The 141,462-nt window shown below is 52.7% G+C and overlaps 1 protein-coding gene across 1 annotated transcript; it reads left to right on the forward strand.

Annotated features, from left to right (window-relative positions):
• Positions 1-118,554: 118,554 nt before the first annotated feature.
• LOC309585556 (uncharacterized protein) lies at positions 118,555-118,863 on the forward strand (the record flags this gene model as incomplete). Its single annotated transcript, XM_082303520.1, has 1 exon — positions 118,555-118,863. One exon carries the CDS (start codon positions 118,555-118,557, stop codon positions 118,861-118,863), a length of 309 nt encoding a protein of 102 aa, XP_082159646.1.
• Positions 118,864-141,462: the final 22,599 nt, after the last annotated feature.

Below are 141,462 nucleotides of genomic sequence, written 5' to 3' on the forward strand. Positions count from 1 at the left end.
CCATTACAGGTCACCTCAAGTTCACTTCAAAAGTTTTCCCTACCATTTCCATTAGTGATTATCTCAATTTTTACCTCCAATAAGTCATTCTCTACCTACAGACACTGGATAGTAAATCATACAAAGATCTAAAACACTGCACAAGAAACAGCAGAAAGTTTTCCATAAATAACACAAGTTCCTTTTTTCCCCTCCTCCGCCTAGGACTGCTACCAGGAGACAGGAGAGCTGCTATCAACACTCAAACCTCCCAAGCGTTGTTATTGCTCAGAGAGCTGCGCTGGCACTGAGCTACTCCCATGCGCCTGCAGGGCTCTGGGGAGGGGGAAGACGACCTCCCACTCCTGCCTGGAGAAATTTCAATGCCCTAAAAAGTCATTTCCCTTCTCTCTCTCTGAGCCACGGCCAAAGCAGCTGTGTAGAACAACATGGACTACTCATGGAAGGGATGATTCAGTTGTGGGAAAAACGCTAAAGAAGGCCTATCACCCCAAATTTCAGGGTGAAAACACACTGCTTGTTAACAGGAGCACACAAACTCATTTAAACCAGAGAGGAAACTGCACACCAGGAAAAGAGCTGAAAGATAGGCCCTGCCTTGATTGATAATTCCAAAGGAAATTCCCCACAGATCATAGGCAATTACCTATAATTTTACCTCCCTAATCACTGGATTTCTGACTTGGGTTGCTGTGGAAGTGTTTCACAGATGCCTTGAGGGGTCAGGGGCTTGGCTGGATTCTTTGTGGTTAGTCCTGACAGGCCCAGGCCAAACCCACCCACCTGCATTGCTGCTCCACCCCAAATTTGCATGAAATACTGAGAACAGGTTATAAATACTCCCCCCTTCTCTGTCCTTCCTGACACATCCATGGAGCAAATGTACTCTATCCATTGTTCCCAAGAGCACCTCTCCAGCCCAAATCCCAGTTTTCACCAGCACAAACCAAACAGACCTAAGACAATTATTCCATCAGTGCCTGCAATTCTGAGCTCCCTGTTCCCTGCCACTCACACAGCAATCTCACCTCAGCCCAGAGACTCCCTGTCCCCAAAGGGAAACACAACCTGATAGGGCACAGCTCTGGCACCACATTTCCCCTTGTTCCTGGAAAGCCCAAGTAAATCCAGTCCCTCAGACCTTGCATCCCTGAACACCAGGAGAGCTGGAGTTTTACCCAGATCCCAGTGCCCTGCACGGCTGCGCTGACACGAGCACAGGCCGATCGCTCTGCCCAGCACCATCCCTCATTCTCCTCCCATTGCTCCCCAAGTGTCCCCAAACCACCCCAGCGTGTCTGTGCCGGGGCCAGGGCCCGCCCCAAGGCCAACCAGAGGCTGTCACCCAGCCCTGCACCAGCTCCCACCCCTGGGAGAGCTGGGAATGCACTGAGAGCTCGGCTCCCCAGTCCTCAGACACACAAATAATGCCCAACCTGCCCCTCTGGGCACAGCCAAACACCACAACTCCATCATCCCCAAGGAACTCTGGCAGTCGCCTCTTCACCTCTGCCCTTGTCCAAAGGACACAGGTAGGACTGGGCTGTCAGAAATGGTATTCCCTAGGCAGTTCATCCCAGCACAAAGGAGAAGAGGAACCCTGTGTCCCTCTGACTGACCCCACAGCATGGGCAGGACCAGCTGGGTTCTTCGTATTCTAAATTTTAAAATGAACTGAAGAACCTGAAAGGCAAAAAACAACACACATATAAGGTTAGAGCCAGTCAACACACACAGACAGACACACTCTCAGACACCCCTTCTTCAGCTTACACGCTGACTGCAGCCCTTACTAGAAACACTCCCCCCAAAAGAAGATGCTTTAACATCTTCTTCCATCTGCTGCTCCTTGATGTGGAACAGTAGATCCTGGGAAAATTGGTAGCATCAGTGACCATAGGGATCAAAATTTGCCTTAGGGACCTGCAAGACAGCATGAGGCAGTCTGCAAGTAGCTGACAGCTAGGAGTTATCCCCACACCAGGCCCATAAACTTTCTACCCAAAAGCCCATAGACAGGAGAGGAGAGTTCTAAAACTGTTCAAACTAGCCAGGACTGAATGTGCCAGGGCAGGGCAGCTCCAAGCATAAGTGGCACATGGATACACAGTGCATCAAATATAAGCAAAGATGACACGAAGACTTGAGATAACGCTTCAGAAGATAAATTTTTGAGACCAGGATGCTTTGAGGCGACAGAAGCTACAAAACTACTGCAGTGAGGAGGGTCTAGTATACTTCATACAGAAGTCCAAGGGAACGGCACATGAAAAAAAAGATACTACCAAAACTGAGAAGGAAGATGGATAGGAACACCTTGTGTACTTCTTCTGGTCTCAAAAAGCAAAACCATAAAGACGCCAGAATAGGCCCGATCCAGGAAAGTATGCAAGTGCTCCTGCTGCCGATATGGCCCATAACGATGCCTGTAAAGCACTGAGACATCACAAAGCCCTATGACACTGAAGACAACGGACACAGACCACATAACAGACACAAACTGAAACTGCCCAGCAGTTTTACCTGATGGACCCAAGATTGCTAGTGCAAGATAAGCCAGAGGCCGATGACGCCGAAGGAAAGAAGGCTCTACGGCAGTAGTACGTGACAGTGAAAGGTAAACTCCTTATGAGAAGTTAGTGCCAAAGCTGGTAAGAGGATGCTCAAGAAGTGCAGTAGGCCTAGAGAAGGAGGCAACCACTGCCAGCTGATACAAAGGGATCCCTAGAGAAGGATTCTGCCGCCAAAGGCAGAAGTGACATCACAAAACATGACTGACCCACAAATGGCCAAGATGCAAGATGTCCACGTGCTTGCTATGCTCAAAAGTGCTCAAAAGCGTGGCTACACTGAAGAGTAGGCAAAATTTAGACCGTGGCAATCGTGCCAGACCCGAAGGCAGGCTCCTCGGGTGAAAAGATGGACAATGACATCGAGACTCAAAATCCAATGATGCAAAGCTCACGAGAACATGGAGATGGGTTGGAACTGCCCGGCCCGGCAAAGGCTCGAGTGACGCTGAAGAGAAACCCTCTCTCCCTTAACCTCCAAGGGGCCTGGCCCACTACAGCCCTCTCCTCTCAGCTAACTTCAAATTGCCTCCTGTGATTCCAAAGGTTTTTGCCTTCTCCCAACCAACAGTCCCCACACTTAGCTCTCTGAAGACCAGCAGACGAAACCCATCCTTGACAGAAAAGAACGCTTCAGCACTGTGGATGTCAATACATGGCCCACAGCCCACTTGGGTGGCTGCAAAAGATGGAGAATAATGACAAAATTCAGACTGTGATGACACGTCCCAGAAGTGACCCCTTGCACAATACCTCTCTCCCTCATAACTGCTGAGGCTCATCGCTCACCGGCCGTTTCCAAACTTAGGCTCTGCACCTACTTGTGGTACCTAAGACAACAAAACAGAAACTGCGACTATTGCCCTCCAGAAGAATAAATGCACGGGCTGGGCTCCTTCTGCACCACTGGCCCAGGCTCACCTCAAATCTCCATCCGACTCCGGAGGTGGCCCGGACGATACCCGCAAAGCGAAAAGGGACACGCTTCGCATGCTGCCACGTACCTCTCACCTATCAGTCGCCCCACCTAAATGCCAACTCACCTGCTCGCCTCTGTCCCTTGGCATGCCCAGGGCAGCAGCAGCACCTGCAGAGAAGCAAAGCAATAAAACATGCTGAGAGACTGAAACCACAGCCTCCCCGCTCCAACTCAAGTACACCACACCTACAGCTTAAGCTTGCACCCACCTGGCCTCCAGCATCCCAGTGGACCACCTAAAATGCACAAACAAAAACGGATGCTTAGAGCTGCACCAGAAACTGATACCCAAGCAGTAACAACTCATTCTGGCCACCAGTCACCGCTCACCTTGCTCCATCGACCTCAACCACTGATCTTCAGCATTACTTCCTACAAATAAAGATGAAGAACAAAGCTGTAACACAGTCACCATTTACACTTGCCCTGCAAAGACAAACGGTGACTGACCTTCCTGTGGGAACCACCTCACCTGGTATGGGGCACTCTGCCACAGATTCAATCCATCTGCATCTGAAAGAAAGTTATGACAAAAGTCAAAGTACTGCATCATAACTTAGCAGCTCCAGACACTTTGTGTTAATCTAGAAATACCATCTTGAGTCCAACTAATCCCTACATTACAAATGTCAAGTCCCTAGGACTTATCCTATTACACCTACACCCAGACTATGTAGCAGGGCAAAGCAGCCCCAGGCCAAACACACAGACACCTGTGACACAGGAGATGACAAACAAGGGGATGCAACAAGGAGAGGAAAGTCTCAGCAAGAAGAATTACCAATGACATGACCTAGATGAGGCTCAAAGAACTCTGGCAGGAAAAGACCTTAACAGAAGGACTTATGCCAAGCACTGCAAAGATGGATGCCTGAGAATCGTACGGTTGGAATCCTCTACCTATCCTCACATTCTCCCAAGTCCTAATCTGTTATAAGGGATCGTTGCGGTGCACAGCTGTCAATACAGCTCAGAACAAGACTGTAAAAGGTGTCTGACTCAATAGTGCTAAAGAGAGATGCGATTCCGATGCATGTCCGAGCCTGCAAGTCAAAGGTTCAAGGGTACCAGCGTCGGGCCAAGGAACGCAAAGGAGCTGCTGAGGATGATGCCCAGCATTTCTGATAAGCCCCTCAAAGGGGTAAGGCAAAAGACATGTGACACAAGATGCCCACAATAGAGACACAGAACACACAATAGACAAGTGACACAACACGCACCAGGACTGCTCTGCCCTGCACACCTCAGCATTGCGATCAACAGCGAGACTTTGCCTTTACGTGGCCTAAGGGCCCCTCTCGTGGACATCCCCATCTCCAAAGCTAATTCAAAGATCCCTCCCACCAAGTCCTGACCCAGCACCCCACTCTCATCCCCCTCCCTGAGGTGTAGCCCTCGACTTAGCTCTCAGATATCCAGGGATGCAAATCCTCATCAGGTGCAAAACAAGGCCACCTCATCATCTGGGAAGTTCCTGCCCTCAGAGGGCTGTTCTCTCTCAGTCTACTACAATAAAGAAAACCCAACATCAGTGCCTGAACTCAGCAGCACATCAGCCAAAACCCAACAATTCCACTACTCACCGGCTCCTGAGAACGCCCCGGTCCTTGGCTCACACGCTGGGGCCGCACTCCGAGGCCGACGTCGCAGGGTATCCCTGGGTTAAGGGGAGACAAGGTGATGTGGCATTGCTGAAACTTGAGGGGACCCTCGCTCCTCCCTCCCTCCCCGACTCTCCACAACTCCTCAGCCATTGCCAAAGGCTGCCCAGATGGCACCTTCAAACAGAAAAGGTACAGGCTTCATCGCAGAGCCCTGTAATACTTCTGGAAGGCTCACAGGGACAGGCAGCTCAAGGGTGATAAACTGGCTCCATCAGCTGGTCCATGAGGGGGTTCAGCCCCTGTAGGCATAATACAAGTGGGCCACCTAAAACACACAAATGGATGCTCAGACAATGCATGCTTTGAGCTGCCCCAGAATTTGGCACCCGAGCAATAACTGGTTGTGTCCACTGGTCACTGCTTACCTCACTCACTTGACCTTGACTGCTGATATCCAGGTTTACTTCCTAAAAACAAAGACAAAGAACAGCCCTGCAACATAACCAAAATGAAACACCACCCCTGAAAAGCTGAATGATGACCAACCTTCCCAGGGGAGAAGGGGCAAAACAAAATGGAAAGGCACATGCCCATGTAGTGTCCAAAAGGGTTGCATTGCCGAGATAGGTTCCACCTGAAAGTGCTTGACTGTGACCTCTTTCTGCAAGGGTGTCTGTCACGTTGGAGTAGTGATTTCAATGCTGCAGACCACCTGTAAAACACAAAAAAAAAAAATTAAAGGCTACTTATAGTTTCATCACTAATACAACAACTCCAGTAGCATCCAGTTCTGTGCTGGAATCAATACTCATCCAGCTCATGGTCCCCCCGGTGCCAATACCCTGCTGTGCCAAGTGCTTTGCATCTTCAAAATGAAAATCCCAACAGTGAGGTAAACATAGAGCCCAAAGTCAGGCCGTAGCTTGGACTTCAGGCACTGACCCACCTCGCTGCTGTGCTCCTCTGGTCTCCTCCATTCATATCAGGTTTACATGCTCTCCCTCTGCAAAAGAATTATTTGTCAAAGTTACCCAGACAGACAGGGAAAGCTTAGCCTTTCCCAAGTTCTCATTCCTCAAAGCAAACTGCCTAGGATCCCACAGTAGTCGGCCTTAGGACAAACTACTATGAAACTGCAAGACACCACTGCACCACTCCCACATCTCCACTGAACACCACACAGACTGGCCACAGTCACTCCATCCGAGGCGTGGCTCAGGTGGCTGAGCAAAGCAAAAGGCTCCCTGTAAAGTCTCCTTTCTTCTCCACCTAACCCCCCCCCCAAGACTACTCTACAGAGCAGAGCAATTCCAGGCTAGACACAAACTCAAACAACACATTATACTACAAGCAGTGTGACATGAGGATGATAAAAAAAAGCTCTCGGCAAGAAGAACAATGGCAAGGACAGGGACGACGCCAAAAGAGACAACTGATGGTATGGCAATGGTGGATGAAAGAGGCTCTAAGGAGCAGAAGAAAAGACTGGAACAGTGACCTGTTCTAAGAACTGTCAGTCACAATGATCAAGATGGCTGTGAGAGACAAGGCCACATTTAGAATGCTCCCGATATCCTGACAATCTTACAAGCCCCAGGACATTACAGCTCATGGCTGGAAAGGATGGATGGCAGTACAGCTGGGAACAAGGCCTCCAAAGAGATCCGACTCAATGCTTTCAAGATGTGATTCCAAGATGTGGCCAAGCCCACTGGTAAAAGAACAAGTGATATTGGCATCCTACCGAGAAGTACAAAAGTTCAAGAAGCTAGAGATGATGGCCAATGCTTATGATGAGCCCCTTAAGGGTAAAAGGCAGAGAGATCTGATCCAAGGGAAGCCAAAGACACAGAACACACACCGGACAAGACAACACACACTGGAACTGCTCTGCGCTGCACACCCTACAGTTGCAGTCAAAAGTAGGGCTACTCCCTTTAGCTTACCTAAGAAGGCCCTTGGAGAGCATCCCTTTCCCCTACACTACTTTTTAAATCTCTCCCAGCAATTTCCAACCCACTATCCTGCTATCATCCCTTCTCCAGGCCCCAGCCCCCAACTTAGCTTTCAGATGACCGGTGATGTGAAGCCACACTGGATGCAAAGGAGTCCACCTCAGCCATCTCCAAAGGCACTGGGATCACCAGGTTGGCCTCTTAGTCAGCTATGACAAAGAAAACCAAAATCAATGCACCAGCGTAGTGGCATACAAGCCCAATCCCAACAAGTCAGCTACTAACTGGGACCCTGCTCCCGCTCCCACTCATACTTACAGTCCTTAACTTACCTATCAGAAGCCTCCATCTCCGATGTCATCTCTGACCCAGGGTAGCTCCCTCTTGCAGCACAATGAACCTGCTGAAACATTTGGAGTGTAATACTGACACAATCTGGAATTTCAGGAAATTGCAGTGCTTCTAAGAAAAACAAGGCAAAGAAAAAAAAAATACAAAAAGCACCAAGCACCTTAACAACCTTGAACACTCGATGCAAAAATCATGAACTATGCACTCAATGCTATCTTCTTCACAGTGTCTTCAAAGCCTCTATTGCTTTAGAGGCCAAAAGCACCTGCTGAAAGAAAGCTGAGAAAACCTGAATGACCCCCCCCCCCCCCCCCCCTTCATGGAAATAAAAAGACACCCTCACCCCCACTAACCCCACAGAAAGAATGGGCCTCTTTTTACCCAGGGCTGGGGTTAATATACCCCTGGCCGGGCCCGCCTCTCGTTCCCACAATGCCCGGGAAAAGGGAGGAGGCAATTTTACCAGAAGGGATAAAAGCACTGGGAGGAGCTGCAGCTGTTTGGCTGCTCTGCCTTAAATTCCAGGTGACTAAAGGGCTCTGTAGATGCCTTCTGTTTTACTACAGCTGCATCCACTGAAAGGGTAAAAAAGCTTCTTGTTTTGGCAGCGTAGACACATGAGTTGCATGATTCCTTGTTAAGTTCTGTAATTGTTCATTGGTGGTTATTGAGTCACAGGACTACGGAGGGTGGAGAAGAATAGTAATAATATACATGGTGTAACTCCTGTTGGGGTCTCTAATTAGGGATGTATTCATTATAAATAAAACTGAAAAAATAATGGGCTCTCTGGCAGCAGGAAGGTTTTGTGAGTGCTGGGCTCACTCCCTTGTGAGAGATTAGGTGCCAGTACCCAGCTAGAAGTGCCCTGAAGTACAGATTTAAATTCTTAAAATGCTGAAAAAGGGGGAGCTTCCTTCAATTGAACCCCTTAAAATGAGAGACTAGGGAGTGTTTGTCTCTACTTAAATAGATGCCATAGCAATAAATGGGTTCTCTCCTCTGAATCCCCTAAAATACTGGAAAAAGAGGGGTTTTCCTTACTTCAGGTCTCTCCAGTGATGGAAAAAGGGGGATTTCTCCCTCAATTCACACCCTTATAAAGGAGGGACAACCGGGCTTTCCCCTCAATTTAAACCTTGGGATGATGAAAATGGGGGAGTTATGCTCAATTCCAATCAATAAAATAGCATTGTCAAGGTTTTCCCCTTCTATTTAAACTGGAGAATAATGGAAAATGGGGATTCCCTGTCAAGTGATACCCCTAAGAGCATGGAAAAGGCAGGGTTTCCTTCAACTGATGCCCTTAAAATTGCAGAGGAAGGGGATTCCCCCTCAATTTAAACACAGACAATTATGGAAAAGGAAGTTTTTTCCCTCCGTTTAAATCCCTTTTCTCCTCATAACCCCCCTTTTTTGGGGGGGGGCACTGGGGAAGGGCTGCCAAGATGAAAGGGGAAAGTGGAATGTTTCCCTGGGACCCCACATGCTGCCCTGCCTGCTCAGGTGCTGCCCCTTGGCACGAGGGGTTTTCCCTGGGCATTTTCTGGGAGCAGTGCTCTGTGCCCAGGTGCCTCCGGCTGCTCCCCAGCTCCTGCCGGATGCTCCGACCATTGTCCCTGGAGGGACACTCGGGATGCCCCCATTGCCCCTCTGGACCAGCAGCTCCCTGCACAGCTGTGCCCGGGGAACCCTCGGAGAGCGGCCTCTGGCAGGAGCCGCCCCCTCCTCATCCTGGCCGCTCACACCTGGGGCTGCTGCGGGCTGTGGGGTCAGCGGCGTCGGGGGCGGGCGGGAGGCGCGTGGGCGCCGGCCAGCAGGCATCGGCGGGGACACCTCCGTGCCGCGCGCGCCGCGCCTCTCCCACGAGAGGTCCCCGCGCCCCGCGGTGCCGTGCCGGGCTCTCGTTCCCCCCCCCCCGCGCCGCCGCCGCCCCCCGCTCCCTCCGGCCCGGGGAGCTGCAGGAAAACGCAAAAGCATCGAGGAAGAGCGGGCACCGGAGCTGCCCGAGCCATCGGCTTGCCCGAAGGGCGGCGGCTGCCCGCAGCCGGGAGCAGCCACCAAGGATGGAGCTGCTGTTTGCCGGGAGGTGAGAGCTGGGGGCAGCCGGAGCCGGAGGCAGGCTTTCCCCGGGAGGTGGGAGCTGGGGACAGCCGGAGCCGGAGGCAGGCTTTCCCCGGCAGGAGGGGCCGGGAGGATTTCAGCTCGCAGCGGCTCTCGGTGGGTGCTGGATGGAGCCCGGGCTGAGCCAGGTGGCCGGTGCGGGTGCTGTTCCTGTCCCCAGGCGCCGATGAAATGGCAGCTCGGAGCAGCCTCGTGTGTCTGTGTGGAAGCAGCTCCGATGCTGGCAGCCAAATCAAATCAAATTGCTGTCAGATTTGTATTAAATGTGGTGTTTAAATCTGGGACTGCTCAGCTCCCCGGGTGGGAAAGTGCTTGGAGTAGCCAAGCTGAGCCGTTGTTGAGAATTCCAAGCATTGTGTCTTTACTCTCCTTAATACAGCGTTTAAATAATTGATACTTGATGGAGACAGTATCAGGGGGATTTGTTAGAGGGGCAGGGATGTTTTTTCACCTGGCAGTGTGTTAGGATAGTCAAGACTCCTTATGTCAAAATTAATTGATCTTCCTTCTTTTCCTTTTTTTTTCCTTTCTAGGTTGTGGCTGAGTGGGAAGAATATTTCGGATAAAGAAATGAAATGCACGAGGGAAGCTTCGTGTTCCCGTGGAGATGCTTTAGGCGCGTGCAGCTTCTGAGCTGCACCGAAACTTGAGGCTCCCACAGAAGCTTCCTGGTAAGCCTGAGTGGGTTTACTGCATGGGGGTTCCAGTCACTGCTGGACATACTCTGAAGTCCTGGGAAAACATGGAACAATAGCTCTGAGTGGAAAAAATATATGCTCAGCATTCTCTAGGGAAAATTATAGTTGGCCTGTAAGTGTACCCCCACGTCTGCATTGGTTAAAAAGTCAGTCCCACACACTTTCCTGGCTGGTGTGAAGTTGTATAGTTCATCAGATCTGATCCAGTGTGTAAAGAAATGTTTACTGTGGACTTTCAGGAGATTATCAGCAGTCCTGGGAGGCTGCTGAACTTGATCTCCCTGGATTGACAGAATGAATCCACATAGGATGCAGAGCAGGATGTGGTTTCTCAAACAGAATAGTGACATTCTTGAAGGAGGCTACAAGCAATTTGCTTGTTCCGGGCAATTTGCGAGCGTGAGGCAGAGCAAAATGGGTGCAATTGGACTCTGCAAATGCAGTTCAGGCAGACGTTGATCTTTTAACTTTTCCATTGCAGGTGCGAATTCTTGGGCATTTGTGAGTCTGCCTTGACGTGCAGGGATTGAAGGGTTTAGGTGTGGAATTGTTTGGCCAGCTTGCTCCAAGGCATGGTGTACTTCTGGAAGTGCCACACACCTCGCAGGACCGAGGAGCTGCTGGCTGGGTGCTGGTTCTGCTCTGCCCTGGGAACTGGGAGCCCCTGGGAGGGCTGGGGGTGACACCTGGAGATGGGCTGGGGAAGCCTGGAATTGTATCTCAGCACTTTTCTATGCAGCTCTATGGACCGGTGTGTGCTGAACGAAGCGGCTCTTCAGCACAATAAATTCAGCAGTTTGGAAAAACCATGGAATATCTCCGAGTTAATGATGGGAGAGGGTTGGGGCTGCTCCCTGATAACGTGCAGGGCTCGGGGGTGCAAAACGAAGATGGGGAGAGGAGTGGGGGCTGCTCCTCGTTGTCGGGGCGCCGCGGGCGCTGCGCAGCCTTCCCCTTTTACTTCCCAATTCCTCATTTTGTGCCTCCTTTTCCCTTGGGGATGTGCCCGGGCCGCATTCCAGCGGCCGCCGTGGGACAGCGCCTGCGGGCGGCGGGGTTTCCCGCGTGATTGACGGGCCCAGCGGCCAATGGGAAGGCGGGGCGGGCCGAGGGCTGGCCAATGGGGAGGCGGCCCGGGGCTGCGCGTGGCCAGTTGGAATCGGCGGGAGCGGTTGGGGCGGGCGGGCACGGACGGGCCCGGGCGGTGAGCGAGGAGCGGGAGAGCGGGATGGGGAACGGGACGGGGAACGGGATGGGGAACGGGACGGGGAACGGGATGGGGAACGGGATGGGGGAGCGGGGGAACGGGATGGGGGAGTGGGGGAACAGGATGGAGAGCGGGGGATGGGATGGGGAACGGGATGGGGAGCTAATTCATATTTATTTTTATTTTGGGGTTTAATATTATTTTTATGTCTAATTTTTCCTTTCCCTTTCCTTTCGCTTTCTCTCTTCCACCTTTCTTTCCCTTTCCCTTTCCCTTCACACTCCCTTTCTCTTTCTCTTTTCCATCTCTTTCTTTCCCTGATTCCTGAATTTTTTTTGCCCCAGAATCCACAGCCCAAGCCACGTGCACACACTGCAGATGTGAAGTGTATTTTTACTGCCAGCAAGCACCTGGGAATAAAAAAACCTCAGCCCCAAAGCTTGATGTCTAAACAGCAACACAGAAGTTCTAAACCAGCTGTCTGGATTTGAAAAGACATATGTCTTTGGAAGTGAACATAGAGTTCAACCTGATGTAGTGATCGACTTAGGTTCAGCTTAAAAAAGGCCCTACCGACATTTTATTGTATCTAATCCCTGCTTTCCCCTGCGTTTTAGTTCTTGCCTCTCGGCCCACTCTGTTTCACGGGGCTGTACATGGTAAAACACTTCCCTGTGTGCTTTCTGGGTTTGAGCTGCCCTGCCCCGGCACGTAGGGTCACGGTTAAGTAGAAGAGTTATCAAACTTAGTGGTTCATCTCTTTTTCATGGGTTTTTGGGCAGAAGACTTACGGGCCCGGTGTGGGAATAACTCCCAGCCCTCGGCGTCTCGTTGACCGCCTCCCGTTGTCTCGCAGGTCCCCGAGGCGGCTCCGGATCTCCGCGGTCACCGACGCTGCCGATTTTCCCGGCGCGCGCCGTTCGACGTCGAGGAGCGGCATCCAGAAGCTGTGTCGGAGCATCTCCATGGCTGGGATGTTTTGAGTAAGGGCTGCAGTCAGGGTGTAAGCTGAAGGGTGTGTGACTGTGTGTGTGTGTGCCTGTGTCTGTCTGCCTGCGAGAAGAGTGCGGGTGTGGAATGGTCCTAACCTTGTGTGTGTGAGTTTTGCCTTTCAGGCTTTTCAGCTGCTTTTTAAACTCAGAGTAAAAACAACCCAGCTGCGCTGTCTGGGGATGTTTTCCCTCCCGGCTGGGTTTGTTTATCTGAGACCCGGCCGGTCTGTGAGGTGCCGTTCATCGCCAGGGTTTGGGTGCCGACCGTGCCGGGGATTTGTCAGGCGGGATGATTTTGGGGCTCCCGGGAACCGCGTTCCCATGGGGTGCTCTCGAGACGAGAGCGAGGGTGGGTTTGTGTGTCAGCTGAAGGAGGTGTGTGGTAGATGTGTTTTCTTCTCCCTGTGCTGCTGTTGTTTTGGGTTTCCTGAAACAATAAAATGTAATGAATTTTCCAGAAATAGAACAATTGTTCCATTGTACTGATAGGGGGTTGGCTTGTGTTGCTCTGTGTTGGTGTTTGCTGCTGCACTTGCACATATTGCTCTGTATGTCAATTGGACTTTGACCAGTGTGCATATGGATTGTATTTGTGCTTGTGCTTGTGTATGTTGTTATTTCCACTTGCTTTGCTGAAGTGTAAATAAAAAACCCTCGTTCAGTAAAGTTGAATAAACCCTAATAAAGATACCCCCCCTCCCCCCTTTTGGTTGCTCTCTTCCTTTGGTGTGGTTTAGTAATTTTTTCGCCGTATTTCTTGCTTTGCTGCTCTGCTTTGCTTTACTTTTCAGTCTATTCCTCCCTTGACTTTTTCTAACTCTTTATCTTTTTCTCACTGTTTAACTGTTTCTGGATGTCTCTGTCACTCTATTTCTCAGTTTCTCTTTTTCTCTTCAACACTAATTCTCTTTTAAACTCGATTTCTTTTTCTCTCAAACCCTATTCTGTTTCTCTATTCCTTTTTCTCTCTATTTTTCTTTCTCTTTCTTTGTGACTCTGACTTTCTTTCTCTCTGACTTTCTTTCTTTTCTCTGACTTTCTCTCTCCGACTTTGACTTTCTCTCGCTGACTTTGACTTTCTTTCTCTCTCTCTCTCTGACTTTGACTTTCAAACGACCTTTCTCACCTTCCCTCCTTTGTTCATTTTTACCTTTCTACCTTTGTTTGTTTCTGTAGCAGCTTGGAAAAAAACAGAGACCACTCTTTCTTCAGGCATGATCTGCCCCAGTCTTTGGTTAACAGAGCACAGAGGTGTTCAGTGCCATCGTGAGTCTTTAGGGCTGTGGCTCCTGCAGAGGTCCTTGGTGCTCTGATGGACGTGCTCCAAGCGTCCATCCTGGACTCCTGTATCGGGGGCGAGAAGGAAAGCATGTTTTTCCATGTCACAATTCTGACTTCTGCTACTGTGCGCGTAGTAGCCTTTCTCTGTGCGCTACCCTCACCTGCCAGTTCGTTTGCACCGCGCTGACCTGCGTTGTTTCAAACGTTCGTCTTGCGCGTTGCTGCACTCCTCCCGAACCCAAGCACGGGCTGGGCTCTTCTCCTTCTCGCTAACACCGCAAGTAAGAACACCCCACACGTGCATGTGAACTCAGCAGCGCTGTGCACGTGCAGTTAAAAAGCAGTAATAAAACTCCTCAAACATAAAAAAACCCCAGCAAAAATACCTGCACATAAGCGGCAGAACTCAAAAAAGCAAAGGAATGAGCAACGACTTGGAGAGCGGCACACGCGCAGTAAATTGAGAAGCCGTGCCCGTGCAGTAACGCGGAAAACCGCACGGGTGCAATGACAGAAAGCGACGTGCGCGCAGGGAAGCGGGAGAGCTGCGCGGTGCTGCTCGCTGCTTCCACCTGCTGGTGCACAGGAGGCACTACAGCCACGCCGGGGAGCAGCTGCACGCGCGCATTGGCCCAACGATGCCGGCTGAAGAAAGCTGCGCGTGTGCAGGGAGCGGCCGCAGCTACCCACGCGCAGCGCCGCGGGAAGGCCGTGCGGGCGCGGCGGCTTTTTACGCTCGGTGCTGCCGCTCAGGGGGTAACATCCCGTACCGCAGGCCACGACCTCACGATTTCCGTGGGTGCCGCCGCCTCATGCTTGTCCCGGCCGTGTGGGGCTTCAGTGGCCAGAGCGCAAATCGCGGAGCGGTGGCGCTGCTGCCGCCAGGCATTCGCGGTCCTGTTGCTCGGATGCTGGGCACGTTCTGTAGGGGATAAAACGAACGTTTTGGGGGTAAAATGTGAGTTAATTTGTATGGGAGGAAATGAACGTTTTGAGGTAAAATCGGGGCAATGAGTAGGTGACATTTTGGGATGAAAATTGAGGTTCTTATCGGTAGGGGACAGACAGAGACAATTTGAGGGAAAAGACCTGAGCTAATCTGTGAGGGACAGAATGAACGTTTTGAAGGTACATACGAGGAAAACTACAGGGGACAGAGTGAAAATTTTGGTTTTAATATAAGAAGGGCAGCGCGCCCGCGCATGCGCAGTAGCCCGCGCGCCCGCGCATGCGCAGTAGCCCGCGCGCCCGCGCATGCGCAGTAGCCCGCGCGCCCGCGCATGCGCAGTAGCCCGCGCGCCCGCGCATGCGCAGTAGCCCGCGCGCCCGCGCATGCGCAGTAGCCCGCGCGCCCGCGCATGCGCAGTAGCCCGCGCGCCCGCGCATGCGCAGTAGCCCGCGCGCCCGCGCATGCGCAGTAGCCCGCGCGCCCGCGCATGCGCAGTAGCCCGCGCGCCCGCGCATGCGCAGTAGCCCGCGCGCCCGCGCATGCGCAGTAGCCCGCGCGCCCGCGCATGCGCAGTAGCCCGCGCGCCCGCGCATGCGCAGTAGCCCGCGCGCCCGCGCATGCGCAGTAGCAACCGCGCCCGCGCATGCGCAGTAGCAACCGCGCCCGCGCATGCGCAGTAGCAACCGCGCCCGCGCATGCGCAGTAGCAACCGCGCCCGCGCATGCGCAGTAGCAACCGCGCCCGCGCATGCGCAGTAGCAACCGCGCCCGCGCATGCGCAGTAGCAACCGCGCCCGCGCATGCGCAGTAGCAACCGCGCCCGCGCATGCGCAGTAGCAACCGCGCCCGCGCATGCGCAGTAGCAACCGCGCCCGCGCATGCGCAGTAGCAACCGCGCCCGCGCATGCGCAGTAGCCCGCGCGCCCGCGCATGCGCAGTAGCAACCGCGCCCGCGCATGCGCAGTAGCCCGCGCGCCCGCGCATGCGCAGTAGCAACCGCGCCCGCGCATGCGCAGTAGCCCGCGCGCCCGCGCATGCGCAGTAGCCCGCGCGCCCGCGCATGCGCAGTAGCCCGCGCGCCCGCGCATGCGCAGTAGCAACCGCGCCCGCGCATGCGCAGTAGCAACCGCGCCCGCGCATGCGCAGTAGCAACCGCGCCCGCGCATGCGCAGTAGCAACCGCGCCCGCGCATGCGCAGTAGCCCGCGCGCCCGCGCATGCGCAGTAGCAACCGCGCCCGCGCATGCGCAGTAGCAACCGCGCCCGCGCATGCGCAGTAGCAACCGCGCCCGCGCATGCGCAGTAGCAACCGCGCCCGCGCATGCGCAATAGCCACCGCGCCCGCGCATGCGCAGTAGCAACCGCGCCCGCGCATGCGCAATAGCCCGCGCGCCCGCGCATGCGCAGTAGCAACCGCGCCCGCGCATGCGCAATAGCCCGCGCGCCCGCGCATGCGCAGTAGCAACCGCGCCCGCGCATGCGCAATAGCCACCGCGCCCGCGCATGCGCAGTAGCAACCGCGCCCGCGCATGCGCAATAGCCCGCGCGCCCGCGCATGCGCAGTAGCAACCGCGCCCGCGCATGCGCAATAGCCACCGCGCCCGCGCATGCGCAGTAGCAACCGCGCCCGCGCATGCGCAATAGCCCGCGCGCCCGCGCATGCGCAGTAGCAACCGCGCCCGCGCATGCGCAATAGCCACCGCGCCCGCGCATGCGCAGTAGCAACCGCGCCCGCGCATGCGCAGTAGCCACCGCGCCCGCGCATGCGCAGTAGCAACCGCGCCCGCGCATGCGCAATAGCCCCCCGCGCGGGCGTGCCCGCGCGGGGGCCGCGCGCAGTGGGGCAGCGCGCCCGCGCATGATGCGCAGAGGTTTCTTTCGGACCTGGGCTGCATTTCCATCCCCCGCTCTGGGAGTCACCAGGTGCGTTAGGAGCGAGCCGATCCCGCTCCCTGAGACACAAGGGCTTGCTCGAGGAGACTGTTCCTGTTCCTCTCTTCCAGCCACTCTGCTCTCCCCAAAACACCCATTTCCTCGGAGCTCCTCTGAAACTGCATTTCCATGGACCCAGGGCTCCAGAAGCTGCAGAGTCCTGCAATGGGGTTTCTTTGGGAAGGGACCTTAAGCTCTTGCAGTTCCACCTCTGTCATGAGAATTTCAGGGCTCTAAGACTCACAGAACCATTTGGGCTTGGAAGGACCTTAAAGCTCATCCAGTGCCAGCACTGCCACGGGCAGGGACACCTCCCACTGTCCCGGGCTGCTCCCAGCCCCAGTGTCCAGCCTGGCCTGGAACATTCCAGGGCATCCAGGGGCAAATCCTCCTCTCTGGGCAGACAGAATGAGCTAAACCTGGCTATTCCTGAGGGAGTGATGGCAGCACAGCCGAGTCCTGCATCCCTGATTCCCACGGGGTTGTGGTTTGGGGATTTCTTTTCCATCCATTAAAGCTCCTTTCTAGTTCCGGGAGCTGGAAGTTTGGGAGGATGTGACACCTGGCATTAGAGCCCCCATTCCAGCAGCATCCATTGCACCTGAACGTTGTGCTCGAGTCCACTTTAGACTCAGCCCGGTTTTGATTAAGTCTACCAAGGCTTTTGAGGCCATGAGATGTTGCCTGGAAATCAGAAAATGCCAAAGGGGACTGGAGATCCGTGTTGGAATCACGGGATCGCTGCTGCAGAGGGGAGGTGGAATTCAAAACCCCTCATGAAGAGATTATGTGCAGAGTTTTGACTGAAATATAACTGTTTAACGAGCTCCAAATTGTGTGCTTTATTATATAAACATTCTATTTGCAGGAGAATATCTGGAAAAGACCTTTGGGATCGCCAAGTCCAACCCTCAACCCAGCCCCACCAGCACGCTCCCCAGCCACCCCTGTCCTCCAGCGCCACATCCACGGTTTTTGAAGCCTTGCAGGGATGGCGTCTCCACCCCTGGCCCGGCCTTGGTCATCCAGGGACAAGGATTCCTCTGCTTTTGCAGGAAGAGGGAAGGGGAAGCGTTTCCCTCGCAGATGGGACAGAAACGTGTTCCACAGGCTCCAGGCGTGGGTGAGTGACAGCTGAAGGCTGAGCCACGGTGAGCAGCAGAGCTAATTACCACCTTCCCCCAGTGCTCTAATTACCACCTTCCCCCAGTGCTCTAATTACCACCTCCCTCAGCTCACCCTTCCACCCAGCCACTTCCTCAAGCCTGTTTTTCAGGGGTTTTGTCACCCGGCATTCGGCTGCCGCGCAGCTTTGTCCTCCAGGTGCTGCTCCTGCCCGGAATTGGACCCAAGGGGATGGAAAACGCCGTGGTTCCAGTGGGATTTGGGTCTCCGGCACATCCCGCCCGCTGTGCCCTCAGCCTGGTGCCCCCAGCCACAGGGAAAGGGAGCAGGTGGTGTAATCCCCCACCTAATCCTAAAGATTTCTCTCCAGGAATGCCGGGGCCTCCCAGCTCAGCAGAGCATTCCCTGGTGCCAGGCGCTTCCTCACACGCAGGGAAAAGGTGGAAACCCAACGCTTTTCCCAAAAGCCCAAAATATTCCCCCATCTGGCAGCCGGGAGCTGAGGGAATGGGCACCTTCCCCTTCTGTCTGGGTGCCTGCGGCAGCTCCGAGGTGTTGCTCGGGGATTTTCAGTGCTGGGGCTCCTGCAGGGCCAGGGAAGTGCTTTGGGCCCCGTCATCCGTGCAGGGAAAAGCAGATATTCCATTAACCCCTTAGAGACCATTGCAGGAGCTTCCTGGGAGAACTGGGAATGGGGATCCGTAGGGGGATTGACTCCCAATTAATGCTGTCAGAAACCCTTCAGCCACCCCAAACCACCCCAAACCTTCCACAAACAAACCTGGAGGAGAACCCAGGGCCTCCTTGTGCCCTGGCCGTGTCACACCCTGGCAGTGCCACTCTGTGCTTCCCCTTCTTTGGGCCAGAATTGTTCCCAGAATGATAAACCCGGAGGGAAGTGTTTCCACCTGGGAAAGTGAGGCTGTTCCCACACCACCCTCCTATTTATTTCATGAGGAATTTTGAAATTTTGGTTTTCTGCTCCAGCCAGGGACAGAAGAAAGTTTGGGCAGCAAAAAAAATCTGAAGTTGAATCAGATCTTAAGCCTGGATTTAAAATGGATCACATTAAAAGAACCCAAAAAATCCAGAAAAGAATGAAAGAATTCGTAATTCTCTTTCTGATCTCCCTCTGCTGCATCCCTGTCCTCCCATCCACTCTTCCCATCTTCAATTATAGATCCCTCCAGGCAGAGCCCTGCCAGTGTTTCTGTCAGGGAAGTGCCAAGCCCATCCACAATGCTTTACAAATAATCACAGGGAACACAGATTTTGTGAAATATTGAAGCTTTTGCTGTTAAAAAAAATGAAGTCTCTCTGCCATATCAGCCACGATGAAATGTCAGTGTGCCACCCTTCCCCAAGTAACATCCTTCCCTCTGTCACTCTCGCTCTGGCACATGGCAGGCCGGGATCATCTCCTCCTTCCCACAGGGAAGGAGTTGGGTTTAAATTCGAGACACAAACTTGGACAAAATTGAATGTCTGAGGTGTGTAAGAATAAGGGAAAATCGTCTCAGATCTTCTTCAGCTGCCTTTGTTTCCTGCCCTGTAACTCTTCACTCCCTGAAATGACTCAGAACTTCTGTCCCTGTTCCCTGGGAGCAGAGCCCGCCCCCCCCCCCCCCCCAGCTGCCCCCTCCTGTCAGGGAATTCCAGAGAGAGAAAAGGTCTCTCTGGAGCCTCCTTTTCTCCAGGCTGAGCCCCTGGGAGAGCAGGGATTGAGCAGGTGTGGGGGCTGAGGTGCTCCAGCTTTAAGGTCTCACTCTGAGAGCACTCCGAGTTTGTTTCCAGGCTGGAAATGGTGCCTGGAATTTTGGGTGGCCAACGGGGATCTCGAGGATTTGAGGTGGCAGCTGGGAGAGAAACCTGCTGCCCAAATGGTACTGGAGGTTATTTCCCTCTCTCTGGAATCTCTGTCAATTAAGAGCCCAGCCTTCTCCGGGGCTGCAGTTGCATTATTTGCTTTCACCTCCGATCTGCCCGAGGTGGAGTGAACTCCTCTGGAGCTGGCAAACGCCAACAGATCCCATCTCCACAGGGTTAAGGGATGGAATTGTATTTCTCTTAACCTCTTTTGACCGGGAAGTTGGGATTTTCCCCCTCTGCCTGATCCCTGTTTCTCCTTTCTCGAGTCTTGAGTTGTTTTGGGGAGCAGAAGGTTCAGGGCTGTGCCCCTGAAGCAGCTCTGGCTGTGTGAACACAGCAACTTTCTGCAAGTTAAATCTGCTGCTATTTCTGTATTTGAAAAGGAGCTGAAATGCCAGTGGTGATGTAATGTTCATTTACATTTAGGGTCTGTTTCTATTTATTTTTGCTCCTATTAACTTCATCTTGATTCCAACAGTTTGGGGTTTGTTTTTTTTTTACCCGCTGAGGCTCTCTTTGCTGTGAACAGCTCGTTTTTTACTTCAAGCCTGCCAGATTTCCTGCCTTATCGAGTCCATGAATGAAGAAGAATGACAGGTAGAAGGGGAAATGGATGTCTCCTCCCCAAGGGAAGGCTCCTGAATTGGATAGGAGCCGTTTCTCTAGGAACTGCTGCCTCTGGTTGCCGCTGGAATGGCTCTGGAAGGAGCTTGGAGGGGATCATTCACCTCGGCTTTGTCCCGGGTGTGCAGAGCTGGGGAGATGCTTTCGGGCTGAGAGATTTCCTGTGCCATCTTCCATGAACATGAAGAGAGGTGGATTAAAAGTGCCTGCAGAGCTCTGATGTGCAGCCTGTGGCTCCCTGCTCCCACTGCTGCTCCGCTCAAGGAGTTTCTCAGCCCCAGAGCAGGAGAAAAAGGCAGAAAATCATGGAATCCTGGGGTTGTTGAGGCTGGCAAAGGCCTTTAGCATCATCAAGTCCAAACATCAACCACCACCATGGTCACACCAACCCATGACCTCAAGTGCCATGTATTTATCCATACATATTTATCCCTACATATTTATCCCTATATTTATCCATATGTTTATCCATGTATTTACCCATGTATTTATTCCTATATTTACGCATGTATTTCCCCAGGTATTTTATGAACACTCAAGTGCCATATCCATGTATTTTATGAGCACTTCCAGGGTTGGTGACTCCACCACTGCCCTGGGCAGCTGTTCCAGCGCTGGACAACCCTTCCCATGCTGGGCCAGGAGATGGATTCTGGAAATGCAGACTCTGAGGAGCTGGGGATTAAGGCAGCATTGGATTCCTTTATTCTCCCAGAAGGATAAAGGAGATTTATCCCCAGATGAACCAGAGGTGATCACACTGAGGTCATTAGTGGGATTTCTTCCTTACTCCCACAAATACCCACTGGGGTGACAGAGTTCCCTACAAGGGCGGTGTTGGAAGGAGCTGCTGGAATGTTTTGCTGTTTATTGGGATCCACAGGATGTTTGGTGTCTCTCAGAGCTGTTCCAGGCTTTCCACAGACCCAAACGCTCCTCACACTTCTCCTCAGAGTAGAGAGGTTTCCCAGAGTGCTGGTTTTTAATTTCAGATGCTGGGATAACGACACGGCTTCAGGAGGCAGGAGACTCATTGTGCTGTGCCTCAGTCCAGGCAGGGACAACCCCCAGCTAATAAAAACCTCTTTAAAGCACAAAAAGTCCCATTAAGCTGATATTATAAAGGCTGCAAATTGAAGCAGGCCTCAATCAGAAAGCAGCAGAATTTAATTCCCCCCCCTTGCCCATTTGCATGATGATCTCCTTCCTAATTGCCCATCTACGCTTTTCCCACAGAAGTGCTGTCCCGAGGTTGGAGATGGTTCCAGCTTTATGGAGCTTTGATCTTTATCTGCTTTTACTTTTTACAGGGCACAGAACCCGAGAGTGGCAGCTGCTTTCCTCTTGTTCCTCCTGTGGCAGTGAACTGCTCTTCCCGAGGACGGCTGCAGGAATTCTCAGGCAGCAGAACGTATGGAATGCCAGGCACACTACAGAATTCCAGTGGGAGCAGCAGGAACTTCTGTTCTTTACTGGCAGGGCTGTGCCATGAAGGGGAGCTCGGAGATATTGGTCAGCTCAGGGAATGAGCCTGGCTCATGGTAAGGAAATTCACTGTGCAGTTACTTCGGGCCCTTCTCCTTCTCCTCCTTCTCCTTCTCCTCCTTCTCCTCCTTCTCCTCCTTCTCCTTCTCCTTCTCCTTCTCCTCCTCCTCCTCCTTCTCCTTCTTCTCCTTCTCCTTCTCCTTCTCCTTCTCCTTCTCCTTCTCCTCCTTCTCCTCCTTCTCCTCCTTCTCCTCCTTCTCCTCCTTCTCCTCCTTCTCCTCCTTCTCCTCCTCCTCCTCCTTCTCCTCCTCCTCCTCCTTCTCCTTCTTCTCCTTCTCCTTCTCCTTCTCCTTCTCCTTCTCCTTCTCCTTCTCCTTCTCCTCCTTCTCCTCCTCCTCCTTCTCCTCCTTCTCCTCCTTCTCCTCCTTCTCCTCCTTCTCCTCCTTCTCCTCCTTCTCCTCCTTCTCCTTCTCCTTCTCCTTCTCCTTCTCCTTCTCCTTCTCCCTCTCTTCCCAACACCAGTTCCAGACCTCAGTATAATCCATGTTCCCACAGCCTGACCTTGCAGTTTTCCCAGTTTAGCAGCCCCAGCCACACTTGCAGCCTCTCTGTCTGGACTTTGTCTTGCTGAAATCTCCCTTTGTTGATCCTTTGCTGCCTCACCTTTTATCCAGCAATAACGTGCAGTGGGTGGAAGCTTCTCAGAATTCCCTCCCTGTTCCACTGGAAACATTCCCAAGTGGAAGCAGCTGCACTGCCCATCAGCACTTGCCTGCTTTTAGGGGTGGTTGAGGCATGAAGGATGCAACAAATGGAGTTGGCTCTAAGGGGATGAAATGCTCCCCCTGAGGCTGCTCAGAGAGCTGGAGCTGAGGAATCCGGGTGGGAATCACTGCAGGAAAAAGGAAGGAAAAGAGAGCAGAGGAACAGGGATGCAATTCCAACCTCTCCAAGGACTGGGATGGGCACATTCACCAACACCATTTAATCTAGACACGATTTCTTCTTTGCCTCTGGCTGCCAGGAGCAGGATGAGCAGTTTAATGAGTTTAAATAGTGAATAGTTTAATTAGCTGGAAGAGACTGGATCAATAGCTGCTTAAACAAACAACTGGATCCCTGTTTCCAAGCTTGGATGTAGTTTTGGAAGGTTCCTGGCAGTTTGGCAGGGATTAGTGATGCTGAGAATGTGCTTTTTTGTGGGTTTGGGGCTTTTACTCCTGTTCACGTGGCTGCTCTTTTTCTTGTTGAGTGGAAAACAGGAGGGAAAGAGCAACGATGGAAGGAATTCCACTCTTGCTGCTTGAAGGGATGGATCAGGAAGGGAACAGGCTGCAGGGAATTTGGAGTGCAAACTGAGATCTCTCCGATATTTTCGGCTCAGTCAGTCCATCAGTGCTTGGTGGCTGTTTAGGCCACGTGCAAGGTGAATGATGGTGCACATGGCAGAGCTGCTGGTGGCTCCTTCCCCTGCCCGGCTGTCAGTCACCCTGCAGGGTGCTGGAGCAGCGTGCCAGAGGCCGTGGATCCTATGGATCCCATGGATCCCAGGGGCGTGATCAGGAGCCTGGGCCTGCTGGCCACTCCTTGCTCTCTCTTACCCTGATTTTTCAGCTCTGCAGCGAATCCAGCTTGAGTTTTTCAACCCCCTAGAAACCCAGGGACCTTTCATGTCTGTTCTCAGATCTGGGATTTAAATCCAGCCCTTATCAAAGCACCCCGTGACCAGGCAGGCCCTGAATCCCAGCAGGGATCTGATAAAGAGGGACCTGACATCCTAAAGAAACCCTTTGAAATCCTGCTGGGATTGATTTGTATCCATAATGGAGCCCCGAGCTCTCTGCCAGGGAGAGATGAAGCTGCTCCTTTGCTTTATTATCCTCAGGCCCTTCCCAGCTTTGAGGGAAATTCAGTCCCTCTTCAAGCCCCAAAATCATGGAAAAGCTCCTTTGTATCCTCTCCACAGCCCCTACGTGGATTAATCAACTTTTTATTTGATATGGTGTCATTCTCCTTTTTTTTCCATGGCTAAAACTCCACGGTGAGCAATCAGAGCAGAAATAGGAAATGCAGGAGTCTTGGATTCCACAGTGGGATTAACTTCCCTTTTCTGCTCTCTTTCAGGACAGGAAAAACCACTGAACTCGCCCCATCTTTGGGACCAAGAGCTGTGGTGCTGGAGTAGGCAAAGCCAGCTAGGGCCCCCCTTGTCCTGCCCATGGTGTGGGTCAGGGACAGGCTCCTCTTCTCCTCTGTGCTGGGATGAACTGCCTAGGGAATGCTATTACTGACAGCCCGGTCCTAGCCCTGGCTACTGGAAATGGGCAGAGGTGAAGAGGCAAGTGCCAGAGTTGCTTGGGGATGATGGAATTGTGGTGTTTGGCTGTGCCCAGAGGGGCAGGTTGGGCATTTCTGTGTGTCTGAGGACCGGTTTGGGTGCTGGGGAGCCCGGGGAGCCGAGCTCTCAGTGCATTCCCAGCTCACCGGGGGTGGGAGCTGGTGCAGGGCTGGGTGACAGCCTCTGGTCGGGCTTGGGGCAGGCCCTGGCCCCGGCACAGACACGCTGGGGTGCTTTGGGGACGCTTGGGGAGCAATGGGAAGAAAATGAGGGATGGTGCTGGGCGGAGCGATCGGCCTGTGCTCGTGTCAGCGCAGCCGTGCAGGGCACTGGGATCTGGGTAAAGCACCGGCTCTCCTGGTGTTCTGGGATGCAAGGTCTGAGGGACTGGATTTACTTGGGGTTTTCCGGGACAGCAGGAAGAAGAGGAAATGTGGTGCCAGAGGTGCGTCCCATCAGGTTGCAGTTCCCTCTTTCCCATTTCCATTTCCTCCTCAGTGCAGGTGTCCCCTGCAGCCCATGAGCACGGGGCCGGTGACAACTCCCTGTCTGTAGAGGGATTCCTTATGGAACAAGGGCAGATGACACTTGTGTGAGGCTTACGACTGTTAGAATTAGACCGGGATGGGGTAAGGAAAACTAGAATCGTGTGTTAATCTTACTGGTCAATGAACAAATAGAATCCACACTTCTATAAGAAAAAATAGAGTGTATGGAGCATATAGAAGAAGCTGTTTTTGCCTGCTGCTGCTGCTTGGCTTTATCATGTAACCCCATTCGAACTCTGCCTTCAAGACAGCTGTGAGACCGTGAAATAAAGAACTTAGCAGAACAGCAGCCTCCTCTGCTCTTTCACCCTGGTCTGAGAAGGAGGGGTACCCTGTCAAAGGCTCAACACTTGCCTTTCTGACTTTGTTTCTAAATTTCTACCTTTCTAATTTTGTTTGTTTCTAATTTTTTTGTTTGTTTGTTTCTAACTTTGTTTGTTTTCAACTTTCTCCCTTTAGAAATTTGTTTGTTTCTTGTATTTTACCTCTTTGTTTGTTTCTAAATTTCTGCCGTTGTAACTTTGTTTCTAACTTTCTACTTTTAAAATTTTATTTGTTTTTAACTTTTTACCATTCCTCCCAGCGAGGGCTGTGTGCAGAATACTAAAACCTGTTAAGTTCTTCACTTTTACGTCTATAGGCAAATGCTACTGATGTAGATGTAAATTCATTTTGAAATGAGCCAGCCCTCTCTGTCTACTCTGTTGCATACAGCAATATAAGAAGCTGGGAATAGAGATCCGCAGGTTTTGAGAATAAGGAGCCGGCGTTTTTCTGTAGGAAGGAAAGCAGCAAGCGCCTGGCCGCAGGAGCCGAGACGCTCGGGCTGCAGGAGCTGCAGAGCGCCCGGAGCCGGCTTTTCCCTGTGCTCTGTGCCTGCCCCCGGGCTGAGCTGGGCGGCGCTGCTGCCGCCCGGTGCCGGCTGAGCCGAGAGGGCGGCGGCCTCGGTGGCTGCCGAGCGTGGCAAGGAGCGGGAGCGAGCGGGGCCGGGTCTGTCAGCGGAGGGGAGGGGCGAAGGGCGGTTCGGAGCGCCAAGGGACACGGCCGTGCATGAGCGGGGCCACAGCTATGGAAAGGAACGGGCGCCGTGCGGGGCGGTGACCGCGGGGAATGACAGCGCGGGGGGCGGCCCGGCGGGGCCGGTTTTGCCGGGCAGCAGAGGCGCGGTCGCAGCGGGACCCGGGCGGGAGGCACCGGGCGGGCACGGTCGGCATAGAGCCGCCCGCGTGTCGCTCTCAAGGAGGCGGCTCGGAAAGGAAGGCGCAGTTCCGCGCTCTCGGGACGGCGTTAAGTGACGTTTTTATTAGAATATGACAGTATTTATTTTATTTTATTATTTTATTATCTGCCAGGACCTTGCAGAGGGTGGTTTACACTTCGGCCACACTCAAGATGGCGGACGCAGTAGGCCCCCTGCGAGAGGTGTCCCTGCCGATGCCTGCCGCCGGTCGCGGAGCCGTCGCCCGCCTCCGGCGCGGCTGACCCCGCCAGCCGTGTCCTCGCACCGGGAAGCACGGCGGAAAATCGCGCGGAAAGCGCGGGGCCGGCGTCGGAGTTGGGGCCGGATTCAGGCAGCCGACTAGACAGAAGCCCTTGTGAGGGGCGGCGGGGGCCCTAAGTGTACCACACTAAAGATGGCGGCTCGACCGGAAGTGGCTTCTGCCAGCACCCAAGATGGCGGCGAAGGGCGGAAGTGTCGTCACTGCCACACTCAAGATGGCGGTCGTGTGCACTGTTTTCTGACCTTCTCAATATGGCGGCAGGGAAGGCCCCCCCCCCAAGCTGCGTCTATTCGGCTGCCTGAACGCGACGCCGACGCCGACGCCAGCCCAGCGCTTGCACGCAATTTTCTGAGGCGTTTCCCGCTACGCGGACACCGACTGTGGGGTCAGCGGCGCCTGGGGCAGGCGGGAGCATTCAGGCAGTCGAATAGACGGAGCGGGGGGGGGGGGGGGGGTCCTTCCGGCCGCCATCTTGAGAAGGTCGAATAGCCACATCGGTGCGGTACCGGTGACTTCCGCCCTTCTTCGCCAGGAGCGGCGATGGCGGGGAGCCCGGGGAGCAGCGCTGCCGGGCCGGGGGCACCGGGGCGGGTGCTCCGGGCTCGGAGGTGAGCGGGGAACGGGGACAGCCCCGAGCGGACGGTGGGGGCCGCGGGGGATCGGTATTCCGGCCCAGGGATGAGTGTTCCGGCACAGGGGTGGCTGTCCCGGCACAGGGATGCGTTCATGGACTGTCTAATAATGTTATTTAACGATCGTGCAAGGAGATCTGTATAAAAAAATCCTCCGTGGTCATCCTTCTCCCAGCCCCGCTGTGTTTTCAGGATCTTGGGGGAAGCGTTTGGGTCTGAACAAGGCTCTCGGGCACAGGGTGGGATTCTTGGGGTGCAGGGCCAGGATTTGGACTCGATGCTCCCTGTGGGTCCCTTGCAGCCCAGGAAATGCTGCGATCCTGTGCCTCTGAGGGTGAAATAAAGGGGAGCGGTGGCGTTTGTGCCCGCTGTGTTCACGGCCCCGCCGGCTCAGGGCGGGTTAAAGGCGCAGCTGCCCCGAGACAGCGGGACCGGCCGGGGCTGCTCGCTCCCGGTGCTGCCGCCTCGTGGGGAGAGCCCGGCACTGCAGCCCGCGCAGGCGCTGGACCACGGGATGGGCGTGGAACAGCAGCGCAGGGGATGCTGAGGCAGCCCAGGGAATGCTGCGGTCCCAGGGAAGGCTGAGGCGTCCCCTGCCCGGGGCACTCGGCAGCAAAGCCCTGATGTTGAGCAGAAAAAGGAAAGTTCTGGGTTAGTGGGAGGAGGTTTCTGGAATGGAGCTGGGACAGGTGCTGATCCACGCATGGAATCACGGGCTGGTTTGGCTTGGAAGGGACCACCAGGATCATTTACACTCTGTTTGTTGTCTGATTGCACAGCGAAGAACATCCAGAACTGCCGCCTCACCCTCACGGACAGCAGGAATGTCTTCCATAGCTCTTGTTTTGGAATGGGAATGGCTGTTGGGAGCTCTGGCAGGACCAGGTAAGAAGAGAAATGGGATCATTGTGGCTGCTGCTGGAGGTGGTTTTCTGCTTTCCGGCTGTTCTTCTCATTGATCCTTTCACAGCAGTGTTCCTGGGCACATTTGAGGGTAATTCCAGGAATCTGAAACCAGATAAAAACTGGTGGGGAAAAAATGTGAACGCGATCCATTTCTGGTAGTTCCAAGCTTCTCCCACAACACCGTTCCAGGGGAAAGCTGATAAAAGGGTAAAGATGCAGAGGAACAAGTGCTGTAAAGCCCCCTGGCGCTCTGAGAGAGCAAACCTTCCAGTACTCCCAGCAGATCTCTTGGAGAAAGTGTGGGATCGCAAGGTTTTCCAGGAAAGCAAAACAAGGGTGGAGATGAGGGAATGGGCTTCCAGTTCTTCCTTGAGCTGAAAGCCTGGGGGAATTGAGAGGGGCCACAAGAACTGTTTGTGTAGGCAAATGGGAGTTTGGGGGCTGAATCTGAGTTTCCCTCTGGGGCATTTTTGAGGGAAAAGCTGAGGTGCTGTTTAAGGGAGAGAATGCAGATTTTTGGGGTGGAAAAGGTTGAATCAATATTGTAGAGGAAGTAAAACGCTGGGGGTAAAAGTGGATGCAGTCTGGAGGGGACAGATTGAATATTTTGGAGGCAAAATGGGGAACTGAGTAGTGGAGAGATGGGGAACATTTTGGAGGCAACACTTGACAAACTCTCTGGGGTGGAGAACGACCACATTGAGGGAAAAATGAGGTGATGAGCAGTGGGCACGTAGGGAAGGTCGTGGGGGTAAATCTTGAGAAAAGCCCCGTGGTATTCAAGAAATCCTTGGAAGCAGGACTGAGGAATTCAGTGGTGGAAAAATAGGGGAATTTTGCGGGGGTAAAACTTTAAAAGATCTAAGAGTTGAGAGTGTGTGTTTTTAGGTAGAAAGGATGTCTTGTTGAAGTTGGGCGTCTGGATTGTGGCATTTATGGATCCAGAAAGTAGAAGATAAAGGAGACTCCCAAAGCCTCGGTAGCTGTGTTAAGAAATCCGTCCCAGGGAAGAAAGGTACCTAAACCTCCTAGAAGTAGGGACTAATTAGCATGGGAAGGGGAAAACCCACCCCCAGTGGGAGAGAGCGCGCCGGGTAAGGGAAGAGAAGGATGCCCTTAAGAAGAAGTAGGGAAGGTGAATTTCTCGGCTTGCTGAAATGTATCCAAAAGTTTGGAATCTGGGTCTGTGTGGAGGCCGGGATTTTCTCGGCCATATGCAGAGCCCAGCACTAGGAATAAAGGAATTCCAGGCTTTACAACGCCAAAAATGCAGTACCAGAGAGTTCTGTTATCCCGAGGACTTGGGGGATACTTGGCAAAAATTTCCGGGGGCCCAGGCTGGACCGAGCTTTTAACGCTCCCCGGATTCACGGGATCGGGGATTCCAGCGTGCCCTGCACGGGTTTTTTCAGGGAAGTCCCAAATCCTTCGTGTGAGCACGAAGCAGAATCCCCTGGGAGCTGTGAAGGCAACAGGATATTTCTTGGGAATTTTGAAGGGTTGGGTGAGTCCTCAGTGTTAGGTTGGAATGAACGCAAATTGTCCGGGAGTTGCTGGTTTGGGGATGGCCGGGTCTGGGTTTGGATTTGTGGGCACCGAGTGTTCCTTGTGTCAGCTTTAGGTCTTCTGGATTGGTGGGAATTGTCAGAGAAAAGAGAAGGCAATTGAAATGCGGAGCTCCATTCCCGGAGAAATGGTCAGGATGGGAGCGGGAAGGCTGTGGAGCTGCTGGGAGCTCGTGGAGAACGAAAGGATCTGAGGCCTGGAGGCAAAAGCTGTGGAACAAAGCCTGAAAAGGGTGTGGGGTGGGGCGGGAGGGGGAGGAGGGCACCGTGGTGGGGGGAAAGAGGGAAAGGATCCCTGCTCCGGGAATCCAGCAGGGACCAGGAGAGGATCATTTTCCATCCACTGCTCTCAGTGGAATCCTAATAAGGACGGTGGAAGGGAAGTGATTCGTTTGTTCTTAGGTTTGGAATGAAAGGTGCTCTTGCGGAGGGGACTATTGACCTGTTAAAATTCTGTTGGATACAGGAAAAGAGGGAGGAAGCAAGCAGCTGGGGAATGAAGGGGTGGATTTTTTGGTGGATACAGGGAAAGACACGGGAAGGGGCTCTCAAGTAAAATACACCTCACGGGCAGCACCAGGAGAAGCCTCAAGTGCCCTTTTTTTCCAAGCTCTGACATTCCAGAGGAGTAAGCAGTGGTCAGCCCATCACTTTCTGTATTCCTTGGATGCCCAGTGCTTCGTTGGGAAGAGATAATATTTGGAAATGAACAAATCCGGGGATGTAATTTCCTGATAGTAAAGCCCCAGAGAGCCTGGTTTTGATATCCTTCCAGCACCCAAACGCAGCAGAGGGAATCCTGGCGGAGCTGGAAAACGCTGTCGCTCCGTCGGTGGAATTCCTGGGAACTGGAAAGCAGCAGAAGCAGCAAGAACAGAGTTGGAAGCAGGCTCCAGCCGGGTAAGGCAGACACCAAATCCTTTGGAACTGGGCAGGGGTGGGAAGAACGAATTCTTACATTTGTAGCCCAGGGATTCCTGAGCAGGATCCCGGCAGGGAAGACTGCAGGGATCAGGCTGGGGCCTGATCGCAGCTGGGGGCAGCGAGCCTTGGAATTGGCTGAAGGGAAGAAAGAGGGATCCTTTGAGCACAAGGATCAGGTGTCAAATGCGGAGATGGCATCAGACAATTCCTCGGGAGGGTTTAGTTCCTGGGCCAAATCGATCTCCTGCCTTGTGAAGGAGCTCAGAGAGCTGGGAAGAGCCCAAGCAACGCAGGGAATGCACCGGCAGATAAAAGTGCCGGGGAACGGTGGGGAAAAGCATCCGAACAGGGGGCCTCGTTTTGTACAGGGACGGTGCAAAAAATTGTCCGAAAGAATAGGAATGGAATGGGATTTTACGTATTCCTCGGAGGCCACAATCCAGTGGGAAGGCTGAGAGAAAGAAACAAGGCCTAAAAAGGCAGATGAGCCAAATCTGCCCAAAGCCTCCAATGGCCACATTCCCTGGCATTGCTGAGGACTTCAGCCAAGCTCCAAGCAAAAGGTGAGCCCCTGATTTTGGTGCCAAGGGAAACTCCAAGTTAAGAATGATCCAAATATGAAGCGCTTCTCACAAAACTCAGCTTTGCAAACCTTTCTTTGGGCTAAAAAAGAAAAGATGGGAATGCCCTTGGCAGAAAAGCAGCTGTGAGGCACAGCAGGCTTCAAATGCCTGTCAGCAGGAGCTCCAGGAGAAACGGCTGCTGGCTCCGGGCATCCTGGGCTTTCCAGGCAGGTTTTGTAGCGGATTGCAAGGCAGTTTTCCTGCCTCTGGGGGGTGGCACCTGCATCCCGCTGGAAAGGGAAAATGTGGAGAGAGGGGCAAGCGGGAAGACGGTTGCTGCTGTGTGTCCTTGGATTGCAGTTCCTCCCGGTGAGTCTGTGCTGCTGGAAGTTTGAAGGAGATCAGTCCTGGAGTACGTGTGGGTTCACCTGTGGGGTTTGGGAGCGACGCCGGCCATGAAATTCCAGGGATGTTCCCTTTGCTGGAGTGAGAAGCAGTGGAAGCACTTTGCTGTCTGCTTCTTCATCGCCTTCGCCTCGGTCCCCTGGGGCTCCAGGTAATCCCCTCTCACCTTTGCTTTTCCAAGGGTCTCTAAATGAGGGCTTGAGCTTTGGTGTAGCTCCCTTTACAGGGAAGATCTGTTCCAGGAAAGGTCTCCTGGTCTGGCCCGATGGCGTTGCAGGAAGAGCAGGAAACCCCACAGCTCCTGTGGCTCCCTCATCCGATTTGCCTGCAGGCAGCAGCCAGGATCATTCCCAAGTGTCATCCCCTGGCTCCGTGACTCGGTGAGGTTGTGTTCCCCCAAAGGCCAGGGGCCGCTTTGTTTTGCAGCTCACGAAAGTCCAGCTCGGTGGTGCTGGGTTTGGTTTTTGTGTGTAATGAAGGCACTAAAAAATTCCCCTCCTTCCCTGGCACAGCCCTGGAGTGGGAGCAGATTCCCCTTATCCCGGAGTTATCCCGCTCCTGCCCTGGATCCCTGCGGTGCCGTGTGTTCTCCAAGCTCACAGCACTGCTGGCTCTAAACAAGAAAAACAATCCCTGTTCCTTCTCTTCTCCGTCCTTGATGTTCCCAGGCCCTGCATCTCCCTGGCTCTTCCCTGTGGGAGTCTTCATCTCCATCCCACCTTATCCCGATCAGGTAAGGGTCTGAGACGTGTTTAGCAGCAAATGCATTCCTGTGAAGAAAGCCAAGAGCAAAGAGCATCCAGATGCAGAGAAGTCTTTAGTAAAGCGTTGCAGACGTGCAAATGAGGGATGTGTCTTCCTGCATCTCCTGTTGTTTTTCTCTGTCACGTTTTGGAAGGGTTTCTCTCAGTGATTTCCTGCAGTCCAGGTGCGTCCCTTCTTTTGTCCAAATCCAGTGCCAGAGGATCGAACAACTGACGAGTGGGGCCTGGGATGAAAACGGTTCTCCTAAAATGAGGGAAACAATGCTAGAAGAGAAATGAGCATCCTTTTAATGCCTGGAATAAAAATGCTGGAAAAGGGCACTTTTTATTTGATATGGTGTCATTCTCCTTTTTTTTTCCATAGCTAAAACTCCACGGTGAGCAATCAGAGCAGAAATAGGAAATGCAGGAGTCTTGGATTCCACAGTGGGATTAACTTCCCTTTTCTGCTCTCTTTCAGGACAGGAAAAACCACTGAACTCGCCCCATCTTTGGGACCAAGAGCTGTGGTGTTGGAGTAGGCAAAGCCAGCTAGGGCCCCCCTTGTCCTGCCCATGGTGTGGGTCAGGGACAGGCTCCTCTTCTCCTCTGTGCTGGGATGAACTGCCTAGGGAATGCTATTTCTGACAGCCCGGTCCTAGCCCCGGCTACTGGAAATGGGCGGAGGTGAAGAGGCAAGTGCCAGAGTTGCTTGGGGATGATGGAATTGTGGTGTTTGGCTGTGCCCAGAGGGGCAGGTTGGGCATTTCTGTGTGTCTGAGGACCGGTTTGGGTGCTGGGGAGCCCGGGGAGCCGAGCTCTCAGTGCATTCCCAGCTCACCCGGGGGTGGGAGCTGGTGCAGGGCTGGGTGACAGCCTCTGATCGGGCTCGGGGCAGGCCCTGGCCCCGGCACAGACACGCTGGGGTGGTTTGGGGACGCTTGGGGAGCAATGGGAAGAAAATGAGGGATGGTGCTGGGCGGAGCGATCGGCCTGCGCTCGTGTCAGCGCAGCCGTGCAGGGCACTGGGATCTGGGTAAAGCACCGGCTCTCCTGGTGTTCAGGGAAGCAAGGTCTGTATTTATCCATACATATTTATCCCTACATATTTATCCCTATATTTATCCATGGATTATCCATATATGTTTATCCATATACATTTATCCATATTTTTATCCACGTATGTACCCATGAATTTATCCCTATATTTACCCATGTATTTCCCCAGGTATTTTATGAACACTCAAGTGCCATATCCATGTATTTTATGAGCACTTCCAGGGTTGGTGACTCCACCACTGCCCTGGGCAGCTGTTCCAGCGCTGGACAACCCTTCCCATGCTGGGCCAGGAGATGGATTCTGGAAATGCAGACTCTGAGGAGCTGGGGATTAAGGCAGCATTGGATTCCTTTATTCTCCCAGAAGGATAAAGGAGATTTATCCCCAGACGAACCAGAGGTGATCACACTGAGGTCATTAGTGGGATTTCTTCCTTACTCCCACAAATACCCACTGGGGTGACAGAGTTCCCTACAAGGGCGGTGTTGGAAGGAGCTGCTGGAATGTTTTGCTGTTTATTGGGATCCACAGGATGTTTGGTGTCTCTCAGAGCTGTTCCAGGCTTTCCACAGACCCAAACGCTCCTCACACTTCTCCTCAGAGTAGAGAGGTTTCCCAGAGTGCTGGTTTTTAATTTCAGATGCTGGGATAACGACACGGCTTCAGGAGGCAGGAGACTCATTGTGCTGTGCCTCAGTCCAGGCAGGGACAACCCCCAGCTAATAAAAACCTCTTTAAAGCACAAAAAGTCCCATTAAGCTGATATTATAAAGGCTGCAAATTGAAGCAGGCCTCAATCAGAAAGCAGCAGAATTTAATTCCCCCCCTTGCCCATTTGCATGATGATCTCCTTCCTAATGGCCCATCTACGCTTTTCCCACAGAAGTGCTGTCCCGAGGTTGGAGATGGTTCCAGCTTTATGGAGCTTTGATCTTTATCTGCTTTTACTTTTTACAGGGCACAGAACCCGAGAGTGGCAGCTGCTTTCCTCTTGTTCCTCCTGTGGCAGTGAACTGCTCTTCCCGAGGACGGCTGCAGGAATTCTCAGGCAGCAGAACGTATGGAATGCCAGGCACGCTACAGAATTCCAGTGGGAGCAGCAGGAACTTCTGTTCTTTACTGGCAGGGCTGTGCCATGAAGGGGAGCTCGGAGATATTGGTCAGCTCAGGGAATGAGCCTGGCTCATGGTAAGGAAATTCACTGTGCAGTTACTTCGGGCCCTTCTCCTTCTCCTTCTCCTCCTTCTCCTCCTTCTCCTCCTCCTTCTCCTCCTCCTCCTCCTTCTCCTTCTCCTTCTCCTTCTCCTTCTCCTTCTCCTTCTCCTTCTCCTTCTCCTTCTCCTTCTCCTTCTCCTTCTCCTTCTCCTTCTCCTTCTCCTTCTCCTTCTCCTTCTCCTTCTCCTTCTCCTTCTCCTTCTCCTTCTCCTTCTCCTTCTCCTTCTCCTTCTCCTTCTCCTTCTCCTTCTCCTTCTCCTTCTCCTTCTCCCTCTCTTCCCAACACCAGTTCCAGACCTCAGTATAATCCATGTTCCCACAGCCTGACCTTGCAGTTTTCCCAGTTTAGCAGCCCCAGCCACACTTGCAGCCTCTCTGTCTGGACTTTGTCTTGCTGAAATCTCCCTTTGTTGATCCTTTGCTGCCTCACCTTTTATCCAGCAATAACGTGCAGTGGGTGGAAGCTTCTCAGAATTCCCTCCCTGTTCCACTGGAAACATTCCCAAGTGGAAGCAGCTGCACTGCCCATCAGCACTTGCCTGCTTTTAGGGGTGGTTGAGGCATGAAGGATGCAACAAATGGAGTTGGCTCTAAGGGGATGAAATGCTCCCCCTGAGGCTGCTCAGAGAGCTGGAGCTGAGGAATCCGGGTGGGAATCACTGCAGGAAAAAGGAAGGAAAAGAGAGCAGAGGAACAGGGATGCAATTCCAACCTCTCCAAGGACTGGGATGGGCACATTCACCAACACCATTTAATCTAGACACGATTTCTTCTTTGCCTCTGGCTGCCAGGAGCAGGATGAGCAGTTTAATGAGTTTAAATAGTGAATAGTTTAATTAGCTGGAAGAGACTGGATCAATAGCTGCTTAAACAAACAACTGGATCCCTGTTTCCAAGCTTGGATGTAGTTTTGGAAGGTTCCTGGCAGTTTGGCAGGGATTAGTGATGCTGAGAATGTGCTTTTTTGTGGGTTTGGGGCTTTTACTCCTGTTCACGTGGCTGCTCTTTTTCTTGTTGAGTGGAAAACAGGAGGGAAAGAGCAACGATGGAAGGAATTCCACTCTTGCTGCTTGAAGGGATGGATCAGGAAGGGAACAGGCTGCAGGGAATTTGGAGTGCAAACTGAGATCTCTCCGATATTTTCGGCTCAGTCAGTCCATCAGTGCTTGGTGGCTGTTTAGGCCACGTGCAAGGTGAATGATGGTGCACATGGCAGAGCTGCTGGTGGCTCCTTCCCCTGCCCGGCTGTCAGTCACCCTGCAGGGTGCTGGAGCAGCGTGCCAGAGGCCGTGGATCCTATGGATCCCATGGATCCCAGGGGCGTGATCAGGAGCCTGGGCCTGCTGGCCACTCCTTGCTCTCTCTTACCCTGATTTTTCAGCTCTGCAGCGAATCCAGCTTGAGTTTTTCAACCCCCTAGAAAACCCAGGGACCTTTCATGTCTGTTCTCAGATCTGGGATTTAAATCCAGCCCTTATCAAAGCACCCCGTGACCAGGCAGGCCCTGAATCCCAGCAGGGATCTGATAAAGAGGGACCTGACATCCTAAAGAAACCCTTTGAAATCCTGCTGGGATTGATTTGTATCCATAATGGAGCCCCGAGCTCTCTGCCAGGGAGAGATGAAGCTGCTCCTTTGCTTTATTATCCTCAGGCCCTTCCCAGCTTTGAGGGAAATTCAGTCCCTCTTCAAGCCCCAAAATCATGGAAAAGCTCCTTTGTATCCTCTCCACAGCCCCTACGTGGATTAATCAACTTTTTATTTGATATGGTGTCATTCTCCTTTTTTTTCCATGGCTAAAACTCCACGGTGAGCAATCAGAGCAGAAATAGGAAATGCAGGAGTCTTGGATTCCACAGTGGGATTAACTTCCCTTTTCTGCTCTCTTTCAGGACAGGAAAAACCACTGAACTCGCCCCATCTTTGGGACCAAGAGCTGTGGTGCTGGAGTAGGCAAAGCCAGCTAGGGCCCCCCTTGTCCTGCCCATGGTGTGGGTCAGGGACAGGCTCCTCTTCTCCTCTGTGCTGGGATGAACTGCCTAGGGAATGCTATTACTGACAGCCCGGTCCTAGCCCCGGCTACTGGAAATGGGCGGAGGTGAAGAGGCAAGTGCCAGAGTTGCTTGGGGATGATGGAATTGTGGTGTTTGGCTGTGCCCAGAGGGGCAGGTTGGGCATTTCTGTGTGTCTGAGGACCGGTTTGGGTGCTGGGGAGCCCGGGGAGCCGAGCTCTCAGTGCATTCCCAGCTCACCCGGGGGTGGGAGCTGGTGCAGGGCTCTGATCGGGCTCGGGGCAGGCCCTGGCCCCGGCACAGACACGCTGGGGTGGTTTGGGGATGCTTGGGGAGCCGTGGGAGGAAAATGAGGGATGGTGCTGGGCGGAACGGTCGGCCTGCGCTCGTGTCAGCGCAGCCGTGCAGGGCACTGGGATCTGGGTAAAACACCGGCTCTCCTGGTGTTCAGGGATGCAAGGTCTGTATTTATCCATACATATTTATCCCTACATATTTATCCCTATATTTATCCATGGATTATCCATATATGTTTATCCATATACATTTATCCATATTTTTATCCACGTATGTACCCATGAATTTATCCCTATATTTACCCATGTATTTCCCCAGGTATTTTATGAACACTCAAGTGCCATATCCATGTATTTTATGAGCACTTCCAGGGTTGGTGACTCCACCACTGCCCTGGGCAGCTGTTCCAGCGCTGGACAACCCTTCCCATGCTGGGCCAGGAGATGGATTCTGGAAATGCAGACTCTGAGGAGCTGGGGATTAAGGCAGCATTGGATTCCTTTATTCTCCCAGAAGGATAAAGGAGATTTATCCCCAGACGAACCAGAGGTGATCACACTGAGGTCATTAGTGGGATTTCTTCCTTACTCCCACAAATACCCACTGGGGTGACAGAGTTCCCTACAAGGGCGGTGTTGGAAGGAGCTGCTGGAATGTTTTGCTGTTTATTGGGATCCACAGGATGTTTGGTGTCTCTCAGAGCTGTTCCAGGCTTTCCACAGACCCAAACGCTCCTCACACTTCTCCTCAGAGTAGAGAGGTTTCCCAGAGTGCTGGTTTTTAATTTCAGATGCTGGGATAACGACACGGCTTCAGGAGGCAGGAGACTCATTGTGCTGTGCCTCAGTCCAGGCAGGGACAACCCCCAGCTAATAAAAACCTCTTTAAAGCACAAAAAGTCCCATTAAGCTGATATTATAAAGGCTGCAAATTGAAGCAGGCCTCAATCAGAAAGCAGCAGAATTTAATTCCCCCCCCTTGCCCATTTGCATGATGATCTCCTTCCTAATGGCCCATCTACGCTTTTCCCACAGAAGTGCTGTCCCGAGGTTGGAGATGGTTCCAGCTTTATGGAGCTTTGATCTTTATCTGCTTTTACTTTTTACAGGGCACAGAACCCGAGAGTGGCAGCTGCTTTCCTCTTGTTCCTCCTGTGGCAGTGAACTGCTCTTCCCAAGGACGGCTGCAGGAACTCTCAGGCAGCAGAACGTATGGAATGCCAGGCACGCTACAGAATTCCAGTGGGAGCAGCAGGAACTTCTGTTCTTTACTGGCAGGGCTGTGCCATGAAGGGGAGCTCGGAGATATTGGTCAGCTCAGGGAATGAGCCTGGCTCATGGTAAGGAAATTCACTGTGCAGTTACTTCGGGCCCTTCTCCTTCTCCTTCTCCTCCTTCTCCTCCTTCTCCTCCTTCTCCTCCTCCTTCTCCTCCTCCTTCTCCTTCTCCTTCTCCTTCTCCTTCTCCTTCTCCTTCTCCTTCTCCTTCTCCTTCTCCTTCTCCTTCTCCTTCTCCTTCTCCTTCTCCTTCTCCTTCTCCTTCTCCTTCTCCTTCTCCCTCTCTTCCCAACACCAGTTCCAGACCTCAGTATAATCCATGTTCCCACAGCCTGACCTTGCAGTTTTCCCAGTTTAGCAGCCCCAGCCACACTTGCAGCCTCTCTGTCTGGACTTTGTCTTGCTGAAATCTCCCTTTGTTGATCCTTTGCTGCCTCACCTTTTATCCAGCAATAACGTGCAGTGGGTGGAAGCTTCTCAGAATTCCCTCCCTGTTCCACTGGAAACATTCCCAAGTGGAAGCAGCTGCACTGCCCATCAGCACTTGCCTGCTTTTAGGGGTGGTTGAGGCATGAAGGATGCAACAAATGGAGTTGGCTCCAAGGGGATGAAATGCTCCCCCTGAGGCTGCTCAGAGAGCTGGAGCTGAGGAATCCGGGTGGGAATCACTCCAAGAAAAAGGAAGGAAAAGAGAGCAGAGGAACAGGGATGCAATTCCAACCTCTCCAAGGACTGGGATGGGCACATTCACCAACACCATTTAATCTAGACACGATTTCTTCTTTGCCTCTGGCTGCCAGGAGCAGGATGAGCAGTTTCATGAGTTTAAATAGTGAATAGTTTAATTAGCTGGAAGAGACTGGATCAATAGCTGCTTAAACAAACAACTGGATCCCTGTTTCCAAGCTTGGATGTAGTTTTGGAAGGTTCCTGGCAGTTTGGCAGGGATTAGTGATGCTGAGAATGTGCTTTTTTGTGGGTTTGGGGCTTTTACTCCTGTTCACGTGGCTGCTCTTTTTCTTGTTGAGTGGAAAACAGGAGGGAAAGAGCAACGATGGAAGGAATTCCACTCTTGCTGCTTGAAGGGATGGATCAGGAAGGGAACAGGCTGCAGGGAATTTGGAGTGCAAACTGAGATCTCTCCGATATTTTCGGCTCAGTCAGTCCATCAGTGCTTGGTGGCTGTTTAGGCCACGTGCAAGGTGAATGATGGTGCACATGGCAGAGCTGCTGGTGGCTCCTTCCCCTGCCCGGCTGTCAGTCACCCTGCAGGGTGCTGGAGCAGCGTGCCAGAGGCCGTGGATCCTATGGATCCCATGGATCCCAGGGGCGTGATCAGGAGCCTGGGCCTGCTGGCCACTCCTTGCTCTCTCTTACCCTGATTTTTCAGCTCTGCAGCGAATCCAGCTTGAGTTTTTCAACCCCCTAGAAACCCAGGGACCTTTCATGTCTGTTCTCAGATCTGGGATTTAAATCCAGCCCTTATCAAAGCACCCCGTGACCAGGCAGGCCCTGAATCCCAGCAGGGATCTGATAAAGAGGGACCTGACATCCTAAAGAAACCCTTTGAAATCCTGCTGGGATTGATTTGTATCCATAATGGAGCCCCGAGCTCTCTGCCAGGGAGAGATGAAGCTGCTCCTTTGCTTTATTATCCTCAGGCCCTTCCCAGCTTTGAGGGAAATTCAGTCCCTCTTCAAGCCCCAAAATCATGGAAAAGCTCCTTTGTATCCTCTCCACAGCCCCTACGTGGATTAATCAACTTTTTATTTGATATGGTGTCATTCTCCTTTTTTTTCCATGGCTAAAACTCCACGGTGAGCAATCAGAGCAGAAATAGGAAATGCAGGAGTCTTGGATTCCACAGTGGGATTAACTTCCCTTTTCTGCTCTCTTTCAGGACAGGAAAAACCACTGAACTCGCCCCATCTTTGGGACCAAGAGCTGTGGTGTTGGAGTAGGCAAAGCCAGCTAGGGCCCCCCTTGTCCTGCCCATGGTGTGGGTCAGGGACAGGCTCCTCTTCTCCTCTGCGCTGGGATGAACTGCCTAGGGAATGCTATTTCTGACAGCCCGGTCCTAGCCCCGGCTACTGGAAATGGGCGGAGGTGAAGAGGCAAGTGCCAGAGTTGCTTGGGGATGATGGAATTGTGGTGTTTGGCTGTGCCCAGAGGGGCAGGTTGGGCATTTCTGTGTGTCTGAGGACCGGTTTGGGTGCTGGGGAGCCCGGGGAGCCGAGCTCTCAGTGCATTCCCAGCTCACCCGGGGGTGGGAGCTGGTGCAGGGCTGGGTGACAGCCTCTGATCGGGCTCGGGGCAGGCCCTGGCCCCGGCACAGACACGCTGGGGTGGTTTGGGGACGCTTGGGGAGCAATGGGAAGAAAATGAGGGATGGTGCTGGGCGGAGCGATCGGCCTGCGCTCGTGTCAGCGCAGCCGTGCAGGGCACTGGGATCTGGGTAAAGCACCGGCTCTCCTGGTGTTCAGGGAAGCAAGGTCTGTATTTATCCATACATATTTATCCCTACATATTTATCCCTATATTTATCCATGGATTATCCATATATGTTTATCCATATACATTTATCCATATTTTTATCCACGTATGTACCCATGAATTTATCCCTATATTTACCCATGTATTTCCCCAGGTATTTTATGAACACTCAAGTGCCATATCCATGTATTTTATGAGCACTTCCAGGGTTGGTGACTCCACCACTGCCCTGGGCAGCTGTTCCAGCGCTGGACAACCCTTCCCATGCTGGGCCAGGAGATGGATTCTGGAAATGCAGACTCTGAGGAGCTGGGGATTAAGGCAGCATTGGATTCCTTTATTCTCCCAGAAGGATAAAGGAGATTTATCCCCAGACGAACCAGAGGTGATCACACTGAGGTCATTAGTGGGATTTCTTCCTTACTCCCACAAATACCCACTGGGGTGACAGAGTTCCCTACAAGGGCGGTGTTGGAAGGAGCTGCTGGAATGTTTTGCTGTTTATTGGGATCCACAGGATGTTTGGTGTCTCTCAGAGCTGTTCCAGGCTTTCCACAGACCCAAACGCTCCTCACACTTCTCCTCAGAGTAGAGAGGTTTCCCAGAGTGCTGGTTTTTAATTTCAGATGCTGGGATAACGACACGGCTTCAGGAGGCAGGAGACTCATTGTGCTGTGCCTCAGTCCAGGCAGGGACAACCCCCAGCTAATAAAAACCTCTTTAAAGCACAAAAAGTCCCATTAAGCTGATATTATAAAGGCTGCAAATTGAAGCAGGCCTCAATCAGAAAGCAGCAGAATTTAATTCCCCCCCCTTGCCCATTTGCATGATGATCTCCTTCCTAATTGCCCATCTACGCTTTTCCCACAGAAGTGCTGTCCCGAGGTTGGAGATGGTTCCAGCTTTATGGAGCTTTGATCTTTATCTGCTTTTACTTTTTACAGGGCACAGAACCCGAGAGTGGCAGCTGCTTTCCTCTTGTTCCTCCTGTGGCAGTGAACTGCTCTTCCCGAGGACGGCTGCAGGAATTCTCAGGCAGCAGAACGTATGGAATGCCAGGCACGCTACAGAATTCCAGTGGGAGCAGCAGGAACTTCTGTTCTTTACTGGCAGGGCTGTGCCATGAAGGGGAGCTCGGAGATATTGGTCAGCTCAGGGAATGAGCCTGGCTCATGGTAAGGAAATTCACTGTGCAGTTACTTCGGGCCCTTCTCCTTCTCCTCCTCCTCCTCCTCCTCCTCCTCCTCCTCCTCCTCCTTCTCCTTCTCCTTCTCCTTCTCCTTCTCCTTCTCCTTCTCCTTCTCCTTCTCCTTCTCCTTCTCCTTCTCCTTCTCCTTCTCCTTCTCCTTCTCCTTCTCCTTCTCCTTCTCCTTCTCCTTCTCCTTCTCCTCCTTCTCCTTCTCCTTCTCCTTCTCCTTCTCCTTCTCCTTCTCCTTCTCCCTCTCTTCCCAACACCAGTTCCAGACCTCAGTATAATCCATGTTCCCACAGCCTGACCTTGCAGTTTTCCCAGTTTAGCAGCCCCAGCCACACTTGCAGCCTCTCTGTCTGGACTTTGTCTTGCTGAAATCTCCCTTTGTTGATCCTTTGCTGCCTCACCTTTTATCCAGCAATAACGTGCAGTGGGTGGAAGCTTCTCAGAATTCCCTCCCTGTTCCACTGGAAACATTCCCAAGTGGAAGCAGCTGCACTGCCCATCAGCACTTGCCTGCTTTTAGGGGTGGTTGAGGCATGAAGGATGCAACAAATGGAGTTGGCTCCAAGGGGATGAAATGCTCCCCCTGAGGCTGCTCAGAGAGCTGGAGCTGAGGAATCCGGGTGGGAATCACTGCAGGAAAAAGGAAGGAAAAGAGAGCAGAGGAACAGGGATGCAATTCCAACCTCTCCAAGGACTGGGATGGGCACATTCACCAACACCATTTAATCTAGACACGATTTCTTCTTTGCCTCTGGCTGCCAGGAGCAGGATGAGCAGTTTCATGAGTTTAAATAGTGAATAGTTTAATTAGCTGGAAGAGACTGGATCAATAGCTGCTTAAACAAACAACTGGATCCCTGTTTCCAAGCTTGGATGTAGTTTTGGAAGGTTCCTGGCAGTTTGGCAGGGATTAGTGATGCTGAGAATGTGCTTTTTTGTGGGTTTGGGGCTTTTACTCCTGTTCACGTGGCTGCTCTTTTTCTTGTTGAGTGGAAAACAGGAGGGAAAGAGCAACGATGGAAGGAATTCCACTCTTGCTGCTTGAAGGGATGGATCAGGAAGGGAACAGGCTGCAGGGAATTTGGAGTGCAAACTGAGATCTCTCCGATATTTTCGGCTCAGTCAGTCCATCAGTGCTTGGTGGCTGTTTAGGCCACGTGCAAGGTGAATGATGGTGCACATGGCAGAGCTGCTGGTGGCTCCTTCCCCTGCCCGGCTGTCAGTCACCCTGCAGGGTGCTGGAGCAGCGTGCCAGAGGCCGTGGATCCTATGGATCCCATGGATCCCAGGGGCGTGATCAGGAGCCTGGGCCTGCTGGCCACTCCTTGCTCTCTCTTACCCTGATTTTTCAGCTCTGCAGCGAATCCAGCTTGAGTTTTTCAACCCCCTAGAAACCCAGGGACCTTTCATGTCTGTTCTCAGATCTGGGATTTAAATCCAGCCCTTATCAAAGCACCCCGTGACCAGGCAGGCCCTGAATCCCAGCAGGGATCTGATAAAGAGGGACCTGACATCCTAAAGAAACCCTTTGAAATCCTGCTGGGATTGATTTGTATCCATAATGGAGCCCCGAGCTCTCTGCCAGGGAGAGATGAAGCTGCTCCTTTGCTTTATTATCCTCAGGCCCTTCCCAGCTTTGAGGGAAATTCAGTCCCTCTTCAAGCCCCAAAATCATGGAAAAGCTCCTTTGTATCCTCTCCACAGCCCCTACGTGGATTAATCAACTTTTTATTTGATATGGTGTCATTCTCCTTTTTTTTCCATGGCTAAAACTCCACGGTGAGCAATCAGAGCAGAAATAGGAAATGCAGGAGTCTTGGATTCCACAGTGGGATTAACTTCCCTTTTCTGCTCTCTTTCAGGACAGGAAAAACCACTGAACTCGCCCCATCTTTGGGACCAAGAGCTTTGGTGCTGGAGTAGGCAAAGCCAGCTAGGGCCCCCCTTGTCCTGCCCATGGTGTGGGTCAGGGACAGGCTCCTCTTCTCCTCTGCGCTGGGATGAACTGCCTAGGGAATGCTATTTCTGACAGCCCGGTCCTAGCCCCGGCTACTGGAAATGGGCGGAGGTGAAGAGGCAAGTGCCAGAGTTGCTTGGGGATGATGGAATTGTGGTGTTTGGCTGTGCCCAGAGGGGCAGGTTGGGCATTTCTGTGTGTCTGAGGACCGGTTTGGGTGCTGGGGAGCCCGGGGAGCCGAGCTCTCAGTGCATTCCCAGCTCACCCGGGGGTGGGAGCTGGTGCAGGGCTCTGGTCGGGCTCGGGGCAGGCCCTGGCCCCGGCACAGACACGCTGGGGTGGTTTGGGGCCGCTTGGGGAGCAATGGGAAGAAAATGAGGGATGGTGCTGGGCGGAGCGATCGGCCTGTGCTCGTGTCAGCGCAGCCGTGCAGGGCACTGGGATCTGGGTAAAACACCGGCTCTCCTGGTGTTCAGGGATGCAAGGTCTGAGGGACCGGATTTACTTGGGGTTTTCCAGGACAGCAGGAAGAAGAGGAAATGTGGTGCCAGAGGTGCGTCCCATCAGGTTGCAGTTCCCTCTTTCCCATTTCCATTTCCTCCTCAGTGCGGGTGTCCCCTGCAGCCCATGAGCACGGGGCCGGTGACAACTCCCTGTCTGTAGAGGGATTCCTTATGGAACAAGGGCAGATGACACTTGTGTGAGGCTTACGACTGTTAGAATTAGACCGGGATGGGTTTAAGGAAAACTAGAATCGTGTGTTAATCTTGCTGGTCAATGAACAAATGGAATCCACACTTCTATAAGAAAAAATAGAGTGTATGGAGCATATAGAAGAAGCTGGTTTTGCCTGCTGCTGCTGCTTGGCTTTATCATGTAACCCCATTCGAACTCTGCCTTCAAGACAGCTGTGAGACCGTGAAATAAAGAACTTAGCAGAACAGCAGCCTCCTCTGCTCTTTCACCCTGGTCCGAGAAGGAGGGGTACCCTGTCAAAGGCTCAACACTTGCCTTTCTGACTTTGTTTCTAAATTTCTACCTTTCTAATTTTGTTTGTTTCTATTTTTTTTGTTTGTTTGTTTCTAACTTTGTTTGTTTTCAACTTTCTCCCTTTAGAAATTTGTTTGTTTCTTGTATTTTACCTCTTTGTTTGTTTCTAAATTTCTGCCGTTGTAACTTTGTTTCTAACTTTCTACTTTTAAAATTTCATTTGTTTTTAACTTTTTACCATTCCTCCCAGCGAGGGCTGTGTGCAGAATACTAAAACCTGTTAAGTTCTTCACTTTTACGTCTATAGGCAAATGCTACTGATTTAGATGTAAATTCATTTGGAAATGAGCCAGCCCTCTCTCTCTACTCTGTCGCATACAGGAATATAAGAAGCTGGGAATAGAGATCCGCAGGTTTTGAGAATAAGGAGCCGGCGTTTTTCTGTAGGAAGGAAAGCAGCAAGCGCCTGGCCGCAGGAGCCGAGACGCTCGGGCTGCAGGAGCTGCAGAGCGCCCGGAGCCGGCTTTTCCCTGTGCTCTGTGCCTGCCCCCGGGCTGAGCTGGGCGGCGCTGCTGCCGCCTGGTGGCGAGAGCGCGGCACTGCCGCCCCCGACACGGCGCCCCGGCGCTGCTGCCGCCCGGTGCCGGCTGAGCCGAGAGGGCGGCGGCCTCGGTGGCTGCCGAGCGTGGCAAGGAGCGGGAGCGAGCGGGGCCGGGTCTGTCAGCGGAGGGGAGGGGCGAAGGGCGGTTCGCAGCGCCAAGGGACACGGCCGTGCATGAGCGGGGCCACAGCTATGGAAAGGAACGGGCGCCGTGCGGGGCGGCGACCGCGGGGAATGACAGCGCGGGGGGCGGCCCGGCGGGGCCGGTCTTGCCGGGCAGCAGAGGCGCGGTCGCAGCGCGACCCGGGCGGGAGGCACCGGGCGGGCACGGTCGGAATCGAGCCGCCCGCGTGTCGCTCTCAAGGAGGCGGCTCGGAAAGGAAGGCGCAGTTCCGCGCTCTCGGGACGGCGTTAAGTGACGTTTTTATTAGAATATGACAGTCTTTATTTTATTTTATTATTTTATTATCTGCCAGGACCTTGCAGAGGGTGGTTTACACTTCCGCCACACTCAAGATGGCGGACGCAGTAGGCCCCCTGCGAGAGGTGTCCCTGCCGATGCCTGCCGCCGGTCGCGGAGCCGTCGCCCGCCTCCGGCGCGGCTGACCCCGCCAGCCGTGTCCTCGCACCGGGAAGCACGGCGGAAAATCGCGCGGAAAGCGCGGGGCCGGCGTCGGAGTTGGGGCCGGATTCAGGCAGCCGACTAGACAGAAGCCCTTGTGAGGGGCGGCGGGGGCCCTAAGTGTACCACACTAAAGATGGCGGCTCGACCGGAAGTGGCTTCTGCCAGCACCCAAGATGGCGGCGAAGGGCGGAAGTGTCGTCACTGCCACACTCAAGATGGCGGTCGTGTGCACTGTTTTCTGACCTTCTCAATATGGCGGCAGGGAAGGCCCCCCCCAAGCTGCGTCTATTCGGCTGCCTGAACGCGACGCCGACGCCGACGCCAGCCCAGCGCTTGCACGCAATTTTCTGAGGCGTTTCCCGCTACGCGGACACCGACTGTGGGGTCAGCGGCGCCTGGGGCAGGCGGGAGCATTCAGGCAGTCGAATAGACGGAGCGGGGGGGGGGGGGGGGGGTCCTTCCGGCCGCCATCTTGAGAAGGTCGAATAGCCACATCGGTGCGGTACCGGTGACTTCCGCCCTTCTTCGCCAGGAGCGGCGATGGCGGGGAGCCCGGGGAGCAGCGCTGCCGGGCCGGGGGCACCGGGGCGGGTGCTCCGGGCTCGGAGGTGAGCGGGGAACGGGGACAGCCCCGAGCGGACGGTGGGGGCCGCGGGGGATCGGTATTCCGGCCCAGGGATGAGTGTTCCGGCACAGGGGTGGCTGTCCCGGCACAGGGATGCGTTCATGGACTGTCTAATAATGTTATTTAACGATCGTGCAAGGAGATCTGTATAAAAAAATCCTCCGTGGTCATCCTTCTCCCAGCCCCGCTGTGTTTTCAGGATCTTGGGGGAAGCGTTTGGGTCTGAACAAGGCTCTCGGGCACAGGGTGGGATTCTTGGGGTGCAGGGCCAGGATTTGGACTCGATGCTCCCTGTGGGTCCCTTGCAGCCCAGGAAATGCTGCGATCCTGTGCCTCTGAGGGTGAAATAAAGGGGAGCGGTGGCGTTTGTGCCCGCTGTGTTCACGGCCCCGCCGGCTCAGGGCGGGTTAAAGGCGCAGCTGCCCCGAGACAGCGGGACCGGCCGGGGCTGCTCGCTCCCGGTGCTGCCGCCTCGTGGGGAGAGCCCGGCACTGCAGCCCGCGCAGGCGCTGGACCACGGGATGGGCGTGGAACAGCAGCGCAGGGGATGCTGAGGCAGCCCAGGGAATGCTGCGGTCCCAGGGAAGGCTGAGGCGTCCCCTGCCCGGGGCACTCGGCAGCAAAGCCCTGATGTTGAGCAGAAAAAGGAAAGTTCTGGGTTAGTGGGAGGAGGTTTCTGGAATGGAGCTGGGACAGGTGCTGATCCACGCATGGAATCACGGGCTGGTTTGGCTTGGAAGGGACCACCAGGATCATTTACACTCTGTTTGTTGTCTGATTGCACAGCGAAGAACATCCAGAACTGCCGCCTCACCCTCACGGACAGCAGGAATGTCTTCCATAGCTCTTGTTTTGGAATGGGAATGGCTGTTGGGAGCTCTGGCAGGACCAGGTAAGAAGAGAAATGGGATCATTGTGGCTGCTGCTGGAGGTGGTTTTCTGCTTTCCGGCTGTTCTTCTCATTGATCCTTTCACAGCAGTGTTCCTGGGCACATTTGAGGGTAATTCCAGGAATCTGAAACCAGATAAAAACTGGTGGGGAAAAAATGTGAACGCGATCCATTTCTGGTAGTTCCAAGCTTCTCCCACAACACCGTTCCAGGGGAAAGCTGATGAAAGGATAAAGACGCAGAGGAACAAGTGCTGTAAAGCCCCCTGGCGCTCTGAGAGAGCAAACCTTCCAGTACTCCCAGCAGATCTCTTGGAGAAAGTGTGGGATCGCAAGGTTTTCCAGGAAAGCAAAACAAGGGTGGAGATGAGGGAATGGGCTTCCAGTTCTTCCTTGAGCTGAAAGCCTGGGGGAATTGAGAGGGGCCACAAGAACTGTTTGTGTAGGAAAATGGGAGTTTGGGGGCTGAATCTGAGTTTCCCTCTGGGGCATTTTTGAGGGAAAAGCTGAGGTGCTGTTTAAGGGAGAGAATGCAGATTTTTGGGGTGGAAAAGGTTGAATCAATATTGTAGAGGAAGTAAAACGCTGGGGGTAAAAGTGGATGCAGTCTGGAGGGGACAGATTGAATATTTTGGAGGCAAAATGGGGAACTGAGTAGTGGAGAGATGGGGAACATTTTGGAGGCAACACTTGACAAACTCTCTGGGGTGGAGAACGACCACATTGAGGGAAAAATGAGGTGATGAGCAGTGGGCACGTAGGGAAGGTCGTGGGGGTAAATCTTGAGAAAAGGCCCGTGGTATTCAAGAAATCCTTGGAAGCAGGACTGAGGAATTCAGTGGTGGAAAAATAGGGGAATTTTGCGGGGGTAAAACTTTAAAAGATCTAAGAGTTGAGAGTGTGTGTTTTTAGGTAGGAAGGATGTCTTGTTGAAGTTGGGCGTCTGGATTGTGGCATTTATGGATCCAGAAAGTAGAAGATAAAGGAGACTCCCAAAGCCTCGGTAGCTGTGTTAAGAAATCCGTCCCAGGGAAGAAAGGTACCTAAACCTCCTAGAAGTAGGGACTAATTAGCATGGGAAGGGGAAAACCCACCCCCAGTGGGAGAGAGCGCGCCGGGTAAGGGAAGAGAAGGATGCCCTTAAGAAGAAGTAGGGAAGGTGAATTTCTCGGCTTGCTGAAATGTATCCAAAAGTTTGGAATCTGGGTCTGTGTGGAGGCTGGGATTTTCTCGGCCATATGCAGAGCCCAGCACTAGGAATAAAGGAATTCCAGGCTTTACAACGCCAAAAATGCAGTACCAGAGAGTTCTGTTATCCCGAGGACTTGGGGGATACTTGGCAAAAATTTCCGGGGGCCCAGGCTGGACCGAGCTTTTAACGCTCCCCGGATTCACGGGATCGGGGATTCCAGCGTGCCCTGCACGGGTTTTTTCAGGGAAGTCCCAAATCCTTCGTGTGAGCACGAAGCAGAATCCCCTGGGAGCTGTGAAGGCAACAGGATATTTCTTGGGAATTTTGAAGGGTTGGGTGAGTCCTCAGTGTTAGGTTGGAATGAACGCAAATTGTCCGGGAGTTGCTGGTTTGGGGATGGCCGGGTCTGGGTTTGGATTTGTGGGCACCGAGTGTTCCTTGTGTCAGCTTTAGGTCTTCTGGATTGGTGGGAATTGTCAGAGAAAAGAGAAGGCAATTGAAATGCGGAGCTCCATTCCCGGAGAAATGGTCAGGATGGGAGCGGGAAGGCTGTGGAGCTGCTGGGAGCTCGTGGAGAACGAAAGGATCTGAGGCCTGGAGGCAAAAGCTGTGGAACAAAGCCTGAAAAGGGTGTGGGGTGGGGCGGGAGGGGGAGGAGGGCACCGTGGTGGGGGGAAAGAGGGAAAGGATCCCTGCTCCGGGAATCCAGCAGGGACCAGGAGAGGATCATTTTCCATCCACTGCTCTCAGTGGAATCCTAATAAGGACGGTGGAAGGGAAGTGATTCGTTTGTTCTTAGGTTTGGAATGAAAGGTGCTCTTGCAGAGGGGACTATTGACCTGTTAAAATTCTGTTGGATACAGGAAAAGAGGGAGGAAGCAAGCAGCTGGGGAATGAAGGGGTGGATTTTTTGGTGGATACAGGGAAAGACACGGGAAGGGGCTCTCAAGTAAAATACACCTCACGGGCAGCACCAGGAGAAGCCTCAAGTGCCCTTTTTTTCCAAGCTCTGACATTCCAGAGGAGTAAGCAGTGGTCAGCCCATCACTTTCTGTATTCCTTGGATGCCCAGTGCTTCGTTGGGAAGAGATAATATTTGGAAATGAACAAATCCGGGGATGTAATTTCCTGATAGTAAAGCCCCAGAGAGCCTGGTTTTGATATCCTTCCAGCACCCAAACGCAGCAGAGGGAATCCTGGCGGAGCTGGAAAACGCTGTCGCTCCGTCGGTGGAATTCCTGGGAACTGGAAAGCAGCAGAAGCAGCAAGAACAGAGTTGGAAGCAGGCTCCAGCCGGGTAAGGCAGACACCAAATCCTTTGGAACTGGGCAGGGGTGGGAAGAACGAATTCTTACATTTGTAGCCCAGGGATTCCTGAGCAGGATCCCGGCAGGGAAGACTGCAGGGATCAGGCTGGGGCCTGATCGCAGCTGGGGGCAGCGAGCCTTGGAATTGGCTGAAGGGAAGAAAGAGGGATCCTTTGAGCACAAGGATCAGGTGTCAAATGCGGAGATGGCATCAGACAATTCCTCGGGAGGGTTTAGTTCCTGGGCCAAATCGATCTCCTGCCTTGTGAAGGAGCTCAGAGAGCTGGGAAGAGCCCAAGCAACGCAGGGAATGCACCGGCAGATAAAAGTGCCGGGGAACGGTGGGGAAAAGCATCCGAACAGGGGGCCTCGTTTTGTACAGGGACGGTACAAAAAATTGTCCGAAAGAATAGGAATGGAATGGGATTTTACGTATTCCTCGGAGGCCACAATCCAGTGGGAAGGCTGAGAGAAAGAAACAAGGCCTAAAAAGGCAGATGAGCCAAATCTGCCCAAAGCCTCCAATGGCCACATTCCCTGGCATTGCTGAGGACTTCAGCCAAGCTCCAAGCAAAAGGTGAGCCCCTGATTTTGGTGCCAAGGGAAACTCCAAGTTAAGAATGATCCAAATATGAAGCGCTTCTCACAAAACTCAGCTTTGCAAACCTTTCTTTGGGCTAAAAAAGAAAAGATGGGAATGCCCTTGGCAGAAAAGCAGCTGTGAGGCACAGCAGGCTTCAAATGCCTGTCAGCAGGAGCTCCAGGAGAAACGGCTGCTGGCTCCGGGCATCCTGGGCTTTCCAGGCAGGTTTTGTAGCGGATTGCAAGGCAGTTTTCCTGCCTCTGGGGGGTGGCACCTGCATCCCGCTGGAAAGGGAAAATGTGGAGAGAGGGGCAAGCGGGAAGACGGTTGCTGCTGTGTGTCCTTGGATTGCAGTTCCTCCCGGTGAGTCTGTGCTGCTGGAAGTTTGAAGGAGATCAGTCCTGGAGTACGTGTGGGTTCACCTGTGGGGTTTGGGAGCGACGCCGGCCATGAAATTCCAGGGATGTTCCCTTTGCTGGAGTGAGAAGCAGTGGAAGCACTTTGCTGTCTGCTTCTTCATCGCCTTCGCCTCGGTCCCCTGGGGCTCCAGGTAATCCCCTCTCACCTTTGCTTTTCCAAGGGTCTCTAAATGAGGGCTTGAGCTTTGGTGTAGCTCCCTTTACAGGGAAGATCTGTTCCAGGAAAGGTCTCCTGGTCTGGCCCGATGGCGTTGCAGGAAGAGCAGGAAACCCCACAGCTCCTGTGGCTCCCTCATCCGATTTGCCTGCAGGCAGCAGCAAGGATCATTCCCAAGTGTCATCCCCTGGCTCCGTGACTCGGTGAGGTTGTGTTCCCCCAAAGGCCAGGGGCCGCTTTGTTTTGCAGCTCACGAAAGTCCAGCTCGGTGGTGCTGGGTTTGGTTTTTGTGTGTAATGAAGGCACTAAAAAATTCCCCTCCTTCACTGGCACAGCCCTGGAGTGGGAGCAGATTCCCCTTATCCCGCAGTTATCCCGCTCCTGCCCTGGATCCCTGCGGTGCCGTGTGTTCTCCAAGCTCACAGCACTGCTGGCTCTAAACAAGAAAAACAGTCCCTGTTCCTTCTCTTCTCCGTCCTTGATGTTCCCAGGCCCTGCATCTCCCTGGCTATTCCCTGTGGGAGTCTTCATCTCCATCCCACCTTATCCCGATCAGGTAAGGGTCTGAGACGTGTTTAGCAGCAAATGCATTCCTGTGAAGAAAGCCAAGAGCAAAGAGCATCCAGATGCAGAGAAGTCTTTAGAAAAGCGTTCCAGACGTGCAAATGAGGGATGTGTCTTCCTGCATCTCCTGTTGTTTTTCTCTGTCACGTTTTGGAAGGGTTTCTCTCAGTGATTTCATGCAGTCCAGGTGCGTCCCTTCTTTTGTCCAAATCCAGGGCCAGAGGATCGAACAACTGACGAGTGGGGCCTGGGATGAAAACGGTTCTCCTAAAATGAGGGAAACAATGCTAGAAGAGAAATGAGCATCCTTTTAATGCCTGGAATAAAAATGCTGGAAAAGGGCACTTTTTATTTGATATGGTGTCATTCTCCTTTTTTTTTCCATAGCTAAAACTCCACGGTGAGCAATCAGAGCAGAAATAGGAAATGCAGGAGTCTTGGATTCCACAGTGGGATTAACTTCCCTTTTCTGCTCTCTTTCAGGACAGGAAAAACCACTGAACTCGCCCCATCTTTGGGACCAAGAGCTTTGGTGCTGGAGTAGGCAAAGCCAGCTAGGGCCCCCCTTGTCCTGCCCATGGTGTGGGTCAGGGACAGGCTCCTCTTCTCCTCTGCGCTGGGATGAACTGCCTAGGGAATGCTATTTCTGACAGCCCGGTCCTAGCCCCGGCTACTGGAAATGGGCGGAGGTGAAGAGGCAAGTGCCAGAGTTGCTTGGGGATGATGGAATTGTGGTGTTTGGCTGTGCCCAGAGGGGCAGGTTGGGCATTTCTGTGTGTCTGAGGACCGGTTTGGGTGCTGGGGAGCCCGGGGAGCCGAGCTCTCAGTGCATTCCCAGCTCACCGGGGGTGGGAGCTGGTGCAGGGCTCTGGTCGGGCTCGGGGCAGGCCCTGGCCCTGGCACAGACACGCTGGGGTGGTTTGGGGATGCTTGGGGAGCAATGGGAAGAAAATGAGGGATGGTGCTGGGCGGAGCGATCGGCCTGTGCTCGTGTCAGCGCAGCCGTGCAGGGCACTGGGATCTGGGTAAAACACCGGCTCTCCTGGTGTTCAGGGATGCAAGGTCTGAGGGACTGGATTTACTTGGGGTTTTCCAGGACAGCAGGAAGAAGAGGAAATGTGGTGCCAGAGGTGCGTCCCATCAGGTTGCAGTTCCCTCTTTCCCATTTCCATTTCCTCCTCAGTGCGGGTGTCCCCTGCAGCCCATGAGCACGGGGCCGGTGACAACTCCCTGTCTGTAGAGGGATTCCTTATGGAACAAGGGCAGATGACACTTGTGTGAGGCTTACGACTGTTAGAATTAGACCGGGATGGGTTTAAGGAAAACTAGAATCGTGTGTTAATCTTACTGGTCAATGAACAAATGGAATCCACACTTCTGTAAGAAAAAATAGAGTGTATGGAGCATATAGAAGAAGCTGTTTTTGCCTGCTGCTGCTGCTTGGCTTTATCATGTAACCCCATTCGAACTCTGCCTTCAAGACAGCTGTGAGACCGTGAAATAAAGAACTTAGCAGAACAGCAGCCTCCTCTGCTCTTTCACCCTGGTCCGTGAAGGAGGGGTACCCTGTCAAAGGCTCAACACTTGCCTTTCTGACTTTGTTTCTAAATTTCTACCTTTCTAATTTTGTTTGTTTCTATTTTTTTTGTTTGTTTGTTTCTAACTTTGTTTGTTTTCAACTTTCTCCCTTTAGAAATTTGTTTGTTTCTTGTATTTTACCTCTTTGTTTGTTTCTAAATTTCTGCCGTTGTAACTTTGTTTCTAACTTTCTACTTTTAAAATTTCATTTGTTTTTAACTTTTTACCATTCCTCCCAGCGAGGGCTGTGTGCAGAATACTAAAACCTGTTAAGTTCTTCACTTTTACGTCTATAGGCAAATGCTACTGATTTAGATGTAAATTCATTTGGAAATGAGCCAGCCCTCTCTCTCTACTCTGTCGCATACAGGAATATAAGAAGCTGGGAATAGAGATCCGCAGGTTTTGAGAATAAGGAGCCGGCGTTTTTCTGTAGGAAGGAAAGCAGCAAGCGCCTGGCCGCAGGAGCCGAGACGCTCGGGCTGCAGGAGCTGCAGAGCGCCCGGAGCCGGCTTTTCCCTGTGCTCTGTGCCTGCCCCCGGGCTGAGCTGGGCGGCGCTGCTGCCGCCTGGTGGCGAGAGCGCGGCACTGCCGCCCCCGACACGGCGCCCCGGCGCTGCTGCCGCCCGGTGCCGGCTGAGCCGAGAGGGCGGCGGCCTCGGTGGCTGCCGAGCGTGGCAAGGAGCGGGAGCGAGCGGGGCCGGGTCTGTCAGCGGAGGGGAGGGGCGAAGGGCGGTTCGCAGCGCCAAGGGACACGGCCGTGCATGAGCGGGGCCACAGCTATGGAAAGGAACGGGCGCCGTGCGGGGCGGCGACCGCGGGGAATGACAGCGCGGGGGGCGGCCCGGCGGGGCCGGTCTTGCCGGGCAGCAGAGGCGCGGTCGCAGCGCGACCCGGGCGGGAGGCACCGGGCGGGCACGGTCGGAATCGAGCCGCCCGCGTGTCGCTCTCAAGGAGGCGGCTCGGAAAGGAAGGCGCAGTTCCGCGCTCTCGGGACGGCGTTAAGTGACGTTTTTATTAGAATATGACAGTCTTTATTTTATTTTATTATTTTATTATCTGCCAGGACCTTGCAGAGGGTGGTTTACACTTCCGCCACACTCAAGATGGCGGACGCAGTAGGCCCCCTGCGAGAGGTGTCCCTGCCGATGCCTGCCGCCGGTCGCGGAGCCGTCGCCCGCCTCCGGCGCGGCTGACCCCGCCAGCCGTGTCCTCGCACCGGGAAGCACGGCGGAAAATCGCGCGGAAAGCGCGGGGCCGGCGTCGGAGTTGGGGCCGGATTCAGGCAGCCGACTAGACAGAAGCCCTTGTGAGGGGCGGCGGGGGCCCTAAGTGTACCACACTAAAGATGGCGGCTCGACCGGAAGTGGCTTCTGCCAGCACCCAAGATGGCGGCGAAGGGCGGAAGTGTCGTCACTGCCACACTCAAGATGGCGGTCGTGTGCACTGTTTTCTGACCTTCTCAATATGGCGGCAGGGAAGGCCCCCCCCAAGCTGCGTCTATTCGGCTGCCTGAACGCGACGCCGACGCCGACGCCAGCCCAGCGCTTGCACGCAATTTTCTGAGGCGTTTCCCGCTACGCGGACACCGACTGTGGGGTCAGCGGCGCCTGGGGCAGGCGGGAGCATTCAGGCAGTCGAATAGACGGAGCGGGGGGGGGGGGGGGGGGTCCTTCCGGCCGCCATCTTGAGAAGGTCGAATAGCCACATCGGTGCGGTACCGGTGACTTCCGCCCTTCTTCGCCAGGAGCGGCGATGGCGGGGAGCCCGGGGAGCAGCGCTGCCGGGCCGGGGGCACCGGGGCGGGTGCTCCGGGCTCGGAGGTGAGCGGGGAACGGGGACAGCCCCGAGCGGACGGTGGGGGCCGCGGGGGATCGGTATTCCGGCCCAGGGATGAGTGTTCCGGCACAGGGGTGGCTGTCCCGGCACAGGGATGCGTTCATGGACTGTCTAATAATGTTATTTAACGATCGTGCAAGGAGATCTGTATAAAAAAATCCTCCGTGGTCATCCTTCTCCCAGCCCCGCTGTGTTTTCAGGATCTTGGGGGAAGCGTTTGGGTCTGAACAAGGCTCTCGGGCACAGGGTGGGATTCTTGGGGTGCAGGGCCAGGATTTGGACTCGATGCTCCCTGTGGGTCCCTTGCAGCCCAGGAAATGCTGCGATCCTGTGCCTCTGAGGGTGAAATAAAGGGGAGCGGTGGCGTTTGTGCCCGCTGTGTTCACGGCCCCGCCGGCTCAGGGCGGGTTAAAGGCGCAGCTGCCCCGAGACAGCGGGACCGGCCGGGGCTGCTCGCTCCCGGTGCTGCCGCCTCGTGGGGAGAGCCCGGCACTGCAGCCCGCGCAGGCGCTGGACCACGGGATGGGCGTGGAACAGCAGCGCAGGGGATGCTGAGGCAGCCCAGGGAATGCTGCGGTCCCAGGGAAGGCTGAGGCGTCCCCTGCCCGGGGCACTCGGCAGCAAAGCCCTGATGTTGAGCAGAAAAAGGAAAGTTCTGGGTTAGTGGGAGGAGGTTTCTGGAATGGAGCTGGGACAGGTGCTGATCCACGCATGGAATCACGGGCTGGTTTGGCTTGGAAGGGACCACCAGGATCATTTACACTCTGTTTGTTGTCTGATTGCACAGCGAAGAACATCCAGAACTGCCGCCTCACCCTCACGGACAGCAGGAATGTCTTCCATAGCTCTTGTTTTGGAATGGGAATGGCTGTTGGGAGCTCTGGCAGGACCAGGTAAGAAGAGAAATGGGATCATTGTGGCTGCTGCTGGAGGTGGTTTTCTGCTTTCCGGCTGTTCTTCTCATTGATCCTTTCACAGCAGTGTTCCTGGGCACATTTGAGGGTAATTCCAGGAATCTGAAACCAGATAAAAACTGGTGGGGAAAAAATGTGAACGCGATCCATTTCTGGTAGTTCCAAGCTTCTCCCACAACACCGTTCCAGGGGAAAGCTGATGAAAGGATAAAGACGCAGAGGAACAAGTGCTGTAAAGCCCCCTGGCGCTCTGAGAGAGCAAACCTTCCAGTACTCCCAGCAGATCTCTTGGAGAAAGTGTGGGATCGCAAGGTTTTCCAGGAAAGCAAAACAAGGGTGGAGATGAGGGAATGGGCTTCCAGTTCTTCCTTGAGCTGAAAGCCTGGGGGAATTGAGAGGGGCCACAAGAACTGTTTGTGTAGGAAAATGGGAGTTTGGGGGCTGAATCTGAGTTTCCCTCTGGGGCATTTTTGAGGGAAAAGCTGAGGTGCTGTTTAAGGGAGAGAATGCAGATTTTTGGGGTGGAAAAGGTTGAATCAATATTGTAGAGGAAGTAAAACGCTGGGGGTAAAAGTGGATGCAGTCTGGAGGGGACAGATTGAATATTTTGGAGGCAAAATGGGGAACTGAGTAGTGGAGAGATGGGGAACATTTTGGAGGCAACACTTGACAAACTCTCTGGGGTGGAGAACGACCACATTGAGGGAAAAATGAGGTGATGAGCAGTGGGCACGTAGGGAAGGTCGTGGGGGTAAATCTTGAGAAAAGGCCCGTGGTATTCAAGAAATCCTTGGAAGCAGGACTGAGGAATTCAGTGGTGGAAAAATAGGGGAATTTTGCGGGGGTAAAACTTTAAAAGATCTAAGAGTTGAGAGTGTGTGTTTTTAGGTAGGAAGGATGTCTTGTTGAAGTTGGGCGTCTGGATTGTGGCATTTATGGATCCAGAAAGTAGAAGATAAAGGAGACTCCCAAAGCCTCGGTAGCTGTGTTAAGAAATCCGTCCCAGGGAAGAAAGGTACCTAAACCTCCTAGAAGTAGGGACTAATTAGCATGGGAAGGGGAAAACCCACCCCCAGTGGGAGAGAGCGCGCCGGGTAAGGGAAGAGAAGGATGCCCTTAAGAAGAAGTAGGGAAGGTGAATTTCTCGGCTTGCTGAAATGTATCCAAAAGTTTGGAATCTGGGTCTGTGTGGAGGCTGGGATTTTCTCGGCCATATGCAGAGCCCAGCACTAGGAATAAAGGAATTCCAGGCTTTACAACGCCAAAAATGCAGTACCAGAGAGTTCTGTTATCCCGAGGACTTGGGGGATACTTGGCAAAAATTTCCGGGGGCCCAGGCTGGACCGAGCTTTTAACGCTCCCCGGATTCACGGGATCGGGGATTCCAGCGTGCCCTGCACGGGTTTTTTCAGGGAAGTCCCAAATCCTTCGTGTGAGCACGAAGCAGAATCCCCTGGGAGCTGTGAAGGCAACAGGATATTTCTTGGGAATTTTGAAGGGTTGGGTGAGTCCTCAGTGTTAGGTTGGAATGAACGCAAATTGTCCGGGAGTTGCTGGTTTGGGGATGGCCGGGTCTGGGTTTGGATTTGTGGGCACCGAGTGTTCCTTGTGTCAGCTTTAGGTCTTCTGGATTGGTGGGAATTGTCAGAGAAAAGAGAAGGCAATTGAAATGCGGAGCTCCATTCCCGGAGAAATGGTCAGGATGGGAGCGGGAAGGCTGTGGAGCTGCTGGGAGCTCGTGGAGAACGAAAGGATCTGAGGCCTGGAGGCAAAAGCTGTGGAACAAAGCCTGAAAAGGGTGTGGGGTGGGGCGGGAGGGGGAGGAGGGCACCGTGGTGGGGGGAAAGAGGGAAAGGATCCCTGCTCCGGGAATCCAGCAGGGACCAGGAGAGGATCATTTTCCATCCACTGCTCTCAGTGGAATCCTAATAAGGACGGTGGAAGGGAAGTGATTCGTTTGTTCTTAGGTTTGGAATGAAAGGTGCTCTTGCAGAGGGGACTATTGACCTGTTAAAATTCTGTTGGATACAGGAAAAGAGGGAGGAAGCAAGCAGCTGGGGAATGAAGGGGTGGATTTTTTGGTGGATACAGGGAAAGACACGGGAAGGGGCTCTCAAGTAAAATACACCTCACGGGCAGCACCAGGAGAAGCCTCAAGTGCCCTTTTTTTCCAAGCTCTGACATTCCAGAGGAGTAAGCAGTGGTCAGCCCATCACTTTCTGTATTCCTTGGATGCCCAGTGCTTCGTTGGGAAGAGATAATATTTGGAAATGAACAAATCCGGGGATGTAATTTCCTGATAGTAAAGCCCCAGAGAGCCTGGTTTTGATATCCTTCCAGCACCCAAACGCAGCAGAGGGAATCCTGGCGGAGCTGGAAAACGCTGTCGCTCCGTCGGTGGAATTCCTGGGAACTGGAAAGCAGCAGAAGCAGCAAGAACAGAGTTGGAAGCAGGCTCCAGCCGGGTAAGGCAGACACCAAATCCTTTGGAACTGGGCAGGGGTGGGAAGAACGAATTCTTACATTTGTAGCCCAGGGATTCCTGAGCAGGATCCCGGCAGGGAAGACTGCAGGGATCAGGCTGGGGCCTGATCGCAGCTGGGGGCAGCGAGCCTTGGAATTGGCTGAAGGGAAGAAAGAGGGATCCTTTGAGCACAAGGATCAGGTGTCAAATGCGGAGATGGCATCAGACAATTCCTCGGGAGGGTTTAGTTCCTGGGCCAAATCGATCTCCTGCCTTGTGAAGGAGCTCAGAGAGCTGGGAAGAGCCCAAGCAACGCAGGGAATGCACCGGCAGATAAAAGTGCCGGGGAACGGTGGGGAAAAGCATCCGAACAGGGGGCCTCGTTTTGTACAGGGACGGTACAAAAAATTGTCCGAAAGAATAGGAATGGAATGGGATTTTACGTATTCCTCGGAGGCCACAATCCAGTGGGAAGGCTGAGAGAAAGAAACAAGGCCTAAAAAGGCAGATGAGCCAAATCTGCCCAAAGCCTCCAATGGCCACATTCCCTGGCATTGCTGAGGACTTCAGCCAAGCTCCAAGCAAAAGGTGAGCCCCTGATTTTGGTGCCAAGGGAAACTCCAAGTTAAGAATGATCCAAATATGAAGCGCTTCTCACAAAACTCAGCTTTGCAAACCTTTCTTTGGGCTAAAAAAGAAAAGATGGGAATGCCCTTGGCAGAAAAGCAGCTGTGAGGCACAGCAGGCTTCAAATGCCTGTCAGCAGGAGCTCCAGGAGAAACGGCTGCTGGCTCCGGGCATCCTGGGCTTTCCAGGCAGGTTTTGTAGCGGATTGCAAGGCAGTTTTCCTGCCTCTGGGGGGTGGCACCTGCATCCCGCTGGAAAGGGAAAATGTGGAGAGAGGGGCAAGCGGGAAGACGGTTGCTGCTGTGTGTCCTTGGATTGCAGTTCCTCCCGGTGAGTCTGTGCTGCTGGAAGTTTGAAGGAGATCAGTCCTGGAGTACGTGTGGGTTCACCTGTGGGGTTTGGGAGCGACGCCGGCCATGAAATTCCAGGGATGTTCCCTTTGCTGGAGTGAGAAGCAGTGGAAGCACTTTGCTGTCTGCTTCTTCATCGCCTTCGCCTCGGTCCCCTGGGGCTCCAGGTAATCCCCTCTCACCTTTGCTTTTCCAAGGGTCTCTAAATGAGGGCTTGAGCTTTGGTGTAGCTCCCTTTACAGGGAAGATCTGTTCCAGGAAAGGTCTCCTGGTCTGGCCCGATGGCGTTGCAGGAAGAGCAGGAAACCCCACAGCTCCTGTGGCTCCCTCATCCGATTTGCCTGCAGGCAGCAGCAAGGATCATTCCCAAGTGTCATCCCCTGGCTCCGTGACTCGGTGAGGTTGTGTTCCCCCAAAGGCCAGGGGCCGCTTTGTTTTGCAGCTCACGAAAGTCCAGCTCGGTGGTGCTGGGTTTGGTTTTTGTGTGTAATGAAGGCACTAAAAAATTCCCCTCCTTCACTGGCACAGCCCTGGAGTGGGAGCAGATTCCCCTTATCCCGCAGTTATCCCGCTCCTGCCCTGGATCCCTGCGGTGCCGTGTGTTCTCCAAGCTCACAGCACTGCTGGCTCTAAACAAGAAAAACAGTCCCTGTTCCTTCTCTTCTCCGTCCTTGATGTTCCCAGGCCCTGCATCTCCCTGGCTATTCCCTGTGGGAGTCTTCATCTCCATCCCACCTTATCCCGATCAGGTAAGGGTCTGAGACGTGTTTAGCAGCAAATGCATTCCTGTGAAGAAAGCCAAGAGCAAAGAGCATCCAGATGCAGAGAAGTCTTTAGAAAAGCGTTCCAGACGTGCAAATGAGGGATGTGTCTTCCTGCATCTCCTGTTGTTTTTCTCTGTCACGTTTTGGAAGGGTTTCTCTCAGTGATTTCATGCAGTCCAGGTGCGTCCCTTCTTTTGTCCAAATCCAGGGCCAGAGGATCGAACAACTGACGAGTGGGGCCTGGGATGAAAACGGTTCTCCTAAAATGAGGGAAACAATGCTAGAAGAGAAATGAGCATCCTTTTAATGCCTGGAATAAAAATGCTGGAAAAGGGCACTTTTTATTTGATATGGTGTCATTCTCCTTTTTTTTTCCATAGCTAAAACTCCACGGTGAGCAATCAGAGCAGAAATAGGAAATGCAGGAGTCTTGGATTCCACAGTGGGATTAACTTCCCTTTTCTGCTCTCTTTCAGGACAGGAAAAACCACTGAACTCGCCCCATCTTTGGGACCAAGAGCTTTGGTGCTGGAGTAGGCAAAGCCAGCTAGGGCCCCCCTTGTCCTGCCCATGGTGTGGGTCAGGGACAGGCTCCTCTTCTCCTCTGCGCTGGGATGAACTGCCTAGGGAATGCTATTTCTGACAGCCCGGTCCTAGCCCCGGCTACTGGAAATGGGCGGAGGTGAAGAGGCAAGTGCCAGAGTTGCTTGGGGATGATGGAATTGTGGTGTTTGGCTGTGCCCAGAGGGGCAGGTTGGGCATTTCTGTGTGTCTGAGGACCGGTTTGGGTGCTGGGGAGCCCGGGGAGCCGAGCTCTCAGTGCATTCCCAGCTCACCGGGGGTGGGAGCTGGTGCAGGGCTCTGGTCGGGCTCGGGGCAGGCCCTGGCCCTGGCACAGACACGCTGGGGTGGTTTGGGGATGCTTGGGGAGCAATGGGAAGAAAATGAGGGATGGTGCTGGGCGGAGCGATCGGCCTGTGCTCGTGTCAGCGCAGCCGTGCAGGGCACTGGGATCTGGGTAAAACACCGGCTCTCCTGGTGTTCAGGGATGCAAGGTCTGAGGGACTGGATTTACTTGGGGTTTTCCAGGACAGCAGGAAGAAGAGGAAATGTGGTGCCAGAGGTGCGTCCCATCAGGTTGCAGTTCCCTCTTTCCCATTTCCATTTCCTCCTCAGTGCGGGTGTCCCCTGCAGCCCATGAGCACGGGGCCGGTGACAACTCCCTGTCTGTAGAGGGATTCCTTATGGAACAAGGGCAGATGACACTTGTGTGAGGCTTACGACTGTTAGAATTAGACCGGGATGGGTTTAAGGAAAACTAGAATCGTGTGTTAATCTTACTGGTCAATGAACAAATGGAATCCACACTTCTGTAAGAAAAAATAGAGTGTATGGAGCATATAGAAGAAGCTGTTTTTGCCTGCTGCTGCTGCTTGGCTTTATCATGTAACCCCATTCGAACTCTGCCTTCAAGACAGCTGTGAGACCGTGAAATAAAGAACTTAGCAGAACAGCAGCCTCCTCTGCTCTTTCACCCTGGTCCGTGAAGGAGGGGTACCCTGTCAAAGGCTCAACACTTGCCTTTCTGACTTTGTTTCTAAATTTCTACCTTTCTAATTTTGTTTGTTTCTATTTTTTTTGTTTGTTTGTTTCTAACTTTGTTTGTTTTCAACTTTCTCCCTTTAGAAATTTGTTTGTTTCTTGTATTTTACCTCTTTGTTTGTTTCTAAATTTCTGCCGTTGTAACTTTGTTTCTAACTTTCTACTTTTAAAATTTCATTTGTTTTTAACTTTTTACCATTCCTCCCAGCGAGGGCTGTGTGCAGAATACTAAAACCTGTTAAGTTCTTCACTTTTACGTCTATAGGCAAATGCTACTGATTTAGATGTAAATTCATTTGGAAATGAGCCAGCCCTCTCTCTCTACTCTGTCGCATACAGGAATATAAGAAGCTGGGAATAGAGATCCGCAGGTTTTGAGAATAAGGAGCCGGCGTTTTTCTGTAGGAAGGAAAGCAGCAAGCGCCTGGCCCCAGGAGCCGAGACGCTCGGGCTGCAGGAGCTGCAGAGCGCCCGGAGCCGGCTTTTCCCTGTGCTCTGTGCCTGCCCCCGGGCTGAGCTGGGCGGCGCTGCTGCCGCCCGGTGCCGGCTGAGCCGAGAGGGCGGCGGCCTCGGTGGCTGCCGAGCGTGGCAAGGAGCGGGAGCGAGCGGGGCGGTGTCTGTCAGCGGAGGGGAGGGTCCCGAGAGCGGCCCCGGTGCGGCCCCGGTGCGCGGGGCGGGCCCGGCCCGGGAGAGAGGGGCGGGGCCCCGAGCGATGGAGCCGCCCCCGTGCCGGGCAGGGCGGGCCCCGGGGCCGGGCGGGGCCGGGGCTCTGGGGCGGGGCCGAGCGGGGCCGGGGGCGGCTTCAGGGGCGGGCCCGGGCCCGGCTCAGGTGCGCGGGGCGGGGTCCGCACAGGTGCGCGGGGTCCCAGGGCGGCTGCGCAGGGCGGGGCCGAGGTGATTTAAGCCCCCGAAATCGCCCCTGCCGCCATTTGCTCCCTCAGAGCTCGGGGAGGCTGCGGCCGGGCCGGGCTCCCCCGGCGTGGCCCGGGAGAGGCCCCCGCTCCCCCTCTTTCTTCCCCGTCTTTCTTCCCCCTCTTTCTCCTGCCCTTATCCTTCTCCTCCTTCCCCCGCTTATCACCTCTTTCCTACCCCCCCCCAGTTTCTTTCTCTCTCCCCCACACCCTCCCTGTCTCTCCCAGCCCCCTGCCTGCCCTCTCCCCAGCGCCCCCCCACCCTCTCTCCCTGCTCCCCTGTGCATCCCCGACCCCCCCCGCCTCCTTTCTCCCCCACCCCTCCTTTCTCCCCTCTCCGTACCCCGCTCCCCAACCCGACTCCCCTCTCTTCCTCCTCCTCTGACCATCATCCCTCCCCCTCACCCGACCTTTCCCTTCCCCCCTCGTTCTCCCCAACCCACCCCGACTCCTCTCCCTACCCCATCTCATCCCTCCCCGTTCCCTCTTTCCCCCGCAGCCGCGGGGCTCGGGGCGCCGGAGAATAAAGCCCAGAGGGCCGGAGCCCGGCGCCCCTGCCCTCGCTGGAGCCTCGCACGGGGGACCCGCTCGGCGGGTCCCCCGTGCAGTACAAAAACAGCGCCGGGGCTCCGGCTTTCCACACATCACACTGGGGATCCCCTCCTCAGGAGGGGTTCCCGGGGGGGGTGGTGGGTTTTGGGGAGGGTGGTGGGTTGGGGTGGGCCCCCTCCTCAGGAGGGGTTCCCGGGGGGGTGGTGGGTTTCAGGGAGGGTGGTGGGTTGGGGTTGGGGTGGGCCCCCTCCTTAGGAGGGGGTCCCGGGGGGGTGGGTGGGATGGGCCCCCTCCGGAGGAGGGGGTCCCGGGAGGGGGTCAGGGTGGGCCCCCTCCGGAGGAGGGGGTCCGGGGGAGGGGGGTGGGGCGGAGGGGGGACTTTCCCCCCCTCCAGTCCCCGCCCCCTCTCTCGGACCCCCTCCTCCGGACGGGGCTCACCCCGGCCCCCTCCCGGGACCCCCTCCTCCGGACCGGGGCCCCGGGGGGAGGGAGGGGGGGGCGGGTGGGGTGGGGGGGGTCCGGGCGGGAGGGGCTGTTGGTTTGGCCTGTGAGCTCTATGTCTGTTCATGCCACAGAGTGACGTGACCCCCTCTGCTTCCCCCCCCCCACCCCCCTCCCCGAGGCCCCGGTCCGGAGGAGGGGGTCCCGGGGAGGGGGCTGGGGTGAGCCCTGTCCGGAGGAGGGGGTCCGGGAGAGGGGGCGGGGACTGGAGGGGGGGAAAGTCCCCCCTCCGCCCCACCCCCCTCCCCCGGACCCCCTCCTCCGGAGGGGGCCCACCCTGACCCCCTCCCGAGACCCCCTCCTCCGGAGGGGGCCCCCCCCAACCCACCACCCTCCCTGAAACCCACCCACCCCCCCGGGACCCCCTCCTGAGGAGGGGATCCCCAGTGTGATGTGTGGAAAGCCGGAGCCCCGGCGCTGTTTTTGTACTGCACGGGGGACCCGCCGAGCGGGCCCGGCCCGTGTGGGGCTCCAGCGAGGGCAGGGGCGCCGGGCTCCGGCCCTCTGGGCTTTATTCTCCGGCGCCCCGTGCCCCGCGGCTGCGGGGGAAAGACGGGACAGAGGATGGGAATAAGGGAGCAGAGGGGGTCAAAGAAGGAGCGCAGGTGGGGGGTTCGGGGTGTGCAGGGAGAGGTGGGATGGGGGGACAGGAAAGGAGGCGGGGGGAAGACGAGGACGGAGCACAAGTGGGGGGTCAAGGTGCAGAGGGGAAACGAGGGAAGAGGAACAGGGGGAGGTGGAGGGGGAAGGAAAGGTGGGAGACGGAGGGGGAGGATTGCGGGCAGGTGGGGGGAACTGGGAGGGGAAGGGGAGCAGGGTGAGGGGGCAGGGGGGACCCGGGATGGGGGCGAAGGAACGGTGGAGAAGGGGAGAGAGGGTGGAGGGGTAGGGCAGGGTTGGGGTGTGTAGGGGGACAGGAAGGGGGGATGGGGGGGACCGGGCCGGGGGGGGAGGGAGGGGAGGGCTAGGGGGGAGAGGGGGGGGGGGCGGGGGGGGGGGGTGTAGGGGGTGGGGGAGGGGAGGCAGAGGGGGGAGAACGGAGAAGGGTTAGAAGAAGACAAACAAACACAAATATAAAGGAAAAGAACTACAGAGACATAGAAATATGGAAATACAGAGATCTAGAGCCCGGTCCGGCCACAACCGTTCCCACCGAGCGCCGAGGGAGCAAATGGCGGCGGCGCCGATTCCCGAGGCTTAAATCCCCTCGGCCCCGCCCCGCGCAGCCGCTCTGGGGCCCCGCGCACCTGTGCGGACCCCGCCCTTCACACCTGTGCCGGGCCCGCCCCGCCCCGCCCGCGCCCGTAAATGCCGGCGGATCCGCGCCCGCTCCGCTTTGTGCGGTGGATGCTCATCCTGCTCCTCCCGGGCTGTGGCGGGACCGTCGTTCGGAGCGCTGTGCGGAGCCCGGCACCGGGGGCTGCTCCCGGCGCTGCGCCGAGCCCGAGGCGCTGAGGTGGGAACGGGACCCGGGCCCTGGGATTCGGGGCTGGGTCCTGTCGGTGTCTGCTGGGGGTCCCGGGCCGAGCCGCTTGTCTCTCGGCGGGCGGGGTGCGGCTGCCGGGCTCGGAGAACTGAGGTGGGATGGGGGATGGCATTAGGCATCGGGATCGCCGCGGCTGGCAAGTGCCGCTCCGGGATTGGCGCTGGCGCCGAGCCCGGCGCTGCCGCTCCGGCTGCGGCCAGCGCGGGGCTGGGCTCCCGCCGGAGCTCCGGCTACGCTCCCGCTGCGGCCGCGGGGAGCCGGGGCCGTGCCGGTGCCGGGCCCGCCGGGAGGGCGGCGCTTCCCCGCAGCAGGCGCTGGATCGCGCCTGGAAGCGGCCGGGCCGCGGGGACCGCCCGTGCCCGCCCCGGCACCCCCCGAGGCCGCCGCTCCCTCAGCGCCGCCCGCCCTGTGGGGCGCCCCCTGGCGCAACCGGAGCGCCGGCGCTCCCGGCCCGGCCCCGCCCGCAGCCCCCGCGGGGACGCGGAGCTCCCCCAGCCCCGGCACTGCCGAGGCCGCCGCACCCCCTGCCCCGGGCCGCTCCCCCGGGGCCTCCCGCCCGCCGCGGCCCCGCCCAACCAGCGCGCCTGCAGCGGGACGAGCCGCTCCCCCGGCCCGGCCGCTGGCGCCGAGGCCGCTGCTGCCGCTCCTGCTCTGACTGCGCCCGCTGCGGGACCGGGGCCTCGCCGGGGCTCGCTGCTGCTTGAGCCGCTCATCCCACAACTGCCGCTTGACACCTGATGCTCTCCTTCCTCCCCCCCGCTTTCTCTGCGGCTTGCACGCTCCACTGCAAAAACCTCTGGATTTAAAAGGCCAGGGAAAAATGTTTCTTCTTTATTTCCAGAGCACAGGAGATCCTGAGTGGCAATGGCTACACAAGGACCACCAAGTCGAACCCTTATGTGAATGGCTCCTCTGGCCACTGAACCCACACCTGGGCACTCTCAGCACCCTGCTCCAGCCAAGCCAATCTCAGCTCCTGGCAATGTCCTGCCTGGGATAGGAATGCCAAGTGCCAGCAAGATCATTCCTATGCAAATACAACTCCTTCTTTTATGCTAATGCTGCTTGCCACACCAGCCCCTGTAATTGCCATAGGGCAGAGCTCCATGGCCAGCACCTGATCATGCAACAACACAGGTGAGCAGTTGTGTGACAGCATTGAACTCTTCCCATAACCCTGATTTCCTGCCCTTTCCAGGATTTACCCAACAGCTGTAAAGGTGCTTGTTCCATGGCCCTTTCCAGGGAGAAATGAGCAAGGCAAGTCCTGAGGGTTCACTTGCTCCACAGCCAAAGCTCTTCTGGAGAGGGTCAGGGCTGCTCCTGCCTGCAGAGGGGCCTTTCCCACAGGTGAGTGTTCACAGCCCAAAATCCCAGGGGCTGCTGAGGCCGGGCCAGCTTTTGTGGCTCAGAGCTGCACAGAGCTCTCAGCAACTCCTGCTCACTGCCAGGAGTGTTCCTTGGTGCTCCTTCCGTGTGTCCCAGCTGGCAGGGAATGGGGGGAAGGAGAAGGCCCAGGAAGGGAAGCAGCAGCTCTTGTGCTTTGGATTTGCAGAGAGGAGCTGTGCCTGCAGTGTCCTGCCCGTGGCACGCAGTGTGCCAAACACACATCCCTGGAACGGGCACTGGGCTGCCCGGGCAGCGCTGGGATGGACATGGATAAAGGGCTGCCCGCGGCCCCTCGGCCAGGGGCTGCTCTGAACAGGCACCCAGAGATGCTTCAGTCCTGACAGACCCCACTGACACCCCAAAAATGCCCCAAGGAACAGCTGGCACTGGGCAATGTCAGAATGGGCTGTTTGCAGAGGGGCTCAGACAGCAATTCCCAGTGCTGACCTCCCACACACCTGCCAGCTATGTCCCAGCCACCCAAAATGCCTTCCCTTCCAGCCTGAGGCCATCATCCCTCAGCAGTGTTAAAGCCAAGGCAAGCTTCGCCCACAGCAATGAAATGCCAAGCAATGCCCTCAGAGATGCCTTCAAATGAAAGGTCAGAGTCAGAGAAATCTCTTTGGATTGAGTTGGGAGTTTTTGGGGAGCCAGCTGGAACTGCACAACTGATGGAAAGCTTTCCCAGGTGGCTCCCACTGCAGGTGCCCTGAAGGCAGGGATGTGCATCCCTTTCCTGAGGGAAAAGAACTTGCAGAGGCCACTCCTGAGGCTCTGGAATGAAATCAACTCCTGCAGGGAGAGAAGTCCTCCCGTGGGCACAGGGGCTGCCTCAGCAGGGGCTGGGACTATGTCCAGCCAGCGCCTGTTCCTGCTTTCAAATATCACCTGGAGCCCCAGCTCGGGGGGTGCAGGCAGCTGAATTCCAGGGGACTCTGTCAGGTGCCCCCAGGGACATTGGGGGGGGGGGGGGGGGCTGGGGGATGAGGGTTACAAACAGCAAATTCTATGGAACATGAAGCTGTCCTTGCCCTGACCCTGCTGAGCTTCCCTGGAAGCTCTGCTGGGTCCTGCCACAGCTGGTGTTAAATAGGCAGCTCTGCATGGGAATATCCATGCTCCAGGAGGCGCTGGGAGGCTATGCCAGTGGCAATTCAGCAGGGAATTCAGGGCTTTGGGTAGAATTCATCTGAACTAGCAAAGCCAACCCCCAAATCTGCCCACCACCCAGGGAACAATCTTTGTGCTGCCCTGGCAGCCAAAGCCCCTGGGCTGGGAAATGTCAGCAGGCAAATGGATGGAATGATCTAAATGCCAGCATCCCCCAAAGGGACAATGCCATCACCTCCCTTTGCTCCCAAAGTGTCCACTGTGTTCCCCACAGGTACCCTGGGGATGCCAGGGAGGTGCCTTTGCCCACAGTGCCTTTCTCCTGCCCCTCTCCAGCCTGAGGCCTCTTCTCCCTTCCCTGCCAGCTGCTGCCAAGGAAGGAAGACACAGTGAGTGCTGAGTTGACCTCCAAATAGTCCTTCCCTCACCTTGAGATGACCTGAGATTTTACCCCCAAAATGTCCCCATCTGCCTCCTTCTGAGTTCCTCATTTTTTACAAGGAAGCATTCTTTCTCTGCTCTGGAGATTACCACAAGATTTGCCCCCAAAACTTTCCCCACCTGTCCACTACCTCTTTCCTCATTCCCACCTCAATCTTTTCATTCTTTGCCCTACAGATGCTTTCAATTTTTACCCCTCTGAACTTCCCTACCTGTCCATAAGTGATTACCTCAGTTTACCCCATCAAGTGCATTCTCTCTGCTACAGATCACCTCAGATTTTACCTCCAACATTTTCCGTACATCTCCAGCACTGACTGAGTACTTTATTTTTACCTCCAAATACTCATTTTCTACCATGGAGATTCCCTCAAGTTTTACCTGCCAGATTTACCCACCTGTCCACAGCAATTCCCTCAGTTTACCTCAGGATGCTCCTGCTCTCTCCTAGAGATGACCTCACATTTTACCCCCTCAGTTTTCCCTACCTGCCCAGTTCTGATCACCTCCTTTTTACCTCAAAACATGAGTTCTTTCTTCTACAGATGAACTCAGATTTTATTACCAAAATGTCTATTTTGTCCCCTGTGCACTGACTAGATTTTAAAACCCAAACCACGCAGGTTATGTCTGTCTTACCCCCAAAATGTTCATTCTGTCCCCTACAAATTAGGTCAGATTTTTTCTCAAAACCACTTATGGTTCCTACATAATTACCTCAGGGTTTGCCCCCCACATTCTACCTCATCTTGACTACTGATCACCTCATTGCTTCCTCAATATGTTCATTCTTTGCCCTACAGATCTTCCCAAGTTTTACACCCCAAATTTCCTTGCCTAGCCCCAGTGATTGCCTCAGTTCATGTCAGTGGTCACACTCTCCCTAGAGATTACCTCAAGTTTAACCCCCAAAATTTTCCTGAACTGTCCACAACTTATTACCTCATTTTTACCAAAAAAGATTCATTCTCAACCTTTAGATCATTTCAAGTTTGACCCCCCAAAATTCCCCTACCTGTCCACTACTGACTCCCTCATTCTTCCTTCAATATTTATTTCCTTTCTACCATGTAGCTTCTATCAAGATTTACCCCCAAAGTTTTCCATCTGTCTACTACTGCTTACCTCATTTTTACCTCAAAATGTTCTTTCTACAGCTTATTTAATATTATTTTTACACAAGTTTCCCTATCTGCCCACAACTGATTCCCTCATGTTACCTCAGTGTGTTCATGCTCTCCCCTAGAGATTAGCTCAGATTTAGCCCCCAAATTTTCCCCACATGCTCAGTATTCATCACCTCCTTTTTCCCTCCAAGTGTTCATTCTCTGCTCTTGAGACTTTGTCAAGTTTGGCCTCCAAAATTTTCCTTCTTTGTCTATTACTGAGTACCTCATTTTTGCTCCAAAATATTCATTCTGTCCCCTACAGATTACATCAAGTTTTACCCCCCAGTTTTTCCTTCCTGTACAATATTAACTCTTTTCTGCCCCAAAAATGTGCATTCTTTCCCCTAAACATCACCTCAGCTTTTCCCTCAAAAATGCCACCTTGCTCTGCTTGACATCACCTCCCATTTTCCTACACAAACAATTCTTGTGTCCCCTCTCAGTCACCCCAGGTTTTCAGCTGAAAATGTCTCCTCTGTCCCCTCAAAGTCATCCCAGGTTTTCCCAGTGAGGAGCTGCAAGGAATTCAGGCAGGGCCAATGACACCAGGGAACAGCTGTAAATTCAGAGGCAGAGAGAGAAGATCTACCAGGAAAAGGGAAAGGTTCAGAAAACATTTCTGCAATTAATTAATAATTATTTCCAGTTCCCCACTGAGAAGAACACAACCTCACAGCTGTTAAGGCCTGACAGTTCCCTGCAGGGAGAGCTCAGCCCATGTGCCCAGAGGCAATCCCAGCATCTGCAAGAAAGAAAGAAGCAGCAAAAGGTGATTGCTTCTCTTTCAAAGTTATTTCAAGTGCTCACCCCCAAACCCACCTTTGCTCTTGATTCTGGCCAGGTGCATGGTGAGCAGTGGGCACAGGTCATGTCATCCATGCTGGTGTGAGTGATGCTTTCTGGGGGAAAGCAGCTGATCTCCAAAGTTCCCTTCCTGCCCCATGCCTGATCTGCACAGGAGAAAACCTCTTCCAGGAAGGGATTGTGCTCCCTCTAATGCCATTTGCCCAGTCTGTTCCATGGGGATATTGCCAGCCTGGGGCAGCAGAGGCACACGCAGCTCTCAGCACTCTCTGCTCCAAGCACAGCTCGGGGCTCCTTTGCACACTGCCTCTGCCATGGGGTTTTCTCCAGGAGAAGCCAAGGAATTGCTCCTGGAAGGGTGCAGATTAAGTTATCCCAAAGGGAAGCAAAGAGTAAGTACTCCAGGAAGAGCCCTTGGGATCTGCTGGGCTGAGGTGGGAAGGGGACATTCATTCCCTGCAGGGCCAATACACAACAACCTCCAAGCCAAAGCACAGACTGGCAGGTGGGGTCTGACAGCAGCACTCTGACAAACCTCCTTGTCATTCTTCCCTGCAGTGACTTTTGCAAGCAAACTCTGAAGCTGACAAGCCCAGAAGCTCCATCCAGCCACTCTGGAAGGAAAGGATACTCCCAGGGATGAGGCACATTCCCAGCAAACTCTCCCAACACAGCCTGGAGGCAGCGCTGGAGCTCGGGTGTGGGGCTGGGAAGGGCTGCCAGGAGCACGCAGCCCCCAGGTGGGGTGGCAGCGGCAGCAGCAAATTCCCACAGGCTGATGGCACAGCAGAGAGACAAAGGCCAGCAGTGCCCATGGGAGGTGCAGGGTTAATTCTGCTCCCTGCCCTGCCCCATCCCCGCAGGAAATCTCCAAGGGGGAGAGAAACTCTCAGGGTGCCCAAAATGCAGCATCTGTCACCCTGATCCAGCTTCAACTCAGCATGGGGGGCCAAACTCCCCCCACAGGTAAACACTGAGCTGAGCTGGTCAGTCTCAAACACAGCCCCAGTTCTCACCTCCAGCCTGCTCCTGGGGCTGCTGCCACATTCCTGACAAGGAGCCCCTTTGGACAGGGCTCTCTCTGTGTCTCAGGTGCTGGGCACTGCAGGGACCAGGGCAGCCCCCTCTGGGGACAATTGGGGATTCATCCCACACCATGGGCAGGACCAGGGGCCCTCCAGTACAGGCTGGTGGGGCCAGAGCCCATTGGGTTTGGCTGCTCAAACACCAAAGCTTTTGGCAAAGATGGGACAAGTTAAGTGGGTTTTCCTGGCCTGAGAGAGAGAAGAAATTGTTGAAATTAAGCATGGCAATTAAGTCCACTGTGGAAGTCAAAGGCTCCTGGCTTTCCCACTCCTGTTCTGATTGCTCACTAGAGGGTTTTATCCATAAAACAATGAGAGGTGGCACCAAATAAAAGAGCTCTTTTTCAACATTTTTCCCCTACTTACTTTCATACCTAAAAAGGATGTCCATTTTTTCTTAGTGCATTCTTTGCCTAATTTTAACAGAACTGTTTTCCTTCCAGGCCCCACTTGTGGGTTCTTCACTCCTTTGCCATTGGACTTTGGACAAAGGAAGAGAAGCATCTGCTCCAAACGGGTGTCATCCTATGGGGAACACCCCCTGTACCAGCCCCAGCCTGGGCCAAGCATGCTGCCTCACTCTCCCCATTCTGGATGCTGGCTCCAATCCAGTCTGAGTTTTCCCCTGTTTTCCATGTCTAAGGACAGGAACTTGTCCTGGTCAGGGTGTAAGGCCTTAAACTGCACCTTGATCTGGGGGGCTGGGACTGGGATTCCAGCAGGGAATTCATTGTTTTACAAATAAAAGTTATTCCAGGGAGCTGCTGCTTCACCACACAGTGTCAGCAAAAGAGAGAGAACACCAAAGGTGTATCCAAAACCAAGGATGGAATGATTCCTCCTGCTTTGAGTGGGATCAGGGCTTATGCTGCCCTGGAATGACAAAGAACTTCTCCCTCAGCCCCCCAGAGAGCCCTCAAAAAGCCAAAGTGCAGCAGGGAAGGAAGGAAAGGCACCTGCTGGGGACAGCACAGCTCCAGCTGCTCATGGGGACTGGGCCTGAGTCTGGAGCCAAAAGCCCCTTCCCAGGCTGGAGGGGCTTGCCTAAAGCACCACCTCTGGGAAGCAAAGGGCTATGGAAGAAATGGAGTGGGAATTTACAATAATAATCATAATGGATCAGGAAAGAGCAACAACAGAAGCAACAATCATTCCAAGGGAGCAGGAGGGATGCTGAGCTTTAAACAAGGTTTGAGTGAGGCAGCAGCTCCTGGCAGTTCTAACCCACAGCTCCAGCTCTGCGATTCCAGGAGCACTGCAAGCTCCTCCTGCCCAGTCCCTGGCTTTGCCTCCTGCCAGTACTCGGCACCTCGGGCACGGGTGGCTGCGAGTGCTCCAGTGCTGCTGCCCCGAGGGAGCGGGAAAATGGCCACTAAACCCCTTCCCACTGGGCTGGCTCCGAGCTCTGCCTGGGGAAAACATTTGGCACCCCTGGCATTTCAATGCAATCAGTTTCCATCACTTTGAAGATGCACTGAATAAACCCAGGGCACATAAGTAAACCTCTCCCCATAAGGAGAGCCCCAGGGAATACACAATTCTTCCTATGCCTGGCCAAAGAAACCAGGAGCCAGGTTTTGGGGAAGAGACTTCAGACTCTTATCTCCTTCCCTGGCTGTAAACCACTTGCAGAGGCTTTGGAGTTCATACAAGCTTGTCAGGATTTGGCTACTTCATTTAAATTCTATTCAGATACTGGAATGGAAGTGTCCTAAAGGCACCTCACTCAGACTTTAAGCCCTCTACCACCAAAGAATTTAGATGCTCTTTTCTTAGGAACACCCCACCTCTGCTTCTTTAGGTGTCTCCATGTGGGACATCAATTAAATGCGGACAAATTTTAGAATGCAGCTTCCAAGTCAAGTTACCTGCTAGGAAATGACTCCAGCTCTCTGGCACCTTGGGCTGTTTTAAACACAGCCTGGCCCTTCATGGCTGAGGCTCTGAGCTACACAACTTGTGAGCTGGCAAGTAACAGCAGCTGAGGTCTCATCCCAGCTGTACACAAAAACAGGGAGTGGGGGCTGCACTTGGATACATGCAGGCAGGGTTGGGCCCCTTCTGAAAGCTTCAATCCCTGTTTTTCAGAGACTCAATCAGGGATAATGACATTTTCACAAAGCTCTCTTAAGGCACGTGAAAACCCGAGCAAGAAAATGGAATCAAAGCCTTTGTTCCGCTGGCCTCACGCCCCAAATTCCAACGGGACACACAAGTCCCTCTCCTCGCAAGGCAACGTCTCCTACCTGGATCTGTGCCTTCCCCAGCCTTTGGTGGCCGCTGTCTCCATCCTCCCACACCTCCTCATCTTCCTCCTCAGCAGGCCTGGCTTCCTCATCCTGCAGAGCAAGCACAGGGACACTCACCAGCCTGCTCATCCCAAACCTGGGCAGCAGGGATGGACTGCTGGGACCCCCTGGACAGTCACCCCTCTGCTGGCCACCATCCCTGCTCTGCAGTCCATTCCCGTTCCTGGCCTGGCATCTCCTTTGAACGGGATGTTAAACCACAACCACTTGCTCTGCTGGGTTTTGGGACATCAGAGACTCCTCCAAGGCAGTGGACAAAGCTCCTGTTCCCACAGCCTCTGCCTCCCAAAGCCCTGCTAGGGCCAGGCAGAGCAAGGGAAACCCCTCAGTTCCTGCTGGAAATTTCCTCTTGTGCCCGTAAACCCAGGGAAATCGTGGCTGCCCCATCCCTGGAAGTGTTCAAGGCCAGGCTGGCCGCAGCTTGGAGCACCCTGTGGATGGAATGAGGTGATTCTTAAGGTCCCTTCCCACCCAAATTATTCCGCCATTCCAGGATGATTCTGTGATCTCTCCCTGCATTTATTTTGCATCGTTTCCTCTCTAATCTGAATTCCCAAATCGAAATGATTTTTTAAAGAAATCATTTAATATTATCCCAGGAATAAAAAGGGGTGCATCAAACATACAAGAATCATTCCTACCTCCATCAAATCATTGTTAATTGGAAGCCTATTTCCTCATCTCTGTCCTTAGTTTTCCTTTCCTAGGAAACCTTATGATCCCACAGTTTCTCCAAGAGATTTACTGGGATTGCAGAAAGGTTTGCTTTGTCAGGGAGGCAAGGGGGTTTACAACACTTGTTCCTCTGCATCTTTATCCTTTCACCAGCTTTCCCCTGGAACGGTGCTGCAAGAGAAGTTCAGAATTACTAGAAATGGATCAGGTTCACCTTTTTTCCTCATTCTTTTCCAACGACTTCCAAATTCTTGGAATTATCCTCAAATGAGGCCTAGCAAGCTACTGTGAAAACATCAATCAGAGGAACATCTTGACAAGAGAAAACCACATCCAGCAGCAGCCAAAACAATGCCACTGCTATTCTTACCTGGTCTCCAGGTGCTCCAGCCAGAGCTCCCAACACCCACTGCCATTCCATGAGGGTGAGGAGGCCGTTTTGGACGTGTTCTTTGCCACGGGATGGGATAACAGAGCCCAGAGGGTCTTTGTGTCCCTTCCAAGCCACCCCATGATTCCATGATACCATCAGCACCTATACCAATTCCATTCTGGAAAGCCCAATTCCATTCCTCCCATCAACTCAGAATTTCTCCCTTCCTCTCTCTGCTCCACATCAGGCATGTGTTGCCACAGGCATGGGATGCCTCAGCATTGCCTGGGAATGCCACTCAAGGCTGCCCTGGTGGCCTCAGTGCTCCAAAATGCCCAGCTGGCTCCCGTTCCAGTCAGGAATGTCCCAAACAGCAGCGTGGGGTGTGCCCTCTGCCATCCCACCATTGGGGCAGCTCCCATAGAATGTGACCAACTTACTGGGTTTGGAATTCCTGGCTTAAAAGTCAGGTGGTGGAATATCCTCTCCTGGGAATATCCAGAAGACCAGAAGGCTCCCTGGAAGCCACAGGTCAGGGACAGAGTCAGATGAACGATCCTGAACTGGTTTTCAGGGGATGCATCCCCAGCCTGTGGCTGCAAAAACTCCAGAGCTGTTCCTTCCCCTTGGGACAGCCAGGGAAAACATCCCCAGCATGGATTTCTGACAGGAAAAACCTCACTGCTCCAGGCTACTTGGCTCCTCCCAAATCCAGGCCAGCACTCCAACAGGCTCTAAGGACAAAACAACAGCAAAGACCATCTCAGGGCACACACCACGAGCTGGGCGTCACATTCCTCACTGGAACTGGGCTGTTCCCACATCCCTGGGACAGTCGGGAGCATCCCCCATTCCTCACTCTTCCATTCAGGACAAAGAGACAACAGAGCTGTCAAACAGCCAGTGTGTAACCCCAACAATCCAGGGAAAACCACCTTGCTCTGGGGAGAAACATCATGCCCAGTTATGGAAAAAGCCAAAGAGCAGTACTGGAAACACTCCCGGGCATGGAGGCTCCCAGCTCCGGAAATGCAGCTCACAGGCTTCTTCCCATGGGAACCCCAATCTTGCCCGGGACTGGGCTCAGGGAGAAAGTGCTGCCCATTCCACCACTCTGGCACAGACACCCCAGGAAGGTGTCCCTGACCATGGCAAGGGGCTGAACAGGATGGTCTGTAAGGTTCTTGCCAGCACAGACCATTCCAGGAGTTTAAGGTGGATTTGAGCAGCTCCTGGGGACATGAACACCACCCACACCTCCCACCTGGCTCAGCCCAGAGTCCATCCAGCACTCACAGAGAGCTGCTGGGAGCTGAAATTCTCCCTGCTCCCCCTGCCTGGGAAACCCTGCCTCCAGCTCCTGGGAAAGAGGAGCTGCATCCTGCTGGGTGCCCCTGGCTCTGGGCAGCTGCCGCCTTCAGGCGGGGGGATGGCTCGGGCAGCTCTGGTGACTGTTCCACCTCAATGATTTTGTGTTTTCCTGCATTTCCCTGGGCTGGAGGGGAGCAGGGGGTGCGGTGGGAGTGCGGGAAGGCAGCGGCGGGGAGGGCAAGGAGTGGGGCCGGGCACCGCACGGCGCAGGGGGGCTTCTGCTGGCACTGGAGGGGCGCGACCGTACGGAGGCGTCCCCGCCGCTGCCGGCCACTGCCCACGGGGCTCCTGCCCGCCCCCGGCGCCACTGACCCCACACCCCGTGTCCCCACACTGGGAACCACCACGGAAAATCATGCTGGAACCTCTAATCCTGAGCCCGAGCCTTGACCTTTTATCCCCTGACCTTTGACCCCTTGACCCATTCCTTGACAACCCGACCTTTGATCCCTTACCTTTGACCATCCAGCAAGTGGCCAAGATGCCCGCGGGTGGCTACGCCAGCGAGTAGGTGAAATGGAGACCGTGGCGATCGTGCCAGACCCGAAGGCGAGCTCCTCGGGCAAAAAGATCCACGATGACGGCGAGACTCAAAGGCCGATGACAGAGATGGGTGGGAACTGCCCTGCCCAGCAAAGGCTCGGGTGATGCTGAGGAGAAACCCTCTCCCTTTACTTCCAAGGGGCCCTCCCACAACAGCCCTCTCCTCTAAGCTAACTTCCAATTGCCTCCTGGAACTCCAAAGGCCTTTCCCTTCTCCCAACCACCGCTCCCAACACTTAGCTTTCTGAAGACAAACGGACAAAATCCATCCTTGGCAGAAAAAATGCATCAGCACCTCGGATGTCAACACGTTCCCCACGGTCCGCTTTGGCAGCTGCGAAAGATGGAGAACAAGGAGAAAATTCAGCCTCTGACAACACACGCCAAAAGAGACCCCTTCCGCAAGGCCCCCTCCCTCGAAACTGCCGAGGCTCAGCGCTTACCTGCTCTCTCCAAACTTCAGCTCCACACCTGCTCACGGTACCTAAGACAACAAAACAGAAAACGTCACTGTTGCCCTCCAGAAGAGCATCCCCGGGCTACTCCACACAACTGCCCCGGCTCACCTCAAATCCTGATCTGACTCTGGAGGTGGCCAGGACAAACCTGCACAATGAAAAGGGACACGCTCAGCACGCTGCCATAGACCGCTGGCCTATCAGCCACCCCACCTAAATGCCAACTCACCTGCTCGCCTCTGGCCCTTGGCACGCCCAGGGCAGCAGCAGCACCTGCAGAGAAGCAAAGCAAAAACACACAAAACATGCTGAGAGACTGTGAAACCACAGCCTCCCTGCTCCGACTGAAGTACACCACACCTATACCTTAGGCTTGCACGCTCCAGCATCCAGGGCCAGGACATCCTGCAAGTGGACCACCTAAAACACACAAACAACAACGGATGCTTAGAGCTGCTCCAAAAATTGAGACCGAGGCCGTAACAACTCATTCTGTCCACCGGTCACTGCTCACCTCGCTCCATCGCCCCTGACTGCCAATATCCGGCATTACTTCCAAAAAAAAAAAAAAAGACATGGAACAATGCTGTAACATAGTAGCATGACATAGCCCAGCAGGACTGCAGAGAGGGGCAGAGAGGGAAAGCCGGCCAGGATCTCGTTCCCAGCCCTGAGCAGGGGCTTTACTGGCCTGACTGTCCTGTACTACCTGAGCTCTGGGGACAATGAACCAGGCTCAGTCCCTGCCTCACCACTGGCACCCTGAAATTCTGGTACTGCAAGAGTCAGGGGAGGTTTCAGCAGTGATTTCAGCAAGGTCAGAGCCGCTCCCAGCAAAAGCTGTTCTTAGACTACTCCTGGCAGAAGAACCCAGAGTACCTGCCACTGCAGGATGCTTGTGACTTCCAGGTGGAGGAGAAGGGTGGAAACAATCCAAGATGAAGACAGAATGATGAACACAGCAAAGAGGATTTCTGTATGCTCTGCACTGTTTTGTCACGTTCAGCCCTTCCTGGGCTGTTCTCTGCTTGTTGTTCTCAAGATCAACATCTCCGACTAAGGGCGGGTGATGTGAATTCCAAGGAAGTACAGTTCAATTCTCCCCTAGATCTTTCCCTAAAGTACAAGATACTGATTCACCTCCCTTCCCACCAGAGTCAATCAAAGACTATCCAAAAACGTAAATGATGATAATGCGGAATCTGGTCTCCATTAGAAAAATTAATGTAGTATTTTTTATCAGAGCTTTGGTTAAATGTAACAACGCAGGAAGTGCCTGTGCTCAGGTTATTGGAGAGTGCGAGGTTTTCTCTTCGCATCAGCCCTGTCAGCTGACAAATGTGGCTGTGCACTAAGGCACAAAGCACCGACGTTTGCACACTACAGCTGGAATCTGCTATCTCCGTGTGCAGACACAACCACTGCTCATCACAGATAAACCCACAAGGGCTGCTCCAGCACTGACTTACCTGGGGAAAAACCAGCACTAAGAGGAGCAAAATAAAAAGCATGGGAGTAGTAGTTTCACCCTGAGCAGCTCCGTGAGATGGGCAGGAATCAGAGAATCCCCTGAGTAACTCTGAACTTGCTTTTCCTGATCACCTTTCACAGAATCCATAGCAGCAACCCATGAACATCCCGTGTGTAGGTTTATTCCAAAACCCACTCGCAGAAACATCAGGATATTGCACCTAAAGCTGCCTCTGCCAGAGGGAAGCAAGAGCTGGGGCTGGGAGAGGAAACAGGCAGGAACTTGCTCTCAGGAGAGGCAGCACGTGGGCTGCTGGCACTGCCAGCAGGAGGACGCAGGTGGGAGCAGGTAAAATTCCAATACAAAATGCAACTGGGGAATGTGACGGTGCAGAGGCTGTAGGTTGGCAGTCTAAGACTTTGGGGTTTATCACAGCTCTGCAAAAGCACCGAATTTCGCCAGCAGGTACCACTCATCCTCCTCAGGACAAGCTTCCAAGAGTTCATCTCTCAATTTGTGCCCCAGTGTGGGCCAAGTGCTGGTGGAGCCTGGGCTGGCACCCCGAGCTCTCACCCCAGCTGGCACCCCCAGGGCTTTCCAACGTGCCACTGCCACCCAAGCCACAATGGTGGGGCCTGAGGAAAGGAAGGAATGAGGAGGGACTTAGGACACAATCCTGCCCTTCAGACAGGCAGATTTACCTGTGCTCCAGTCTCAAGGGGGCTCTCAGTGGATAACTCAAGCATCCCGCGTGGGACACTGGGGCCAAGGAGCAGCTGGAGGCAGCTCTGTCACCTGGGCTACCTGTGTGTAGCCATATTTAGCAATAACTGAATTGATTGAAATAAAGGGTAAAAGCTTGACTCAGCCTGTAACTTTCACCTTTCTTTCAAGTGCAAAAAGAAGCAGAAAAATCCATTCATATTGATGCTTTCCAGCTATGTCTCTTTCAGATTCCCAGGTATTCATCCCCTCACAGAGTTTTAGCGGTGACACAGAAGAAAGTTCTTTGCGTGCTGCCAGAAAAACGAGATTTCTCCCATTTTTTATTTTCACACCTAAAGTATGAAAACATTATCATCACACAGAATAGTTCTGCACACTCTCCTCTGGGCAAGGGGAAGATTCCCTGATAGGCAGATTCCAATCCCTCCTGTCCATATTTACATCCCTAAGGCCTCAGACCCTCTGGAGGTAACCACGGGGTTCCCAGGTGAGAGGAGTCACTGTGAGAACAGAATTAAACCCCAAAGCACCTCTGAGGAGACAGCGCCTGACTCTGGGAGTGCCTCCCTCTCGCGTGGAAGGTGTGGCTTACTCAGGAGTTACTCCAGGAGTTCCTACTCTGCCCAGGCCAGGCCTGCTCCGGACACTCCCCGTGCCCTCAGAGCCACAAACCCAGCTCAGGGCTGGGCTCAGAGCTCCAACACCACCAGGAATGAGCACTCCCTGAGCCCCCTGCCCTCCCAGCCCTGCTCTAGGCTGGGCAGGCACTGAGGGGCTCACTGACACCTCCAGGGTGGCTCTTTAAAGGTGGTGGCACAGGTGCTCCACAGCAGACCTGTGCCAGACCCAACTTCTCCACGGGCAAGGAAGAACCTCCCAAAGCAGGTGACACAAAAAGCTCTGGTGTGGCCCAGGGACTGCTCAAGGTCACAACCAAAATTAGTTCTGAGCTCAGGGTGGTGTCACTTCAGTTCCCTGCCACTGCTGCCACTTCCTGCCACCTTCAGCTTTTGCTCCAGGCACCAAAATATGATTTTTTCAGGGCCAGCCCATCTAAACTATCTGAAATTGCAGCCTGGCCGATCTTGGGAGCTCCCAGACTCACTCATGAGGATGAAGTGACAGACCAGCAGTGAGCACTTCTCCCTCTTCCAGCCAAGCTGTGAATTGCTCCTCCCTCAGCTTCAGCAACCACTTTTCGTGCCAGTTCCTGAAGAGAATCTCGTGCTGAACATCCATCACTTTTTCAGTGCAGAGCATTTGGCTTCATCCTCAAGCCCTAGAAACACTCAGCTAAACCAGCACTAAAACCTGATTAAACTTGCATCCTGCACAGCACAATGAACTTGGACTTGGGCAGGAATCAGAATATCTGGGAATGAAGAGAATCCAAGAGCTCTGAGAGGTTTGCTTTGCCCTTGTCCTGCCTTGGGCTCCTGGCTCTGCCACAGCAGTTACAAGAAGCAGAGCAGCGACCTCCCCTCCCCTCCTCATCAACACAAACCCCCAAAAGCAGAGTTTGTCTCTCTCAGACCCACCTTGAGCTGTGTCCGCAGCAACAACGAGGCTGTTGAAAGCAGCAACCCCACAGCTCGGCGTCTGCAGGGCTGCACCCTCTCCATCCTACAGCCTCTCCATCTCCCCACAGCTTGGAGTGATCTGTTCTCCCAGTTTAGAGAAGGTGACACCAACCTCACTTTGGTTTGGGTACAAACTCTGAGGCAGACACTGAAGGCAAAGGAAGACGAGGCCTTGGTGGGAAGGGACCTTAAAGCCCATCCAGTGCCACCCCTGCCAAGGGCAGGGACACCTTCCACTGTCCCAGGCTGCTCCAAGCCCCAGTGTCCAGCCTGGCCTTGGACACTGCCAGGGATCCAGGGGCAGCCACAGCTGCTCTGGGCACCCTGTGCCAGGGCCTGCCCACCCTCACACGGAAGGATTTCTTCTGCGTATCTACTCTGAACTGAAGTTTAAGTATCTAAGCTCAAGTTTAGTTATTGCTGAGCCTCTGCTGAAGATAACTGAGACACCATAGTAGGAGAGAAAGGAAACAAGCCTGTAGAACGAACCACAGGCGAGTAACAAACCAAAATGATGTGGCCAAGAACAATTATTGCCACAGAAAAGAAACCTCAGTCACCAAAAACTCCAGTCTATTCCTACATCCTCACCCAGGGGGACTCCAAACACGACACTGCAACTCATGCTCCTCCCAGCTCCACACACACATTGCTGGGACCTCTTGCAAGCTGCTCGAGCTCTCTCCACGTGCCAAATCTGCCCATGGCAGAGGTGCTGCTTTCCTGGCTCAGCTCCCAAGACTCAACTCTCAGTATTTCCGCCCTCAATACTGTAAATTTCTGGTGATCTGGAGCAAAGATTTCTGGCTTGCTGTGTGGCTTCTCACACAGAACCTGACCCCAGGGGCTCAGTCTCACTCTCTCCGTGTTTGACACAAGTCATAAAGCAAGAGCTGCAAAGACATTTCGAGGCAGTATCAGGGGCCTGAGACAGCTTTTGAGATCAAAGTTGAAATCCACTGTTTCCTTTCCTTGCTGTTAAACTGTACTGGAGTCCTGGGGGCACTTTTGGGCGCCACAATATAAAAAAGATACAAAGCTGACAGCATCCAAAGAAGGGACATGGGGATGGGGAAGGGTGTGGAAGGACCATGAAAGAGCTGCTGAGGGCACTGGGTTTGTTCTGGTAGAGAAGCGTGAGGTCAGAACACATCGGGGGCTACAGCTCTGATCTCCGCTCCCTGGGACACAGACAGGACCCAGGGAGCAGCTGGAGCTGGGCCAGGGCAGGCTCACGCTGAGATCAGGGAAAGGCTCTTCCCCCAGAGGCTGCTGGGCACTGCCCAGGCTCCCCAGGGAATGGGCACGGCCCCGAGGCTGCCAGAGCTCCAGGAGCGTTTGGACAGCGCTGCCAGGGATGCCCAGGCTGGGGCTGTTGGGGGGTCTGGGCAGGGACGGGGGTGGGACTGGGTGATCCCTGTGGGTCCCTTCCAGCTCAGGATATTCCAGGATTGTCTCACTCCCCAACAGGGGAGAGTCTGCTCTCACACAGAGCTGCAAACACACTGTGCAGGAGGCAGCAAATGACAACAATTGACATTGATACATTAATAAAGCCAAGATATTAAGCAAGCCAAAAGATAAATTTTCCCTTTTGTTCCTGACCAACAAGACCTGTCCCAGTCCCACTCCCAGTCCAGCCACTAAGCAACTCCAGTGTGACACAGGGACTGCCTCACACCTCGAGGCCGACACACAACAGCAGCACAGCACCGGGAGTTTAATCACGTTTCCCTCATTAGAGGAGACAATTAATGACCGCTCAGGTGCACAACCACTCCTGCAGAGCGCTTCACTAGACCCCGTTTTGCAAGAACTCCCCCAGGCTGCAAAGCCCCATTTGCCAGGGACCTGAGAGAAGAATTCGGTAGTTTTAAAGGAACGTCAGGAACTAGGAATACACCTGAGAGGAGTTCAGTAGCTGGGAGGAAGCCCAGGTGACAAATGAACACACAGGCCCCAGCAGAACCAGCTCATTCCAAAGAGTGGCACTGAGGAAGGGCCTGGGCAGTCCCACAGGGGCAGGTGGGCGCCTGCCTGCCTGCCAGCACTGGGAACACGGGAATGCTCCAAAGCACCAGCACTCCTGAGAGAATGACCAAACAAGGCCGTAATAAGGCGAGAGATGAGCTGGGGGGGGCAGTGGATCCCACACCTGCCCCTTTTGTCTTTCTACTGTACAGCATCTGCCCAGGCTGTGAGCGAGCTTTGGCACAAGCACTCAGTTCTCCCCCAAAATCCACTGAACCACTTGCTCATCTCCCGAAGAGAATCACAGGCACAGCACTGAATGCACCCATACCCGGGTCACACCTCTCAACGCTTTCTCGCTTTGTTTTGCTCATTGAAAAATGGCAAAAAAGGAAAAAAGTCAGCCCAGAGCCCAGGAACGTTTAAGCGACTTTTACAAAGTCCAACACAACCCCCCCAAGGATGAGGCTTTAGGAACAGCCACCCGCTCACTCCGGGACGGGATTGTGTCCGGACCCGCAACTCTTCCCTCCCTCACCTTCGGCAGCAGCCGCCCGAAGCCAATTCCCCGAGCACGGCAGCCCCGCGAAGCCGCCCAGAGCCGCCGGCCGCCCCCAGAGCCCCGCAGCCCGTGCCGGTGCCAAACCGGGAGAGCAAAGGGGAAGCAACAAAGCCCTGACCAAGCCAATGACCGGAACAGGATTCAATCCATCAGCAGGGAGGGCAGCGCAGCGGCCCCACCGGCCCCGAGCCCGCCCCGAGTCCCCGTTCCAGGGAATGCCCCGGGTTGCGCTGCCCGGGGAGGGACCCCCGCCCTCCCGGGGTGTCCCCCACCGCGGGGCGCGAGCGCGGGGAGAGCCGCGGGTCCCGGCGGGAGCTGCGCCCGCAGCGGCCGATGCCGCCCTCGGGCCCGCCGGTGCCGCCCAGGGGGCGGCCGGGATGTCCCGGGAGTGCCCGGGGCGGGGACGGCGCGGCCCCGGCGCTGCCCCGGTGCCGGCGGGAGGCCAGGCCCGGCCGCGCTCACCTGCGCTGGCCGCTCCGCTAGGCCCGGACCGTCTCTTGGCTGCCGCCACCGGCGAACGATGGAGGAGCCGAGGAGCCGCCGGGGGGCGCGGGGCGGGGCGGGGCGGGCCCGGCCCGGGGGAGGGAGGGGAGGGCGGCTGCCAAGCGGGCGGCCGATCCGGAGGGGTCCCAGCGGTCCATGGCGGGCCGGCGCCGGGCTGGCGGCTCGCAGGGCTCGGGCAGGGCCGCGGCTTGGCCGGGGCTGCGCTGGGCCCGATCCCGATCCCGGCCCGGTCCCGCCTGGCGCTTCCCGGCGGCCCCCGCGCGCCGCCGCCGCCCCGATCACGTGACGCGCGGGGACCCACGTGACCCCGGCGGAGCGCGCGCGTAGGGGGCGTGGCGCGGGTCAGGCCCCGCCTCCCCGCGGGACAGACCGGGAAACACCGGGATACACCGGGACATGTTGATTATTATGCGGGTAATGACCACGGGTGCAGCAAAGAGGAGCAGGGTAACGGAGAACATGGAGATGAGAGCCACCCGGCAGTGCTCCTGCTCGTGTGACAGGCACAGGGAAGCCACTGTGGGAATGAGAATGATGGGAGCGAGGAAGGTCAAGCATTGAGCACCCCACAGCACCCACATCATGGGATTGGGAAGGTCACAGCGGCAGCAGAGCTTGCAGAGCTTTTCCATGTCCTTTTTGGCGCCGATGGCTGTCATCCAGAAGAGCGCCCAGTAGCAGGAGAACGCTGACACCAGGTAAAGGAATCTCACGTACATCAGGGGCATGATAGGAGAGCAGGACACATCTTCGAGCAGGAAGAGCAGGGCAGAGGGGACCGCAATGAGGAGGAAGATGAAGTCAGTGACAGCCAGGCTAAAGATGCCGGCAGTACGCCCTTTCCATCTGAGGAGGCAGAAGAGCCCCGTTCCCGGCCAGCCCACAGAGGCAGATGGGCAGTGTCACCCTGTGTATGGCCACGTCGGTGACATCTATTTCACATGGATCATCTCCTTTGGTGGGTGAGGCAGAAGGTGGGGACACGGAGCTCACCACCATGGATGGACGCTGGGCAGGCGGTGGGATGTGGCCCCGGCTGTGGTCAGAGTGGATGGGCAGTCAGTGCTTGGAGAATCCAGGGATGGACCAAGCGGCTCCTCAGCAGCTCCCTGCAGCGGGAAGGGTTTGGTGGAGAGAAGTGAGATGTGCAGGGGAGCAGGGTGGTGGGAATGGTGGGGTGGGAGAGGGAGGAGGGAGGGTTGGGCTGTTCAGCAGGGGATTGATAAATAACATAGAGAACAAACATTTTCAGCTCCCTGATGTTGCTGAAAGACCAAGTAGTGAAAAAGATTAAATGATTTAAATGTGTGCACACAGGGCTAGAAATGAGGCTGGAGCCGGTGCTGGAACAGATCAGGAGGCCTGCAGTGGTTCTGGGGCAGTTCTGTCACAAGAAGCAACAGTGCACGCCCAGAAAAATAGCTCAAGGCAAGGTCACCTTTAATACTGAAGCATTCAGTGAATATGACCAGCAGGGACCCCTCTTAATGAATCTGCAGGACCATCAAAAGACTTCCAGGAGGAGGTGAATGCATGGAAATTCCTCCTAGGAAAGTGATTTTTGTGTATTAGATAGGAAACAGATTTTAATGACAATGTGTGTTTACAGTGGATAAAACCCCGCCCACCCCACCGCCCGCAGGTGCTGTTGCCGTGGCGGCCGCTGGAATGCGGCCCGGGCACATCCCCAAGGGAAAAGGAGGCACAAAATGAGGAATTTGGAAGTAAAAGGGGAAGGCTGCACAGCGCCCACGGCGCCCCGAGAGGGAGGAGCAGCCCCCGCTCCTCTGAGGGCCCATCTCTGCCCCCTGTCCATGTGCCGTGCCCGGGGAAGAGCAGAGTCTGGGATCAAAGAACCACCCAGTCCCCCACAGCAAGGAAAGCCCGGCACCCCGGTGTTTCAGGGGCACACCAAGGGCTGTGCAGGGCAGGGAAGGACCAGCAGGACCTTTCTCCTCCTCAGCCCCTGCTCCAAGGCGCAGCAGCCCCAGGTGTGAGCGGCCAGGATGAGGAGGGGGCGGCTCCTGCCAGAGGCCGCTCTCCGAGGGTTCCCCGGGCACAGCTGTGCAGGGAGCTGCTGGTCCAGAGGGGCAATGGGGGCATCCCGAGTGTCCCTCCAGGGACAATGGTCGGAGCATCCGGCAGGAGCTGGGGAGCAGCCGGAGGCACCTGGGCACAGAGCACTGCTCCCAGAAAATGCCCAGGGAAAACCCCTCGTGCCAAGGGGCAGCACCTGAGCAGGCAGGGCAGCATGTGGGGTCCCAGGGAAACATTCCACTTTCCCCTTTCATCTTGGCAGCCCTTCCCCAGTGCCCCCAGAAAAAAAGGGGCATTATGAGGAGAAAAGGGATTTAAACAGAGGGGAAAAAACTTCCTTTTCCATAAATGTCTGTGTTTAAATTGAGGGGGAATCCCCTTCCTCTGCAATTTTATCAAGGGTATCACTTGAAGGAAACCCTGCCTTTTCCATGCTCTTAGGGGTATCACTTGACAGGGAATCCCCATTTTCCATTATTCTCCAGTTTAAATAGAAGGGGAAAACCTTGACAATGCTATTTTATTGGTTGGAATTGAGCATAACTCCCCCATTTTCATCATCCCAAGGTTTAAATTGAGGGGAAAGCCCAGTTGTCCCTCCTTTATAAGGGGTTGAATTGAGGGAGAAATCCCCCTTTTTCCATCACTGGAGAGACCTGAAGTAAGGAAAACCCCTCTTTTTCCAGTATTTTAGGGGATTCAGAGGAGAGAACCCATTTATTGCTATGGCATCTATTTAAGTAGAGACAAACACTCCCTAGTCTCTCATTTTAAGGGGTTCAATTGAAGGAAGCTCCCCCTTTTTCAGCATTTTAAGAATTTAAATCTGTACTTCAGGGCACTTCTAGCTGGGTACTGGCACCCAATCTCTCACAAGGGAGCGAGCCCAGCACTGACAAAACCCTCCTGCTGCCAGAGAGCCCCTTATTTTTTTATTTATAATGAATACAGCCCTAATTAGAGACCCCAACGGGAGTTACACCATGTATATTATTACTATCCTTCTCCACTCTCCATTGTCCTGTATAGAGTACTACTCAACAGTCACTAATGAACAATTACAGAACTTAACAAGGAATCATGCAACTCATGTGTCCACGCTGCCAAAACAAGAAGCTTTTTTACCCTTTCAGTGGATGCAGCTGTAGTAAAACAGAAGGCATCTACAGAGCCCTTTAGTCACCTGGAATTTAAGGCAGAGCAGCCAAACAGCTGCAGCTCCTCCCAGTGCTTTTATCCCTTCTGGTAAAATTGCCTCCTCCCTTTTCCCGGGCATTGTGGGAACGAGAGGCGGGCCCGGCCAGGGGTATATTAACCCCAGCCCTGGGTAAAAGAGGCCCATTCCTTTGGTGGGGTTAGTTGGGGTAAGGGTGTCTTCTTATTTCCATGAAGGGGGGGTCATTCAGGTTTTTTCAGCTTTCTTTCAGCAGGTGCTTTTGGCATCTAAAGCAATAGAGGCTTTGAAGACACTGTGAAGAAGATAGCATTGAGTGCATAGTTCATGATTTTTGGATTGAGTGTTCAGGGTTGATAAGGTGCTTGGTGCTTTTTGTAATTCTTTTTTTCCCTTGTTTTTCTTAGAAGTGTTGCAACTTGCTGAAATTCCAGATTGTGTCAAGTATGATACTTCACATTTGTTCAGCAGATTCATTGTGCTATAAGAGGGAGCTACCCTGGGTCAGAGATGACATTGGAGATGGAGGCTTCTGATAGGTAAGTTAAGGACTGTAAGTATGAGTGGGAGCGGGAGCAGGGTCCCAGTTAGTAGCTGACTTGTTGGGATTTGGCTTGTATGCCACTACACTGGTGCATTGATTTTGGTTTTCTTTGTCATAGCTGACTAAGAGGCCAACCTGGTGATCCCAGTGCCTTTGGAGATGGCTGAGGTGGACTCCTTTGCATCCAGTGTGGATTCACATCACCGGTCATCTGAAAGCTAAGTTGGGGGCCAGGGCCCGGAGAAGGGATGATAGCAGGATAGTGGGTTGGAAATTGCTGGGAGAGATTTAAAAAGTAGTGTAGGGGAAAGGGATGCTCTCCAAGGGCCTTCTTAGGTAAGCTAAAGGGAGTAGCCCTACTTTTGACTGCAACTGTAGGGTGTGCAGCGCAGAGCAGTTCCAGTGTGTGTTGTCTTGTCCGGTGTGTGTTCTGTGTCTTTGGCTTCCCTTGGATCAGATCTCTCTGCCTTTTACCCTTAAGGGGCTCATCATAAGCATTGGCCATCATCTCTAGCTTCTTGAACTTTCGTACTTCTCGGTAGGATGCCAATATCACTTGTTCTTTTACCAGTGGGCTTGGCCACATCTTGGAATCACATCTTGAAAGCATTGAGTCGGATCTCTTTGGAGGCCTTGTTCCCAGCTGTACTGCTATCCATCCTTTCCAGCCATGAGCTGTAATGTCCTGGGGCTTGTAAGATTGTCAGGATATCGGGAGCATTCTAAATGTGGCCTTGTCTCTCACAGCCATCTTGATCATTGTGACTGACAGGTCTTAGAATAGGTCACTGTTCCAGTCTTTTCTTCTGCTCCTTAGAGCCTCTTTCATCCACCATTGCCATACCATCAGTTGTCTCTTTTGGCGTCGTCCCTGTCCTTGCTATCGTTCTTCTTGCTGAGAGCTTTTTTTTATCATCTTCATGTCACACTGCTTGTAGTATAATGTGTTGTTTGAGTTTGTGTCTAGCCTGGAATTGCTCTGCTCTGTAGAGTAGTCTTGGGGGGTTGGGGGGGGGTGGGTAGGTGGAGAAGAAAGGAGACTTTACAGGGAGCCTTTTGCTTTGCTCAGCCACCTGAGCCACGCCTCGGATGGAGTGACTGTGGCCAGTCTGTGTGGTGTTCAGTGGAGATGTGGGAGTGGTGCAGTGGTGTCTTGCAGTTTCATAGTAGTTTGTCCTAAGGCTCACTGTTGTGGGATCCTAGGCAGTTTGCTTTGAGGAATGAGAACTTGGGAAAGGCTAAGCTTTCCCTGTCTGTCTGGGTAACTTTGACAAATAATTCTTTTGCAGAGGGAGAGCATGTAAACCTGATATGAACGGAGGAGACCAGAGGAGCACAGCAACGAGGTGGGTGGGTGCCTGAAGTCCAAGCTACGGCCTGACTTTGGGCTCTACGTTTACCTCACTGTTGGGATTTTCATTTTGAAGATGCGAAGCACTTGGCACAGCAGGGTATTGGCACCGGGGGGACCATGAGCTGGATGAGTATTGATTCCAGCACAGAACTGGATGCTACTGGAGTTGTTGTATTAGTGATGAAACTATAAGTAGCCTTTGATTTTTTTTTTTTTTTTTTTTTGCGTTTTACAGGTGGTCTGCAGCATTGAAATCACTACTCCAACGTGACAGACACCCTTGCAGAAAGAGGTCACAGTCAAGCACTTTCAGGTGGAACCTACCTCGGCAATGCAACCCTTTTGGACACTACATGGGCATGTGCCTTTCCATTTTGTTTTGCCCCTTCTCCCCTGGGAAGGTTGGTCATCGTTCAGCTTTTCAGGGGTGGTGTTTCATTTTGGTTATGTTGCAGGGCTGTTCTTTGTCTTTGTTTTTAGGAAGTAAACCTGGATATCAGCAGTCAAGGTCAAGTGAGTGAGGTAAGCAGTGACCAGTGGACACAACCAGTTATTGCTCGGGTGCCAAATTCTGGGGCAGCTCAAAGCATGCATTGTCTGAGCATCCATTTGTGTGTTTTAGGTGGCCCACTTGTATTATGCCTACAGGGGCTGAATCCCCTCATGGACCAGCTGATGGAGCCAGTTTATCACCCTTGAGCTGTCCCTGTGAGCCTTCCAGAAGTATTACAGGGCTCTGCGATGAAGCCTGTACCTTTTCTGTTTGAAGGTGCCATCTGGGCAGCCTTTGGCAATGGCTGAGGAGTTGTGGCGAGTCGGGGAGGGAGGGAGGAGCGAGGGTCCCCTCAAGTTTCAGTAATGCCACATCACCTTGTCTCCCCTTAACCCAGGGATACCCTGCGACGTCGGCCTCGGAGTGCGGCCCCAGCGTGTGAGCCGAGGACCGGGGCGTTCTCAGGAGCCGGTGAGTAGTGGAATTGTTGGGTTTTGGCTGATGTGCTGCTGAGTTCAGGCACTGATGTTTGGTTTTCTTTATTGTAGTAGACTGAGAGAGAACAGCCATCTGAGGGCAGGAACTTCCCAGATGATGAGGTGGCCTTGTTTTGCACCTGATGAGGATTTGCATCCCTGGATATCTGAGAGCTAAGTCGAGGGCTACACCTCAGGGAGGGGGATGAGAGTGGGGTGCTGGGTCAGGACTTGGTGGGAGGGATCTTTGAATTAGCTTTGGAGATGGGGATGTCCACGAGAGGGCCCCTTAGGCCACGTAAAGGCAAAGTCTCGCTGTTGATCACAATGCTGAGGTGTGCAGGGCAGAGCAGTCCTGGTGCGTGTTGTGTCACTTGTCTATTGTGTGTTCTGTGTCTCTATTGTGGGCATCTTGTGTCACATGTCTTTTGCCTTACCCCTTTGAGGGGCTTATCAGAAATGCTGGGCATCATCCTCAGCAGCTCCTTTGCGTTCCTTGGCCCGACGCTGGTACCCTTGAACCTTTGACTTGCAAGCTTGGACATGCATCGGAATCGCATCTCTCTTTAGCACTATTGAGTCAGACACCTTTTACAGTCTTGTTCTGAGCTGTATTGACAGCTGTGCACTGCAACGATCCCTTATAACGGATTAGGACTTGGGAGAATGTGAGGATAGGTAGAGGATTCCAACCGTACGATTCTCGGGCATCCATCTTTGCGGTTCTTGGCATAAGTCCTTCTGTTAAGGTCTTTTTCTGCCAGAGTTCTTTGAGCCTCATCGGCCTCATCTAGGTCATGTCATTGGTAATTCTTCTTGCTGAGAGTTTCCTCTCCTTGTTGCATCCCCTTGTTTGTCATCTCCTGTGTCACAGGTGTCTGTGTGTTTGGCCTGGGGCTGCTTTGCCCTGCTACATAGTCTGGGTGTAGGTGTAATAGGATAAGTCCTAGGGACTTGACATTTGTAATGTAGGGATTAGTTGGACTCAAGATGGTATTTCTAGATTAACACAAAATGTCTGGAGCTGCTAAGTTACGATGCAGTACTTTGACTTTTGTCATCACTTTCTTTCAGATGCAGATGGATTGAATCTGTGGCAGAGTGCCCCATACCAGGTGAGGTGGTTCCCACAGGAAGGTCAGTCACCGTTTGTCTTTGCAGGGCAAGTGTAAATGGTGACTGTGTTACAGCTTTGTTCTTCATCTTTATTTGTAGGAAGTAATGCTGAAGATCAGTGGTCGAGGTCGATGGAGCGAGGTGAGCGGTGACTGGTGGCCAGAATGAGTTGTTACTGCTTGGGTATCAGTTTCTGGTGCAGCTCTAAGCATCCGTTTTTGTTTGTGCATTTTAGGTGGTCCACTGGGAAGGTGTCCCGGCCCTGGGATGCTGGAGGCCAGGTGGGTGCAAGCTTAAGCTGTAGGTGTGGTGTACTTGAGTTGGAGCGGGGAGGCTGTGGTTTCAGTCTCTCAGCATGTTTTATTGCTTTGCTTCTCTGCAGGTGCTGCTGCTGCCCTGGGCATGCCAAGGGACAGAGGCGAGCAGGTGAGTTGGCATTTAGGTGGGGCGACTGATAGGTGAGAGGTACGTGGCAGATGCGTGGCAGCATGCGAAGCGTGTCCCTTTTTGCTTTGTGGGTATTGTCCTGGCCACCTCCGGAGTCGGATGGAGATTTGAGGTGAGCCTGGGCCAGTGGTGCAGAGGGAGCCCAGCCCGTGCATTTCTTCTTCTGGAGGGCAATAATCGCAGTTTCTGTTTTGTTGTCTTAGGTACTACAAGTAGGTGCAGAGCCTGAGTTTGGAAACGGCCGGTGAGCGATGAGCCTCAGCAGTTATGAGGGAGAGAGGCATTGTGCAAGGGGTCACTTCTGGGACGTGTCATCACAGTCTGAATTTTGTCATTATTCTCCATCTTTTGCAGCCGCCCAAGTGGGCTGTGGGCCATGTATTGACATCCACGGTGCTGAAGCGTTCTTTTCTGTCGAGGATGGATTTTGTCTGCTGGTCTTCAGAGAGCTAAGTGTGGGGACTTTTGGTTGGGAGAAGGCAAAAACCTTTGGAATCACAGGAGGCAATTTGAAGTTAGCTGAGAGGAGAGGGCTGTAGTGGACCAGGCCCCTTGGAGGTTAAGGGAGAGAGGGTTTCTCTTCAGCATCACTCGAGCCTTTGCCGGGCTGGGCAGTTCCAACCCATCTCCATGTTCTCGTGAGCTTTGCATCATTGGATTTTGAGTCTCGATGTCATTGTCCATCTTTTCACCCGAGGAGCCTGCCTTCAGGTCTGGCATGATTGCCACGGTCTAAAGTTTGCCTACTCTTCAGTGTAGCCATGCTTTTGAGCACTTTTGAGCATAGCAAGCACGTGGACATCTTGCATCTTGGCCATTTGTGGGTCGGTCATGTTTTGTGATGTCACTTCTGCCTTTGGCGGCAGAATCCTTCTCTAGGGATCCCTTTGTATCAGCTGGCAGTCGTTGCCGCCTTCTCTAGGCCTACTGCACTTCTTGAGCATCCTCTTACCAGCTTTGGCACTAACTTCTCATAAGGAGTTTACCTTTCACTGTCACGTACTACTGCCGTAGAGCCTTCTTTCCTTCGGCGTCATCAGCCTCTGGCTCATCTTGCACTAGCAATCGTGGGTCCATCAGGTAAAACTGCTGGGCAGTTTCAGTTTGTGTCTATGTTATGTGGTCTGTGTCCGTTGTCTTCAGTGTCATAGGGCTTTGTGATGTCTCAGTGCTTTACAGGCATCGTTATGGGCCATATCGGCAGCAGGAGCACTTGCATACTTTCCTGGATCGGGCTTATTCTGGCGTCTTTATGGTTTTGCTTTTTGAGACCAGAAGAAGTACACAAGGTGTTCCTATCCATCTTCCTTCTCAGTTTTGGTAGTATCTTTTTTTTCATGTGCCGTTCCCTTGGACTTCTGTATGAAGTGTACTAGACCCTCCTCACTGCAGTAGTTTCGTAGCTTCCGTCGCCTCAAAGCATCCTGGTCTCAAAAATTTATCTTCTGAAGCGTTATCTCAAGTCTTCATGTCATCTTTGCTTATATTTGATGCACTGTGTGTCCATGTGCCACTTATGCTTGGAGCTGCCCTGCCCTGGCACATTCAGTCCTGGCTAGTTTGAACAGTTTTAGAACTATCCTCTCCTGTCTATGGGCTTTTGGGTAGAAAGTTTATGGGCCTGGTGTGGGGATAACTCCTAGCTGTCAGCTACTTGCAGACTGCCTCATGCTGTCTTGCAGGTCCCTAAGGCAAATTTTGATCCCTATGGTCACTGATGCTACCAATTTTCCCAGGATCTACTGTTCCACATCAAGGAGCAGCAGATGGAAGAAGATGTTAAAGCATCTTCTTTAGGGGGGAGTGTTTCTAGTAAGGGCTGCAGTCAGCGTGTAAGCTGAAGAAGGGGTGTCTGAGAGTGTGTCTGTCTGTGTGTGTTGACTGGCTCTAACCTTATATGTGTGTTGTTTTTTGCCTTTCAGGTTCTTCAGTTCATTTTAAAATTTAGAATACGGAGAACCCAGCTGGTCCTGCCCATGCTGTGGGGTCAGTCAGAGGGACACAGGGTTCCTCTTCTCCTTTCTGCTGGGATGAACTGCCTAGGGAATACCATTTCTGACAGCCCAGTCCTACCTGTGTCCTTTGGACAAGGGCAGAGGTGAAGAGGCGACTGCCAGAGTTCCTTGGGGATGATGGAGTTGTGGTGTTTGGCTGTGCCCTGAGGGGCAGGTTGGGCATTATTTGTGTGTCTGAGGACTGGGGAGCCGAGCTCTCAGTGCATTCCCAGCTCTCCCAGGGGTGGGAGCTGGTGCAGGGCTGGGTGACAGCCTCTGGTTGGCCTTGGGGCGGGCCCTGGCCCCAGCACAGACACGCTGGGGTGGTTTGGGACCGCTTGGGGAGCAATGGGAGGAAAATGAGGGATGGTGCTGGGCAGAGCGATCGGCCTGCGCTCGTGTCAGCGCAGCCGTGCAGGGCACTGGGATCTGGGTAAAACTCCAGCTCTCCTGGTGTTCAGGGATGCAAGGTCTGAGGGACTGGATTTACCTAGGGCTTTTCAGGAACAAGGGGAAATGTGGTGCCAGAGCTGTGCCCTATCAGGTTGTGTTTCCCTTTGGGGACAGGGAGTCTCTGGGCTGAGGTGAGATTGCTGTGTGAGTGGCAGGGAACAGGGAGCTGAGAATTGCAGGCACTGATGGAATAATTGTCTTAGGTCTGTTTGGTTTGTGTTGGTGAAAACTGGGATTTGGGCTGGAGAGGTGCTCTTGGGAACAATGGATAGAGTACATTTGCTCCATGGATGTGTCAGGAAGGACAGAGAAGGGGAGTATTTATAACCTGTTCTCAGTATTTCATGCAAATTTGGGGTGGAGCAGCAATGCAGGTGGGTGGGTTTGGCCTGGGCCTGTCAGGACTAACCACAAAGAATCCAGCCAAGCCCCTGACCCCTCAAGGCATCTGTGAAACACTTCCACAGCAACCCAAGTCAGAAATCCAGTGATTAGGGAGGTAAAATTATAGGTAATTGCCTATGATCTGTGGGGAATTTCCTTTGGAATTATCAATCAAGGCAGGGCCTATCTTTCAGCTCTTTTCCTGGTGTGCAGTTTCCTCTCTGGTTTAAATGAGTTTGTGTGCTCCTGTTAACAAGCAGTGTGTTTTCACCCTGAAATTTGGGGTGATAGGCCTTCTTTAGCGTTTTTCCCACAACTGAATCATCCCTTCCATGAGTAGTCCATGTTGTTCTACACAGCTACTTTGGCCGTGGCTCAGAGAGAGAGAAGGGAAATGACTTTTTAGGGCATTGAAATTTCTCCAGGCAGGAGTGGGAGGTCGTCTTGCCCCTCCCCAGAGCCCTGCAGGCGCATGGGAGTAGCTCAGTGCCAGCGCAGCTCTCTGAGCAATAACAACGCTTGGGAGGTTTGAGTGTTGATAACAGCTCTCCTGTCTCCTGGTAGCAGTCCTAGGCGGAGGAGGGGAAAAAAGGAACTTGTGTTATTCATGGAAAACTTTCTGCTGTTTCTTGTGCAGTGTTTTAGATCTTTGTATGATTTACTATCCAGTGTCTGTAGGTAGAGAATGACTTATTGGAGGTAAAAATTGAGATAATCACTAATGGAAATGGTAGGGAAAACTTTTGAAGTGAACTTGAGGTGACCTGTAATGGAGAGCATGAAGATTTTGAAGTAAACTATAGCAATCAGTTGTGCACAGGTAGGGAAACCTTTGGGGGTAAAATACAAGGTCACCTCTAGGTGAGGGAATGAACACTTGTTGAGGTAAACTGAGTGAATCAGTTGTGGAAGTATTAGTAAATTCTGGGGGTGAAACTTGATGTAACCTCCATGGTAGAAAATAAATGAATCTTTTGAGGTAAAAAGGAAGTAATCAGTGTTGGAGAGGCAGGGAGATTGAGAGTAAACTTGAGTGTGTAGTCCAGAGAATGAACATACTGAAGTTAAATGGAGGTAGTAACTTGCAGACAGGGAAAAAATGTGGGGGTCAAGTCTGAGGTAATCTCTAGGGGAGACAACATTTTTGAGGTAAACTGAGGCAGTCACTAGGTGACAGGTTGGACAAGTTTTGGGGGGTAGAAATTAAAATGACCTGTTGGGCAGAGAATGGACATACTGAGGTGAATATCAGGTAATAAGTAGTGGACAAGTAGCAATAATTTTGGAGGTGAAAGCTGGGGTGATGTGTGGCAGGGAGAGCGTACATCCTGAGGTAAAGTGAGACAGTACTGGAAAGATAGTGAAATATTTCAGGGTAAAACTTGATGAAATCTCCAGGATAGAAAGAGAATATTTATAGGTCAAAAAGAGTAAATAGTTAGTGGGCAGGTAGGGAAAATACTGGGGGTAAAACCTGAGGTTATCTCTAGGGGGAGAGAATGAACATAGTGAGGTAAAAATCAGGCAATGACTAGTGAATGTTAGGGCAATTTTGGGGGGGTAAAACTGGAGCTAATCTCCAGAGTAGTGAATGAATACTTTCTTGTAAAAAAGAAGAAATCAGAAGTGCACAGGCAGGGACAGCTTGGAGGGAAAATCTGAAGCAATCCCCAGGGGAGAGAATGAACAGCATGAGGTAAACTGAGGTAGTCACTTGCAGAGACACAGTGAAAATTTTGGGGATAGACACTGAGACATTCTGGAGGACAGAGAAAATTACTTTTTGGGGTAAAAATGGGATGATGGGTAGGGCAAAGCTTGTGGGAAAAACTTGAAATAATCTGTAGGAAAGAGCATGAGCATTTTGATGGAAAAATGAGATATTTATTCTTTGCTTCCCTTTGGGATAACTTAATCTGCACCCTTCCATGAGCAATTCCTTGGCTTCTCCTGGAGAAAACCCCCATGGCAGAGGCAGTGTGCAAAGGAGCCCAGAGCTGTGCTTGGAGCAGAGAGTGCTGAGAGCTGCGTGTGCCTCTGCTGCCCCAGGCTGGCAATATCCCCATGGAACAGACTGGGCAAATGGCATTAGAGGAAGCACAATCCCTTCCTGGAAGAGGTTTTCTCCTGTGCAGATCAGGCACAGGGCAGGAAGGGAACTTTGGAGATCAGCTGCTTTCCCCCAGAAAGCATCACTCACACCAGCATGGATGACATGACCTGTGCCCAGCGCTCACCATGCACCTGGCCAGAATCAAGAGCAAAGGTGGGTTTGGGGGTGAGCACTTGAAATAACTTTGAAAGAGAAGCAATCACCTTTTGCTGCTTCTTTCTTTCTTGCAGATGCTGCGCTTGCCTCTGGGCACATGTGCTGAGCTCTCCCTGCAGGGAACTGTCAGCCCTGAATGCCTGTGCAATAACTGCAGCTGCCCAGGCAGACACAGGAAACTATTCCACACATGAAATTGCCATGACCCAAGGCACTCCTGGAGAGAGAGTGTAGAGAGTTAGAGCACTGATCCTGCTCCCTGCTTTCCCAGTAGTGCATGAACATGATTTCATCCTGATCCTGAGAGCTCCAAGGACAGTAACAACTGAGGTGCCACTGATGCTGCCACTTTTCTGATGGGCCTGGCCCAGAACCATAGCCCAGCAGGGGTCTGTGGGAGCAGTTCAGTTCCCCCTCCCTTCCTGCACTCTGGGCAGTTCCAGGAGCCATCTGATCCCTTTCTGAGGTTGCCACCACAGCCTAAGCTCCCCCCCCCCACTGGGCCATGATGGCATCTGCGTTCCCAGAGCCAGCGAACGGCTCCGGCCCTCGCACCACTGCTGCACATCAGGCCGGGCTAGGGGAGCTGAAATAAAGCCTGGAACTCTCAAGGGTAAACTGGCACCACAACCACAAACCTCCCTCAGTTGAGAGTAAAGAGGTGTCCCTGTATTTACACACGTCCAGGAACAATACTCCTCTAGAGCAGGCGTGGATTTACTTTTTTATCAGTTGAACTGGCACTGCTGCCACCTGATGCCATTAAATTCTCCATCCCCACAATCCCTGGTTACCCTTGGCTGTGGGGTTTTTGCTGTCCCACAGTGAGTTAGGAGGGATCTCTGGCCAGCCTTGTTGCCCAAGAGCATTCAAAATCCTAATCCTCACTTCTCTGACTACTGAATACCTTAAACGCCACTCTGCGTTGTGCAAAAAAGTGCCTTGGTCCCACTGGCAACTGCACATCTCTAACAGCTGTTCTCAGTTATTCCAACTGAGTAAAATAATTATTAAGGAAAAGAGGAACCAGTTAAACCTAACAACTTTTGCCTGATGTTTTCCTCAGGAATGAGTTAGGAGCGCAGTAGCAAGGCCTTCAGACAGGCACAGTGTCTGATATAAACTGTATCTGGGCACACATAAAAAATAGGTTATATATAAATAGATAGCTATATGCCCTACTATATAATACATATTTATATTACAGAGTTATGTAAGGCATAAATATCTGCCCTACATATAACCAAAACTATTTATCACCAACTACCTCTAAATTACCCCCTGACCCCTGATGCTAGGAATGTAACATTTTTAGGGATCCTAAAATCAAACAGATGCAGGAAAATAAACCACGATTTTATGCCATTAATTCCAAGATGTTTTCCTGGATCTGTGCTGCTGCATCTGTTTTTCTGTAAGATCTTGTGCCTTATCCCTGAAGTGCACTCAGAATTGTCAGGATCATGAAATCCATTTGGGATTTTACTGTTGCTGCAGTATCCAGTGAGATGAGTTTTTTCAAAATTATTTCTCTTGGACTGAGCACATCTCCTCAAGTTCCTTCTCACTTTCTGCATCCTGGAAATGCAAAAAGAGAAAAGATCAATGTACAGCTCAAGTGAAACAAATAAAAAGCATCATTTCCCTTCTTTCTCTCCAACCCCAAATCAGTTTTTAAGCATATCATGGAATCCTGGAATGGTTTGGGTTGGAAGGAGTCTTGAAGCTCATCCAGTTCCACTCGCTTCCACTGGGCCAGGCTGCTCCAAGCCCCGTCCAAGCGTGAGTCTGAAAAACCCCAAACAAGTCCCAGATCTAGACAGCCCACTGGAAGAAAACCCAAAATTAATTAGAACAGCAGAGCCTGGCTTCAGTCTGGCACTTCTCCTTGACAGCACGCAGAGCTGAACGGAGTGGTCAGGGCACACTCGAGGGCAAACTGGGAGAAATCACGGCGGGGTCTGCCCTGGGATGGAGACCCAGCGCCGTCCCGCTCGCCCCCCCTCCGGCCCCAGGGTGGGTCGGTCCCCGCAGCGCGCGCCCCTTCGGCCGGGCTCGCCCACTCTCCGTGAAGAGGGGCGGGAGAGGGGGCTAAGCAGAAGCTGCGGAGACAGGATCCCCTCATGCCGCTTCTCACCGTTGAAGTCCCCGGTGTCGGCCACCACCGTGGTGTGGTGCTTGAGCTGGTCCAGCGCCGACTCCACCTTCTGCCGCTTCACGGGGGACAGCGACACGTCCGCGGCTCCGGGGGACTCGCGCGCCCAGGAGGGACGGTACGTGCCCGAAGGGCACCGGCCCGCGCGCTCCCGCCGCCCGCCGCCAATCCCAGCCTGGCTGGGCGGCAGCGGCCAATCAGGAGCGCGGACAGGAGACGGACGAGGCCGGGAGGAGCCGAGGCGGGGCAGCGGGAGGGAGAGCGATTCTGATTGGCTGGTTCGTGAGGGCCGGGCGGGGGTTCGCCTTGGCGACCGTGACGCCGCCATCGTCCCCGACGGAGCGTATCGGGGGAGTCTCCTGGCCCCGAGATCTCTCGGGCCCGGAACCTCCTGTCCCCGGAGTCTCCGTGTCGCCAGAACCCCCGGCAGTCTTCCCCGCGGCCGGTACGGCGCCCGACCCGCCCCTGAGCCACCCGTCCCTCGTGGCCGCGCGGGGCCCGGGCGCGGCCGGTGCCGCAAGGTGGCGGCGGGCAGCCCCTGAGGGAGGCGGCCGTGAGGGAAGGCTCGGGGCCGCGTCGGTGGTGCCCCGCTGCAGGAGCTGAGCGCTCTGGGCTCCCTTCCCCGCCGTTGTGGCAAGGTTCGAAATGGTTTATCGAGTGCAGCTCCAGGCGCTGAGAGAGCCCTCGGCCCAGTAAGGCAGGTGTTTTGGGCTCGTGGTTCGCCTGAACTTTATTTAGGCTGTAAAAGAGGTGATCTTGTTAGTGTGGGCCCACTTGGAAATTGTACTCTCCAAAACATCTACAGAAGGAATTACCAGTTATTTCAGCTGGGTAATTTAATTGTTAAGGAAAAGAGAAGACAAACTTTTGCTTCTGAAAACAGGATGGCTCTTGGCTGGAAATGTTGGAGAATCCGTGTAACAGGCTCCTAGTCATGGGGTTATGCTGTTCCCTCTTTCTGTATGGTTCCACTTGGGACAGCTGCCACAGTCGTTCCCCTTCCAGAGAGGCAAGAATGTGCTTTTGTGCAGCCTTCTCATGCTTTGCCCCTATTCTTAAGACACAGCTATCCAGGCCGTAACATCCTTCCTGTTGAATGTCAGTCCCCAAACCCAAAAGGAAATGTGTGGTTTCAGACATTCTGCTGAGTTTCTGAGACTCTCAGTGACAAAGCATTATGAAAACCCAGTGAAAGAGACGGAGATGGAGTTATAACTTAACTATTTTAATAAATCTTGTACAGTGCATGGTTATATCATTGTCTCCTTCGCTCAGTTACATCAATGTACAGTACTTTATAGCAGTGTCTGCAGGCAGTACAAACAGAACAGATGCACAGCTCAGTCGCGTGGAAATTTGTAAAAGTGGCCTCTGCAATAAGGTCTACTGAGCTATTTGTTTTAGGAAGTGCTCCTGTGGCTCCCGGCTTTACAGAGCTGTCATGTACACTCCTGTTAAAATCCCAGATAACTGTAATTCCCTGTGATTTGCTTTCCTCTACACCCCAGGACTAGAAGATGGTGTGTTTCCTAGCTCAACATTCGTTTTTATTTTCATTTTAGAAACTTTTTCACCTCCCGTGCTTGCCATCCTGCCTCCCATCTCCACCCTAATCCGGAGCCAGGGCTTCTCAGGAGGATTGTCCTCTTCATCCCTCCCTGACAAGGTGAGTGCCCTTCTCAGATCCTAGCAGGGCTGTGACTAAACCCAGGATCCTCCCCTGCCTGCACCCTAATTCTGCTGGTGAGAGCAGTGTCCTGTTTCAAATGAAGAAAACAGATTATCCATTGGAGACGCTTAAGAATGAAGCCAAAACTAAGGTGCACTGGTGTTCTCAGTTTTAGACATGAGTTCCCCAGATGCTGTTTTAAAGCTTTTTCCATTAAATGTGCAATGACAGGCACAAATTTGGACAAAGACTCAGCATGTGCTGAGAGAGAAAACCCAGCTGTCCCTGGGCTGTGGGCAGCTCTGGAGCTCTGTGTGCTTCACTGCTTTGCAATCAGATTGGTCTGTCAGTCAAACAGAGCTAGAAATGCAATGTGCCAAACTTGCTGTGGACAGGAACTACGCTGCTTGCTTGAGTTTTGAAATGGTGAGTAAATTTTGGAAGCATAATCGCTTAATTCTGCTTCTAGGGAGAGGGATTTTCCTCACCCCTATTTACAGATTGCTATATACAAATGCACATAACTTTATGAAGGAAAACGGGAAGTAAAGAGCAACACCCTGTGCTAAATTAGAGGGGTTTTTTTCTTGTGGCCATTTAATTTGTGTTAAACCTGCCTTTCCCAGTGTGCTTTGGGGTTTCAGCTATTTGGGAATCATTTCAGCTGACTTTTTGCAGTGAAAATGTGAAGATGGGGACAAGTGACCAACACCCTGGGAAGGGCTGTGGGTGTGCCTGGGTCGGGAGCAAACGGTCAGGGCTTATCTTCTCCTGGTTTGAGGCCCGGTTTGGCAACACTACCACAACATTCCAGTGCAGGATCCGTGCCCCAGGGAAGGGCTGCACAGCTGCCCCGAGCCCCAGCCTCTGCATCAGCAGCGGTGGGCGGGTGGAACTCACCTATTTCCAGATTCAAATCCCTTTGTTTGTCACTCCTGCTCATTTCTAGGCACTGAAAGCTCATTTCAGCTGTTCAGAGATAGCACTAGCTGGTCCATGGATTTAAGGAAGCAGCCAGACTTCGGGAATGTGTGTTGCCATTCTAGCCTTGTCCAACGAGAGGGCACAGGGGGACAGGACAAGGACAGGCAGTTGTCACCGGCCCTGTGCTCGTGGGCTGCAGGGGACACCTGCACTGAGGAGGAAATGGAAATGGAAATAGAAAGGGTTAGGTTGCCCAGAGAGGTCATGACTCACCATTCCTGGAAGTGTCCGAGGCCAGGTTGGACAGGATTTGGAACAACTTGGGCTTGTGACAGGCATTCCTGCCCATGGCAGGGGGGTGGAATGGGATGAGCTTTAATGTCCTTTCCTTAAACCCAAACCATTGCAGGGTTCTAAAGCCTTATTCCTCTGGTCCAGGCTCCAAGCCTTGAGGCTGGCCTCTCTTGTGCTGTGTGCCACGCCTGCTCTGCCAGGGGAGAGTGGGGAGCAGGGGACAGCCCTCGGAGAAAAGCTTTGGGGGTCTTTTTTTGCTTGAAGCCAGCCCTTGTACATCCAGCCCCGTGTGAATCCTGCTCTGATCGCATGCACGGAAAATTTCAGTATAAAATATATAGTTATAAAAAAAATACTTCATGCAAAATTAAAACACCTTTCCCAGTGGGACATGGTCTTATTGTCAACCCTTCCCAACAGTGTTCAAGGAATTGTCACTCTGATGGCAGCTGGACCCCAAGGGGAGCTCTGCTGCATCTGGCCTGGGCCAGGAATCATTGCTTTCATTCCCTTTTTTTCTGCACTACTTAGGGCTAAGAGCTGAAATAAAGCAGAGAGACTTTAATTTGCAGAATCAATCCTTTCCTGGCGGCGCTTCGTGATTTCTTGGAGCTCCGACTCCCCTCTGCTTTTCTGGAATGGAAACAAAACAGGCAGTTTGGATTTGAACTTCAAGCTGCAGTTAAGTGACAGTATTTAATTAACGCTGTAAAAGTAGAGCAGTTTCACAGAGATAAGTGATATCAGTAAAAAGCAGATTAATTAGTGGAAACAGGGGGATCTTACAGATTTGCTCAAAAGACACTTCGGAATTTTTACGTGTGTTTTATTGCTGGTGTAGGTTTGGTTGCATTTTTTTTCCCCACAATTGTATTTTTTAAAATGCCTGTTTAATGAGCTATCTGACGCTGCTGGTACAGCCCCCATTCCAGCAGGAATTATCCAGAAAAATGCTTACCTCCAGCTGGTTTTTCTCCACTGTGATCTTGCTGTAGACTCTGTTTCCCTCATCACCGCACACCTTCTTCAGCTCCTCTCTGTTGAGGGAGAAGAGCTGAGCTCCGGTGAGGATGCCCAGGTGTTCCACGGTCCTGGGGAGACACAAAGTAGGGAGGTGACGATTGTGCTGCACGTGGCCTCGTGCCAGAGGTGAGGAGTTGGAGATGGGAGGCCAGGAGCTGCAGTGGGACCATATCACGGGGCCCTGGGGCTGTTCCAAGGTGGCAGCTGCAATTCCAGTAGCATTTCAGGCCTTGGATTTAGTTAGTTAACTGTTTATCTCCAAGAAAATATTTATACCAGAGAAAGGGAGTGACTTTGGGCTCTGAACATTCTGGTTATAGAGCCTGGATTGAACAGGGTTGAAATCTAATTTGCAACACAGGCTCTGTAAGTAAATCCAAGTGGCTTGTCCCAGGTGAGATGGTGCCGGTGGCCTCCCCCGCTCCTTCTCCAGGGAAGGACGAGCATTGCACGTGGCAATAGGGCAAATCTTACTCTTTGCTGAATGACTTGGCCTCCAGCCAGGCTTTGACTTCTTCAGTGCTGGATTCAAAGGTGAGGGGCACGAAAACTTGCTGAGGCTTTTCCACTTTGAAATTCCTGTGGGGAGGCTGAATTTTATTGTTTGTGATCTTCTTTAGCAGCTCGTCGTTCAGCTCATCTGTTTGGTGAATAAGTTCTGTAGAAACAAGTAGGGAATGAAAGCAAGTCTTCAGTCAAAAATGCCATTAAATGTTTGTGGGGAAACTGTAAGGCAGATGGGGATGTGGCTCAACATTCTTATTTAAATTCAGCCCAGAAAAGTGATTCCCATTTTCCTGTGCCCCTGTGTTGCCATTTATTTTGCTCCCATCACCCCTTGGCTGTTGCCTGATGTGGAAGCACAGTTCTGTGAGAATCTACAATTGGAGGTTTGGAATTGAGACCTTTTCAGTCCTCTCTGCTGCTTCTAGTCACTAATTTGCTGATCGCAGAGCTCCAGGTTTTGCTCCGCAACAGAACAGAAGCGGCAGGAAGCACAAACTGGGAATGAGCAACACACTCGTGATGGGATGAGCTTGAAGGTCCCTTCCAGCCCAGGGCATCCTGTGCTTCTGTGAAAACTCCAGTGACTCTTCATCCAGTATCACTTTCCCCATGAAACTCCTGAAGACTGTGGAGAATAACTCAGTGATACGAACAGATTTGTGTCCTCGTATTGTGGGGCTTCCTGTCGTCCCAGAAGGGCTCCTGCTTCCAGGAGTGGGCAGGGTGGGATAAGGGGTGAGGTGAGCAGGGCCCCTGATCTCTCTCCTGCTCTGTGAGCCCCACAGCACGTGCAGGGTGAGGGAGTGATGCGGATCTCCTGTTTGGCCGGGAATTCTGTGGAACCACATGAAGGAAGCGGCCAGGCGGGCACTGTGTGTGTGCCGGGAGATGAGCAAAAGGAAGTGAGAGAAAGGGATTGACCTGAGCTGTTCCTTAGACACACTTAAACATTTTGGAAGAGAAAGGAAACTCTCTCCTTGGGAGGAGGAGGAGGAAGTTAGAACTGGAGGAAGGAGGCATGGGGTGATCACTTATTGCCCTGCTCGGCCCGGGCCGCCCGAGAGCCCCGGAGGTGTCACAAGCCCCAAGGCTGCTCTCTTGGCTCTTGTCCTGCCTGGAATGGCCTCCAGACACAGTGCTGCTGCATTGCTGTGATCAGTAAAAGGTGCAGGGGAGCCCCTTGGGCAGGTCTGGTCCCCCGAGCGCCCAAACCCAGGGGAGCCCAGAGTGGGACACACACGTGCGTTCTTTGGCGTCCTGTGCAGAGTGGCGCGACAACATCTCAGTGCCCCACTTATCCCCGGCGTAGCTGGCAGGCAGCTTGTGGGTTGGGCTGGATGGGCCATAGCCCCTGGAGCTCAGGTCTCCTTTGTACCTCTGGTTAGACTGGTTAGAAAGGGAAAGAAAAGTAAGAATTTTTTTTGGTCGTTTTTAATTTTCTTAAACTTTCTGCCTCACACCCACGGAGGGACAAACTGTCGTGTTCTCCTTGTGCTGATGTGGGGCTGGGGAGACCTCAGGTGGAGCTGCATGGAAGAAGTTAATTTCTGGGAATGAAGAACCCAAAGCAAAGTCTGAAGTTTGCGCAAGGGAATTCCTAGTTGTGCCAAACATGTTCGATCTCATTGGAAGGCAGAGCCTCACTGCTCCGTAGCTGGGATGTGAAGCGGGACCACTGCCAAGGGCCTGGAGCGGACTGGAAAGTTTTTTGACGTTTTGATTAAACTAGCAGGGATTTATCCAGAAGCCTGCTGGGCCGCCTTAGGCTTTGCCCAAACGCTGCAATACCAAAATGGGGAAGCAATTCCATGCTTCCCTAGGGTGTTTAGAACACTCCAGCTCCACATTTCTGCAGTGCAAGTTGCAGTATTCAGTTAATTCTCACTTAGATGGTGTTTCCATCTGCCTCCACTCCAGTAACGTGTTCCTGGTGCTGAACTGAACTGGCTGAGGGAAGTGTCCATCTTTAATTTAACCCCCAAGAAAAATCTTGATGTAGAAAAATATGGAAAGCAGGAGGCTGGTGCACAAATAGGAAGGATAGGCCTTATTTGGGAAGACGATCGTAGCAAAATGTGAATTTTATCATAGGAGACTCAGGAATCTCCTGGCTTTGTCTACTTCTGAAGGTCTGTCCTGATTGGTGCATAGTATCCTAAGAAATCAGGGAGGTCTAATGACAACATTATTCCCAGAGGCAGATTGTGCCCTGCAGCTGATACCAGTCAGGTATTACCTGACTACAGACCTGTTTGAGCTCTTCCAGTTTCACCACATCCAGGATATTGTACGGAACATAACCGGCCTGCCCACTCCGGTTGAGCAACTTCCACCACTGCTTATTATCTTCCAACACCTGAGAGAGGGACAAAAATAAATCTGCTGTGGGAAAATGGGATTTCAGGCATAAACAACCAGGGTATAGCGGGGCCGAACCATCCAAAAGGTGAAGTTGCCAGAAGGACATCACTGAGGCCAGGAGCTCTAATCAGATCTGTTGCTCTCAGATGCAATCCAGGACTGAAACTTTTCCTGGAAAGCATCAGAATGTATCGTAAGGATGAACAGGAGAGCACCTCTGCGTGCTGAAGAACTCATAGTTCCTACATAATGTCCCTGTTTCTCCAGACCTTTTTTTCCTAATGACTGAGTTTCTGATGTCTTTTTGCATTAAAATAAATAATTAAATAAATAAAAAGCCACATTTTGCAGAGAAACCTTTTCCTCAGGTCACAGATCAGTGTCAGCCCAAGTCACGTCCCACCTTGTCCAGCTGCCAACAGTGCTGCAGTAAGAGAAAGGTTATGAGAAAGGTGCTTTTCAGAGAAAACAAATCCTCGTGGAGGAGGAAGTGGTGATAAGGAACCGACCCAGCGGGGGATGAGCAGGGCTCTAGAGCGAGTTGTTGTCCTCCCTCCTCACTGTGGTTAAAATGGGACCGATGTCTTTGAGCTGAGGAAATGACACGACACAGCACAGGCAGCCTGCTCCAGCTTTGGGTTTGAGCAAAGCTTTGTGTCACTGCTGAGATACCACCAGGGAAAATGGAGTTGGTGCTTGTTGCTATCCCGAGCTCTCTCCTGCCCCTGGGGGACACACCTTTTCCAGGAACGGTCACGTACCTCCAGGATTTCATCCTTCAGCACCGAGAGCTCACTGGCGTTTCGCGCGGTGAAATCGTAGCGGATTTTGGCAAATCTCTTGGGCACAGCCACCCCCTGGGCCTCGAAATTCCTGCAGAAGAGAAGTGGCCTGAAGTTCATTAACCTGAGCTAGACTGTTGGAAGGACTCTGTGTGGAAGCTGGAATTGTATTAGAGGATCATCATAAACTAAAAATATATGTGACAATGTGGCCAGATTGCAATGAATCTAAAGACAGGACAGGGTTGGCTCGAGCTCACAGAGCTGCTGCCTCCAGTGTAAACTAACCGCCTCGTGAAAGCAAATGGTTTTTCACAGACATTATTCAAATAAAAGGGGAAAGGGGAAAAAAAACCCAACCAAGAAAAAAGGAAGGTTCCCATTAGCAAAAAAAGCCTACATGAAAAAGTGAGGTTGTGAGCTATGGCCAAAGGGCCGAGTTTGGTGCTGATTCTCAATCAATTCAGCAAATGACAGTGCATTGATGCAACTGTTTTTTTAGTCAAATTTAGTCCTGATTCTTCACAGTAATTTGCCTCAAGAAAATGAGCTCCATATCCTTTGGTGAGTTCCCTGTTGGCTGAGGCCCAGACCTTCAGGCCGTGACTTCTCAACATACTTGCAGTGAGACTGGCTCCCTCTTAATTGCTTCTTTTTGAAGTATGGTTTGTCACTATCATCCTGCTGAAGATGAACAGGGCTGGTGTCTCATCTTCATATATTCTTCCCCCTCCTCCCCTCTCCTTCTTTTCCCCTTTTTCACCTCTAAATAAATTTCTTAAAGGCGGTTTAACCCTGGGATAGTCTAATCCACTTTAGTCCTTCGTGGTCCACCCTCAGATAGATGTGTTGGCACAGAAGAAGTAAGGGTGTTCCTTTAGGATCTGATACTGTAATAAAGGGAAGAGAAAGATGAAACAGGCATTTCATGTTTGTCTGTTTTCTCTCCATGTCATTTCGTGAACATGTACTCACACTTGGCCAAGAGTAGTGCATTCAGACACTGAATATGAGTGTTGAAGAGGGGACTGAGAAGGAAGAAGCTTAGTGTTCTGCAATAGGAATTATGCTTTGGGGATTTTACGCATTGTTTCCCTCTTTTTCACCATCATGCTCTTCTTGCACACTTCCTTGTCTTTTGCTATTGAGCGAAAGTCTGGAGGCTCAGAAAGCCCAAGTTTCATCTGAGAAAGATTTCCTGTGTCAGAGAGAACGGAAGGGATTCTGTTTCCATCCTTTCATGCCAGGAAGGATGAACTGCCTGTATCAGGAGGTGCCGAATTGGTTCTGGGTGCTGCTGTAGCTCACAGAATTGCAAGACCCAGTGCTGCAGGAGTTCAAATAACAGACCAGTGGAAAGGCTCAGGGGCCACAAGCTGTGCTGCATCTCTCATGGACTTGCAAGGAACCTCTCCTTTGGTGTCTGTGCAAGTGCTGGCTGATGTGGGCACTAGGATTGCTCTTTTAATCAGGCAGCTCCAGTACCTTTCAGAAAAGAATTTTCATGGCACATCATGAGCCATTAATCTCTTGACTAACCATAACATTTCCTTACTCCTTGGTTTTACAGCATTACTCAAACACTGACATTTGTCATTTCACCAGCCATCTCCCTTGACCTCTAGCATCAGGCACTTGCAGGGGGAAGGATCTGGTCTCACAAATATTTTCATACTCTGATCTCTGTGATTTATTAACCATGAAGTTTTGCCTTCAGAACTCAAGATGCCATTTCAAATAATTTCATGTGCAAAAGTCGAGTTATTGGGCAAAAGGGATCCTTGATAGCTGGGTACAAAGGACAGCAGGACTGCTGTTGCTGTTTTCTTTTCAACTACTGTGCTTGCTGTGTGACCTTGAGGAAATAGGTTCACTGCAGCTTTATGGTTCCGTTTTTGCATAGGGAAAATAAGGGCAGTGATAATTGCTTTCAGTTGTAAAACACTTCAAGATTTATGGAATATGAATGATTCTTACTAAGTGAAAAGTGTTGCAAAGCTGGCTTAGTTGCACACTGTGCTAACAAAATCCCATATCAGCCTATTGACCCCAGCCTGAAACACTCATTAAAGTTTATAGGACATTTTGGTGGATGAGTTGAGGCAGTTGTTCTGCTGGAAATATCATACTGAAAGCACTTTTAAATCCATCATCCACTTTGACTTTTTTCTCTATTAAAACTAAACACAACTGCTTGCTCTTTCCAGTTTTCTTAGTTTAGTTTTTGATGGGTAAGTACTCACTGTTAACTCAGCTTGTACCCCCATGGCATCTGAGACATTACAGTTCATTCTAGTCATAGCATAAACACACAATAGCTGTTGTACTGAGACAAAAAGAGTTATAAAACATGTAAGATATCCAATGGACTGGTATTAACTATCAAGTTGCATGGTCACTTTTGAATGTCAAATGTTCTTTTTATGGATACTGCATTAATTTAATTTGTGCTTAAACGTTAGCTAGGCTAGACATTGGTGTCTGAAAAGTTTACATATTTTTCCAATGTCAAAATGTGTAAATTTAGTATTAAAGAAACAAAACATATTTACTTGTACTAGAGGAAAAATACTTTCGTAGCAAAGAAATTAACTGAGGTGCTCTTTAGAAATAGGTCTGGCTTGCTTACAGAATTGTTGCTTATGCAGTAAAGCAGATCTACAGATGTTTTCTTTTTTTCTTCCAGATAAAACTTGGATTGTTTGAAAAGTGGGGAGATATTTCACCATAGTACAAAAGAAGATACAGAAGAGGAGAGCAGAATGAGAGCTCTGCAAGTGCCACATGCCTGCAGCCTGCTGTCTTTAGCGATGCTGTTCCTTCCAGTCACTGGAACGTCAAAACAAAATATCCCAAGACTGAAGCTTTCCTATAAAGGTAAACTTTTCAGTAGTTTTTCTGATTCTGCCACTTTGGTTTCGATGTGATACTGCCAGCAGTTCTTTTTGTATTACTAACCAGGAAATACATAATAGAAGCCTTAAAGATGGATGAATTCTGCCTCGGGGCAGTATTAAAATCTGGGTTTTTTGTTGTGTCGGGGCACATGTTTCTGAAGTATAAATGTCTTTTAAAAGTATTATTTCTGTTTGCTCCAAGAGGATGTTAACAGACTATACATAAATTAGAGGGGAGTGGTCCTTGAAAGGCTCTGAGGTGCATTGGAGACATTCCTGTGTGGCTGGTGCGGATGATGTGACACATGGAGGACATTCACACCTTCCTACAGCATCAGAGAAAGTTGAGAGCGCTGACTCAAGTGTTTCAAGGGGACTGACATTTATTTTTGTAGTAATTCTTTTTCTATCACTAAGTGGATATGTTAAACTCTTCATATGTGGTTTTCTTTCTCCTTGCCTCTTTGGATCACAAAAGCGTGTTTCTCTGCAGAATTTCTTAGTCTTGTGTGTAGTTCTTGTTAAGAATGGTACCGTCTGAGGGATTTCAACACAGACATATTTATGTATTAATGGCCAATTTTTTAAAGAAGGTGGATTTCTTTTTGCTTTGAATGTACAGTACACCTCCACAGGCACAGAGATGTGTCACTGACACTTCCTTCTTTAGTGAAAACAAATGCTCTCCAGTTACTTATGTTTCAGCTATGTCAGCACCTTGCCCTTATGGGAGCTATTTCTGCTCTGTTTTTCAAACTTATGTCTTCCTATGCATTGCAGAGTTACACTCAGGATGGTGTGATGGGACAGGCTGTAGAGCCTTCATCGGGGCTTATGATATGTTTATCATGAGTTTAACACCCAGAGAAATGTATTGAGTAAGCAGAATGACATGCTATTTATTTACAAGCTTCTCTTTTGCTAGATTTGCATGCCACTGTGCATGCTATTCCACTGTGTATATAAATGTGTTTGGATGTGTTTGTGCGAGAGAGACAGAGGAAGCAAGATCAAGGGATCTTGACAACATTTTTATAAATTCAGGGAACAGTTGCACTCCCTGAAGCCAATGCATACAGAAACTGAAAGAGCTGACATGAGTTATGAAAGTTAGCAGTAAAACCCTCCTGACATACAGCCGGCCTTCTCACAGCTAGGCCTTTTGAGCTAATTCCCAAAAGCAGCATATACCATATGGCCATGGCATTTACTGTGGATTTGACACTCACGATTAGTGAATTCCTCTCAACTTCAAAAGCAGATAGCCTTTGGCAAAATCCTGATGGATGCCTTTGGCAGGTAAAGAGGGGGAGAAAGAAAAATTAGTGAGGTCAACACAGGGGAAAAAAAATGGCTGAAATCTTAGTTTAAAATAGTGGCAGAGACCTGCTGGGAACAGTTGGGAAAATGCCTGAGCTCGTTTAAAAAGACAGTGAGCAGATGATTGATATTTAGGCCCTGACCCAAACTTTCCTTAGCAACTTTATAAACCTTTCAGTTTGGCTTGAGGGATACCGTTTCCTGTCCAAACTTATTCACCTATATCCCTGTAGGGGGGGAAAATCAACAACAGATACAGATGCAAAACAGCACATAAATCTTAGTTTTGAGAGCTGTGATGGAACTGAAAAGTCAGAAGAAAGAGAATTACCAGAATTTATTGTGCCTTGTCTTACTTTCTTGGGGGGTTGGAAGGTGTATGTTTTTCCACATGGAACAAGAAATAATTTAATGCTGTTTTTTCACATTTATGTATTGTAAATGATTCCAGTATGGCTTATCATAATTAAACTATATTTTGCGTGTTGACAACAGAATATCAGATGTACTGAATATTTAATATAGTTGTGAGAATTAAGTCCACCTTCCTCCCCCCAAATCTTTCAGACAAAACAATTCCAAGGTTTCTGAGAATAAGATGTAGGAGAAATGAACTGGTTTTTTGCCAGTTCTCATAAAATTGTTAGTCATGTCACTGACAAGTCCTGGCATCTCTGTTCTTTGGAATTCATACTTGAACTATCATGAAGAGGAGAATACAGGGCTCTTTTCCTTCTTTATGGAAAACAGATGAGAACTGGCCACATCAGGCAGTTCCAAAAACCTGGTCACATGTGTCTTTGAAGGGAAGGTTTCATCTCCTTTCAGGTGCAATGTGCTTATGGCATAGCTCTATCTTCCCAGAAGAGCTGAGCATTTGCTGGGGCAGGAGAGCTGGAAGTAAGCGGGACTTTGCTCTGCAGTTACTGAAGCTTCCAGTTGCATCAATCAGTGGTGGATGGAGGAAGAGGGAGAGGGTAGGGTGGTTAAAGATGTGTCTATAACTGCAGGAGTGCTTCAATAAACCACAGCATGTCAAAGCTCCTTTGTGTTCAAACAGCAATTGAAATTTTAGACCTTCTCTGAATGGCAGTTATAGGTTTCCTTCTTCTCAAGGTTGTCATCTTAACGAATGGGAATCTGTGCAGGAAATGTTAAGATATTCCAGTGAGTGATGTTGGGATCAATGTAAAGTCATACAATGGATTTCCTTTATTGTTTGTCCCAGTCTAAAGATGTGTTCTAAAAAATTGTGCATGTATAAAACTAAAACTACACACAAATCAATTAAAATGTGTTGTAATACAGAATCAAAGTCATATATTTTCCACCTGTGTTAACCGAATACACTATGATCTTTAATCACATATCTCATCCTTTCACATTTTCCCTGATCCATTAGTTGAAAAATTCTCTTATTCACTCAGACTTAACGTTTAGATACTCGTTCATGTCATTACTATCCCAGAAATTGTCACTCCTCTTGTGATGTTTTTAGGGTGCTCTCACTCCATATACCTTACTTATTCTGTGTATCTTAGATACTTCTACAAGATTGAGGTGCTTTTACTATTACAGCTTTAATATTAGGAGAAGGTAACAAACTGTCTTCTAATAGAAGATTATGATCTTTAGAAAACCAGGGGATGATTTTGAGTAATATTCCATATTTTGACTCTCTTTGCCTAGTACTGCTTTCAGTCTAAGACCAACAGTGTGTATTTATCACTCATTTTCATGTAGCTGGAGATAACCTGTGACCTTCATCCAAACTGCAGAACTCCACAAGCACAGAAGTGATATTCAGCTTCCCTAAGCAGCACATCCTTGTTGTCTGCTGCCTCATTTAACATCCTCATTCCAATCTCTAGAGCAGATGCAGAAGGTTTTCATATACCAGTGTAATTCATTAATGTCATTTTCAGGACAGCATCAGTTCTGTTACTAAAGAATGGAAGGCTCAGTGTCCTAATTCATGTATGTTTAATTCATACAGTGTAGACAGTCTTGTTTCTGTTTGATCTTCTGAGTAATAATTTTTCCTAATGCATTGGGAGGTCCTTCCATAAATATCGTGTGTGTGTCTTTTTAGATTTTACTTCATAGGGAGAAGTAAAGAATAGCCAGACCAGAAGGTTGATTGCCTTCTGAGAAAAAGAAGAAAAAAAAGCAAATTTTTCTCAATTTGTGGCTATCCTAAAATTTTCCTGCCGAAAGAGAGAATCCTAATTGCAAATTTAACCCTATTGATTTGATTTACTTGGCTGCTTTTCATGGACATTTTAGTAAGTGCAGTCTGTGTTCTCAGTGAATGCATTTATATTACAAAAGTGTGCACCCTAGTTTCTTGGCTGGGGGGCATGCCCTAGCCCAGATTTGGACATTGTCACCAGTGACATCCACAAACATCTATCATTCCCGTGTGGGAATGTGGCCATTCCCCAGAGCAAGCCATGCTTACTGTGACAGCGGTGACTTGGTCAGAGGACCAGGAATCCTGCATTGTGACACAGTACAGAGGAATAAGCAGGACTGAAAGCAACGTTTGGCTTTTAAAGCAGGATTTACTTAGCACTGTTAAAAACGACTATGGTAGTAATTTACATCTAATAAACAAAAGCATTATTCTCAGCTGATTTGTTTTTCTCCATATAGAATGAATTAAGATGCAGTCTCACTCTCACTGAAGTCATGGCAAGAGTTTTTCCACTGAAGTTAATTGAAGCAAGATCAAATTCACGCTCTTCACTTTTTTCATCTTACCTAAATAAACTAAAGACAGGTAGTTCTTTCTCCTCTGCTGAAGGATGACAGTGCTAAATCATCAGCTCCACATGGAAATTAGCCATGTTTAAGGATTGTTTAGTTTCACGCAGTGTTTTGCGCATAGGATTTTCTTCCCCCAGAGTGATCTATTCTTAAAACATGGTGAAAAAGCAAACAGAGAACATTTTGGTGCCAGGAATTCTTTTGAAAATTTGACTGGGTGAGTGCATTTCCTTAATGTTCAAAAATTATCCTTTGAGTATGCTATTTAACAGTGTCAAGCATTCTGTTCTCTATATTGTTTTTGCTTTAAACCTGTTTCATTTTAGAACTGATGAGATGCTTAACTGTTGCATCAGAGCAGTTAGTTTGTTCAGTTTCAGTACAGCTGGCTTATTTCCATGTCATGCATCATTTAATTATACATATAAAACATAGTTAAAATTGTACAGCTCCATGAGCCTCACTTAAACTGTCTGTGGCACTGCAGTAATCCCAGTACCCTGACAGGGTGTTGCACAGCTGTGACTGGTTGGAATGTGGTAAACTGGTGATGTGTAAGAGAGCCTGGAAATGAGCTTGCATTTTGCAGCTGTGCTTGCTCTACTGGAAGAGGAAGTTAAACCAGAAAAAAACTGCTCTTGTGGCAATATCAGCATCTGTAAATCTGAATGCTTAATGAAAATCAAGGAAAATGTGCTGAGTGAGGAAGTGGTGCTTTTCCCTTGTTTGTCATTTAATTAATTTTTGGTGGTTTGTTATTTCTCAGAAAAATCTATCTCAGATTCCTCTGTGGAAAAACATGAAGTGTTTATGTGGGAGTGAAGATCCTAGTATTGGATGATTGTCTAGATATGCAAAAGACTTTGCCTGTTTTGTCTCAAAAATGCTTTCTGGAGGCAGTGATCATTGAGACTTAAAATGTACCCTAGCTTGAAGATGGATGGGCACTGCTGTCCATGTGTATATGCTGTCGACTGAGTATAAACTTGAAGGCATCTATTACATCTTAGTAATGGGAAAAGCAGCAAATTTCTTACAGACATTTTTTTCCTTTTTTAAGCTAGTGAACTTGAAGGTCAGATTCAACTATATGTTGCATTTTCTGTCATATAATTATCATATCTATAATGTCCTGAAGAGCAGCCTCCAGTCAGTGACATCAACAGTTTACACAGCAGTTGAACTAAGAATAACCTTGGAGAACTGACCCATGTCAACCTCTTATGAGTGTAAACTGTAGTTCACAACAGTTTCTGTTTTTTCATGATCACAGAAGGGCCTCAATTGGATAAAAGAAGAATTGTGTTCAAAAAATACAAAACTATTCTGCTGAATGTTCACTTTACTGTATCTCAGAAGATGAGAGGAAACAAAACTGAAAGAGTAATACTTAATAAAGTATTTTTGCTCCCTTATAAAAAGAAGGACAGGACAACATCAAAAACAGCTTCCCTAGAAGAATGCAGGGAAGATACATGATAAGTGGCATCAGCTTGGAAGAGGGATCAAAACTCTTTCTTTGATTGCTTTTACTAATGACATCTGTTTAAGCAAATCCAATTCAGAGCAGTTTCAGGAATCCCAAACTTGTTCTCTTTCTGAGCACTATTTGGAGGGCATGATCTGCCTGACATCAGTGTCTGTCTAGCAGTGGACATCTGTGGTCACTATGCAGGTGCTCGATTCACATCCTGTTTCCTTTTCCTCCCTCCCCATTTCTGCAGTTCCATTTGTAGGTGAGTTCCCCAAAGAAGAGCTGAGGAACATAGGGGATGACTCTTCCGTACTCACAGTCCTTTGGAGATAAATACACAGAGATAGCAGAAAGAGTCAGAATTTCCTTTAATAAACCAGCGCAATATCAGACAGGAAGGGCCAGGAAGTGCTCCAAGAGCTAGAGCATTACACAGGCGGGCTGGGAGGGCTGGGAATGTTCAGCCTGGAGAAGAGAAGGCTCTGGAGAGCCCTTAGAGCCCTTTCCAGTGCCTAAAGGCGCCCCAAGAGAGCTGGAGAGGGACTTGAAGAGCCTGGAGTGAAAGGACAAGGAGGAATGGCTTCCCGCTGCCAGAGGGTGGGTTTAGATGGGATATTGGGAAGAAATCCTTCCCTGTGAAGGTGCTGAGGCCCTGGCACAGGTTGCCCAGAGAAGCTGTGGCTGCCCCTGGATCCCTGGCAGTGTCCAAGGCCAGGCTGGACAGAGCTTGAAGCAACCTGGGATAGTGAAAGGTGTCTCTGGCCATGGCAGGGGGTTGGAACGGGATAATCTTTAAGGTCCCTTCCCACCCAATCCCTTCTGTGATTCCATGATTCCAGCGTCTCTACACACATGGAGAGCCAAAGCGCAGTGCAGCATCTTTGGCACCTGATCCTTAAGGTCACTTTGCTGGGCTGATGTTGGGAAACAAGACCTATGGATGGACTGATGAAGTCAGTCAATATTTTTGCCTCCTGCGGTGGAAAACACCTGCGATTCCTTTCCTTGCAGAGCTGCTGGGGGTTAAACAGCAGACAGTGCTTATGGGAATAACCCCTCAGCTGATCTTTGTCTTCCCTTGGTGGTTATTAACAGTGGCAGGGAGTTGTCTCCAGGATGCCCAAACGTCCCAGTGTCACTGTACGTGTCCGTGTGCGTTCATGAGGTTCCGAGGCGGGAGCCAAAGCTCCGGGCGTGCGGATCCATCACCTATTTCCATGTGGAGTGATGTTCTGTTTGAAGGCATCCCCGACCTGTGTCTGCTCAGCCGTCTGGCCATGCTTGAGTGAGGAGTTCCGGTAAGGATATCCATTGGCTGAGGAGAGCTGGAAAGGCAGACATGGAGTCAGTGTTACCAGGAAAGGGGAAAGCTGATCGGAGAAAAGGAGAGGGATAGTGGTAGATGAGTCATGGTCTGGCAGATTTTGGTCAAGGTGTTCTCCAGGAAAGCCTGTGTCCCTGGAGCTCAGTTACGCTGTAGGGTGCTGTTGCCTTGGATTGGGAGAGGCTCATTATTGCTGCCCTTTTCCAGCCTCATTTGCTTTCTGTATTTAACTGGGGCAACCAGATCCAACTGAGTTTTGAGCCAACTACTTGTTGCATGCCACCACTACCCCTGCGGCTCCATTTCTCCGGAAAAGGAGGAGGGAGAGTGAAGAGACAGGGACACAGGACTAACCTTCCTCTTGCAAGTGTCCAATGTCTATTTCCCAGGGAGCTCCATGGAAGATTTCTGTGGGTGGTTCCCAGCCGTTGTGGAATTTGGGGATGTAGGTGGGGATGTTCGTGTCTCGGGGCCACTCGGCTCTAGGACAGAAAGTGGGAATATGAGGGGACATTCACGAAGAATGTGTCTTTCAGGGCATCCCCTGAAAGAAGAAGCAGGAGCATCAGGGAATCCAAGCATCCCATCTGCGTGGGGAGCCTGGGGAGATGGCAGCTCTGTCCTTACCTGGATCTGGTCCATGTCTCCCCCAGGGAATCCCAGAGGTTTATCTCTTTGGGTGTCAGGTGTCCTCTCAGGAAATCGGTGGTGTCTTTAGAAAGCAGTGGGCTGAGGACAGACGGGGCCAGCTCGGGGCCACCGCAGCTGTTGATGATCTGAGTCACACACAAACCACACAAAGAGGAGAGAACTTGCAGGAAACGGTCAAAATGTCAAACCAGGGACACACAGATGAGCAGGAATCGAAGACAAAGCTGATCCTTGGATCAGCACAGTCACTGCAAGAAACATCAACCTAAGTCTTTGAAGGAGACTGGACAGTTCAAGGGAACATGAGATTTTTTTGGATTGGAGTCAAAGGAAGAGCTGATCTACAAATGAGCTGTTGTTACAGACGAGTGAAGTGTCAGAAGCTGACACTTCAAAAAATGGAAAGTATCTTGCTATTCCTTTGTGGCTCCTTTTCCAAGTTGGGATTTCTGCTTCCAAGCATTTTCAGTGCAAATACTGAGCCGTATTTGCCTGAAGGTGAGACCAGACAGATTCCCAGTGGGGACTCCAGCTGGCTGCCCCTTTTGTTCACAGTAATGCCTTATTGACCCGGTGGAAGGATTCATATTTGCTGGGATTCCTGTATTTACTTCAAGCTTCAAACCGGATCAGAGGCCAGGAACAACCGGCATTGCTTCTGGAAGTTCCTGAGAAAGCTGTGGCCAGGTGTGAGCAGTTTTCCAACCCTGTTGCACAATCTATCTACTTGTAAGTGTGAATAGAAATAAAAGGAGTTCCCAGTGAGACCTGGGAATAAGATTTACCAGTTCCAGCGGCCTGAAGAGGAAATGCACCAACTCTGAAGCACGGGGGTTTTGGATGTGCTTCCTTAGTTTGGCCTGAAAAGAGAACGTAAACACAGTTTAACCCTAACCTGAGTGTGCCTTCTCTTTTCTGTCACATGGGGCAAGTGTTGTGGACTGATGAGAACAGTAAGGGATGGAGGAGTAGGAATCATTCATTTTTATTTTGTGTCCATTTCTAATTCCCAGTGAATTTCAGGAGGGGGGGAATACCCTCTCTGTTAAATCAGTGCCTTTAAAGCTAATTTGAACAGACACAGAAGACCTTGGCTTATTTTAAAAGTCCTAGTGAGGAAGGGCCAGGATTGCTGGTGCTTCTGCCTCTTGCAGGGTTGAGAATCCCACTAGTTCCATGGATGAAAACAACAGGATAGGTGTTCTGAGGGTCCCCTGGCAAACTGCTGACAAGGGAAAGTCTCCACCAAGGTCTTGCCTGGGGCACCCGGAGCTGCCCTGGCCACTGAAAGGCTCCAAATCCAGTGGTATTTGAGGTGAGCTGTGGCAGAATGGAGGAGCAAACACTTGGGATTGATTTACTGCAAGAACTGGGTTTCAGTAACAGCAATCAGCTGAGCTGTGGTGAGAAACCTCTCCAGTTTGTGCTCCCATTCAGCTCCTTCTCCTGTCCTGGACTCCTGGCGCTGTTGCCATGGGAGACAGGCTCCCTGCTCCTACCGAAATGCAAAGCATTTGAAATACCGGAGATGAAACATTAATGTGGAGTGGGAAACAACTGCTGGCAGCAGGGTGACCCAATGAACGGGCACTTCCCAGGGACTCGGCAGCCCCATGGTGAGGAACGTGGCAGGACCCCACCACAGTGTCCCAGCTCTGCTGCGTGCTCCACCCTGGGCTCTTGCCAGGAGATCAGCTGCTCCTTCTGATCCTGAGCAGGCACAAATTAGCCATATTTGCTTCTCAAAGAAAAGGCTGGAGCTTGGTATCCTGCTTTAAGGTTGTTTACAGTCTCTTGGTTTTCCTTATTAATAACTGCCCAGGAAGGAGCTTGTAGGATGTGTTCGCTGGACAAGTTTGGTCACAACTGACAGAATTCCTGCTGCAGTGGTGAGGCAGGGACTGAGCCTGGTTCACTGTCCCCAGAGCTCAGGTAGTACAGGACAGTCAGGCCAGTAAAGCCCCTGCTCAGGGCTGGGAACGAGATCCTGGCCAGCTTTCCCTCTCTGCCCCTCTCTGCAGTCCTGCTGGCCTATGTCATGCCCTGGGGCCACTCTGCCGTTGCTCAAATGGCCAAAATCCACTCATCCAGGAGTGGGAAAGGGAGGGAGGGCACAGGAATTCATCTTAGGTGGTGAGGCCTGGAAATTTTCAAGGCAACAAATTGATCTTTGGATAATTACAGCAGAGCAGAGAACACGGTGCCATGGGCTCTGGCAGGGCTGTGCTCAGCTCTTTGTTCTCTCCCAGGTCCAAAAGTGTGACCAGTTCCAGCAGCAGCAGCAGCAGTGACAGCTCAGCCAGCGACTCCTCTGACAGCCAGGACTCCTCTACCTCCTCCGAGGACAGCGACAGTGAGGACAGCTCCTCCTCCTCCTCCCCCTCCTCCTCCTCCAGCAGCTCTTCCTCCTCCTCCGACTTCGACTCGGATCCGAGCTCCTCCAGCAGCAGCAGCAGCAGCAGCAGCAGCAGCAGCTCTGAGGATGAGCCCCCAAAGAAGAAGAAGAAGAAATAGCTGGGGAGCTGCAGGACTGGTGTGGAGTGGGGGACAAGCCCCTCCCAGGGGCTGGAGCACACGGCTGCCAAACATTCAATGGTCAACATTTCTACTGCTCACACTTTCCAAGTGTTTTGCCTAGTTGTTCCTAGGACATGGAAGGTATTAAATGGCTTCCTGAGATGTACTGAGAGAGTATTTTTGTGCTTTATCCTTTTATGGAAGATTTTACTTTTTTAGTTCCAAGAAAAATTAAAAAAAATCTATCATCAGATTCGTTTCCATGAGCTGAAGTCCAGTAACCTGGATGCTTACATGCTGGAAAGCAAAAGCTTTTTATTGCAGGTTATGTTGTGCATCGTGTGCTGTTCCTCTGTTAATGACAGCTTCACTTCCATTGAGAAAATCCTCTCCAACTGTTAAAAGCAGAAGTTTTTCAGCGCTGCTGTGGAGCTGTGGCATTGTTGAAGCTGAATGCACAACGTGTCCCACACAGAGCCTCCCATCTCATCAGCTGGTGCCAAATGGATTCTGTGCTGCTGAGCTTGTGTTCCAATGGCTTTTCCTGATGCTTCCAGGTCCAGTCTTAAGTGCACCATCCAGCTGAGCTGTGTTGGTTTGTTACTGATCAATGGAGTGCTTGTCCTGCCCGCAGGCTCTGGGCTTTTCACTCCCCTGTGGCCTTGGCTCGTGCGTTGGAAGTGTTTGCTGAGACACAGAGTGTTGGTGGTGGGAAGCAGCAGCTCAGTGACTTGGGGCTGCTGCTGCTTTAGGAGTTTCATCTTTGTGCCTTTTCTTTGTCAATTCGGTGTGCCCCAGTGAGACAAGGGCTGCAGTGGGTGTTCTGCAGAGCTCCAGCACAATATTGCCACGCAGCAAAAGCAGAGAAATAATAACAGCCACAACTGGGCACTGTTCTCACTGGATGCTCAGTAAAAAAGAGACTCCTTGAAATAAAGGGCTCAAAGGAAAGTGTTTCCCTTTGCATGTGTGAAATGCAGGATTGCCGAGTGACAGTCTGCAGAAATTTCAGTCATTCTTTGTTTGTGGGAACTGCCCTGGAGAAGGAAGTGAATGCAAAAGCCCCACAAGCCCTACAAAAGCAGATGCAGACAGGCTGCAGAGCAGGGATTGCTGGATGCAGAGTGGGAATTCGTTGTTCTTCTGGTGCATTGAAGCAGTTGCCATTAGGATTTTATTTGGTGATGCAGTCTCCTGAATTTCTTCTTGTCGGAGTGCCCTTTGTGGGGAGGGGGCATCACTTGTGGAAGAATTCTCAAGTATCTTGGTTTAGGTAGAATACAGTAACTAAAGTATTTTTAATAATTTTTATGGAAAAAGTAGTGCGTAGACTTCCTTTGGAATAAACTGTACTTCTTTAAATGTTTGTGCGTGTGTGTCTGTGTGCACTCCTGTGTTTTACAGAACACGCTGCAGACTGTAAATAAAACTACCAGAAAGGTGTTGAAGTCTTGTGGACTGAATGTACCATTTAATGGGAAAGGGAATAAATTATTAAGCAGCAGTTGCTAAGTGGATGCTTCCTGCAAATATCTGAAATCTTTGTGGTGTTTGTGTGCAGGTTTCAGCTGGAGTTGCCCTGGCATTGCCTCCCAGAGGGGCAGGATTGCTCCTCAGGAAGTTCTCCAGCCAGAAGTCCCTCTGGATCCAGATTATTTTTTTTAAAAAGTTTAGTTTGTCTTGGCTTTTTCTTTTTTTTCCTGCCCTTTCTGGTTTGTCTCTCCCTGTTCTTCTTTTACAGAGGAACCCCTCCCCAGCCTGGCCAGAGCCGCAGCCTCCTTCATGTGCCGCTGCCTCACTCGCTGCTGCTGGTGCTGGCTCAGGAATGTGCTCAAAGCCCGGCTAAGCAGGAATTGTTCCGGGCCTGCTCTGTTGAATCGCTGCCGCCGCGAGCAAAGCTGCCCCTGCTCCTTGAGGGGAGCGCTCGCTGCAGCCCGGCAGGAAAAGAGCCCAGGAAAAGCCGCGCCCTTTGCAGGAGAAGCGCTGGGAGCAGAGGGGAGAGCGGGAAAAGGCAGCGAGAGCAGCTGGGCGGGCGGGGCGGCATCAGCGCTGATCCCTCCGCGGGCAGGAGCGCATCACAAATAATCCCTCCGGCGGATCACTCCGCGGGCGGGCGCCATCACCGCTAATACAAGTATTTATAAATTCAAAAGAACTCATTAACACAGAAGAAAGCAAGTATGCTTCATGCTGGGTGGGAAACACAGGGTCTAAGGGATAAGAATTTTAAAGTTGTTTATTTTATATATATATATTTTTTTTATTTTATGAGAGAACTACATATCCCATGGCACCCACAGAGTTCAGGATGGGTAGAGAGGATGAAACAAACTTTAAAGAGAACCTTAACTGAATTAATAATTGAAACTCAAATGTCACGGGGTATGTAGTTCTCTCATAAAATTAAAAAAAATTAATATAAAATAAACAACTTTAAAATTCTTATTTTATTATTATTCCATGTTCTTCTCCCCCTCCTGGATGAGGAATAGGGGTCGGTATTTGCGGCTGTGCACTGTAAGGAAATAAACGAGGAGTGGCTGAACCTGCCATCGCAGGTGGCTGTGATCTGGCCACTGGAGGAGAGGGTGCAGTGGATCTGGGTAGGGTACTGCCAGCATGCGGGATGGGTGAGGGGTGGGGACCCAGTGCTGCAACCTCTGGAGGCAGATAATCTGCACGTTCTCTGAGTCGGAAATAAAGGTGACGAACAAAGTCATCCGAACGCTGAAAGCGACGGTGGAAAAATGAGGGATCAGATGCTTGTTGTGGATTTCGAAGCTGTGAAGAAGGCATATGAGAAGTTGGAGTTGTATTGGTTGTTGTAAAAAAAGGAGATGAAGCTTGGGAAGATAGAGGAATGCTTTCTGAAGCTGTGCTGGTCACTATATCCTTCTCACTGAAGTGTTGAGCAGGCATTTGAGGATGAAAAAGTCCCATAAAATCAGCTGAATGTCCCTGAGAAGTTCGAGAAGAATGTGCATGAAATGGAATGTCTCGATGCGAGACGTCACTATTAATAACACGTGCTTGGTCCTGTTGTGATGGAAGAGGTGTCCACATATAGTTGAGAAAGTCCTCTTTCTGTTCTGGAGATAAAATCGTATTTGTTTCGCTGAAATGGCACGGGAAACATGGTTCAGCATCGTGTGATTGTTGTGATAATCCTCTGAGTGGTGTTATCAGAGTGATGATAGGGGGTACATGCCGTGGTGACACGGCAGCTGTTGAAATGTCTCTGCTGTGTGTCCACGGCTGTGGCTGCGGTGCAGACGGGGGCTGTGTGGACACAGAGCTGGTAGGAGGTGTAGCTGCCGAAAGCTCCTAGGATGGAACTGCAGTAGCCGAACGAATTGCACTGCTGGCTGGAGGTGCTGTGCTTATCGGTCGTATCGGCGTGGCAGCTGAAGCGTCCGTGTGTGGCTGGAGGTGCCGGGCGGGCGGCCGGGACCGTGGGCGGGACCGGGCTGGCCTGGGAAGCGCTGGTGCCGGGCAGCGGGGCCGTGGCTGGGCTGGAAGCGGGGGCGGGGCGGGGCTGGAAGCGGGGCCGGGGCTGGGTTGGAAGCGGGGCCGGGGCTGGGTTGGAAGCGGGGCCGGGGCTGGGCTGGAAGCGGGGGCGGGGCTGGAAGCGGGGCCGGGGCGGGGCTGGAAGCGGGGCCGGGGCGGGGCTGGAAGCGGGGCCGGGGCTGGGCTGGAAGCGGGAGCGGGGCTGGGCTGGCAGCAGGAGCGGGGCTGGGCTGGCAGCGGGGCCGGGGCTGGAAGCGGGGCCGGGGCTGGGCTGGAAGCGGGGCCGGGGCTGGCCTGGAAGCGGGGCCGGGGCTGGCCTGGCAGCGGGGCCGGGGCTGGGCTGGCAGCGGGGCCGGGGCTGACGTCCCGGGCAGGGCCGGGGCCGGGCCAGGAGCGGCTCGAGCCGCGAGCGGCGTTGCCGGGGTAACCGGCACTGAGGAGGGGCGGCCGATGCCGCGCCGCGCAGGCGTGGAAGCGAGGGCTCCCGAAGGCGGAAGTAAGGCCGGGATGGAAGCGGCGGGAGTGATGACGTCAGCAGCAGGCGCCGCCGTTCAAACGCGGAAGCGGCCGCGAACCCGGGCCGCGTGGGGATAGCGGGAGGGCCCGATGGAAGCTCCGGGACCGCCCCTGGCCGCGCGCATGGCTCATCTGATGGGAGGACCCCAGGCTCGGGAGGTAGGGACCTGCCTCTGCCTTGCGCCGTAACAGATGGATCGGGCGAGATGGAAACCGAGAAATATTCTCGGCACTCTCGGTTCCTACACTCAGGTGTATTCCTAGTTCCTGACATTCCTTTAAAACTACCGAATTCTTCTCTCAGGTCCCTGGCAAATGGGGCTTTGCAGCCTGGGGGAGTTCTTGCAAAACGGGCTCTAGTGAAGCGCTCTGCAGGAGTGGTTGTGCACCTGAGCGGTCATTAATTGTCTCCTCTAATGAGGGAAACGTGATTAAACTCCCGGTGCTGTGCTGCTGTTGTGTGTCGGCCTCGAGGTGTGAGACAGTCCCTGTGTCACACTGGAGTTGCTTAGTGGCTGGACTGGGACTGGGACAGGTCTTGTTGGTCAGGAACAAAAGGGAAAATTTATCTTTTGGCTTGCTTAATATCTTGGCTTTATTAATGTATCAATGTCAATTGTTGTCATTTGCTGCCTCCTGCACAGTGTGTTTGCAGCTCTGTGTGAGAGCAGACTCTCCCCTGTTGGGGAGTGAGACAATCCTGGAATATCCTGAGCTGGAAGGGACCCACAGGGATCACCCAGTCCCACCCCCGTCCCTGCCCAGACCCCCCAACAGCCCCAGCCTGGGCATCCCTGGCAGCGCTGTCCAAACGCTCCTGGAGCTCTGGCAGCCTCGGGGCCGTGCCCATTCCCTGGGGAGCCTGGGCAGTGCCCAGCAGCCTCTGGGGGAAGAGCCTTTCCCTGATCTCAGCCTGAGCCTGCCCTGGCCCAGCTCCAGCTGCTCCCTGGGTCCTGTCTGTGTCCCAGGGAGCGGAGATCAGAGCTGTAGGCCCCGATGTGTTCTGGCCTCACACTTCTCTACCAGAACAAACCCAGTGCCCTCAGCAGCTCTTTCATGGTCCTTCCACACCCTTCCCCATCCCCATGTCCCTTCTTTGGATGCTGTCAGCTTTGTATCTTTTGTATACTGTGGCGCCCAAAAGTGCCCCCAGGACTCCAGTACAGTTTAACAGCAATGAAAGAAAACAGTAGATTTCAACTTTGATCTCAAAAGCTGTCTCAGGCCCCTGATACTGCCTCGAAATGTCTTTGCAGTTCTTGCTTTATGACTTGTGTCAAACACGGAGAGAGTGAGACTGAGCCCCTGGGGTCAGGTTCTGTGTGAGAAGCCACACAGCAAGCCAGAAATCTTTGCTCCAGATCACCAGAAATTTACAGTATTGAGGGCGGAAATACTGAGAGTTGAGTCTTGGGAGCTGAGCCAGGAAAGCAGCACCTCTGCCATGGGCAGATTTGGCACGTGGAGAGAGCTCGAGCAGCTTGCAAGAGGTCCCAGCAATGTGTGTGTGGAGCTGGGAGGAGCATGAGTTGCAGTGTCGTGTTTGGAGTCCCCCTGGGTGAGGATGTAGGAATAGACTGGAGTTTTTGGTGACTGAGGTTTCTTTTCTGTGGCAATAATTGTTCTTGGCCACATCATTTCAGTTTGTTACTCGCCTGTGGTTTGTTCTACAGGCCTGTTTCCTTTCTCTCCTACTATGGTGTCTCAGTTATCTTCAGCAGAGGCTCAGCAATAACTAAACTTGAGCTTAGATACTTAAACTTCAGAGTAGATACACGGAAGAAATCCTTCCCTGTGAGGGTGGACAGGCCCTGGCACAGGGTGCCCAGAGAGCTGTGGCTGCCCCTGGATCCCTGGCAGTGTCCAAGGCCAGGCTGGACACTGGGGCTTGGAGCAGCCTGGGACAGTGGAAGGTGTCCCTGCCCTTGGCAGGGGTGGCACTGGATGGGCTTTAAGGTCCCTTCCCACCAAGGCCTCGTCTTCCTTTGCCTTCAGTGTCTGCCTCAGAGTTTGTACCAAAACCAAAGTGAGGTTGGTGTCACCTTCTCTAAACTGGGAGAACAGATCACTCCAAGCTGTGGGGAGGTGGAGAGGCTGTAGGATGGAGAGGGTGCAGCCCTGCAGACGCCGAGCTGTGGGGTTGCTGCTTTCAACAGCCTCGTTGTTGCTGCGGACACAGCTCAAGGTGGGTCTGAGAGAGACAAACTCTGCTTTTGGGGGTTTGTGTTGATGAGGAGGGGAGGGGAGGTCGCTGCTCTGCCAGATTTCAAAATTTCCCTTCCGGAGCTAGAGATCCTCATATAAAAGGTTGCCTGAATTTAGGTAGCGTGTGCCAAGCAGTATATTTTTCCTTTAATAATATTCCTGGAAATAGCGGAACTGTTTTGGCTAAAGCAGATGCTGAACTGTTCAGAATGAAATTCTCAGAGCTGAAATCTGGCGAAGCAGAGTAAGGTGCCCTTTTGTTAACCCCGGGGAAGGCTGAGCACCGTGGCAGCAGGGAGGGGAGGTGGCACTGCTGGTCGGCAAACCAAGGAAACCAAGGAGCGCTGCTTTTAGCAAACTGCCAGCTTGAAGCCAGTGAGGAACATCCTTGGGCTCCTGCACTCTGTGTTTTTATGTTCACCTTAAATAATGAACAGAGAAACCCAGAGGCACCAGTGCTGCTTCCAGCTGCCTTGAACTGCTTAAATAGGTAGTTTTAATCACCCAGGCTCCGTTCTCTCCACCTGTATTGCTCCTGGGCTTAAGGCTGGATGTATCTATGGAATCTCTAGTTATGTATTGGAGTTTGGCCTGAAGTAATTTGTGTTGCCGACTTGGTACTCTTTCCCCACCCTGGAAGTCTATCTGCAGAACCCCTCTGTGCCAGGCAAGAGAGTCCCCCATAGATGTTTCACTATACAGTTACATCTTTTGGGTTAAAGCCTTACAGGGCTATCATGTGAATGAGGACAAAGCTGTTTTTCTTCTTTGCTTTCTGCCCTGTCTTCTTTCTCTGTATTTTAGGACCCAAGTAACAGGGACATATAGCTCCTGTTCTGCTTCCTGGTTGTGTCACTGAAACTGCAGGAAAAACAAAAAGCCCTCCAACAACATTTTTAATGTTAGAGAGTCAAGGCACTACTTTCTTCTCTGGCCAGGATGTACCACAGAAATCATCTCATCCGCACATAGCCCGGGTGTGCGGAGAATCATTCCATGACACATGATCTTTACTAGAATTTTCAGATCTTTTTTGCAGTCAAAACTCACAGAAACGAATTGGGTCAGTGTTCATTGGTCTCAAGTTGTGTAGTTCCTAGTATCTGCTCTCCTATTAGATCCGGATTTCTTCGCTTCTGATGTTAATTAGATCTTCATTGCTTGAATTTCTTATCAGTCTTTGCCGGAGGCAGAGTCTGGGGTAGATGTTCCTAGATGGCCACTGAGGTTCTGTTGGTTCTGTTGATGTTCCATCGATGGCTTTATCTTGTTGGGGCTACTCCCAGTCTGTTGAAATGCTAAGCCCATCAGGCCTCACCTAGAGAAACAATGCCCTGGAAAGAAGCTTCAGTTCCCTTCCCCTGGGGCAAAGATGAGCAAACCTGGCTAAAGTCATAGATAAAAGATTTTTAAACTGGTATGTTTTCTAACAGTTGTATATAATGCTTTATTACATAAACGGGCTGGGAAAAGCTCTGGTACCCCTGACCAAGCTGGTTTTGTCTCAGACAGTGCTGTTATTTTGGGGCTAGACATGAAGCTGCTGTCTCTGGACTTGAAAATGAATATAGGAATGACTGAACAAACAAACGTGGTACACTCTTAAAAAATTGTGTGCCCATTGACCAAGCTGGATTACCATGCTCTTTCCAAATTCTTGCCGTGCAAGTTCTTCCATGCCCTCACTTGCAACTCAAACTTTTTTTTGTTTTGTTTTGTTTTAAATGAAACTGGTACCAGAGCACGGGCACAGCACTTCTATGAGCTGCAGAGCTATGAATATCTCTTTTTATGGATACAGTGTGTGCATGCTGTGGCTTTGGGCACAGGGTATGTCAGTGCTAGTGCGAGACTGATAATAGCCTCTAAAGATCATTTGAGAAGTTGCTTACCTTTCCCCAGGGAACAGGACACGTCTTTGTATTTCCACCTTCAGATACACAACCCACTTGTGGGCTTGACTGCATAGCAAATAGTGTGAGAGTCATCCTTGCTTATGTGGATTTTTTTTCCCCCCTCTCCTTTATGTTTTGCTTTGCCCTCTCGTTTGCTTTCTGCCTGTTTTCTCTGAGGCTAGTGATTTCTTGGCAAGTTATTGTTCATAATCAAAGAAAGGTAGTGGGCAAGCAGCAACTGCTGTCTTAGGTAGCCCAAGCTGACCCTGCCACTGCTTTGGCAGGAGAAAGAAGCTTCTTTGGGAGGAGCACAGCTGTCCTGGGCTTTGTGCACACAAGGGCTGCTCAGAGCAGCCCCTTGACCCCATGCTGGCTCTGTGAGCTCTGCCACTGACTGGTAACAGTGATGGCAGTTTGTGTTGAGGCTTTGTTCTCTGCTCCCCAGAGAGAAACATTCAACTGCAGAGTGACTAAGTGGCTTTTCAAAAGCTACATGATGAATCAGTGAATGAACAACAACCCCCAGCAGCTCCAGGCCCCCTTCTCTCTGCAGAACAATGCCTTTCTCCCTGTATGAAGATGTGCACGTAGGATAGGTTGCATACAGAGTTATGTATTTCAAAAGAAATTTGAATATTAATCTTTATATTGTAGTGATGCCACTGTCCTCTAGGCTCTGTAAATAGCAGCACCACAACAATGTGAATTATTCCTTTTATGCAAAACCCTGGCCAGTGAAATAGCTTGTCAATACAAAATAAAATTGCTGCACAAAGGTTTGACAGCTACCTTCATTATATATGTCAATCAAAGGATCCTAAAAGCTTTATTGTTCCTGTACAGAGTCTGAACAATATGCTAGCCCAATATGCCTCAAAGCTATTTTCTCTCTACTCCTTTCATTTAAAAAATAGCCACCAATAACTTTTGACAAACAGTCTGAGAAAACTGCATGAGCAGCAAGGAAATCTTAGATTTTCTTGGGGATCTGTGGGCTGGAGCCTTCCACTCGCTGGGCTCTGTCACATGTCACAGTAGATGAGATCTGGTCAGAAACACGGAGCCCTAAAATTACTCTACAAAACCCAGGCTGGCTGGGGTCGTGGGGAGGGCATGGGGAATTAGGGAGGAAAACTTATGCTGAATATGAACTACTTAAATAATTTTGGGTTAAGGCTTTTTGTTGCTTTCCCAGGTATGGGACATTCAAGCTCCTCTGTCCCAGGTCTCCCCCAGGTTAGGCTGGGCCTGTCTTGATGAGCTCTTGCTCTCATCAGAGCCCACCCTACAGCTTGGGAGTGTGAGGCGTGCGTATTTCGGCTGGATTCCCTTTTTCCATGGCGCTCGGTCCTGCGAAGCCCAGCTGTCACTTAGGGCTCGAGGTGCTGTAAGCGGGGCCGGGGTCGGGCGGGAGCGGGGCTGTGTCCCGGGAGGCGGGTCCGGCGGCCGGTGCTCCCGCACGGGCGGTGGGGCCCAGGCCGGGCCCTGCCGGGAGCGAGGGCCCGGCAGCCGCAGCGCTGCGAGCCCAGCGCGGCCCCGCGGCCGCGAGAGGGAGCGGCCGGCGCGCCCCGCTCCTGCCCGGCCCTCACACAGGCCGCCGGAGCCTCCCCGGGAGGGACGGACCCCGCGCCTTCGCTCGGCCCTGCTGAGGCCGCATCTGGAGTGCTGTGTGCAGTTCTGGGCTCCTCAGGACAGGAGAGACATGGAGCCTCTGGAGAGGGTCCGGCTTAGAGTGACAAAGATGATTAAGGAGAATCTCATGTGTGAGGAAAGGCAGAGGGTGCTGGCCCTGGTCAGCCTCGAGAAGAGACGACAGAGAGGGAACCTCATCAAAGTCTATCAGTATCTGAAGGGAGAGTGCCAAGAGGATGGAGCCAGGCTCTGGTTGGGTTTTGCCCAACGATAGTACAAAAGGCAGCGGGCAGAAACTGATGTACATGAGCAAGAGCTTCACTGTGTGGATGCCCAAGCACTGGAACAGATTGCCTAGAGAAGTTGTGGAGTCTCCCTCTTTGGAGGTATTCAGAAGGTATCTGGACACAATCCTCAATAAGCTGCTTTGGGGGACCCTTGCATGTCTGGGAACTAGGTGACCTCCAGCGGTCCCTTTCCAATCTTTAACCATTCTGTGAAAGTGTGACATTGTAATCTTGTGCCATGACAGAGCAGACTAAATCTGGTTTATGAGGGTGTCATAACTTCTTTGTTCTGGGCTGTAGCTTAAATTAAGTTTCACAATTCAAAATATCCTGGAGGTTGGTTGTTTCCTCTAAGCCCTCAGCTTGGTTCTTAGCATGTGCTGGTGCGTGGCTTTGCTCTCAGACCTGGTCACGGGCAGTGCAGCAGCAGTACCTCAGGAGGTTACTTCCTGCATGCGTATCTGCCTGTGCCTTTCTGACAGCTGCTTTTGGGATGAGCTGCTGCTCTTGGCCTGTGCTAAAGGGCTGACCTAAAAGTGTAAAGAATAGCCTTGCTCTTGTGTTGGGGAGCGAACCATGGGGATGCTCTGTGAGGATGCATGCAGAGGAGATATTGCAACAGGACTGCTGATCACGACAACTAGTGCTGGTGAAGAAACTGGTAAAATGGAAACTTTTAAAGAATTGAGGTGTTAATTCATGTGCTGAGAAAGCTGTGCTGCCCACTTACCATCCCAAAAACTGTGTGACGTTTCCCTGAGGTGCACTGCTTGCTGCTGCATCATGGCCGTGTCTTTGATCACAGGCAAAATTAAGCATGCTTTTGTAATCAGTAGACTCCACAAGTAGTTTCAAGATACATGGGAGTATATGGGAGTAAAAAGACATAGACTGACACTTCTCACAGTGTTGAAGTTTACATGGTGTGGTGTGTTCTCTCCCCATGCAGCATTGCCCTCCTGTACAGAGCCCTTTTATTCATGTTTTAAAGAATTACCACTGTTGTGGCAATGGCATAGAAGTTGTTTCGGTGCAATTTGTGGCGAGCACCAAATAATTGTGCAACAGAATGTCTGTTATCTGTGACAACAGCTGCCTTTCATAACTACCTTTGATTTCAGGTGTGCAAGACTGGACTAAGCTGAACGTAGGTGGTGCTGACAGGATGCAAAAGGCTTTCTGTAAGCAGAGTGGGCTGTGCTTTTCTCGCTAGTCCACCTCTGGCCAAGGACGTACTCTGTAGTGTGTGGGTGCAATGGTCAGGACACTGCAAACACTTTTGCTCCTGTGGTAAGGCTAGGAGCTTGGTGTTGTACATGGAAAAAAAGCCTACACAAGTCTGAAGCTTCTGCTGTGAGCACCACTGCTTCATCTTGTTATTCTGGCCCTAAAGGAAACCCTCCTGAAGGAATGCTGTACCCAGCCCCTCTGTTTCTGTGAACAGGAGGTAGCGGTGGCTTCCCAGGGGGAATAAACCAGGCTTTGGTGCTTGCCTGTCTTACTTCTCTGCCTTGTGGGAAAATGTTACGAATCCCTCTGTTTGGGTGATTGCTCACGCTTCTGCACCCTCAGACTTCATCTGTAAACTTTTAGCAGTTTATTATGCACTGATGCTGGGATGGCTCTTGCCAGCTAGGAACTGTTTTCCAGTGTCACTCCCTTGTAGTGGGCATGTGGAACTGCTGTGGCATTTTCTCGATGTTTAATGTGACCTAATTGTGTACTTCCACTGTCTGGGAGGATCAGCTCTCCTGGTGTGACAGTTGCCATAAAATCAGCGGTGCGTCTCTGGCATTTGCAGCTGGGTGCAAGGCACAAGTTCCTTGATTTTGCTGCATCAGCCCAGTGAAACATTGCGGGGCTGTGTGTGCAGCCAACTGCCTTTTGTTACGCCTGGTAACAGCTTGGCAATGTTAAAAAAAATGTAACCTCCAGCTGTTTAATTTGCTCTAGGGAAATAAAAAGGCTTCCTAATAATCTTCATATTTACTTGGCACGTTTGGTTTGAAAGCAGATGGGTTGATTTACGAGATAAATGACAAAGCAAGAGAAGAAGAAGTGTGTCAGTGGCTTTACCATTAGAGAGGAAGGCATTTCTGATATGTGGTTAATCACGATGAACTGTTCTAGGTTTTGGGGTTTTTTTGCAAGTCAGCTTCTTGGACCTTCTGCCCACCAGCTTGCTCAGCCAACTAATTCCCTCCGTGCCCATTGTCACCTCTCCCTATGACCTACAGGTAGGGGAAGGTGCAGAGCTGTAATGAAGGAGAGGGGCTGAGGTGGCCATTCCTTCTCAGTTGTGCCTTCTTTGCCCACTCCAAACTTGTGCAGGAGCCTCCCCGTTGCAGCACTCACCCCCTCCCTGTGGCCAGACCAGTAAGTGCCTATGTCCTTTTGGATGGGCTGGGAAAGGGTCCTTCCTGAGGCACTGCTGCTTGAGGCACTGATCAGAGCTAGGTTCTCCAAGCAGGCTGGTGCTGAGGCTGTGCCCTCCCTGCCAGAGCCATGCACCCCTCTGCCCTGGCAGGCAGCTGGCAAGTTGTGAAATATGGTTCAGCACTTTTTTTTTTAATAATAAATTGTGCAGCTGTCTTGGAAAGGATTAGAAATCAGTTCTGGAAAAGACTACAGTAGATTTTAGTGAAGAATTCTGCTGTGTCCTTAATTATTGATAAGCATCAGGATGTAAGGACACCATGTTAACCCTTCAGCAGCGAGGACGATTACAAATAATCTAATAAATGACATTCGCAGATTTTCAGATGGAGTAGGTTTAGTTGCAAGTTCTGAGACTTAGAAGTGAGGAAATATCAGAAATAAGGTTTCTGCTTATTATTTTGTATGTCAGATAGCGTGTTTGGTGAGGCAACTGGGTTAGATGAACACTGTATGTCCCCTTCAACTGAAAGACACCATTCTACATTTCTGGTGGCACAGGCCTCTCCTAAGGGGTCCCAGATTTGCTTACCACCCCTGCCCTGGTTGCTCTCACCACCTTTCACTAGCGGGTTTTGCTCAGGGGATGAATCAGGGGCAGGTTCATGCCCACAAGGCTCCTGCTCTATGGCCCCAGGGCCAGGCAAGGCTGCAGGAGCACTGTGGAGGGGTTACTGGTTTTGGCAGCTGAATGGTGTCAGGAAAAGCAGCTTCCCTCCCTGCCACGTGTTTCCAGAGGGCTGCTGAATAAGTCAGGGAAGCCAAAGCAAGGCTCCTTTCTGGGCTCAGAAACCTCTGTGCTAGAAGAACCCGTCCCTGTCAGCTAGGGCCCCCCTTGTCCTGCCCATGGTGTGGGTAAGTCACAGGCTCCTCTTCTCTGTGCTGGGATGAACTGCCATGGGAATGCCATTGCCAGCAGCCTGGTGTGCTGGAAAAAGGGAGAAGGGAAGAGGGAATGTGGTGCCAGAGCTGCGTGCCATCGGGTTGTGTTTCCCTCTGAGGACAGAGGGTGTCTGGGCCGAGGTGAGATTGCTGGGAGTGCTTGGATGAGCTGTGCAGGAGACAGGGAGCTCGGGATTGCAGCTGCTGCTGGAACCATTGCCTTAGGTCTGCTTAGTCAGTGTCTGTGTGAAGTGGGACTTGTGCTGGAGAGGTGCTGTCGGGAACAAAGGACAGAGTAAATCCTCTCCGGGGATGCGCAGGGAGGGACTGAGTTTCAGGGAAGGAGAGTATTTCTAAGCCGTATCAATATTTCCCTGAACCTGGGGCTGGAGCAGTGAGGGGGGTGCTTGGGTTTGGCCTGGGCCTGTCAGGAAGAGCCATAAACGAGCCAGCCGAGGCCCTGAACCCTCCCTGGATGTTTGAAACGCTTCCACAGAAAGCCAAGGCAGTCATGATTGCAGAGGACAAGTTGTAGGCGACTGCTGACGATCCGTGGGGAATTTCCTGTGGAATTACCAGTCAGAGAGTGCATGCAAGCAGAGCACATCTTTTGGCTTTTTCCGGTCTGTCACCTCCTGTCTGGCTCTAGAGAGTTTTGTGCGCTCCCGTTCAGGAGGCAGCGTGTTTTCAGCTGGAAATTTGGGGTGGTTTTGTTTCCTCAGGGTCTGGGGTCTTTCCTGAGAGAATCAGCCCTCCCATAAATCCCCCGGGTTGTTCTACACAGCTGCTTTGGCCGTGGCTCAGAGAGAGAGAAGGGAAATGACTTTTTAGGGCGTTGAAATTTCTCCAGGCAGGAGTGGGAGGTCGTCTTGCCCCTCCCCAGAGCCCTGCAGGCGCATGGGAGTAGCTCAGTGCCGGCGCAGCTCTCTGAGCAATAACAACGCTTGGGAGGTTCGGGTGTTGATAACAGCTCTCCTGTCTCCTGGGGCCCAAGGTTCGGTCTCACGGTCCCGGACCGGTGAGGGAGAGAAGGAACTTGTGCTATTCCTGGAAAAGCTTCTGTTATTCCTTGTGCAGCCTTTTAATTCTGTGTTCTGATGGACTGTCCGCTGTTTTTCTAACAGGACTTGTCAGAGATTCAGATTTAGGAATTGAATTTGGGTCCGTTCACTTCAGGATCTTGCCAAGCCTGAAGGCCTGGGGCGATGACTGCTCTCAGCGAGGGCTCTTTATGAATCCTCTGTCAGATTTCCCTCAGTGCTGGGCAGGAAAGGCGAGGGTTTGGATCAGGAATTCTGCAAGGGGGCCCTGTGTGACCATTGGCTTCTTGTGTGTGTGTGTGTGCATCAGTGAGCCAAAATCAAGAGCAAAGGCTGGTTTGGTTTTACTAACTTAGAGTAACTTTTAAAAAAAGTAATCAACTTTTTCTTCTTTTTTTAATTTAGGTGCTGGAATTGCCTGTCTGGACGTGTGCTGAGCTCTCGCTGCTGTGGACTGTGCAGCCTTAATTGCTGCAGGTTCCTGTTCTTCTCACCAGCTCAAAGTACACGTGGGGTTTTTTCCCCTTCTATATAGAGCTGTTGAGTTTGGTGATTTTCCTGAATTGAGGATATTGAAGGTCGAGAAGGAAGATTTGTGTCTTTTTGTGCTTTTCTGTTGTTATTTTTAGCACCTGCTCACCATCTGGACATGGTTGGAATACTGGAAACATAAAAGTTTTTAGGTTCAGTGCTTATTTATGCAAACCCAGGTTTTTTTTTTTTTTTTTTTTGAAAGGTCTCCATTTGTCTGGGTACTGTTCCTGGTAGTTTGATGTAGAAAAGGTCACGTGAACAGCAGGGAGCAGTGAGCACTTGGAAGGGGGGGGTGCAGGTATTTCATCCAGGGTGGGGCAGTGAATGTGGCCTAGGAACAGCTCTCTGGTCAAGTGAGCAGCAGAGGAACTGAAGGATGCTCTTCCCCAGCAGAGCTGCTGCTTTGTGCTCTGGGGCAGCGCTGCCGCTGCTGGGCTTCCTCGGGGAAAACAGCTCCTTTGGGATGTGCTTTGCTGCAAAGCTTTCCCTGAGCTGGGTGTCTGCAAGAGGCATCAGGATACCAGTGTCAGGAGTTTTTCATGGTTTCCAGGCTGTTGTACACAGCACGTTCCGGGCAATTTGCGAGCGTGAGGCAGAGCAAAATGGGTGCAATTGGACTCTGCAAATGCAGTTCAGGCAGACGTTGATCTTTTAACTTTTCCATGGCAGGTGCGAATTCTTGGGCATTTGTGAGTCTGCCTTGACGTGCAGGGATTGAAGGGTTTAGGTGTGGAATTGTTTGGCCAGCTTGCTCCAAGGCATCGTGTACTTCTGGAAGTGCCACACACCTCGCAGGACCGAGGAGCTGCTGGCTGGGTGCTGGTTCTGCTCTGCCCTGGGAACTGGGAGCCCCTGGGAGGGCTGGGGGTGACACCTGGAGATGGGCTGGGGAAGCCTGGAATTGTATCTCAGCACTTTTCTATGCAGCTCTATGGACCGGTGTGTGCTGAACGAAGCGGCTCTTCAGCACAATAAATTCAGCAGTTTGGAAAAACCATGGAATATCTCCGAGTTAATGATGGGAGAGGGTTGGGGCTGCTCCCTGATAACGTGCAGGGCTCGGGGGTGCAAAACGAAGATGGGGAGAGGAGTGGGGGCTGCTCCTCGTTGTCGGGGCGCCGCGGGCGCTGCGCAGCCTTCCCCTTTTACTTCCCAATTCCTCATTTTGTGCCTCCTTTTCCCTTGGGGATGTGCCCAGGCCGCATTCCAGCGGCCGCCGTGGGACAGCGCCTGCGGGCGGCGGGGTTTCCCGCGTGATTGACGGGCCCAGCGGCCAATGGGAAGGCGGGGCGGGCCGAGGGCTGGCCAATGGGGAGGCGGCTCGGGGCTGCGCGTGGCCAGTTGGAATCGGCGGGAGCGGTTGGGGCGGGCGGGCACGGACGGGCCCGGGCGGTGAGCGAGGAGCGGGAGAGCGGGATGGGGAACGGGACGGGGAACGGGATGGGGAACGGGGGGGAACGGGACGGGGAACGGGATGGGGGAGCGGGGGAACGGGATGGGGGAGTGGGGGAACGGGATGGAGAGCGGGGGATGGGATGGGGAACTGGGGAACGGGATGGGGAGCGGCATCATATTTATTTTTATTTTTGGGTTTAATATTATTTTTATGTCTAATTTTTCCCTTCCCTTCCCTTTCCTTTCCCTTTCTCTCTTCCACCTTTCTTTCCCTTTCCCTTTCCCTTCACACTCCCTTTCTCTTTCTCTTTTCCGTCTCTTTCTTTCCCTGATTCCTGAATTTTTTTTGCCCCAGAATCCACAGCCCAAGCCACGTGCACACACTGCAGATGTGAAGTGTATTTTTACTGCCAGCAAGCACCTGGGAATAAAAAAACCTCAGCCCCAAAGCTTGATGTCTAAACAGCAACACAGAAGTTCTAAACCAGCTGTCTGGATTTGAAAAGACATATGTCTTTGGAAGTGAACATAGAGTTCAACCTGATGTAGTGATCGACTTAGGTTCAGCTTAAAAAAGGCCCTACCGACATTTTATTGTATCTAATCCCTGCTTTCCCCTGCGTTTTAGTTCTTGCCTCTCGGCCCACTCTGTTTCACGGGGCTGTACATGGTAAAACACTTCCCTGTGTGCTTTCTGGGTTTGAGCTGCCCTGCCCCGGCACGTAGGGTCACGGTTAAGTAGAAGAGTTATAAAACTTAGTGGTTCATCTCTTTTTCATGGGTTTTTGGGCAGAAGACTTACGGGCCCGGTGTGGGAATAACTCCCAGCCCTCGGCGTCTCGTTGACCGCCTCCCGTTGTCTCGCAGGTCCCCGAGGCGGCTCCGGATCTCCGCGGTCACCGACGCTGCCGATTTTCCCGGCGCGCGCCGTTCGACGTCGAGGAGCGGCATCCAGAAGCTGTGTCGGAGCATCTCCATGGCTGGGATGTTTGGAGTAAGGGCTGCAGTCAGGGTGTAAGCTGAAGGGTGTGTGACTGTGTGTGTGTGTGCCTGTGTCTGTCTGCCTGCGAGAAGAGTGCGGGTGTGGAATGGTCCTAACCTTGTGTGTGTGAGTTTTGCCTTTCAGGCTTTTCAGCTGCTTTTTAAACTCAGAGTAAAAACAACCCAGCTGCGCTGTCTGGGGATGTTTTCCCTCCCGGCTGGGTTTGTTTATCTGGGACCCGGCCGGTCTGTGAGGTGCCGTTCATCGCCAGGGTTTGGGTGCCGACCGTGCCGGGGATTTGTCAGGCGGGATGATTTTGGGGCTCCCGGGAACCGCGTTCCCATGGGGTGCTCTCGAGACGAGAGCGAGGGTGGGTTTGTGTGTCAGCTGAAGGAGGTGTGTGGTGGATGAGTGTTTTCTTCTCCCTGTGCTGCTGTTGTTTTGGGTTTCCTGAAACAATAAAATGTAATGAATTTTCCAGAAATAGAACAATTGTTCCATTGTACTGATAGGGGGTTGGCTTGTGTTGCTCTGTGTTGGTGTTTGCTGCTGCACTTGCACATATTGCTCTGTATGTCAATTGGACTTTGACCAGTGTGCATATGGATTGTATTTGTGCTTGTGTATGTTGTTATTTCCACTTGCTTTGCTGAAGTGTAAATAAAAAACCCTCGTTCAATCAAGTTGAATAAACCCTAATAAAGATACCCCCCCTCCCCCCTTTTGGTTGCTCTCTTCCTTTGGTGTGGTTTAGTAATTTTTTCGCCGTATTTCTTGCTTTGCTGCTCTGCTTTGCTTTACTTTTCAGTCTATTCCTCCCTTGACTTTTTCTAACTCTTTATCTTTTTCTCACTGTTTAACTGTTTCTGGATGTCTCTGTCACTCTATTTCTCAGTTTCTTTTTTTCTCTTCAACACTAATTCTCTTTTAAACTCGATTTCTTTTTCTCTCAAACCCTATTCTGTTTCTCTATTCCTTTTTCTCTCTATTTTTCTTTCTCTTTCTTTGTGACTCTGACTTTCTTTCTCTCTGACTTTCTTTCTTTTCTCTGACTTTCTCTCTCCGACTTTGACTTTCTCTCTCTGACTTTGACTTTCTTTCTCTCTCTCTCTCTGACTTTGACTTTCAAACGACCTTTCTCACCTTCCCTCCTTTGTTCATTTTTACCTTTCTACCTTTGTTTGTTTCTGTAGCAGCTTGGAAAAAAACAGAGACCACTCTTTCTTCAGGCATGATCTGCCCCAGTCTTTGGTTAACAGAGCACAGAGGTGTTCAGTGCCATCGTGAGTCTTTAGGGCTGTGGCTCCTGCAGAGGTCCTTGGTGCTCTGATGGACGTGCTCCAAGCGTCCATCCTGGACTCCTGTATCGGGGGCGAGAAGGAAAGCATGTTTTTCCATGTCACAATTGTGACTTCTGCTACTGTGCGCGTAGTAGCCTTTCGCTGTGCGCTACCCTCACCTGCCGGGTCGTTTGCACCGCGCTGACCTGCGTTGTTTCAAACGTTCGTCTTGCGCGTTGCTGCACTCCTCCCGAACCCAAGCACGGGCTGGGCTCTTCTCCTTCTCGCTAACACCGCAAGTAAGAACACCGCACCCGTGCATGTGAACTCAGCAGCGCCGTGCACGTGCAGTTAAAAAGCAGTAATAAAACTCAAACCTAAAAAAACCCCAGCAAAAATACCTGCACATAAGCGGCAGAACTCAAAAAAGCAAAGGAATGAGCAACGACTTGGAGAGCGGCACACGCGCAGTAAATTGAGAAGCCGTGCCCGTGCAGTAACGCGGAAAACCGCACGGGTGCAATGACAGAAAGCGACGTGCGCGCAGGGAAGCGGGAGAGCTGCGTGGTGCTGCTCGCTGCTTCCACCTGCTGGTGCACAGGAGGCACTACAGCCACCCCGGGGAGCAGCTGCAGGCGCGCATTGGCCCAACGATGCCGGCTGAAGAAAGCTGCGCGTGTGCAGGGAGCGGCCGCAGCTACCCACGCGCAGCGCCGCGGGAAGGCCGTGCGGGCGCGGCGGCTTTTTACGCTCGGTGCTGCCGCTCAGGGGGTAACATCCCGTACCGCAGGCCACGACCTCACGATTTCCGTGGGTGCCGCCGCCTCATGCTTGTCCCGGCCGTGTGGGGCTTCAGTGGCCAGAGCGCAAATCGCGGAGCGGTGGCGCTGCTGGGGCCAGGCATTCGCGGTCCTGTTGCTCGGATGGTGGGCACGTTCTGTAGGGGATAAAACGAACGTTTTGGGGGTAAAATGTGAGTTAATTTGTATGGGAGAAAATGAACGTTTTGAGGTAAAATCGGGGCAATTAGTAGGTGACATTTTGGGATGAAAATTGAGGTTCTTATCGGTAGGGGACAGACAGAGACAATTTGAGGGAAAAGACCTGAGCTAATCTGTGAGGGACAGAATGAACGTTTTGAAGGTACATACGAGGAAAACTACAGGGGACAGAGTGAAAATTTTAGTTTCAATATAAGAAGGGCAGCGCGCCCGCGCATGCGCAGTAGCCCGCGCGCCCGCGCATGCGCAGTAGCCCGCGCGCCCGCGCATGCGCAGTAGCCCGCGCGCCCGCGCATGCGCAGTAGCCCGCGCGCCCGCGCATGCGCAGTAGCCCGCGCGCCCGCGCATGCGCAGTAGCCCGCGCGCCCGCGCATGCGCAGTAGCCCGCGCGCCCGCGCATGCGCAGTAGCCCGCGCGCCCGCGCATGCGCAGTAGCCCGCGCGCCCGCGCATGCGCAGTAGCCCGCGCGCCCGCGCATGCGCAGTAGCAACCGCGCCCGCGCATGCGCAGTAGCAACCGCGCCCGCGCATGCGCAGTAGCAACCGCGCCCGCGCATGCGCAGTAGCAACCGCGCCCGCGCATGCGCAGTAGCAACCGCGCCCGCGCATGCGCAGTAGCAACCGCGCCCGCGCATGCGCAGTAGCAACCGCGCCCGCGCATGCGCAGTAGCAACCGCGCCCGCGCATGCGCAGTAGCAACCGCGCCCGCGCATGCGCAGTAGCAACCGCGCCCGCGCATGCGCAGTAGCAACCGCGCCCGCGCATGCGCAGTAGCAACCGCGCCCGCGCATGCGCAGTAGCCCGCGCGCCCGCGCATGCGCAGTAGCCCGCGCGCCCGCGCATGCGCAGTAGCAACCGCGCCCGCGCATGCGCAGTAGCAACCGCGCCCGCGCATGCGCAGTAGCAACCGCGCCCGCGCATGCGCAGTAGCAACCGCGCCCGCGCATGCGCAGTAGCAACCGCGCCCGCGCATGCGCAGTAGCAACCGCGCCCGCGCATGCGCAGTAGCAACCGCGCCCGCGCATGCGCAGTAGCAACCGCGCCCGCGCATGCGCAGTAGCAACCGCGCCCGCGCATGCGCAGTAGCAACCGCGCCCGCGCATGCGCAGTAGCAACCGCGCCCGCGCATGCGCAGTAGCAACCGCGCCCGCGCATGCGCAGTAGCAACCGCGCCCGCGCATGCGCAGTAGCAACCGCGCCCGCGCATGCGCAGTAGCAACCGCGCCCGCGCATGCGCAGTAGCAACCGCGCCCGCGCATGCGCAGTAGCAACCGCGCCCGCGCATGCGCAGTAGCCCGCGCGCCCGCGCATGCGCAGTAGCAACCGCGCCCGCGCATGCGCAGTAGCAACCGCGCCCGCGCATGCGCAGTAGCAACCGCGCCCGCGCATGCGCAGTAGCAACCGCGCCCGCGCATGCGCAGTAGCAACCGCGCCCGCGCATGCGCAGTAGCAACCGCGCCCGCGCATGCGCAGTAGCAACCGCGCCCGCGCATGCGCAGTAGCAACCGCGCCCGCGCATGCGCAGTAGCCCGCGCGCCCGCGCATGCGCAGTAGCCCGCGCGCCCGCGCATGCGCAGTAGCAACCGCGCCCGCGCATGCGCAGTAGCAACCGCGCCCGCGCATGCGCAGTAGCAACCGCGCCCGCGCATGCGCAGTAGCAACCGCGCCCGCGCATGCGCAGTAGCAACCGCGCCCGCGCATGCGCAGTAGCAACCGCGCCCGCGCATGCGCAGTAGCAACCGCGCCCGCGCATGCGCAGTAGCAACCGCGCCCGCGCATGCGCAGTAGCAACCGCGCCCGCGCATGCGCAGTAGCAACCGCGCCCGCGCATGCGCAGTAGCAACCGCGCCCGCGCATGCGCAGTAGCAACCGCGCCCGCGCATGCGCAGTAGCAACCGCGCCCGCGCATGCGCAGTAGCAACCGCGCCCGCGCATGCGCAGTAGCAACCGCGCCCGCGCATGCGCAGTAGCCCGCGCGCCCGCGCATGCGCAGTAGCAACCGCGCCCGCGCATGCGCAGTAGCAACCGCGCCCGCGCATGCGCAGTAGCAACCGCGCCCGCGCATGCGCAGTAGCAACCGCGCCCGCGCATGCGCAGTAGCAACCGCGCCCGCGCATGCGCAGTAGCAACCGCGCCCGCGCATGCGCAGTAGCAACCGCGCCCGCGCATGCGCAGTAGCAACCGCGCCCGCGCATGCGCAGTAGCCCGCGCGCCCGCGCATGCGCAGTAGCAACCGCGCCCGCGCATGCGCAGTAGCCCGCGCGCCCGCGCATGCGCAGTAGCAACCGCGCCCGCGCATGCGCAGTAGCCCGCGCGCCCGCGCATGCGCAGTAGCAACCGCGCCCGCGCATGCGCAGTAGCCCGCGCGCCCGCGCATGCGCAGTAGCCCGCGCGCCCGCGCATGCGCAGTAGCCCGCGCGCCCGCGCATGCGCAGTAGCCCGCGCGCCCGCGCATGCGCAGTAGCCACCGCGCCCGCGCATGCGCAGTAGCCACCGCGCCCGCGCATGCGCAGTAGCCCGCGCGCCCGCGCATGCGCAGTAGCCCGCGCGCCCGCGCATGCGCAGTAGCAACAGCGCCCGCGCATGCGCAGTAGCCACCGCGCCCGCGCATGCGCAGTAGCAACCGCGCCCGCGCATGCGCAGTAGCAACCGCGCCCGCGCATGCGCAGTAGCCACCGCGCCCGCGCATGCGCAGTAGCCACCGCGCCCGCGCATGCGCAGTAGCCACCGCGCCCGCGCATGCGCAGTAGCCACCGCGCCCGCGCATGCGCAGTAGCCACCGCGCCCGCGCATGCGCAGTAGCCACCGCGCCCGCGCATGCGCAGTAGCCACCGCGCCCGCGCATGCGCAGTAGCAACCGCGCCCGCGCATGCGCAGTAGCAACCGCGCCCGCGCATGCGCAGTAGCCCGCGCGCCCGCGCATGCGCAGTAGCCCGCGCGCCCGCGCATGCGCAGTAGCCCGCGCGCCCGCGCATGCGCAGTAGCAACCGCGCCCGCGCATGCGC

Source organism: Coloeus monedula, assembly GCF_965178545.1.
Source record: "Coloeus monedula genome assembly, contig: HAP1_SCAFFOLD_68, whole genome shotgun sequence".
Taxonomy (NCBI): Eukaryota; Metazoa; Chordata; class Aves; order Passeriformes; family Corvidae; genus Coloeus; species Coloeus monedula.